Source organism: Falco punctatus (genome assembly GCF_963210335.1).
Source record: "Falco punctatus genome assembly, chromosome: Z".
Classification (NCBI taxonomy): domain Eukaryota; kingdom Metazoa; phylum Chordata; class Aves; order Falconiformes; family Falconidae; genus Falco; species Falco punctatus.
In genome coordinates this window covers 38,891,543-39,035,721 of record NC_137586.1, presented here as the reverse complement: position 1 = coordinate 39,035,721, position 144,179 = coordinate 38,891,543, and the positions used below count along the sequence as shown (strand labels likewise).

The 144,179-nt window shown below is 37.9% G+C and overlaps 1 long non-coding RNA gene across 1 annotated transcript; it reads left to right on the top strand.

Annotated features, from left to right (window-relative positions):
• The first annotated feature begins 23,581 nt into the window (after positions 1 to 23,581).
• On the top strand, positions 23,582 to 117,667 carry LOC308057120. The gene is made up of 2 exons (XR_013925143.1): positions 23,582 to 91,830; positions 91,924 to 117,667. It is a non-coding gene; the product is annotated as an uncharacterized lncRNA (long non-coding RNA).
• Positions 117,668 to 144,179: the final 26,512 nt, after the last annotated feature.

Below are 144,179 nucleotides of genomic sequence, written 5' to 3'. Positions count from 1 at the left end.
ATTGTGAGGATGGTGGTGAAAGTAGCAATGGAAGGGGAGAAGCTGGCACAGAAAAATCATTCAGAATATATGAGGAGATGAAGGCAGAAATAATGCTTTGGAAATGAAAAGACGCTTGTTTCACAGAGAAGACAGGTCAGAAGAACTAGAAACGGAAAAATAAGTATATAAAAAGTAGGAGGATTTTGGCAACACAGTCTAGGACTGGTTACACAATGAAGAGAAAATATGACAATATAGGGACAAAATATGACAGAATAGGGAACATGACATGCTGGTGAATGGAGGGGAGAAGAGAAAAATGAAATGTAGTAGAAGGTAGATAAAAACAAGAGAAAAAATAACAATTTTTACTTATGTCTCTAGAGTGGCAGGGTAAGAGCTGCAGATGCACTAACTCGGTTGTATTTTTATTTCTCATAATATGAAAATCATTTCAGGTAACAGCAAGCCACCAGCTACCTACCAACAAATGTTTTTTTACCATTTCATCTTTAAGTAAGTAAAACCTCGGAGAAGGTACACAGGGTTATAGGAAGAAAAAGTGTATTGGAGAAGAAAGAAGTTCAACTAAGTTTAACTCAACATACTTTTTTTGTGGCATCCAAGGGGAAAACTGGGGAAAATAATTTAAAAGACCAGCTGGCTCCTTACATATTCCCAGCTCTTCTGTCTTTACAGACCTGAACTTTAAATTCACAGAAGCAAACTGAGTTTTTACATTCTCCTTGTTGCTGGATTGTCATCTTGGCATGCAAACTGCATGTAATAGGAGCTCCATGACAGAGAATGAAGCACAACTAACCAGTGTTACATGAGCAGGATTCATCTTGCCTGAGCAAAATAAACTTGCATGAGCAGTGCAGTGAACACACAAAGCAGAATTATTGCATTTGACTAATGGACTCTCACCTAAGAAATACCTATGTGAAAGCAACAGCTAAATAGCAGACACAAAGGTCATGAAATAAAAGGTCTGGCAGATGATTCTGGTGGTCATCTGTGTAAGCAGATGTCTCTACTATTTACAGTACGTTTAGGGAACTTTCCTTAACTTCGGACAGTAGCTATGTTATGGAGTCTATTAAGGCTGCTGAGAGACCCATATTGTGGTAACAGCCACTGTAAATCTGGACACCTGCGCTGGAGCAGGCACTGCAGTGCATTCTGCTATTCTTGACTTTGTAGGCTCATGAAGACAGGGAAGGAGATGTAGGTTCCCAGGTACATAGCTTCTATTAAATCAGCTCTTTAAACCTTCAAGAAGGTCACCTTCTCTGCAAATTAATAATAACTAGCACCTTTTGCTATTTCCGGAGAGCATATCAGGTTACCACTAACATCAAGTGAGGAAGATCTTCATTTACTTGAGTGTTAGTAGCTCACACTTTATGGTGTGTTTAACAGTGTTGTCAAAGCATATTTCTAAGGATTTCTGCTGGCATGACTTTCCCCTTTCTGTGCCTCTAAGAACTATAGCATATTTACAAACAAGTATGATCCAGTGACCATATTGCTTACGTCTGACATCACAGACTGGGCTTCCCCACTCTGATTCCCATTGCCTTGGTTTCTTTCAAGTGAATGGGGATAAAAGCACCTCTTCAGGTTTTAAAGGAGGGTTAAAATAAAACTTTTGGGATAAACGTTTTTTAATAGCTCTAACTGACCAGAAAGAGAATGTTCAAGTTCCCAGTTCGGCATCAGGCATGACAAGCAGAGGAACCTGGACAAGGAGCTGTCACTTAATGGAGGAAATTATAGATTAAATGATGTGTCAAGATATCAAAATGAGGCTGGAGCTATGCACTACAGTGAGGCAGTGGTAGAGGACAGCAGGAATCTGGAGGACGCGGAATACAAGTAACTTAGTCTTAGGCTGGCAGTGAATGTCATTGAGTGCAAGTTTCATCTTCAGATTTCTACAACCTGGGTGACTATTTGCAGCTGAACCTTTGTGCTACTAAATTAAACAAGGCTATGGTTGCTTTAAATATGTGATGCTGATTTATCTCTTCAGCTTCTGTGGCATTTTAAAACATGGCTGCACTAGCTGATTTAGCATGATTTTTTGACACCCACTATCTTTTTCCCCTTTCTTTTTTGTTGTTAATCACAGAAACTCAGGCAGTGAAGTCTGAAAATGATTCTTTCTGGCATTTGACTCTAGCAGATTCTCTGGGCCTTTTTTTTTTTTTTTTCAGCTTCATGTTTGCCTCTAGCTGTGACAAATTGAGATGCTACTTCTGTTTTTCTGCTGGCTTCCCTTTCCTTTGATTCTGCTGATTTTTTTCAGCATATTGATGGATTTTAGATTAGATGGATTACTGTATCCAGAATCAATATCTTGATTACTGGACAAATATCTTCCTTGTTTGTGAACCTATCCCTTTGAAGTTGCATTGAAAGTAATATCTTTGTACATGCATATTCCTTGGGAAGTAGGAGACAGCGGATTTTAGTCTTTATCCCATGAAAACCTTGCCTTTAAAAAGCATAACAAACAAACAAATAAACAAAAATTTTGGACCCAGATTAGGATTCAAGACTTCCATAGTGACAGGCTGTTAATTCTGGCTTTGGTTTTAAATCCTTCTTGGATCTATAGTTGACAAATCAGTTTAACTGAACTTTTTGACATCCATCTTCCTCCTGAACATGATGTAATGTTAAGCAAAACTTTATTTTAAGGTATATTAAGGAATCTTTCAAGTCTAAATCAGCAAAAGGGGACATATAAGGAAATTCATATAAAAAAATCCTGCTCATGCACTTTAAATTTCTGAGTCATAAGGCTTTCACAAAGCACCTTTTAGGCTTGTATTTATGAGAGTAATGTGTTTACAGGATGCAGATGCATATGAAAAAACAGTTCCTCACAATGCACACAAGTAACCTATCAGTGTCAGTCACACACTGGTAATAAAAGTCAAATAAACATCTGTAAGTGAGAAAATAGAATGCTTGTAGGCTTCACATTCCAAGAGCATTTATAGCTACAGTGGCTGACACACTCTCAATACATCTAAGTGGTATATTGCAGTCTACCAACTGGCCCAAAACTACAACTTATAATTTTGAGCTCATCACATTCATTCTTCAGTGCTGGTATTGCTTACAACACTTATTTCAGTTAATTTAGAGATATTTTTGCACCTGTATTTGCACTAACTTTTCAGAATTTTTAATAATGATTCACATGACATGACTATCATAGAATCAATCAATACAACCAATATCTTATTAGTTTTATTAATTTGTCAAGGTTTCACATTAGCTCATGGTGAGTATTTTATTTAGCAATTCATGCATAATAAATAATGAACCCTTCTATGACTGCAATTTCTCTGACATTTATTTTGTAATAAGATAATTAGTTGATATAATTAATGAAAAATGTACATGTTGTGTCTGTATTAGCTTACTACATAACAGATTAAAAAGAATTTTCTTAGGGATTTTGCAACACATTTATATAATTTAAACACACTTGTATTAGTACCCAAAAGTGTAATCACAGTATTTAAGAAATGAGGTATGTTGAGTCACGCAGCTAGTTTAAGCACAGAAAAATGGGAATTACTATAGTTTAGGGTACTTTTTCAAAGCTGGTGTGTGGTGGGGGGTTGGGGGTGGGGTGGGGAGGAACTTAGTCACCAGGTTCCCAGTTATTTTGATGGGAGTTGCACAGAGCTATCCTTGTGTACCACTTTTAAAAATTTCCTCTCAGTCTAATGGGTTGCCCTAAAAACTGTCAAGAAAAAAATTTGGAACATGGAAGCACTTCCATCTTTTTGACACATTTCTCTAGGGAAAGAAAAAGGACTGGAAGGAAAAAAAAAAAACCAACAACAATGTTTCTGCTCTTCTAAAATAAGAGATGCATGCTTACTTTTTACTCTATATCATGCTAATTTTTTTATGCCTATCTCATTATTGGAGGTTTTACTAATTGCAATCAGTTTGTGGATTTTCTGATGAGATTTTTTTAACGTGGATGAGTCCTAACTGTACTGAAAATGTGCAGTGGATGGTTGGAAGCATCTTTACTGCATGAGAATGCCAGTTATACTAAATTAAAATCTTTCAGTGGATATTTCCAACAGAAGCCAGTTACTGACAGAAAACTGCCCAGATACCTTGCAGCTTTGGCTTTAGGTTCCTTGGACTTCAGCATTGCTCCTAGCAAGCCTTAGATCACTGATTCCCTCCTCAGCAGATTTTAGCTCCTGCTGTTTTGAGACACAGTTGCTCCATGAAAGCCTGTCTCAAAACCAGTGTTTAAAAATTCTGTAAATCCGAACGTTCAGAGCCTACCCAGACTTTCTACCTGCCGGCAAATGATGACATTGTTTTGAAAGAAAGAACTCACATGCACAGAATAGTTCACAAGTAGTATTCTTATTAAATTAATTACTTTTAATCCCAGAATTTCCAACAAAAATGCAGTGCCAGATCCCAGTATGCTCTGCTTAGGCTTTTATGGTGCTTATGTTTCTAACCCATCAACATGACAATGAAGTTCTCTCCCTGCCTTGTGGGCCTGCCAACTAGAATGAATGAGATGGTAATGTACAGAAGAAATCACAACTGTATTAGAGAATGGGATGTAGTTACACATAAGGCTAAAGAAGAATGTCCACATCCTACAGTTGCTGATAAATGGTAACAACAGCTCAGATGGAATAAAACTGGAAGGACCATTAACTTGCCTTTCCTGCCTTCATGTGATAACACCGTTCATCAGAGATGAGCTAATCAGAAAAAAAAATACACAGTAGTGTGACTGAAGAATGATTCTCTGGAGGGATTCTTGCAGTGTTTTATCTTCAAAGAATTTCCTATTCTACTATTTTCTTGTGAGATGGCAGTTTGCCCCAAAATTAAAATCCTAAATGCTTGCATGTCTCTAGGATTACAGGTTGGACAAGCAAACAATTAAAGTAACTTAAACATTGGAAATAATCTGGAAAATACATGTTGGAATGACGAAAGCTAAATTCATCCTTCCCTCCCTCTCTAAACTTGTCATTCCACAAAGTAATAGTGGTAAAAGTAATAATAGTGATAGTGATAGTGATAATGATGATGATGATGATGATATTTATAATAATAACAACAATAACAACAATAAACAATTATTTGAACTGGGAAATGTGAGGGGGTTTAATTACCCCCAAACCAGAATTGCACAGGCATGAAATATTCTAAAATTGCTAGCTACTCATCTAAACCTGAAGTAGCAAAAAAAGGTTCCTTTGGGATTATGAAAAATTAAATTGCTGTGCGTGAAAAAGAAGTCATGTACAAAATATTACTAGTGTACAGACAAGTCCAAGACTGGTTTCAATGAAAGGAAACCAGTCACTGGACAATCTTAGAAGTTAATGTTAGGGGCCTCGCCAGCTATAACAGGTCACTTTCCTGAAGTCATATAACCTGAGAGGAGACCAGAGGGAGCTGGGTTCTCAGCTGGCTACCCGAGGAGCCCTTCTGCTAGCAGCACTGAAAAAGCCTGTAAGGGAATGCCTGTGGAGATACTAGAATAATACTAAGCTATCATTCCATCTAGAACTGTAGTGAAAATTGAAACCAGTCATGAATTTGCCATTGAGATGGACAATTTACAAAACTACCAGTTTAATTTTGGTGAAGACGTTAAATATATGTTTGTCTTATCTTCAGATGATGAACTGGTTCTCTGAAATAGTTAATAATTTTGTGGGAAAGATATACTTGAATAAATAGGAGGAATGTACATTATTTAAGCATGAAGTCAGCCACTAAATAGTATAATGAGTACTTGTGTTACACTAACAGTTTCCACTCTAAGTACTGAAGAAGAATTGAATCATTAAGATGACTTTTAGGAATACGAAGTCCCGAAGACTTTGTACAGTACATTAGAACAATTCACTGTTTACGAAAGTATAATGTATAAGGATGTAACTGTAAGAAAAGTGTTTATGAAGTATATTCAGGAGAGCACCACTTTTGATTTCTATAATCAGGTTTTTCAAAGGGCAGTAATTGTGAAGACTTCAATTACAAGCAAGATACACTTAAAAAATATCTAGGCTTACATTCAGAAGGAAGACATTTTTGTCAAAAGCACACAACTGAAAATGTATTTCAAAAGAGGATAATTGATATCATGACATCCATTGTTTGAATTCCAGCTGATTTCAGTTACAACTAAACAATCCCTGATTTTGCCTGTCTTATTAATACCTGTGTCTTCAATAACTCTACGATGCTCACTTTTTAGCTCTTCCTACACGGCTTGCTTTCTCTACCACAGCCTCCCCTTTTTCACTTCCCTCCTCTTTTCTTTATCCACTGGGAAACTTCCAGATCTCTTCAAAACTGCCATTGCCAAGTTCTTCTCAACTTTTATTCACCTTTTTTAATATTTTTATCATTCCCCTTCTTTTGTACCCTGAATACAAGACCCTAGCTGTACATAAAATCATTTATATTAAAATAAATGTTATTAGAAACCATCATGTGCATCTTTTAATTTAGCTGAAATTGTAGTTTGAAGACTGAAAATAGCTAAGATAATAGTGACTTTGAAAATGTAGTTAACAGAACCCAGAAATCAGATAAAGTACTTCATACATAAATGCTCAATCCTTCTGCTTTTACATTGCATCCTTCTTCTTCCCTGTCAGTTCAATTTCCTAGAGTTAGATGCTTGACACATTATAAGAACATGTCTTTCCTACCCATGAGAGATTAATGCAATAAGGCTATTGGTTGCAGTTCCTCCTCCTTCTTTCTCTAAACTGACCATGTGGACTAAGAGAAAACTGTCACTGTAGGAGTAGTTCTTGCACCTAGTGAACTGTATTAGCTCACCATAAGGTGTATGGGTGTGGGACAGAGGTGTAGGTCTGGGGGAAAAGATGAGGACCAAATGGCAGCGTCTCAGCAGTTTGTGTTCAGCTACTATCAAACTACAGCCTCTTATTTGAATGCTGATGCTGCCTAACTTTCCACACACAAAAGGTCCCTCTGACCCATATTTAGAGATGATTAATGTCCAGCCAAGCATAAATGCCCATCCTGATTTATAAAATTTACCTATATGTGTGCCTTTTACATATGTTAGTATGACATTTGCATTCCTTTTGAGGGAATAAAATTGTTGAATTTCAGCTGTAAGACCAAACATGCTCAGGACATAATATTGGAAGGTCCATCATCTGAAATTAATAAGGTCAGCATCACCAAGAATGCAGTAATTTAAATAGGACTTTGCAGCATTTAGCAACTTGCTATAAGGCAAGCTTTTTGTCCTGATTGCCAGCTACTCATCAGAGACATACTCCATACTCCTTTCAAAAATGATGAAGGAAAAAGCATCTCATTTGGTTTGGTTATCATATTGTGGCTATCCCCTAGAAGGTACATAGTGGCTGTGAAAGAGCAAGGTGTGTGATTAAGGAAAGTACGGTTTGATTCCACTGTCTCCATAGGTACTAGCTAGGAGTGAAATGTGTACCTTTACTAAGGCAAGGAGTTGCTGTTCCTAATAGCATTTACAATTGATTTAATTCTGTCTGAGAATGATTTTTTTTTCACCATGAATTTCCCCTACAACATCATCTTTCAAAACTATTCTAATCTTCTCTTTGCAAGGGCTTGGAAAGGGAGTTCATCTCCTCAGGCATCTGTAAATCATCTTTCAGATAAAAGAAACTCTGCAACAAAGTTAATGATATTGCAGAAACATGCTATATTGGTATAGTAAGACAGAGATTTTGTTTTACTAGTTTGTTACACTGACATAGGTCTGCAGATATCTGAATAACCCCATAACAATCTTTGAGCATCTAAATTATATATTTCCTTCACTGAACTGCACAGGAACTGCATTCATTACATCAAAACAAAAACAACAAAAAGCCTTACAGAATCACCTATTCCACTAACTAACTTTTGCATTTTCAAATTAAGTAATAAATATCTTTTCCTCTCAGAATAGAACTACGTATTATAGCATTCATTTAGTAGAGGAAAGAAATGGTAAAGCAGAGTAATGAAAAAGAAAAATATAATTTCAGTTGATTCTTGTGGAAAACTGCTAAAATTTGTTTCAGATCAGTTCTCTTTGACCTGCAAGCTAAAACCATATGTCTCATGAGAATGGATTTTGACTTCAGATTTATAATAGTTCTGTGTCTATTCAGGCTGTAAATCCTGAGTGATTCAGATCCAACTATAGAATGTTGACCCATATGGGATCCATGAGATGGTCAGAGGCATAGTAAAGAAGGAGTACACATTTCTAAAGAAAAGTAGATAACCGAATTTTCCTGAGCACCGGAAAGTTTGGGAACCCACCTTTGACCTCATTTTCAGTTGAATTTGGTGGTAGACTTTACTGACTATTGACTTTAATAAGTCAAAATAAGGAAAACACCATAAGCTTTATAAGTAGAATGTAAAGTTATTTCATTTTTTACCTGGACTATTGGAAATGTTGAAAGCAAAACACATTTGTGATGTGAGGTGAAGAAGGCTGGACAACTTTGGGGAGAATAACTCCATCAAGGTCAAGGGAACTCGATCCAGAGGCCAGTCTCCAAACTGCTAATGAATTAAAGATGGGGTATATCAGGGTAACAATTAAGCTAGACGTGAGCTTGTTTCTTTCTGAAGTGTCTACCACTGGCCATTATCAGAAGTAGGATATTGTGCCAGAGGGATATTCTGATTCCACAGAGTAGCTCTTCTGTAAAGTGAACAGAAGTTAAATACCTAAAGCTTTATTGCTCTTTCATGTTACTAACAATAAAGAGTATCTTTGTTAAAACCTCTGTTAGAAAAGGTTCAGACTTAAAATTTAACTGCTAATAAGATCTGCTATATTCTCCATTTGCTTTTGAAATTTTCAGAGCCATATTCTAAAGCAATTGTGATCAGAATACTGGATATAAAATGTTTCCCTGGGTGTATATATGTCCATATACTAAATACTGACCTTAGGGTTTCTGACCTGCAGCCAGCATGCCCTGAGAAAACGTAACAATTTTCTCTTTTGCACACTATATTTGTTTCTTTCTTTTTTGGTCCCAAATTCGGCCAAGTGAACCATTAAGTGGAACAGACAGAGCAATGGAGCTGATGAACAATGAACTGAAACATGCCTAAGGCAACAAACAAGTTTTTAATTGCTTAACATCTATTTCTCTAATGTCTAGCTCTCTAGGTGATTATGTGACAAGACTTTTCACTACACTCTTTATTTTGATTCAGGTATTTGTGGTAATATTACTGATGCATTGAGCCATGATCTTGCAGGCAATCAGCTTTGATCATCTCACCTATGCTCCCCTCCTTCGAAAATTTTGATTCAATTTTTCATCATGGGATGAGAATTCATTAGTCGTCTACCTCTGCCAATAATTCTCAATACTGCCATCAATTTGTTGTGGGTTTCTCTAGCAAAAACACTTTGTACAAACTATGAGCAACTGAACAGGCATTAAAAAAAAAAATTTAAAGGTTTATGGCTCTCTCAACACCTTTGTCTTAGAACAGATAGGAAAAATACTGTTGGTGAGTAATAAGGTGTGCAGAAATTTAGCTCACGCACTGAAGGAGATGCAGGTGACCTCCACTGACTTGTTCTGGAATTGTAGATCAACGTTGATGTCCTCTGGTGGACTTTGTATTGATACAGCAAAGATGGTGGAGTGAATACTGCTACTCCTCCCCTTGGCTGAATCTGCTGTAGAGAGCAGCTGCCACCACCTGCTTTGGGTAACACAGCAGATATGAGTGAAGGCAACTGACAATTAATTGTTCAGACAGGACCCCAATGAAGATTCATAGCTGCACATGCATATGAACTCAACTATGTGGGGTTCATAGCTGCACAAAAAAGAATCCTTCTATTCTTTGTGTCTTCCTATTTCACTTGCTTTGTTTGCCGTGGAGAACATGACCAAAAGGCAACAGACATTTCACTTGTTTTGCAGGGATCACGTTTTAAGACTTTTTTTTTTTTGTTATGCGTCTTCTGTTTGGTCCTCTCATTACTTCAACTATTTCCTTTTCTTGTCCTAACTGATTATCTCAAAAATGCTCACATGTTGGAATGAACTACACTTTACTTAGACCTGTTCCTTCCCTGTCCTGCTTTGTTTAACAGATTTAGGTTTATAAATTCACAGCGAGCAGGGGAAGACATTTTTGGTTACTGTTCATGTAGTAAAAGCATTCAGTTTTATTGTGAATTCTTGTCATAACCTAGGAAGCATCTGAAAATAGTAGAGGTATCAAAATGCTGAGTAACTGAAGACTGGGAAGATTATATAGGCTCAATTTGTCAAAGGCAGTAAAGTCCCTTGAGTTAACTTTATATCTTATATTTTGCTGGAAGGAACTATAAGTAAACATTTACAACACCAGCCCTGCTCATACATACTCTTTGTACAGGGCTGCAAGACAATCATTTCTTTTCAGGCTGCTTCCTCTTTCTCAGAATTTACTGACCTATCAACCCTCTGCCTGGTGAAAAATGACATTTGTGGATCAGAACCTAACAAGATTCTGGATACATCAAGCTAAAACATAAAATTCATATGCCACTAGCCTATGCCAAGATTCTTTTTAGGTCTGCTGCCCATTTCACTTCAGATACCTAAAGTTTTATGCATCCCTTAGTAACCTTTTCTGAAGCTCATATGTTCAAAATTCAGTAGTTCTGTCTCAGGAACTTTCCTTGATTAAATAAATTAGCTCAGTGATCAAGCTCCTGCCTCGTGTTAAAACTCAGGTTGCTGGCAATTATTCCTCTTGACAAAAAAAAAAAAAAGTTTCTTTATCAATGTCTGCTTGTTAAACTGTTCAAATAAATCTGTTTCTAAGTGAAGTTCCTGATTTACTACCCGAGACTATCTGAAAAACATGACCATTCAACCCAATCTGAGATTTACACCTCAGTTCAAAATACACTCAAGTTGGGGAAGCTGCTGCTAGCTCTGACTGATAATGAACTGATCTGTGATTTGACATTAAACTCAATTATTGGAAAAGGAAATAAATGGCACCTTTCACATACATTAGCAAAATTGTCACTGTATTTTATCTTCCATTACATCAAAGAGACTTCAGGATTGCTTTTCTCAGGTTTTATTGTTAAAACATTTTAATTAAAAAACCTCTGCAATTTATTTTCTGAATTGTTGATGGGAACCAGGCACAAAAGCTGAGATTTGCATATGAAAGCAACAACTCTATGATATCTAGCTGTCAGCATTTTTTCAAAAGGGATGTAAACCTGCCAAAGACTCTTTAATGTTGTGGCACATGCTAGGGTCTTACTTCAGACTACATTGTATAAAAAGAAAACATAGCTTACTCTGTCCTAGTTGTCTTCCAGGAACTTAAGATAAAACTTGTTCAATCTAGCTTTTTTTGACTTAAATGTAGTGATACTTCAAGTGCTCAGAGTAAGCAATATAAATGCAATTGATGTGGTTCACCATATTTAAGTGTGTTTTTTTGCTTTCATTATTCACCAAGGTACATGTGATTATAATGAATCTTCATGTCTCATCCCTCTACATCCATGACTCGTCTGTGTAGGCACATTTGGACATATTAATTCAGGCATGCTTAATTTGATGTAGTATATGTATTGATGGACAGTAGGACAGACTCATTGATAAGAGTGACTTTGCTGCTCATCACCATTGACTTACATGGAAGTATGGCATCTCATGTTGGTTGAATATCCATTCATCAGTGCTCATCTGTACTGTATGTGTACGAAGATTGTTGCTGCTGGAGTACACATTGATCACCTTCCTTTTTTTTGGGGGGGGGGGGGGCATAAGGTTTTAAATCAGCATTATATTCACTATATCCTAGGTAGCTGAGTGTTACTGACAGGAGGTTGTTTTTCTTTTCAACTAATGCCGCCTTATGCTGATACCAGCATATATCCATAAGGACAGCACTCTTGCATTCCAGTTTCTTTTCCAACATTGCAATTGAATGAAGGGTTGCATGTTTTTTTCTAGAGCTAATGACTGCAGATATGCACAGTCATTTCCCCCTCCTTATTGCAGTGTGCTTTTGCCCTCTTCCTCTAATTGTTTCTGACATTTCCTGAATGTTGCATGCCATAACCACTCACTGACCTTGCTCTACCTGAGTACCAAATCAGGGGAACTGGGCCAGATGCCTTCCTTTCTTCTGCCTGGAGGAAGAAACATGAAATGGGCACCTCTTCCTTACTGAAGTGTGGAATATATGGATAATAATACTTAAATGAGTAAGTAAATAAAAACCATAATTCAAGCATTAAGTATTGTCAGTTTTGACTGGTTTTGAAAGTGCTTGTTTAACAGTCATTCTCATTAGGATATGTTATGTCTCTGAGCAATAGCAACTTTACCTTTTCTGAAACCAACTAGGGAGCAAAAGGCTCTAGAAAAATGAAAAACATGTCAGCCAACAGAATAACTATCATTTAATTATTTTGAGGTCAGAACTTTCACTTACCTTCCCACCATATTAATTTCTTTTGTTTTTTCCCCTTGGACAGTTTTCAAGGTCAGAAATGTGTTGACAATTTTAAGTTAAGAGGTAACACATGTACTCTTTTGAGTACATCTTACTTCCCATCTTGAAATCTAAAAACTCAAACGAGCTTTAACACTTCTAAATATAATACCCATTTTATAGCTCCTAATTTGCTGGGTTTCACAACAGGTTAGTTTTTTCATTAATTCTTTGCCTCAAGCCATTCTTCAACTATAATTCTGTTTTAGCTAACAGTGTTTGAAAGAGTCCTTCAGCATTGGCACAGACTTTACACAAATGGAGTCTCAGCTATTTCAAGAACAGATTCCTTTTTAATGTGGATTTTTTTTTCTAGTAGAAATTGTTTATTTTTGTTGTCTAGAATTCGCTAACTCTGAATCGTAACCTATTAACTTTTTCCATGGATAATGCACTCATCTACATAAGATAATCCTTCATGGCAAGGATGCAAACAAGAATGGCATAAATTCGTCATAACAGGGGAAACTCCAGAGTGACAAGATAGATCTACTAGGTCTCAAGGAATCTGAGGAAGGAAGACACAGCAATATTAAAAAGTACATTTACCGTAGCACCTGTAACAGAAACCCCTGATGTATTTTTTAGGCGCTACAATAAGGTGCACCACCAAGCTCTGGAATCTGAGGTGTGAGAGTAGTCTGTATGAGTAGCCACAGTAAAAGAAACTGCAAAAAGTCTGTCTTCTCATGCCAAAATAGAAGCTTCTATTGATTTCAGGGAGAGATGAATCAAACCTAATGAGAAGAAATGCAAATTTCTAATGAGAAACATAATCTTGAAATATTATTAGTCATTTTGTTGTTTCAGACATTGCTGTGAATACAGGAACTTCATGGCTCAAATATTAAATTGTTGGATCTCTTTCCATAGGTTTAAAATATTCATCTGGCCTTTTATGAACATAATCAAGATTTAACTTGAGATGTCCTTTGCGACAGCAGAGAGAGTTTTTCCTCTCTTTTTCACAAGCACAATAATTAACTTGCAATGTTAAACTTAGCTTGTCACCCTCATCCTTTTCAAAAAAAAATTAGGTTCAGGCACTTATCTAGTGACTCTCCTTAAACTGGATCTGCTATAAGAACCTTTATGTCCTTCTGTCTAGCGTATTTCTATCTGCACAGATGAAATATCTCTGCACAACCTCCTGCTAAACTTCATAACTCAGTATGTTGGTTTGTACTTCTTCTAAGCTGATACAGTTAAGTAAAAAGCAAAGCCATGAATAAGATTAATCAGGTCTCCTACCTATTTTCAGTTACCCTATGTTAATAAAGACTGGTTAATATTCAGATGCATATAGACAAAATACACTCCACTTCCTATATCTGTTTACGTTTAACTTTACATTATCTATGTACCAAAAAGTCTCAATGGTTTCTGCTTGTTTGCTTATCTTTTACCATAACGAATTTGTAGAATGCAAAAGTGTTCTGAATTGTGATGTCAGGTGAGGAACAGCCACCTTTCATCAGCTATTTGCACAACCTTTTCCTGATATATAGTTACTGCAATTGATATTGCAGAGAGAAAAAAAAACCCAACCAAATACATGACCTGAACCCTCAGTAACCTGGAAGAAAATTCAGCTGAGTTTCTCAGTTCTTGCCTGACATATTGCTGCAGAAGAGGAGTGCTAATATTCTGGGTTTAGGCTCAGCCTTTGGGACAAGCAAGTGACATCATTGGAACTGAAAACCAGGACTGACAATGTAGTGACTACAAGAGTTACGCCATTGCTGTTTAAGGAAATTATACTTAACCTGTAAGATTTTGCCTGTTTTGCCAAAGTTACTCAGTCTCTTGCTTGTTACTCACTGCTTGGTCATGGCTAACAAGGGCTCATGTGCTATTATTATTGATATAATCTGATTCACAAAAACACCAAGCCTTCCGGCTTCATATGAATGTTTATTATTTTCCAAAGATGTCTACAAAAACCCTAGCCCTTAGGTGGTTCAGTATCAGTGTCAAATGGAATTTAAACTCACCTTCCTCTGTTTTGCCCTGTCATTAGCTGATGAAGGATACACATACACATCTCAAAGATCAATGCGCTGCGGCCTCAGCGCCTTAAAGCATTGGTCTACAAACCACTAGTTATTTTTTCATTATTAGTCCTCTTCCAATGAAAAAGGACTGATAAGATGAGTTTTCCCAATTTAAATTATTATATTGAACAAGATGTCTGCTACTGCACAACATATACTTTTTCTTAATAAGTTCCAGTTAATTATAATCAACAGCCACAATAAGTAGGATGGAAAAATGTCTGTTTATGCTAGGTACTGATCCAAACTGAACAACAGGTGTCTCCCAAAAAACAATGTTGCTGACACTAAAATTATTCTTCTTGTCTTCTTGTTGTTGGAATGTAAGTGCTTACCATAAAATAATTCCTTAATAATAGAGGAAACAGTAAGTAACAACAAAAGTTGACGCAGCTGATGTCAGTGGAAGGAGCCACTGGCTTTTGGGAAATCTGGACCTAGATCTGACATTACACAGATCTTGATCCTCCACTATGATGGGCTGCAGTAGTTGGAAATAAAATGGTGAGCTGGAAATACTCAGAAATGTGAGGGCAAAATAAAAATAGAAAGAGATTGGGTGATAAAAACATCACAGCCCTTCTTATTAGGCCACCAAGGAAATTAAGTATGGGTTAAGAGAGAAAGCTACAGGTATGTGAAATGCAGAATGGCTGCCCCCAATACTTCCCCATGTAGGACTGCATTTAGGTATACAGTGGTGGCTTCTCTTCTGTACCCTGCCCTTTCGATCATGCACAGGAATGGAGCAAAGGTACAAAATAATACCAAGTTAAATCCAGCTAAAAAGCTGAGTGTGGGGAAATAGTGACTACACAAAAACATGGGGAAAAAACTGAGAACTTTTCCCAGTAAAATAATATTTGATGTCTGTGGAACAGTAACATTTATATCTTTTGGGGGATTTTTGAGGGGGCAACTGGATGGTCCTTTTTGAAGTAATTTTCTTACTTCCATTATTATACTTGCAACAGTAATTCTCAAGTCAAAATAGTTTGTATGTCACATTGTTTTTAATGGGTAGCCCAGTTTTTGTTGAAAGGAAGGGAATGCTATATGGATACTTGTACCATATTCAAATGCACATGCAAACATGTTTGATAAGCATGAAGGAAGCTTGGTACATTTGACAATGTTATAGTCAATATAGTTCAATATTAATTATTCAGGTTACTATACAACTTATTGTTTTCAGAGTCCATATTCTCAACTATTAAAATGTATGCTGTAATCAAAGTCTGTGGTAGATTATGGGAAATCCAAAAGACAACTTTAAATTGAGTAACTGAAACACATTCTTTGCAGATATGATAGAAGTTACAGAAAGGGAATGGCACATTAGTCCAGGCTGCTGTCAGTACAAAATTGTTCCCTACAGTATCTTTTCCAATGCTTTGTGTAGTAGAACTGTAAATATTCCTAGAGGTGGAGCTTTTTCTACCATTTCCCTATGGAGATTATTTCACAACAGAACAGCGCTTACTGTCAAGTTTGTGGGTTTTGTTCAAAATGCATATGTGTACGTCTGTCTTTATCTGCTTAGCAGACCATAACAACAATAATATTTCAATATACATTTTAAGTATCAGTATCAGAAATTTATATTGATTTGCTAAACGTCAAAACAGTATGTCATTTACTTGGCTTACAGCACTGAAGTATCTCCTGCTTTGCCTCTGTTTATACTAAAAAAGTACTCAATAAAAGTAAGGAATAATTTGAACTTATTCTGACCTTACGTAGGCATTAGTCATCCCCAAACTTCATACTCCTTCTCAAGAATTAACAGTTATTTAAGTTAATGCAGGATTTCTGCTTTAGTTCGTGGCAAAATTATCTGATTTTTAAAAAATAGAGGGAATGAATGTTATGACAGTTTCAATAAATAAAAAAACGTATATTTCATGGAATTAACATTTTTAAGCCATTAATTGTTTTTATTGTTAGGTTGAAATGTCTAACACTGCAATTTGTACTCATGTAGGTCACAATAAAAAAATAAGGTGAGGAGGGAACGTTAAACATGATTTCTCAAGTTTGGGGTTGGATAGTTTTTTGGTTTAAACGGCTGTTACCTCTCATTTTTTTAATCTATTTCTTAGAGGAACCTTAACAGAGAGTTCTGATGACACCAGAGGAATCAGGAGACTTGATATGATTCCACATGACTCCTTGTTTCCCTTTTAAGAGAATATAAATTAGAAGACAAAGTGCAATGTCTTAAATTTACAACCACACTTCTCATCAGCAGGAGGACATAGAATGTTAAGATCCACTGTATAAATAAAAGAAATTTCTATGTGTTACAAATTAGTCTTTACAGGTCTTTTTTTCAGCTGGCATGTTTGTCTATATAATTGGGACTCTTCTTGTAACAGCTGAAAGTCCATATTCAGGCCCATGAACTTTCGATAATGTGGAGACATTAAAAAAATTCACCATTTAAATCCTACCCTTAAACTAATATATCATAGCTTTTGCATTCACCTACACTATATCTGGACATACTTGCTGCTCAGGACTACATAGGACATTCAGTGCAAAAACTGAAACTTGTGTGGTTTTTTTACCTCTTCCCCACCTTGGCATGAAAATAGGCACTGAATATTAAGTGGAAAGAAAAAAAACTACAAATATAAGAAAACTTGGCTATGGGTGGTTTCCTCTCTACATAGGAAGGGATATACATAATTTCTATGGGTCTGTAATATTTATCATAGAAATAATTAACTATATTCTCACTAATAAACTTGATTTAATACAGCGCAAAGTATTTTCAAACAGCACAAGTTTCTGCCATTGGGGATACTGGTCAACATAGACAGCAACAAGGATCTTTCATATCTGTCAGTTCTAAGCTGAAAATTTCTCCAGAGCAAACTCTCACTGGGGACTGAGAGACTGAAGCATCTTGCATGAGTGAGCTGGTGGACAGAACACTGCAGGGTTCATATTGTGAAAAGAAATTCAGGCAATAAGAAAATATTTAAAAATCCTATAAAGTAATCCACTAGTAAGAATGGTATAAAGCCATAGTTCTGTCTGTGCCAGCCAGTATGCTGTACTGAGTTTCCTACTGAGTTTCACAATTTATAACATACTTATTATCAATTGCACAAAATCAACAGACAAAATCACTTTACAAAGGACAGCTATACGAAACCAGAACACCTACTGGTTCTTCTGTAATGTAATTTTCCTTTCTTATGCAACACATAGAGGTAGACACATATTCTGTAAAGATTGTTGGGTAGTCTGCCCTTCCGTTGAAGTCTTTCAGGACAAGAGGAAGTGGCCTCACGTTACACCAGGGGAGGTTTAGGTTGGATATTAGGAAAAACTTATTCATTGAAAGGGTGGTCAAGCATTGGAGCAGGCTGCCCAGGGAAGCAGTAGAATCACCATCCAAACATCACCAAACGCATAGATGTGGTGCTTGGCAACACAGTTTAGTGATGGACTTGGCAGTCCTGGGTCAACAGCTGGACTTGATGATCTCAAAGGTCTTTTCCAACCTAAATGATTCTATGATTCTATTCTATAAGTGTGGCAGATAATAGCAGCTGAAAAAGTATGCATGCAGTATCATACTTTTACTATAAAGCAGCAGTGTACTGGTAAACTTTAAAGGCAAATATTGTGATAATTCTACTTTCTTTTCTCTCCTGGGCAGCATATCAAGATAGATAAGCAGTTAGCTAAGTCACAGCACTGAAGTCTGAAGGATGAACACAGAGAGAGAAAACACTGAAGTATTTGGGAGCTCACAGGTTTCAATGAGAGAGAGATAAATGTCTGCAAACAGCAAGGCAGGATGGAGTTCAGGTGGAAGATAAAGCAAGATCAACTGGGTGTCCAAATGTTAATAAGCAAGCGAGGGAAGACCATTTAATAAGAAATGGAATAACAACTTTGGGTAAATATCAAGTAGGACAAATCAAAAACTGTTAACGGGATTGCCTTCATCAGACAGACCAAGTCAGTTCGTACTTTTGAGTTTTAGCTCAGTAGGTTTATCAAGATCCCAGTTCCCCCAAGAAACTTTTGAGGCCAGGTTACCCTGTTTGCAGCTGGGTCTAAATGTTTAGTGGTGAACCCAAGAACAATGCAGTCCTTTTTTACCCTCTGCTATGTATTATTAAAGGCAGATCCATATGCACCAGGGTTTGATACTTCTCCTGCAGTCAAATTGAAGTAGGTTTGTACAGATGCTTTAGACAACCCTCTTCAACATGTCAACATGCATTTTTAAGAATTAAAAAAGATTGGGGCTTTAGAGGAGCATGTGTGAAGAATTTCCATTTCTCTGAACATTAATAACCACAGTAGTTTATACCATTACTTTGTAACTTGGTTCTAAGGTCAGCTGATACAGGATTTCAGAGGCAATTACAGTAAATGAAACTGTAGAATATCCCCATGGGGTAGTCTGAAGATACTTCTTCAAGATGCTGTTCTTTTTTTTCTTTTTTTTTTTTCATTCCTCCCAACCCTAGAGCTGCGACTTCTAGCAGCTGCTTTCTTTTTGACAATTCGTCACTCCTGAAAAATGTTTGCAAGCACTTTGGATGATTTCCAATTCATTCTTGCAGGAAATGAGGATTTGCTTCCTCACTTGGGATACCTGCTGCTAGGTTTATTCACTAATAAGCATGATAAATGTTTTAGCCTTTGATCAGTGCTAAATTAACAAGTAAGCTCCACAGAAGAGAAGTCTTTGAGGCTCAGGGGCTCAAGACGGTGAATGAGTTGGAAATATGATTGATTGTGTTGCTGTGAGAAATTTCCATAAAAAAACTTTTATCATGCTGTTATGTTCCAAACAATTAAATCAAAAGTGAAAGATATCTAACCTCCAAAGAAGACAAGAGGGAGGAAGAAACAGACCAAACTTCACAGGACTTTGTTTCAACGTATATACACTGATTCTCATGGAATGTTTTTTGGGTTTGTTTTTAATTATTTTTCACTGTTTTCATTACTTGGAGGATTATTTTGCCACACTGGTGTTTTGTTTGGTTTTTGGTTTTTGTTTTTTTTTTTAAGGCCTACACATCTTTCTTTTTGTATTGTACTCTGTCTGTCTGGGATGGTGTAAATTTTCCTTATAGTATCCCATATGGTTCTGTGCTTTAGGTTTGTGACCAAACCAGTGTTGATAACTCACCAATGTTTTAGCTGTTGCTGAACTCTGTTTGCACAGCATCAAGGCATTATATGTTTTCGCTGTGTTTCTACCAGGGTATAAGCTGGAGGTCAACAAGAGGTGGGAAGACAAACTGGGTAATTAACTCACCTGCACAAATTTCATACTGTTGTGACTGCAGTATCATAATCACTTATATGGAAAAGCTTTAGAACGTCTAGCTGTGATACAATAGCAATCTATCAACCACAGCAGGACACTTAAAGTGAATTGAAAAAAAATTCCTGAAAAGCAAAAAAAAAAAAAAAGGCAACTTCAGGTTAACGTTTTCAGAAAGTATCACCCACTCCTCTCCAGAGTGTGGCAATGTTCTCAGAGGATGCTGAATTAATCTTCCTTGAAGACAACACCCTTTCCATCAAAGATGCATACAGAAATCCTTTTGTGAAATTATAACCCTCAGCTCCCTATACCACAGAGGTGTCTCTGGTTTTCTTCTCTCCTGTGTATATGCAATGCCCCAGTAACCTTGCCATCAGCACAAGTATCCCTAATTTCTCTTCTTCTTCAATCAAAATACCAGCAACTTGCCTGGTAGCACTAGCAGGTGCCATTCAGAAAGCTAACAGTGCGCAGCATAGACCACAGCCTGGTTCCACAGCCTAAGTGGGTACTTCCATTGTTTTCATACCATCTCACCACCTCCCTGCATGCATTGGACTAACATTACAAAGCACCTGGCCTAAAACTTCACTACAAATGTCCCTTCCCTTAAGGCCAGCAGACAGAGGTTACCGCAGGAGGCATCTTGTAGCAGGCAAATCTGTGCACCTCTTTGCTCATGGTTTCTTCTTAGAATATGACTGTCTTGGGAACAGAGGTATTTACTTAGCTTTATTCCAGTCTTTGTAAACACTTGTCCTTTGCTGCAAATCTTTGGGGTTTCCTCTGTTATTAAAAAAAAAAATCAGCTTTTCTTCACCTTGGCAGCAAGCTTAAGAGATTTTAATGTTGGTGCTTAGATTCAGACCAGTCTGAATCTGTTTTGTACATCGTTTTTGCTTTTTTGTCCTGTGAGCAACACAATGTTGCCCCGAAGACTCTTTTTTCCCCTGCAATATCTTTCTTAGGAGAAAGCAAATGTGCTTTTTGCACAGCATCTCATCTTATACCTTGTTCTGTATGTAGACGTCTTTAGGACACACGACATGGAATGTTTGGCTGTCTGTATTAAGTCATGTTTGTATGTTATCCCTGGTGAAGTGAAATATATTATCCATAATGTATGTGAAAAGCACTGGGATAGGTCTGGGGAGTGATTCCTATTTTTTTTCACAGTGTTATAGGCATTTTGTGGAAGCGGTAGTGTTATTTTACACAAACTTCATCTATTAAAACATGTAAAGAAAGGAGAAAAATCCTAAGGCACTATTCTTATTCTCACTCTATCAAAATATGTCTCCTACCAGTACCCTTGTAGAAAAGAAATAGAGTTTTGCAGTGGAAGACAACTCTGAGATTTGAAAGAAAGAAACACAATACACTGTTTTAAAATGAGGTCTGTCAGATCAACAGCACTATTGACTCAATATTGAAATGAACTGTCAGAAAACAGGAACAGATATGGAAAGGGGGGTGGGTAGGTGGGGAAAAAGGCAGAAATTGAAAACGCCAGACTTATGGGTGCTTATTTCCTAAAACAACACCATGTGTGGAGATATGCACAGTAGGTTAGATATTCAGCAGGTATAATTTCACTGATATGAAGGCACAAATCCATAGTCAAGCTGGAGGAAGATCTGACTATATTTCTCCAATGGGAAAGAAAAGTATCAGGTGTGTACATGCTACACAACTGAGTTCAATGAAAGCTTAACAATCTCTCACATTCTTGTGTCTTCAGAAACTTATTATTATACCTAGAAAAATGCAGCTTCAGCTTTTCTTCCTTCTTCCTTCTGTAACAATTTACAATATAAAGTAGACACATATCAGAAAACTTCTTGTCAGTGCAGCAAGCTGTGTATGCTGCCAAGCTGCAGTCTCTAGTCAATCATCTGTTTGTAGGCTTCCTTTTCCCTGCACAGCAAAAATCCCATTTCTCTTGCATTTGCCACATACTTGCTACTCAAGTCACTTTGGTTATGCATATTTTTCCTTTAATTTTGCCAAAGCCACTGAGATTGCATATGTGCAGTTGGATACTGTACTTGACACTCATGAAAATACACTTCAGCTTCTTTTTATTACCTAGGATTACTTGAATGAAGCTCATTAGTTTGTTGCTGGCAGTCTTTTAAGTTAACTTCACAAAACATCAAAAAAAAATCTGGAAGCTCTTAAAATAACAATGTTATCAGATCTGACAGGACCTTTTACATATATCAAGTCATGTTGTTTTGTATGAGGGAAAGTTATACAGTTTTCAGAATCCAAAATATTCAAAAACAAATCAAAAAGGATTAAAGTTTTGTTGTTTCAGCAGAGACCAGAGATTCTTGGAAGAAGACACTTTGGCTAAGTGATAAGACTAATTTACGACTGCTTTAACAGGGACTTCATAGCAGTGCTATTTGTTCATCGAATTTTCCCTCTGAAAATTCATTTTCACTTTCTTGTTTTCCTTGGGATAATAAGGATGAGGCCTTCTAGGGCTCATTTAAGAAAAATAGTTCCACAACACCAGTTGATGTAATTTGTAACTGCACAAAGAGAATGTATTTCAATGACAAGTCATCAGAAATGGAGCAAGCAACACAATTTCTCCTTTGTTGGGACCATCTTCTGCAGGTTAATGCTTTCCACAGAACCTTGACTCCTTTCAAGTCAATGGTCAAAACCCCACTGACATCAGGGTGTTCAGGATTTCTCAAAGAAAGCTGATAAATTAGCATACAAGTAGGTATTACAATATTTAATAATGAAATAACTAAGTGTTCTTTGGAGCATATAACAACATTGAGTTATTGAATCTAATGAATAATTTCTGGAATGGATCCCTTTTCCTCCGCTGTCCAAATAATTTTTTTTTATTTTTCCAATGCTGAAACAGTTTCAAAATAAAGGACTTGTGTCCTCTTTGTAAGGTATGACAACTGTGTGTTCAGCTCCTTTTAGACAGAATTACACCCAGCTTTTGTAGGAACAGAATAAAGGCTCTGTTCACTGAAATGTGGTATATAAAGAAGAAGGAGTCATGGCCACTATCTCTTCTACATTTATTTTATGAGGAAGGGCTAGATGAGACTCATAACTCGAGGTAAGGGTGTCAGGTTGTGCTTCCCAACTTGAAGCTGGAATATCACAAGGATAATGTTGAAATCCAAGAGATGGGCTTATTTTGACATAAACTTCCCCTCATCTGATTTAATGGCAAATTCAAGCATATGCTAGTGCAGCTCGGTTTTATTGTTGATTGTTTCATGTTAACCCACTTTTGCTGAGCATTGTACTTACAGACTATAGATAACAAAACATAATGTATGGAAATTTAAATTCTGCTATGCTCAGCCTGATAATATTTCAGGAGTCTGTGGATATAGACTCATCTAACATACCAGTGCAATGTCCGGAGGTGAGAGGCAGGCTTTGCCTCATGGTTCCAGCTGAGGAAGTAAAGCTCTGACAAAACTATCAACCAAATTCTATTGCATCTCTGTCAAACATGTGCAAAACAGAATTTTTCAGAGGCTAAAAGGCAAAATTTTGATTGTATATTTCATGGAAACAACAAATGTTTCTTTCCTGAAGCAAAAGACATCTGTGGTTCAAAAACAGAATCTCCAAAGTCTTTCCCCGCCCCCCCCTCCTCCCCGTCATTTTATTACCATAATTATTATTTTTACCTCGGGCTAGCCGAATTTCCTATATCAGTTTCAGAATGCATGCAGCATTTTACTGTGAAAGATAAATGATGATTAGGGCTCTGGACAGATGAAGGTAGCTATTATACGTGGAAAATTTCAGGATAGTTCACAGACAGCAACACCAGCTATACTGGATATATGACAATATCTGGATGAATCTTAATCTCAGGAGTAACTTTTATTTTCTTTGGGTATGTTAGCAGCACTCAGATTTGAAGAAAGCAATGTGGTGCAGTTAGTCTCTATGACATGAATGAATAAAGTAAGGTAGTAAGAACAAGTGACAGTGTGTGTCAAATCACTGCCATTTGTTTTTTCCTTGCTCTCAGAAGACTAGTAGAACAGTATGTATCTGGGTACATTCAGAAGAAAATTGGAGTGTTCAGGTTTGAAAAGGCCTTGTGAGCATACTTGAAGAAGAAAGGGAGAAAACAGCATCCATCAATGTTGCATTAAGTTGATAAAACAACATTAGTAGATATTATAGGGCTGCAAACTAATAGCAAACACTTGGAAGAGTCAAAGTGACATTTGTATTGTTTATTGCTGCTTTCACCTCCAGACCCCTATGTTTCTGACAATAGTAGTAGAATCTGTCACACACCAAGAAAGTTTACAATGTACAGTTTGAAAGGACAATGTTAACTTACAGAAGTTAATGCCTATTGATTCTCTTTCATAAGGTAATGTGTGTTGTAGAGATAGCTATTTTATACTACAAAGTTCTAAGCATTATTTGGAACTATTCGGAGTAGATTGGCTTTGCTGAATACCAAGTATTGAAAAAACTGAAGAAAAAATGGATCTTTTACAGCATCATGTATCTTTAGCCACAGATGATAAATTCTTGAAGTGAGGACTGGAGGGTTTTTTCAGTAAATGGATTTTTGTAATGTATTTGCCACATTCCCTACTTGTAAGTCATTGGTCCAGTATTAATCCACTGTCTATATGACTGAGTTACACCAGTTTGTTGAAGATGTGTAAATGTGCATGTGTGAAAGGAACACAGTTTTCCATTGCAGATGTGGTAATGGACAACTCGATTATGATGATTAATTCTGTTTCACCTGGATATATGAAGTGACAGTGAATACAGTCTTTAGATTTATGCACTATCCATGTATTATCTCTTGTGAACAGTTTTATGATGAGATAATTGGCCAATAACTCAGCCCTCTGATAGCCCATAGAGCTTAACTTTCAGTGTAATAAAAGACATTAAAAAACACAGGAAAAAATGAAATATCTTATTTAAAAGCATATAGAATATGGGGGTGTTTGTATAAATGTGTGATTATTTTTCCCACGAGAATGGAATACAGTAATATATTCTTCCCCTGCTCCTCCCCCACCCAAAATGCCCAACAATGGAAAGCAGAGATATTGAGTAAACATCAAGTTACAGATGACCAGATAAATTCTTTACTACTCTGACTACTATTTGGATGACTTTTTCATTCAGGAATGGTAGTCAGATTTGCTCTGATGTAAAGAAAATATAGGACTGACAGCTCACAATTAATTCATGTCTAACAACATGCTGAAAAACTGGCAAGAGACAGCCTGTACAGTGACAAATACAGATGACAATGAGCATATACATCTGTTTGGTAGGATTTATGAGAAAAGAATACAAACAAGGAGATGGAACATAGCTTTACAACAGACATTTGAAAGTTTTATTTTTTTCTTACTGATAGCAAAAATGCAAGGAATATAACAAAACGGCCTAACAAATAACTTCTTGTTATTTTAAACACAACTAGCTTATGAAGAGAAAGTGTAGATTAACGTTTTGATTATCAGCTTCTATTTCAAATGCCAGATGAACTAATAAGAGAGTGATTCTAAAGAATACTGATTAAAGGATAGTCTAGCACAGCTATTTTTAACACATACATTCAGGAAGAAAGTAGTTTTGAATCCTGCCTCCAAAGCTTGAAGTAAAAGAGTAATGAAAATTCATCCATTATTCTTTGATTCAAAATGAAATATCAAAACATTATTTCACTAAAACAAACAAAAAAGTTTTATTACAATAAATAACTTTACAAGAAAGGTCATGAGATTCAAACTCTTTCATAATAAAGTATTTTTGTTGTCTGAGTGAAATAATCAAGGTGTTGGTGTAAAACTTATCATGGCTGAATTCTACTGAAATTATTAAGACTTACTTGATATCATGTATATTAAAAACTAGCAATGGTTTAGGTAATGATAAAATTCTCCATATATTTTTTTCAAAGTAAATGTGCTACATAAAACACAACTTATGCATACAGTATAAAAATTTTCACTTAAACTAGTAGATATCTTGATATATTACCTTTCTGAACAGTTAAACTATATTGGAAAAGGTAGAAATGGAAATGAACCACAAGATATCAAAAATCATCAAGATTCTACAGATAAATGAACATAGTTGTTTACTTTGTTTTGAAAGGAATGTATGAAAAAATAAATATGCTTCAGTTAATGTTTTATTAAACTGTAGCTAATAAACTAATAGTTTTATTAAAATTGTATCTACAAGACTTGACTGAGGAGAACTGTTCCAATAGATTAAAAATGCTTGAGGATTAAAATGAAAAGTAAGAATCTTCATAGCACAATTTGAACAGTTGAAACATGCAGAAGTGATAAAGAGTACTACTTCTGCCACTTTAAGTTTCCCTTATGGACTGGTTGCTGACTGTAACTTCAAAGATTTTTGCACTTATTGTTGGAAAGCACATTCTGTACATTAAATAGCCTACTGTTCTCTCCAGATGCAGTATTTCCTCTGGTTTTATAACTCCTAAACAGAAGCTCAGCTAGCAAGGAACAGTGACCTAGTATATTCCCTGACAAAACCAAAACCAAAACCACCTAACAAACCTCTTCAGATTCAGCATATGTTTTGAGGCTAGCATAGCTGGGCTTACTGTGAAAGCTTCTGCTAAGAAAGGCTGTATGTGGGAAAACAGTTTTCCCCTCTTTCTGTTAGTCACCTTTCAAGAACACCATTTACTCAAAATCTCTATGTATTTGCATTTGTTAAGAGCTTTTGAAAGACAGATAATTTTAACAAAGATACCAATGGCACACTATAGTTGAATAAGAAATTTAGAGTGTTTCACTGATGGTTTAGAAACTTCAGTTACATAACCACCAAAACCAACACCATATCAATGTTATAACGTGTGAGTCCAGCTCCTTATAGCAAGAAGTTTGCAAAATGTGTTTTAAATACACCAGGATAAAATTAGGTACCTTGTGTATAGTCTGCCAGAATCAAACTGCATGGAGGCAAGGTAAGGAAAGAAGGCTGTTCTTCAGAATGGTTATCAGTTATAAGTCTGACTTCAACTTTATCACCCTCCTCATGACACTTTTATTGTGGCTTCCTGCAGTTTTTTTCAATGCAGTCAAATTAGTCAAATGTTATGGTTTTGGACATTCACAAATGCAAATTGCCGTATGATGGTTTACACACAAACTATCCTACTTAAATAAAAGATATTTTATTTCTGTCTTTGTAAAATCAAATAAATAGGTCTCCACCCTTGCAAATATTCAAAATGCAGCTGGGCAAGGGCCTGAGCAACCTGACCTAAGTTGCTCTGAGCAAAGCATTGGACCACATGACAACCTTAAGAACCTCTGAACCTAAGTTATTCTATGATTCTTGATGCTTTATGGGCTATCACTTGCCCATGCATAACTCATTCACATTATGCCATGTGGTAGTACTATGTCCCCATGGTTTAGGCTGAAATAACTTTTTGTTTTGTTTTGTTTTGCTTAGGATCAGTTTGTATGGAATATTATCAAATTCCTCACAACTTTCTTCAGTTTAAATTTTTCATTGAGAATGGACATAAAATTATAACTTGTGGGGCCTTTTTATCAATCATGAAAATAATAGGCAGTTCATAAGTACATATTTGCACAAATGAAGGGACATTAATATGACATATCTGTGGTTCAGGGTTGTATGTAAGGAACAATCAAATATTGTTTTGGTTACTGAGCTGTTTTCATGGATGAGGACTCATCTTTAACTTGTGAGATTACAAGTGCTCTGTTTAATACACATTATTTATAATAGAGGGCAAAGAAACTGAAGGCTAGACATGTTCTTATTCCTTACTGCAACACTTTATTAAAGTAATACTGTTTCCCAGATCAACAATCAAGACCAGTAGTTTGATTTGCAGTCCTGACTGCAGAAGTCCTCAGTGAGATGTGGGCACAAAATTAACTTCAGTGCCAATTTAATGAAGCAAGTGGTAATCTGTGGGAATGATTTTTTTGTATTGTTAGAATCTGATCCTATTGGTTTTTCCTCCATCAAACTAGGAGCAGAATGTCAACTTCCAGCAATATTAAGTAATAATCAGAAGGATGCATTGGGAAATTTTCCCTGTAGTGAGAATTAAGAATTTTGTGTAAGTTCATCTGGTGTCAGCAAACATCACAATAAGAAACAAATTCCCAGACTTCTGTTCAGACACCATTGCTTAGCAATAGCAAAAGCAGCACACCAGCAATGCTAATTACACTAATAATCCTACTAAGTAGGATAATACATATACACTAATGAAGCTCTAATGTACATCAAGACTCAGAAGCATAGGATGACATACTGGAAAATGTAGCTGAAAGGATAGAACATAACTCCATCTGTCTTAGGAAATTCTTAGGTATTTAAAGAATTAGCTCAAAAATGCATTAGTATCTAATTTTACTAGGGAAGGACTGTGTTTATTTGTGGATACTTCATCTGCTGAATTTGTTAAATAAAGGCAGAAGTAACTTTGATTCTTGCCAGGCTAAGGAAATTTTCTGGTAACAAAATGACAGCAGCTTTAAAAACCTACCAGAATAACACACCAAAGCTTACTGTGATAACATATGAATTTAAAGGTGATAATAAAATCTTGGTTTTCAAATAGCATTACTAACTTTAGTGTTCTCAACTGCTTTTTGGTTTTGAGTGTCCATGTTATTTGCAAATTGGCACTAGAAATCTATTATTGTTTGTTATATAGCCAGTTTTTAAAACTAGAATGTATGTAGGCTATGCAGGTATAAGATCTGCTGTCATTCAGAAAATTCAAAATGGTGTTTTTTTCCAGAGCAGCAGCTCCAGTCCAGGAGACAGCCTAGTTATTTGGAATGTTTTCCCTTGGCCATCCCTATTTCACCATGGCTTTCCACTCTATTCGTGTTACACGGTCATCTGGCATTGCTTAGCACTTAAAAGCTGATGAGCTCTCTAAGGAGCCTAGAAACATTTCTGCGCCTCCAAACAGAGGGTTACAACTTAATCTTGGCTGGCAACAAAACAGTAGTTGCCACATACGGAACAGCAGCAACTATTGGCATTTTTTTAAGGGAACAGACAAAAAATCCCTGCATTTTTTGGAGGTGTCATCTCCATTCAGCATTAAATATAGCCAAAAAGAAGTTAAGATTAATCTGCCCTTCTCGACCAGTGCTCAGAATGTACCTGATCTGATTTTCCCAATCTCCTGAGGAAGCAAAAGTAGCAGTCAGTACAGATTTTCACAAATGTATTTAATCACTTCCAAAACTGAAACATATCAAAATAACTTAAAAACAAAACCACTGAAATTGTTGAGAGAGACTTTAGACAGTATAAACACACTACATATCTCTCTCTGTATTTTTGTCTTCCTATTTTTTTTCTCATAACTCTATCTCATCCCTCATTGAAGTTTTGACTTTTCAGGCAATAAGCTTTTCAAGAGCATATTGTAGTTAGTGCAGGAATCCTTTCTGTAGATCATTTCCATTTGTGGGTATGCAGGTGTGTCAGCTGATAATGCTAGTTCAGTAGCAAGTATGTAGAAATACCATAATTAATGAATTTTGAGAGTAAACAACCCAAAACTCCAGTCCGCATTTCTTCAAGTTGTCAGTGTGAGAAGCTAATGAAGAAAATCTTCTCCAGAAGAATTCCTGCAGTTTCTCGTATTGTACTGCTAGTTGAGCACCTGCTCCAAGATCTGAAGACCTTTAAAGTCCTTAAAGACCCACAGAAATCACCGTCATTACTGCAAATCTCTTAACAGTCAGCAGCATTTCAACTGAAGGAGCATTACTCTTGGCTTGCCTTCCCTCTCCCTACTAGCTCATCTAATTTCTGCTCTTCAATCCTAGTGTGCACTTGGGGGTCACAAAGTGGGATTTGCAGGAGCAGAATGAGGCAGGTAAATACTGCAGTGGTTGCTGATCCTGCTTTCTCTTTGGAAAGCTTCACCACAGGAAGATCAGAAAGAAATGGCTTCGCATCTGCATCCAAAATATGAATTTTGGGAGTGAAATAACATCAAATGTCAACCATCATTATCTCAGCAGCATAGCCAAAATAGGGAGATATGGATGGTTTGGAGGCAGAAGGGGGACATGCCACTGAATAGCAGAGAGAAATCTGTAATACAGGGAATGCTAATACAGTTAGGAACTGGTGTGTGTGTACCTCTGTATTTTACAGGCAGCACTGAAGTGGTAAATAACAGAAAGATATAAACTTTAGAAATAGTTTCTATGGCATCGGGGCAAGGGGAGGGGAGGGGGAAACATCTGCTGTTTTGAAGCCATGTGTGGCTTTGAAACTATTCTTTACATAAAATCAAATGCTGGGCACGGAAGTGCATGCATTTAAGCAGGCCACTTTGGGTTTTTGTTAAAGAATAATTTAAGGCCAAATTTTATCGTTTTAAGAATACAAAAAAATTGAAGATATTTTCTACCTTCCATAGAAGAAGCTTATCTATGATATTTTTCTGCCTTTCAGGTATCTCAGAAAAGTTGTTATTTTATGGTATGGTATGGTATGGTACGGTACGGTACGGTACGGTACAGTACGGTATGGTATGGTATGGTATGGTATGGTATGGTATGGTACGGTATGGTATGGTACAGTGTGGTGTGGTATGGTACGGTATGGTATGGTATGGTACGGTATGGTATGGTATGGTATGGTATGGTATGGTATGGTATGGTATGGTATGGTATGGTATGGTATGGTATGGTATGGTATGGTATGGTATGGTATGGTATGGTATGGTATGGTACGGTATGGTACGGCATGACACGGCATGGGTGCTATAGCCTTGTTACTGAAACTTTTATAGTGGAGATCCAAAAAGGTGATTGGTTTCTTTTGGGGTTTTTAGTAGGATAAATCTTGGGGTCCTCAATACAGAAATAATCATTGGTATTTTTCTATATTCACATATCTAATGAGTAAAAACCTTCTCCCTGTTGTTACAATTAGTATCACTTGTTGCAAGTTGGAGAAATTTTTATGTGTGTATGTGTTACCATATCCTGAAAACAAAATAAGCAGAAAAGAGGTACAAAAACTGTAATGGTCTTATCAATCATCTGAAGGCTGGATTTTCTGCAACAGTGACTGAGCACTTACTAACTGCCATCATTTCTCCAAAGGCAGTTTGGATCCCTTGTGCAGTAGGTCTTGGCATGGCTCATGGGGATCTCAGATGTTTTAAGATAATAAAGGCTGCTTTATATTAACTCCTTTGAGCTTTAGCAGTTGTGGTTCAAAATATACTACTCCACTAGAGGCAGAGCTAAGTTCACAGTTTAAAATGAGAAATGTGTTAAAATTTTCAAGTTCAGCTTGCTCCTTGTCATTCACTTGAAGCAAATCCTGTACAATGTCACTTTTTATAGTTTACCTTGAAATTAATACTGTCTTCATGTTAGACAATTAAAAACATTCTGTTCAACAGGAAAGGTTCTTTTGACCCATTCTGAGCTCTTTTTCTAGCCTGTGTTATCTAAGACAGTTTTTGACCTTCCAAAGTTCTTCCTTTGAAGTACTTTGCAAACTCTGTTACACTACTACCTGGCCGAGCAGTATGCCACAGAAACAGAAGCTAGTATTGATTGTTGAAGCAATCAATTTTTGAAGATGCACCTAGATGAAAAAGGTGTTATTTTATTTGATTTGCCATAAATTTGAATAAAAAAAAAAAAAAAAAAACAAAAAAAACCCCTTGCTCTTGAATACTGGGAAGTTCCCATTTATTTTCTACTTATTTTTAAAAAACATACAGAAAAACTTGAAAACCTATAAAACTGCATCTGAATTCATACTGATTATATTAGACTATATAACAAAAGGAATTCTGTTGAAGTCAACTAATGTAGGATTTAAACCTAAATCAGTATTTTGGGGGAAACCCTTGAACAGTTTAGGACTGTAGATGGCTTGGGAAAAGAAGCCCTTCCCATCAGGGAAAGACTTTTAATTCAGTAAACCAGAATTAACCAAAACAATTTCTGATACCTCCTTTAAGCCCTGTGTCTGTCCTTGGACTACTGAAATACATCAAGCCACAAACTGACCCTTTGCATTAATTCTATGCCCTGGAGCATCCAAAGAAATATATTATGACTGTACCAATATATGTTGTTGTAGTTCTGATGAAATAAGGAAAGATTCAAGCACCACTCAACATCACCTTTGCTAACAGCCAATAAAGAACACCTTCATGAATTCTCTTCTGTTCACCTCCTAGATCTGGGAAAGTACTGTAGCCTGCAGACTGATACATGGATGATTTTTTCCCCCTGTATCTGTTCTCGTAAAGCAGCTGTCTGTCACTTCTAAAGGTCAAACAACATTGTAAAACAAAATATTTCCTTAAAATATGTTTGATTTTATTCATAACACCTATGACAGAAAGGCTTTTGCAATAAATGTTTTTTACGCTGTACGTTATGTAGTCAACTACATTACTGGTTCCATTTAAAGGCTACTTGCATGTTACAGACAGGTATATTCCTTATGAATACATAAATCTGAAACTAACCTAGGCTTTTTAATTATCTCTGCCCATTTCACTAGTGTGGGAAGTAGCTTCAAACATGAGAAAGGCAACGTGTTGGCTTCCTTACTTGTTTCAAGTAGAAAGAATTTTGGCACAGACTAAAAGTTTTCGGTTTACCTGTCAGAACCTCTTTTTAAGAAGGCTAATGAAGTAAGGGTGTTTGCAATGATTATTTCCTAGGAAATAGCAAGTTAAAAATCAGTAATGATATTCCCCATCTGGCCTACCTACAAAGAAGGGTCAAGTGGATGATTTCCATGAAGCTGTAGATTTTCTGCTGTTATGTAGTTTGAATTGGGTTTTTTTAATATTATTATTATTTTACGGGGGTTTTAAGTGGGAAAAAAAAAAAAAAAGTGATTCGACTTCATCTAGACTTCATGCTGGGGTGTGTTCTGACACTCCCTTTGCACAGAAAGGAAAGTTAGTGGAGTCTGTTGAAGTTCACAGGTGGTGAAGCTCCTGTGTTTGTTTTCTGGAGAAAGTAGGATGATGAAGACAGTGGTGTATCTCCTGAAACAGAATTGAAGTGTTGCCAGTCATAATTGTTACAAAAGTTCAAAAGGTTTCCTATATGGTAACAGAGGATTATCTATGGAAGAAATGGTAGCAGAAATGTGAGTTCTGGCAAGGAGAAGACAAAATAGCTGAATGTTGGGCTTCAGCTCTTATAAAGTGCTTCTGCTATAAGGCTAGAGAGTTCCTTTCTGTGAAAATAAATAAAAAGAAAGAAAAAGAAAAAAAAGAACTTGTGGCAGGAAATAAGTTTGTTGGAGCTTTGTGTCATGTTGCTGTTGTCATGACTCTGTGTTGCAACGTAACTTCTACACCAAATAACCAATCAAGTCAAGGTAAAAAACTGAGTCAAAGAAGAAAGACTAAACAGAAAAAAAACTCCCAGTCTGAGCCATCATAGGAATTCTAAGTTTTCTACTGGCTTTCTCCCTCTCCTTCCTTTAATATTTTGTTTCAGTTAGGAATCCATGAAAAGCTCTAGACTTAAGTGATGGGAACTACAGTCAGTGAGCAGCGGTAAAGTGATCCTCTTAGCATTGTCCACAAAGATGTTTTTATGCTTTCTTAATGGACTCTCCCTAAAAAGTATAGATAACTCAGCCCAATTTGTGAATGTTGAAAAGAGTTCTAAAGCATGAAAATAAGAAAAATAGGGTCTGCATTTTGGAAATATTCTGATAAATGTATCAAGACAAATCACAGCACAATCTTCAAAATAACATCTTAATTTAGAGCAGTGAGGCACTCTGGACCAATCCCTTTGAAGCACGCACCTTTCTTGTTTCAAAGTTTTATTAACAAGAGCTCTCTTAAAGGTTGATAGCAGCAATAATGGGCATGTTTTAAACCGCTTCTCTAATTTGACCATCAGAAGTTGCTAATACTTTCTGAGCTTGTGTTTGTTAATGCAAGTCTCTTATTTTATATACCTGATTATACTGTTTCATTAAGGGAGAAAACAAATACCTTGAATAGGTTTGGTTGCATGGGACTTGACTCTGTAATGCATCAAACAGGAACTGGTTATATATAAGTAAAAATGAGTCCCGGACATGAATTCTGTAAATCATTCCTGTACAGTGTAAAATTGTCACAAATTCTCATGAGGTATGTACACAATTCACTGCACAGTAGCTGATTTCTAAACTGGTGGGTTGTTTTTTTTTGTCCTGATTTTCGGTTTTAAGTGGTAATATAAGTAAAAAAAAAAATATTCTTCCTTCCTGATTCTGAAGGTATTGTCATGGTTTAACACCATCTGGCAACCAAGCCCCATGCAGCTGCTCACCCACTCCCCCACAGTGGGATGGGGGAGAGGATCAGAAGAGTAAAAGTGAGAAAACTCGTGGGTTGAGGTAAAGACAGTTTTATAAGGAAAACAAAAGTCAACATGCAAGCAAAGCAAAACAAGGAATTCATTCACCGCTTCCCATGGGCAGGCAGGTGTTCAGCCACCTCCAGGACAGCAGGGCTCTGTCACGTGTAATAGTTTCTTGGGAAGACAAACACCATAATGCTGAATGTCCACCTCTCCTTCTTCCCTCAGCTTATATAGTCAGCATGATATCATATGGTATGGAATATCCCTTTGGCCAGTTGGGGTCACCTGTCCTGGCTGCGTCCCCTCCCCATTTCCCGTGCCCCTCCAGCTCCCTCATTGGCACGGCCCGAGAAACTGAAAAGTCCTTGACTTAGTATAAACATCACCCAGCAACAACTAAAAACATGCATGTGCTATCAACATTGTTCTCACACCAAATCCAAAACACAGCACTGCATCAGCTACTAAGAAGAAAACTAGCTCCACCCCAACTGAAACCAGAACACATATGAACTGTTCTACATGAGAATCTGAACTGGAAAATGCAAGTCTCAGAAGATAATTACTTGGATTTCTTTTTCTTCAGTTTGTATGGTCACTTTTTCTTCAAGAGTCCAGAGAAGCACTAGAAATGTGCATGCTTTTCTGGCCACAGTCTGAGTCAAACCCTGGACTTATATGCAGCTTTTTGTCTGTGCTGTACTAGGGCATAAGGGTATGTTAATAATTCACACAATTCTACTTTTAGAATAAAAAGGAGAGATGAAAAGTTCTTCTATACATCAGACAATTTAGATTATAAAACACAGTGTAAAATGATAGTATGCAGCAACCTTGCTATATGATGAGCAGGTATATATTGAAAGTGACACCATTGCAAACATACTCTGTGGTACTGGAGTAGTTAGTAAGCATGGGATATGGTTAGGCATTGATTCTTCACTTGGAATTTATTTTCCTATTTGAATATGATTCTTATAAACAGGAACAGCTTTTTGTGTTGCACGGCCCATGGCAAGGCCAGAAAAGGTCAAGTGTTGATGCAGATGTCCCTGTTGCAGCAGAACTAACTTAATGCTTACCAGGACTGCCTATCTGCCCAACCTGCACACTGGACAGTGGGAGTTACTGTGGGCAGGAAAGAGGGGAAAGTTGAGGGCAGTGAAGGTGAGGGGAGAAAGACAATGATGGAGAATCTGGTGATGAAAAGGAGAAATTTGATCTGTCAGGGAATGCAAAAAATGCCACCTGAGTCCTTCAACCTTCAGCCTCCATGTGTATCACACAGTTCATGCAGAGACAGTTCCCATGCGGGATCAGAGGGAGGGTGTAAGGTCAAGGGAGCCATGTGCTCTGCAGGCAGCAACAGTGTTGCAGAGTGCCAAATGTGTGCATCACAGCTGCTGGGGAAATGCACTGCCATTTTTTTAGATGTATGTGTCATCTTTTTAAAAGCTTAAATCTGCTTTCAGATGCACATCACTAGATGTTTTGGAAAGAATCAAAAAATACAGTCAGCTTAGTACTGAATGTGTCATTTGAACTTGTCTTTGTTTAGACTTCTATCTGTTACCACAATGGCTCTTACCCTTCCCCTCTGTCTCATTGTACGGTATATTGAGAGAGGAAGGTTAGGAAAGCAGAACCTATCCCTACATATGCATATATATTTATAAACTTAAGATTTCTGGGAACCAAAGAAGTAACATTCCTTTCAGCAAATATTCTAGGCTGTAATATACTCCCTACTGCTGCATCTCGATGGTGGGCAAAAAAAAGCCCTACCTCACAGGCAATCTGACTGTCCATAGCTGGTACATTTCAAGCAGAATTAGGGAGAGGATTCTAACAGGTTTTTAAAAAATCTTTCTTAAGCCAGGGCTTACTGTCTTGCTCCTATTTATAGCATTCCTCTGCTCATTTGCATCAACAGTATGTCACCTGTTCTGTAGGTCCTGAATTGCTGAAGTGATTTTAAGTGTCTCTAGCAACAGTTTGTCAATAACTTCAGCTCTGTGTCATTCTTTCATCACCAGATTGTGTATCCTGTCTTCATAATCATAAACCTCAATATTGTTACCTACATCAGCCTGATATCTTTGTTTGTCTTTCATACTTTGACTTATGAACATGTTTTATGAAACACTGTCCAAGTAGGAAGCACCTTTACTTGTTCACTGCCTGCTTTCCTAATAAAATATTAATGACACAAGAAAACCTGGAGGGAAATATCTGGATTTTTCCTAACAAAATAGCTGTAATGAAAAAATTAATAAATAAAGTTAGTAGCATGATGAGAATGTTGTAATATCTTTTTGTCTGAGCTACTAATTTTAAAATGTTCCCACTGCTAGAAATGTCATTGACATTGTTATAACAGAAGTACTCCATAGGCAATGTGGCAATTAAAACATATTAATCCATCTATGCTTAAAAATTGGCACTATTAGCCATTGCTGAATTGGAGCCCTGCTTGCCAGCTTGCAGGCAAGAAGAAGGACATGAAATGCATGCATTTATGTGACCCTATAATAAGCACCATTTGTCTTTTTGTAGTCCTTACATAGTGTCTATATTGTATGTGATTGTTTTTGTTGGGTTGTTTGTTTTATTGAAATATGACTGGATTTTTTTAAATCTACTTATTTTCAAAAAAGGTAAAAAAAAAGCATTTTGGGAGAAGGTTTTAAGAGGTGCTGTGCAAAAGAACAGGCTACTTACTAATCTCTCTGCAAGATACTATCCCAGCCACAGGTTCTGCTAACTTCGATCTTCCCAAGGTATGGCAACTTTGAATGCTGTCAGCTCTGCATTGGCACCTAACCTCACTGATGACCTTCAGCAGTAAACCCTGTATGTGGAACTGTGTGGTTTGAAGGGTGAGCAAGTCCAGAAGGAGTACTTTACTTTTCCCCAGCACTTTTGCCTATCATCTACCTTGAAGTGAAAGGAAGAAAAAGAGCAGGACAGAGGCAAAGAAGGAAAACATGCATTTATTTCATATACTGTTCTTCATAATAGTCTTTCTTCTGATCCCGCTGGTTCAGTGGATGTAAGGTCACACTGTTTTGCACTCCTATAGTGTCAGTAATCAAAGCATGTCAAAGTCTCACAAGTAGGAGTCAGTTACCTCTCCCAACAGAGAGATCACATAATCTGTGAAGGTGTTGGGAGCCTTTCCAACACTGGCTTGCTTGCTGAAAGGGCAAATCTTTTAAAAAATTTGTTTTGCTAGCAACTAGTTTTCTTCAGTCCTGAAGATGTGACCTGTTTCTGTGTAATTCTGGAGTCATGTTAAGGAAATGGCCTGGATAATCCTCTACAATGAGCCCTTTCAATGTATAGGAACTATAAGCAAGTGAAGCAGCTCTTGGTCCAAGCACGAAGATGTTCTCTGTATTTTAGCTTTACTAATGCTGAAGCTGCTTGCCTCAGCGACTCTGCAACAAAATTATGGAAATTTACTACAGAACTCTTGTATTTTTCCCCTACTTCAACAGTTCTCCTCCTTATAATCTTCAAATTAGACATTTACAAGGTACTCTGTGCCCAGACTCAATTTCTATGCATATTGCAATATATATTTATGTCCCATAGATTTCAGGGTGCAGGGTAAGATCATGCTTTTATCATTTTATTTTTCCTAAAACAAGGAAATACTGTGCACTGGTTTAAAACAAAGCTGAAGGTATTCACATATGCAGACATTACCTATTTTCATAATAACTATATTTTTTACATTTATTCAGTATATCTAATTGTCTAATATAAAACAATCCTAAGTAGAAAGAACTATTTATTTCTAAAGCAAAGGTGGTAATGCATGGCACGTACACTATCCATTTCTTTTGCTTACAGGTAACTGATTATTTGCTTATTTAACAAAGCTAGTGTAACTAAGATGGAATATGTTGCACTCTAGGGGCTTCAATACTGTACCACAAAGAAATATCAAAGACATTTAAATGTGTTCTCATTAAACACAATGGCCCAGTTTCCAGTACTATGCTGAATCATTCTGATCCAGTTCCATTAGGCTGACCTTGCCATGGCTTTCACTTCCTTGCCAGGAAAAATACTTCCAAGAGGAAGCCCTGCTACAGGTGGTCTGCAGGGAATTGCTTTTTGTTCTTGTCTGACCACAGAATCACTGCAGCTGAGAAGAGCTTCTGAACAATAGCCTCCCTCCTGACAAGGGCTGAGAGTGCACAAACGCTCAGAAGCAAAGGCAAAGATTCAGTAAATCACTGAATATGAAGCTGCACTTTAACAACAGAGGTACATGAAGCATTACAGGTTGGCCCTCAGCACTTCTGTACTTAGTGCTCCTGCACTGCATCTCTGTCTTGAGCATGTTGCACTGCTGTGTGCTTCTCTGCCTGTTGCTTTGCGAAGTGTCTCCAGTAACAAGGTGACATTCAGTCCCAAAACAATTGAGACTGTGAAAAAGAAGGAGACATATGTTTTGGCCTTCTTGATCAATAGCACATTGACACACTATACAGGGACAATGCTGCTCAGAGTAGACCCACCCCTGTTTTCCCCAGATCACACAGTGATGAAGCCACTGCTATATAATTAGGATTAATTTAATCTATCTCAGTTATTTTTGATTCATAAACAAAGGCCATTTAGTGTGTATGTGTTATAAACTTGTAGACACCTAAACAGCCCCTCACTCCATAAATTGGGTAAGGTATGCAAAATGGCATTTTTAAGTTGACCTAATAGCTCTTTGCCACCAAAAGGGTGAGGTAGCCCTGTTCCCCTTGCTCAGGACAGTTAGTGGTCTTGTTATCCTTTTGATCCCACTGTGAACAGATTTAGTTCATCAAACTGGCAGTAAAATAAATCGGTAAAAAAGGGAGAGCAATCGTTTTCTGTCAGTTTGATATGCTGTACCCAGTCATGCATGGATCTAGCAAGTTAAAAGAGATGATGGAAAAGAGAGAATAAGATTGGTGAAAAAGGAAAAAAGTTCAGAAAGTGAGTTGATAAGTCACTTAAAACACAGTGAAATCAGACCATTAGTCTGCAGGATGTTCACAGTCATTACTAACAATCCATCTGTGGGACAATTAAGTATTAGAATTTTTGAATTAAAAGTTAAATTTCTGTTGCGAATATTCTTCCCTGGTGACAAGGGTCATTTTTGTTAATTCACATAAAAGATCCGGTGAGAAGTTGAAATTATGATATCTGCAGCCATTTGAACATCATTGATTTAAAAATCTGGCTGGAAAACTTGCCTACAATGTTTTGAAATTATATAGTGCCAGCCAGCCATAAAAATAACTTTCTATATCTCTCCCTTGTATCTAATTTTGATCTGAGCCATATTCAAAAGAAGCATGTGTAACTGAAGTAAATATGTAGCTAGATGCCAAGCTAGTACTGTCATTTCATATCTGATCCATACTGCATTCACTCACTACAAGATGCTTCTGAAAGCAAATTAATTCAAAGGACTAGATCCTTAGATGGTTGTCTATTGGCATAGCTCCAAGCCTAGCCTAAAGATCTGGGTAGATTTCTCCCATCTCTTATTTACAATCATATGTTTTTCCATTACAGGATGACTTTATTCCCCAAAATAAACTTTCCATGGTATTTGCGTGACTGACATTCCCCAGGGTGTGCATGCAAGGTAGAGATTTTCATGCACCCTGAGGGCCAAGTAGCTGGAACTGGCTGGTCTGTGTTATGGGCTTGTGTTTGGGGACTGCACCATGAGAAAGCAGCTCCAGATGTCCACAGACCTGTCCTGTGCTGAGAGGGCTCAGTGATCTTGTGCCTGTTAAGGGACAGGTGTCTACCTCACAGTCTCTGTTGTAGCACAGTGCAGTGCTACTTGTAGTAACGCTCCCAGTCACTCAGACATTGAAAATTATCATTTCTCCCCAGATGTTCTACTTAAGAACATTTTCCATGGTACATTTTTCACTAAAGCTTTATCTTCTCTTCTTAATTTTTTTTTCCTTGTTGAAATTAAGATTTGGTTCAGGAAAAAAAATATGGAGAACAGTACACTTACTTTTGTTAAAAACTTAAGAAAATTCCAATGAATTATTTCGAACTTGATACAACACTAAAATATCAGTATTTATTTTCCTGCCTCTTTGGTCAGTCCAAGTAGGTTCTGGCACAATAAACAGCCAAAGGAAGTAATTTCTAAATGAAAACTGCCATATTCTTCAGTACACTTTGACATACAACTGCTCAGCCATTTTTTGGCTGCACTTTTTCAAAACTCTATTCATATGCTGCAGCAGTGACCAGCAAGTTAATTTTGAGCTGTATGCAGCTGATCAAAGGCTCACGCCAGGTTCCCAGGCTGTGGTTGTGTGATGTGTCTGGTGACATCTCTGTAGTGTCCTTCTGATGGCTGAGCAAACTCTTAGAGGGAACAAGGTTTTTGAAGACTGACATTTCTGGGTTTGCCTGGGAGTCACCTATACATCCAGTCTAGTTCCACCACTTGGGTGAGCTTACCTCTGCCAAAAACAATTTAAGATTTTCTATTCCTGTGATTTTTACACAAAAGTGCATCTTTTGCCTGAATAAGAACCAGAAGTTTAAGGCCAGTGTACTCCCTGCGCACACAAAATAAATGAGTGTCCAGTGAGTGTTAGATCATACCTGATAACATGTTAACCCACTACATCATTAAGACAGATAGTTTTAGTAATAACAGCAGATAACAAGGTTTTCATGCGTATCCTAATCTTGCCACTTGTAGCACCCACAGGTGGATACTGAAACTGAGGACATTGAAATAGAATCCCAAAGTCATTACATCATATTAAGACTATGCCAAGTTTCAATCAGCTGCCAAGACTCAAGAGTCCCCCATATGAATTTCTTTTCTATCAGCCACATATATGTGTAAGAAATTAAATGGACGTGGAAACTGTGTCACAGAGTGGTTGAGGTTGGAAGAATTCTCTGAAGGTCATTTTGCCAAATGGCAAAATTTGTCCAGATGGCTTTTGAGCATTTCCAAGCGTGAAGACTCCACAACAGCCCTGGAGAGCCTGTGCCAGTGCTTGGCCACTTTTACTGTGAAAATATGTTTCTTGATGTTCAGAGGGAACCTCCTGTGATTCAGTTTATGCCCATTGCCTCTGGTCCTGTCACTGAGCACCACTGGAAAAAGCCTAGCTCTACCTGCTTTACACCCACCCTTCAGGTGTTTGTACACATTGGTAAGATCCTCCCTGAGCCTTCCCTGTTCCAGGCTGAACAGTCTCAGCTCTCAGCCTTTAGTCATAAGAAAGATGATCACACCCTTTAATTATCTCTGTGGTCCTTCACTGCACTTTCTTTAGTATATCCATATATATATTTTTTTTACTAAGGAGCTCAGAACTGGACACAGGTGCAGGAGTTTGCACTTCACTTTTTTGAACTTGATAAGGTTCCTGTCAGACCACATGTCCAGCATGTTGAGGTATTTCTGAATGGTAGCACAACCCCCTGGTTCATCAAGTGCTCCTCCTCCCAGTTTTGTGTTACCAGCAGACTACCTTAGGGTACTCTGTCCCATCATCCAGACCATTAATGAAGATGTTGGTCAGGATTGAACCCAAAATTGACCCCTAGGGTATAATGTTAGTTTCTGTCCTCCAACTAAACCAGAGGCTGGTGCCTCTGGGCCTAGCCATTCAGTCAGTTTTCAGCCCACCTCACTGTCTCCTTACCGAGCCCACACTTCATCAGCTTCTCTATAAGGATTTTCCAGGAGACAGTGTCAAAAGCCTTGCTGAAGTCAAGGCACAAAATATCAACTCATCCATGAAGCCAGTCATTGGAGAAGGTTATCAGGTTGGTGATATATAGTTTTCACTTTGCGAATCCATGCTGACTATTCCTGATCATCTTCAAGATAGTCAAGAGTTTAGAAACAGTCTCCAGGATTAGCTGTTTCATCACATTCTCAGGGATCAAGGTGAGGCTGACAAACATGTATTTCCTTGATTCTTTCTTCTTGACCTTTTTGAAGACAGAATTGAAATTTTCTTTCATCCAGTCCTCAGGCACCTCCCCCAGTTGCCATGATCATTCAAAGACTACCAAGAGTGACCTTTCAATGACATCTGCTAGCTCCCTCAACACTTGGGTGCATCCTGACAAGGTCCATGAATGTATGTATGTCCAGTATGTTTGAGTATTCCCTGACTTGATCCTCTTCCATCAAGAGTAAACCTTCCTTGCTCCAGTTTACCCTGTTTTCCAAGACCTTCAGTTCCTGAAGTCTGGTCTTATTAGTAAGGGCTGAGGTGAAAAAGACATTCAGTTCATCAGCCTCTTCTGTGTCCTGTATCAGCAAGACCCCTGCCCACCTCAGCAGTGGGGTTATATTTTGCCTAATCTTCCTTTTGCTACATGTGTACGTAGAGATCACCTTCTTGTTACCTTTGACATCCTACACTAGAGATGGGCTTTGCTGTTCCTCACCATATCTCTGTATTACTCTCAGATTTCCTATACTTGCTTCCAGCTTCTGTATACGGTCTTGCAGAATCATACAGTCTTTGGGTTTAGGTTGGAAAAGACATTTACGAGCGTCAAATCCAACCCTTAACCTAGCACTGCCAAGTCCATCACTAAACCATGTCTCTAAGCACTACATCTACACATCTTTTACATACCTTCTGGGATGGTCACTCAACCACGTCCCCGGGCAGCTTGTTCCAATACTTGATCACTCTTTCAGTGAAGAATTTTTTTGTAATCAATCTAAACCTCCCTTGGCATAAATCAAGGCCATTTCAAAGCTTGTTACTTTGGAGAAGAGACAGACACCCACCTGTCTACAACCTCCTTTCAGGTAGTCATGGAGAGCAACAAAATCCTCCCTGACAGAGCCTCTTTTTCTCCAGACTAAACAACTCCAGTTCCCTCAGCTGCTCTGCATAAGACTTGCTCTCCAGACCCTGCACCAGCCTCACTGCCTTTCTCTAGCCAAGCTCCAGCACCTCAGTGTCCCTCTTGTATTGGAGGTGCCCAAACCTGAACACAGCATTCGAGGTGCGGCCTCACCAGTGCCCAGTACAGGGGGAAGATCACAGCCCTGGTCCTGCTGGCCACAGTTTCTGATACAAGCCAGGGTGCTATTGGCCTTCTTGGCCACCTGGGCACACTGCTGGCTTATGTTCAGCCAGCTGTCCACCAATACTTCCACCAATACTTGCAGGTCCTTTTCTGCCAGGCAACTTTCCAGCCACTTTTCCCCAAAGCCGTGGCACTGCATGGTATTATTTTGACACAAACGCAGGACCTCAGCCTTGATGAACCTCATAGAATTGACTTCAGAACACCGGTCTGGTCCAGCCTGTCCAGATCCCTCTGTAGATCCTTCCTTCAAGCAGATCAACACTCCCTATCCCTAGTCAGCATCATCTGCAAACCTACTGAGGGTGAACTCAATCCCTTCATCCAAATCATTTATAAAGATATTAAACAGGGCTGGCCCTAGTACTGAGCCTTGAGTAACACCACTTGTGACTGGCCACCAACTGAATTTAACTCCATTCACCACCACTGTTTGAGCTCGCCCATCCAGCCAGCTTTTTACCCAATTTTTATTTTTTAGTTTCCTTAGGAGCTCTTTGTTCATCCATGTAGGCCTCCTGGCATTTTTTCCTGACAACCTGCACATTGGAATGGACTGGTCTTGTGCTTAGAGGGGGTGATTGCTAAATGTCAGCCAGATTTCTTGGGCCTCTCTTCGCTCTGGGTTGTTATCCCATGGGACTCTTTCAAGCAGACCCATGAAGAAGGCAAAGTCTGCTCTACTGAAACCAAAGGCTGTGGTTTCATGTTCTACCCTGTTCCCTCCTCTCATTAGCCTGAACTCCACTATTTTATTTTCACTGCAGGCAAGGTTGCCTTTGACCTTTACATCTCCAACAAGCCTCCAATAACAGAGCACCTCTACTTTTTGGCTCCTCTATCACTTGGGTCAGGATGTTGTAATCAGGGAACTCCTGGATTGCTTATGCCCTGCTGTGTTGTTCCACTAACACGTATCAAGAAGGCTGAAGTCCCCCATGAAGATCAGGTGCTGTGAATGTGAGGCCACTTTAAGCTGTCTGTAGAAGGCCTTATCCACCTTTTCCTTGACAGGTGGCCTATAGCAGATACCCACTACCATGTTACCCATGCTGGTAACATCCTTACCAATAAGCTCTTGATTGGCTCATCATTGATCCCCAGGCAGACCTCCATGCACTGTAGTTGTTCTCTCACATAAAGTGCAACTGCACCTTCTCATCTTCACACCTTGTCCTTCCTAAAGAGCTTATGTCCCTCCTCTGCAGCATCTTATGTGAACCATCATAATGTGAACCATTTTATTGCATCTCCATAGTCCCAACAATATTATAGCTCACAGCAGCACACATTTCTTTAATTCCTTCTGTTTCCATTACATTCTTGATACCCAGGTAGCATGGGACACCCCATTTATATGCCCCTGTAGCCTCTAAAACAGTGTAGTTGCATGCATACTTCTTAATGGAAATGTTCCTTGCAGTGCTCTAAATCCAGAGCAATGTCCAGTGGCAGCAGGGAGTACTTGTGGGTACAAGTGAAAGCATGGTAGACTCTTCTGAGAGTTGAGTATAGGTGATGGTATTCCTGGGCACTGTCTCTAATTTACTAGTGTAGACATAGCCTCAAATTAATTTTAAGCTGAATGAGGCAAAAGGGAAATTGCTGATTGTTATTTTTAATTGTTGCTTTAAAAGATAATCAAGAGCACATAAGGTCTTATTGCTCTGAAGAAGACCAGCAGTAACACTTTTCCTTTCAGACACTTCTATTTATACATATCCTAAGACTGTGTGCTGCCTAACCCTGAGGACAACAAAATCTCATGTTTTGCACAGATGCAACAATATTGAGGTGAGGAAATTCTTGTTCTGATATGGTATTCACTTTAAAAATCAAGATGTTTCTTTTAAGGTAGATAGGGAAATTAAAACTGTTGTAAAGTAAAAGTGTTGGCAGTTCTGCAGGCTTATGCTTGTTTAAGTATATTTTTTTTGTTCTGTTGGGTTTTATTAATATATGTTAACTTTTCCTTCCCTGTCTAATCAGATTATAAACACTTAGTCATCTCTCTGTTCATTTGTTGAAAATAAAACTAATTTATTTTCAAATGAGTTTAGAGGATCTCTTTATGGTTACATGACTAATCAAATCCCACCATTTAAGACTCAGAGGAAACAGCCAACTATGTAGAACATGGGTGTTCTACATGTGCATGGGTGGCCACACTTGTTTTGGCCTGTGTCAGAACCCTCAAAAGCTGACCTGGATGCAGGTTGCGATATGAGAGGGCTTCCAATCAGACCCTAAGACTGTCCCTTTGCCTTCTGTGTTTCTTCTTTCTCCCACCTGGAGCCTCAAGCTCTCAAACATAATTTTGTCTATCCTGCTGAGAAGATTTGAATGGCTCTGTCAGTTGCTATCAGCTCATAAACCAAGCGAGGGGAGCTATGCTTTTATTCTGCCATCTGTGGCCATAGTCCAACGAAAAATATCAAAAATAACAGGAAAAATATTGAATTACTCTGTCGTTATACATCTGTAGAACCATATTAGCCCAATGAAGTAAACAGTATAAAATGTATGAAGAACTTAGGACAGTCTTTGTTTACCCAACTGAAGGACTTGAGAGCATGATGGTCAGCTGCCAGATAGGAAAGCCTTGCCAGAATGCTATATTGCCTAGACCTCTTTTTTTTAATATTTTTTTCTTTGTGGTTCTGCAGCCGTTGTGGTTGCAGAGTGGCTTAGGTTCAATGGGAAGGAGGAAGATGTTTCCACCCAAATTGTTCCATTCAATTATTTGTTCCAAGTGATGATTTACAATATCCCTTGAGTTTTGACTAGTAGAGAATGTATTTCAATCCTGTTCTCTTGTTTTATGATCTCTAGGGTACTGCACATAAAAGCTGGAAGAACCAGTGATCATGAATATGTCCATGATAGTGCTGTTGTGTGCCAAGTTTAGTGCTGTGTAACATTAGCGGCCTGTGTATGAACATACCCACAAGGCTGACCCTCAAAGGGATTTCGGCATAGCAAGAGGCATGGCTTCTGAATCAAATATGGGATGAAGTAGTGGCAAATCCTCAGCCCCTCAGGATGGTGGAGATGCCTGCAGATATGCCCAATAGGAAATGTGTTAGCATTCAGTCAGACTTAGTGGCTGAAAAGGTCACAGATACTCTTCTGGTTACCCTAAGGGGTTAGATGGCTCACTGTGGTGGGCCAGGGGCTGAATGGCTCTCTAGACTCTGGATTGTGCTGGTAGGCCATGTTGAGCAGCAGAGCACTTTCTGTATATTACTTCTGTGCCCCATCACATATAAAGATTTGACATCTTCTTCTTATATAAGGAATAGTACTACCTAATCCATTACCATTTCTGTCATTTTTACAATTCTGGGTTTGAAAATCTCTCAGCTATGTTTCATAGTGTGAGAGGAGATAATAACAAATGATCAAACAACTGAATTTCTTACTTTTTACTGGGGCTGATCAAGGATCTTTATCTACTGGCAACACTAACCCACGCATAATCTAGGATTTTAATGCTCCAGTACTCACCATGGTGCCTGAGCACCTCTAAGACAGCTGCAGTCAACTGAGATGTTCTCATAAGCAGTCCAGTGGGTTTCAGTGTAAGAAAAAAATGACAAGGAATTGACTCCAAGCAGGCCTTTCGAGCTGGAACACGCTTTCTCAGCTGCTGTAAGAGTGTGCTGGTTTTGGCTGGGGTAGAGTTAATTTTCTTCACAGTAGCTGGTGTGAGGTTGTATTTTGGATTCTTGATGGAAACAGTGTTGATAACACCGGGATGTTTTAGCTGTTGCTGAGCAGGGCTTACCCAGTGCCCAGGCCCTTTCTGCTCCTCACCCCACCATGAGCAGGCTGGGGGTGTGCACAAGGAGCTGGGAGGGGACACAGCCCGGACAGCTGGTCCCAACTGACCAGAGGGATATTCCAGACCGTATGAAGTTAATGCTCAGCATGTAAAGCTGGGGGAAGAAGGAAGTGGGGGATGTTCAGGGTGATGATGTTTGCCTTCCCAAGTAACTGCTACATGTGATGGAGCCTGGCTTTCCTGGAGATGGCTGAGCACCTGCCTGCTGGTGGGAAGTAGCAAATGAACTCTTTGCTTTGCTTGCATGTGCAGCTTTTGCTTTCCCTATTAAACTGTCTTTACTGCGACCCACGAGTTTTCTCACTTTTACTCTTCCGATCCTCACCCCCACCCCACTGTGGGGCAGTGAGCGAGTGGCTGCGTCGTGCTTGGTTGCGGTCTGAGGTCTAAACCATGACACAGTTCATTGGCATTCACAGAGTAGCCTGCTCACCCTCTAACATTCATTAGGGACCTGCCAGGGCAGAAGAAAACAATATAGATAATTCAGTTGTATAGAAAAGTGGTCCTTTCCCTCCTAAAAATAATCTTTGCTATTACATGTGTTTCCATCTGACAAAATAGCATATAAACATTATGAGCTGTGGAAAGGATCATACACCAGTCCATGCACCCAACACAGTACTTTTAACTGAAATTTTTACGTGATCCTTTTCTCTCAAGTAAACTGCTAGTATAAACTGACTAGGATTTCATTATCTGGACCCCACTACCTATCTTCTTTATTTCTATAAGGCAAACATTAACAATCAAATAGTAAGCACCCAGATCTATCTGACAGGAAAATAAATTCTTGTAACAGGAAGAGTTTGCACATCCAAAAGAATTTCTTTTTAAAAGAATTTATTTCTTTGTGTGAGTATCACATTTTCATTTGTTTTCTTTCTTGCCTGCTACCTTCAGCTGTTTCCAAAAAAGCAGTCAGGAAGATGACAGGTGTGCCACAGCTCCCTACAGTACATGACTATTTAACCTTAAGTCACCTCAGCTGTGAAAAAGGTGAATGCAACTTTGAACAAACATTTTGAATGTGACAGCAAAATTACTCTGTAATGTTTATACATTTTTCATTATGCTGTTCCCAGTAGAACTGATTTTTGTATTTCTTACAGCAACAGTATGAAGAAGCAGGCTTTTAAAAGGATGAGGTTTTGCTGATGCTGCTTTCTCTGTGTCTAGTTAGCTAAGAGACTAGGCTGTAGCTTAGTGCAACAGAGCAATAACAGTGATGCTCTAGGAAGTCTCAAGAAGCAGAAGTGCATCTCCTTGTACCTGGCTGCAGTCAGGGAGGAGAGCATGTGTACATGTGTGAGGGAGCACAAGAGCACTATGGCAGATAGAGATGGAGGAAGACAGCCAAGCACAGGACTTAGACAATGTGCCACAGAGCTCAATAAATCTATACAGTTTCTTTATGCTCTGCAAGGTCATAGATGACGCTGACACTGGTCTCCTAGCAACCCACTCTACTAACCTACTTTTGTCCCAATCACTGGAGAATGGGTTTAATGCTCTGAGCTGTGTTTCAACATGTGGAGGAAAGAATCAAATTGATGCTGGGTAACTGCTGATGTGCAAAACACTAAAAAGCATTTTTCTGGTCTGTCTCCCCTCTACATTTGTTGCACACAGAAAGCTTCATTAATAAAAAACAATAACATTAAAGAATGCCTAAGTTTCACAAAAACACTAATTTCATCAGAAAATGTAGAAATATAATGTGCAAAGTCATGCATGTATTTATCTAGGTAGGAGTGTGATACAAAGTACCAGTGAAGTAGGATCTACCCCAAACAAGAGATGCTTCTGATATTTAAAAAATAAAAAAATGTGGAAACTAAGAAATAATAAATTAAAATTTACCTAAATGAAGGATAGTTTTATTAGCTTATAGATCATGTAATTGATTAGTAAAAACCCCTTAGACAGCCGTAATAATTATTTTTTTAAAAATAATATCTACATTTGGAGCACCTGCTGTATAAAACTTCCTTTGACATACAGAAAACAAAGCAGAGTCTTTAGGCAACCATAACTCACAACCATAACCATATTCAATGAACTCCCCTTCTGTGGCTTATGAGTAATATGCATGTGGTGGATAGGACACAGCTACATCTTGTCAAAGTAACGATGTATTTGTGTTCTCTTCTTAAAAGATTCTACATAGTCTTATTCCAAAACACATGTAACAATACAGCAGAGTAAATCATGCAAAGTGAATCATTCATTCAATGAATTTAGCTCTTTTCTATGCTTGAGGAATGCTTCAAATTTTAGCTAACCATAATTTGATTTATATGACCATACCTTATAATTTTATTAATCAAATTTCCATAATGCATAAGATTCATACTTTGCTGGTTAGATGCAGTTATCTATAAGAATCAGGTGAAACTGGTTTTCTGTGCTTTGATAGTAAGTATTCTCAGTAAGCAATAAGTCATAAGATTTGAAAAAGGACCAAAACTCTTCATTTTGCATATAGCAAGTGAATATTTTCACAACACGTTTACTGTATAAACCTCAGCTCTGCTCTACATTCACCAGGACTTTCATTTCAAACAGATGTAGCAATAGTCAAGGGGGTTATGCCATTGCTTCCCCATACTCTGCAAAACTTGAATGTTTTGGTGTCTAAACCAAACTCTGTGCTAACATCTTCCCTGCCTACTTCCAGAAAAACATCACTGTCCTGTTGAATATGTCACTGGATCAGAGACTATGATTATGGTAATCTTCTTGAGGGACCTTACTAAGCTGGGATGGAGGTTTTCTACTGTACTGATGCAGCACCAGTTTCCTCTGCCTTTCCCCTGGCCTCTCTGAAAGGCACTATCATTACCACAAGAGAACCAGTTCCTTACTGCTAAATACAGTAATTGGCTGACCCCTGGCTGTCACCCATCAGCACGCACAGCAGGCTGGGGAATATAAGGGGCAGAAATTAAAAAATTACTGGATCATAAACCACGTACATGCTGCCCTAGTCTAAGTGAAGTGAACATATCATGAGGATTCTTCTAAACTGTTTAGACTGTCAGTGGCATCAGGAGACCACAACAAAAGCAAGAGTCACCAGCTTAGGAGGAAAATCCATTCATAGCTGTTTCCCATATGGGATTCGGAGAGTGGAGAACCATGCAGATTGCCAGTACAATAACCCTCTCATGGTGGGATACAGCCCCTCTGGATTGCTTTGCCTCAGCAATGCAGAACACTTCTTACATCTGAAGAGTCTGAGCCAATATAAAAATCCTGTCACTTGCGTTTTTACACTGGAGCACATTTATAGTAGTGGTTGCTGATGTTGTTTTGAGATGTGCTTTTCTGGTTTTCCATTCCTAACCCCAGGATGGTGGCATTGTGTAGATTGGAAAGTCTCTAGCCCAGTCTTCTGCTCAAAGCAGGGAAGCTGAAGAACAGGTTTTTCAGGGTATTTCCAGGTCAGGTTTTGAGTATCCCAAAGGGCAGACACTTCACAGCTTCTCTGGAAGCCTGTTCCAGTGTTTGACTATCCTCATGGTGATTTTTTTTTTTTTTTTTCCCTTACAAGTAAAAGAAGTTTCCATTGTCGCAATTTAATGGAAAAGTCTCAGTTCATGCTGAGGACTGATGAGTCCCACTCCTCTGGGAAATTTTCTAGGAATGACAGCTACCTCCATGCAGGATATATGTGTGGACACTCTTGTTCAGTGATAGTGGGGAAATGCTAGCTGGTTGAAAGCTGAGCCTGAATAGCTGAGGTGTGTTGACTAAGAGGCTTGCCGAGAGAGCTGTTAAAGTCTTCATACGTAATAAAAAACCCACCAAATAAAAACAAAAGAAAAACCCCCACAACAACCACAGAAAACAACAACCAAAAAAGATTCTAGTAAATATTCTACGTAAACTTGCAAAAAAACCCCCAAAAACCTAAGCCTGAGAGGAATGCAGGTCACAGTGCAACCCTGAGAAAACAGAAAGGAGGGGGTCCTGAGCAGAGCTGGAGTTCAAAGTAGCCTTGAAACAATCTGCTGTCACTTAATTATAGAAAATAATATCATTTAGACATTCAATGTTAAGTAAACAGAAATGTACCAAACAATGCATCCTCTTCGATTCCTAGTCTCTCCCACATGACTGGTCTCAGCCAGCTCCTTACACCTCAAGGGGCTGCACTGCACAGCCTTTTCTTTAAAACAGTTTGATGATGTTAGCATACTTACTTACCAGTGCTACTCTAATATCTTGCTTTCTGTGTTTTTCCAGCTTCCATTAGTCAGGCTTTCAGTCCTACAGGTGTTTGACTTGGCTTCTTTGGATTTATTTTCAAACAATACAATTATTTGGACTAATAGTATCTATATACTAGCCAACTGTGCATTACTGAATGCATGCAGGAAAACAGCTGTCTTTTGAAACTGAAAGACAAAGTAAGGATGTTTCACTTACTTTCAGCTTAGTTACTCTGCAGTTTTGTATCAGTAAGGTCCAGCTGCACTCTGTGGTAATAAAAATACAAATACCTTGACTCTTATCACATACTAGCCCCTTTCTATGCTGTTGTGGCTGAGGAGAGGGCACAAATGTAAATACATAAGCAGTGGAAAATAGGAGGTATTCTGAAATTACCTGTAGATAAGTCTTTCTACAGGATCCTCTCCTTGTAGACTGAAATAGTACCTTAAACAGTTTTCAATTTTTTTTGCCTAAACTCCAATCCCATCTGCAGATTTTTCAACATTCATTATATTCATTTGCATTTACTGGATTATGACACTGTGAGTATAATTTTGATTCCAGTTAAACTTAAGCACATGCAGAATAACTAATTTATTCGCTCTCTACTGATGTAATACAGATCATAATCTATATGTGTCTTAAAAGATACTAATGTCAGTTTGTGCAATCATTATGTAAGTAGTAAGCAATATACTAGAGTTCAAACAATCTTACCTACAGCAAGTAGTGAAAGAAAACTTTGTAACACTGTGCCTGCTATATGTTTATTTCAGGTATGTGTACATTTCTGTATATATGTCTATATACATATGAGTATAAAAAAACCCAGGTATGTGGGTGTATATCCCACTTCTTTGTGTAGATCAAGTGGCATATTTCTCAGTAAAAATAGGCTAAACTTTCCCTATTTATCTCAGTTTATATTTGTGATAAGCAAAGAACATAGACTTTAACAGCTACAGGCCAGCTGGCTTACTCAGAAGTCAGTCACCTTACTTCTTACCCTGTGGTAACTTATTCGACTCTATGCCAGATACAGTTAGATGGACACTCACAAGAAAAGACTGAAGAAACTTGGTTTGTGTCTTAAAGGGCAGAAGATCTATATTCCCCAAAATAACGTTATGTAAAACTTTAGCAGGCCTGCCATGCCTTGCCTTTAGATACACAAACTGTAGGTGCTAAAACGAGACAAGGCTGTTACCATCGCTTATAAAACTCTGATACCTTTCTTGATCCTCAGGCAAGACAGTATTCCAGTATTTAAAGGAATTAAGCGGCTGGTGCAAGAGATAAGCAATCCTTACACAAGCAATGCCAATTGTTTATTATGCCTTCTGCAGCTGTGAAAGGGATATTCCTTAGAATCATAGACTAAGGATCCTCTAGGTAGTCTTGGCAAAAGCTTGAATGTCTTTCTCACACTTGCTTACTACTTTTCTCTTTTTATCACGTGAACTCTGACAATTTAGGAAGACAGCACTGTCCATACATCGGTTTGTCTCTGATACGAATGATAGCGCAGCTAGAATAGGAATCCAAATGCATCAGCAACTGTTTTTAGAATCCAAAACTTTCCCGTAGGGCTGAGTATCTCCAGAAATGTTATGTAAATATTAGCTAAAATAAAACAAACCTTCATCTGTGTTTATAGTGTCTTACTTCTTGATTTCTGCAGTTGTTATAAAAAGCAGTTTCACTGGGAAAAACATCTATGAAGAAAAATAATTTAAAAAAATATTAGAGATATTTTCTTAAGCTAGTTTATTGGGGTTTTTTACACTGAACAAAGAACTTCAAAATTTCTATTCCTGTTTAAATTGATGCACTGTACTAGCAGTGATGGTGAATTTCATGTAAGCATCTCAACTGAGTTGGCAAATAGTAATTAATTTAACCTGGCCATACAGTCAATTATCCCTGTCAGCAGAACTTACTGTTCAACAGCAAGTGAATACTGGGCATGATTTAGTCAAACTCTGTGAGAACTTTCTGTAAAACAAATCATGTTCCTTCATCTGTGAGTCAAAACCAGAATTCCATCTTTCCGTCAGTGGTGCTGAACTTCGGTTGACAGTCTCACAGAATGTTACATTATATAATAGGTAAATATTACTAAAATATTACACAATTTGCATATAAATCCTAAAGACAGCACCTTTCACAATAATTCCAACTAACAGTAGAATATGGACTAAAATTTCTTTTGCTCAAGTATCAACTATGTATCTGACCAACAACGACACAGATCTGTGAACATACACACAGCTACTTACAAATATACATGGCTACATGAACACACACATTAGACACAATATCTACATATGGAAACCATGTCTATGTACACAGCTATCCATATATCTCTGTAGGAATCTTTATTCAGTGAAGAATTCACTCACATGGAAAAAATGCTTCTGTAAATTCTGTGCCACCAGACATATATTACCATTTTTCCACTTCATATAACTAGTTCAGTAAGAATTTCAGTGGCATAATTTTTAGGGTTTTTTAACAGGAATATGTTAGTACTTGACTGAAAACTGAGTATACTGACATTCAGTTAATGTGCATGTATTTAGAACAACACAAATATTTGAAATAGAATGAGCACCAGAAGGGGGGGTAAGGCAGCTCATCTGTGTAAGAAGAGCACCATAAAATTGACTGTCCACAGAGAAGATAACATTTTGTATAATGTAGTAGCTTAGGAAAGGTGATTAAGATCCCAGCGGCTACTCTGGCTCTATATCCTTGACATACACATGGCGTTATCTAACTCATTCAGAAAAGAAAAATGCAAAGCTGTGTATAGTAAATTAAGCTTGATTTTAATCTATAACTCAAATTAACTTTGGGGTGTGATATTTTTGTTCTAATCTTCACAGAAGTGTCCAGGAGAAGTGAAATTCTACACAACTGAGCACAAACCTTGGATTTTGCTCAGCTGCTAAAGCACCACCTGCAGGTAGGAGGTATGGCCAGACAACAGCATCTTTTGGTCAGCCCCATTCTAGCTGCCCAATATGCTGCAAAATTGGAAATTTCTGACTATTAAATGACTGAGAAAATGGGGATTATCTTGATGCTATGAAAGCTAAATAATGTATAATTATTATTTTTGTGATTCCTTTTCCTATTGCAGGTGTGCTTGTTAAGTTGGATGTGTAAAATTATGGCTTAAACTAAGGCTTTACTTAATTGAGCTACATTCATATAAACCAGGCTTAAAGGTGACTTATGTACGCTTATTTTGTTGCTTGGAGTTAGATTAACTAAGATGATTCGAAACCATATCCTTAGTCAAGTCAAGTCACCAATAAAGCCTGAGTTCATACTGTGTTATGTGCTTTCAATGTGATTACTGATGCTGTTTCTTGCTTTTAGTGTGTTGCTAAATCTTCACAAACATTGTCTTTTTGAGGAAAGAATAAATAAACAATAAACCTAGAAAAATAATGAACCAAATAAATTTGACTTTAGGATGACTTGTTGCTATTGTGCTATTGTGAACATTAACTTGGATATCCATTTTAAATATTCAAAGAATTTTAGACAGCACTCCACACATCATCTCCCATGACCAAACTGCCTACAGATGGTATTTTGGCAGCTGAGTAAAACCCGATTCGTGCTCAGTTATGTTGGACTTGCACTTCACTGCTGGCCACTCCTGCGACAGAAGAAATTAATCTAAGGAGGTATAATCTCTTCAGATATTCAGCAGTATGTGGTTGCTCCAGAATTCTTCCTATTCCAATAATCATTTTTATATTAAACTGAAAAACACCTCAAACTAAACAAAACCAGGTTTTTAGAATGAAAATAATTGGAAGTTTTCTGTCAAAATTTGTTTTTCGATAAAGATCTTATCAATTATTTTACCACCAATGTCTCATTTTCCTCAAACAACTATGAAGCATTGTGTAAAGATGTATGAGTTAATTAAAAACAAAGGGAGTAGTGCAGCATGTTTCTCCACATGGTCCTCAGCCTGTTCAGTCACCCCATACTGATGCATAAATGTTGCTCGTGGCCCATGAGCAAAAACAGTACAACCACGTTGTGATGGGCTGAGAAGACCAATGCATCCCTTTAGTGCTGGCTCTGATCTTTCTGACACATCACACATTGCAGACATATGTTATATGACTAGCTAATTTCCAGTCTGAAAGAATTAAATGCAGAATTATAGCTTAAGTTGCAGTTATTTATCTGCTGAATTGAAGAGGGCATAGCTGATGGTATCCTGTTAAGCTATGTATCTGGCAATTCATGTACAATTTATTTCTGTAGCCTTAAAAGTCTTTACTAAACACCATGCTACGTAATACCTAAACCAGACTTTTCTTGATGATATCAAGCATGCTGTACTGATAATAGACAGGAATGAAAATACAAAATTTAACAATACACGCAGTACAAAATATCACATTCTAATGTGATTTGGAACAAATCCTCAAAATGTCCTTGGCAACTCAATGCATAAAACCCCCTAGTATTTTGGTGCCAAGTAAGTCACAATTTTGGCTGTGGATTCTATTTTCAATGATTCACTCATGTTGGTCTGCTCAGACACTTCAAAGCAATCATGAATTACATGTCACACTACATTATATATATGAGATCAATGCATAGAAACTACTTTTCAGATGGAGACAACCAAAATGGTCAAATAGATTGCTAAAAGTTTTCAAATACCATGTTTGCTAGATTGTTTTTTGAATTGATTGCAGATTCAAATCAATTTTGCTATTGCATCTTGCCCTACACTGGAAAAACGTATAAAATAATCAAAATACTTATCATTCTAAATGTATCGCTTTTTGTTTCACTCGGAAATTTGACTTGATTTTCTTTCAAGTGTAAAAACACCCCAACACTAAACAAAAGCTTGGTATATCCTAATGTTATTGTTTCACTTGTATGCTTCCTGAGATGGGCAGGAGGAGACAATAATCTGAAGTTGTCACAATATTATTTTTTTCTGGTTCAGGCCAGAAAATCAAATATCTGCATAATTACTTCAGACTGGTATTTTCCTTTACTCTTATATATTTATTTTTGTATGAACAAAAAATACTCATTTTTTCTGTTTGATTGTGGATCTAGAATTAGATAGAGAAGTGACCTAAAAAGCAGTTGGAAAATGGAACTTGTAAACCAAAGTTTCAAAACCGTTATTATATCCACACTTGCATATTTAAAACCTGCTTTCTTTGTGCTTCTATAGTATAACTTCCTACTGTGACCATTCTCTCCACTGAGTAACTGAGGAAGATACAGAATATCATTTTAACTTTGTTTAGATTTATTTAATGAGAATCTGATGCACTGTATGTGAGAATAAGTACTGTGTCGCCAAACATACATATTCTGCTCCAGCCTCTCACAGAACTTTTAGGACCAACTTGTGAGGTTTTATAAAATTATCAGAAAATTGCTATGGTGATTCTGGATGTAATATAGATTATCAGGAGACAAAATGATATGCCTCTGAAAGTCATTTTTGATATTTTCATTTTTTTTCCAAAGTTGGAGATCTCATTATTTTCTGGGCTATAAGAAGGGTGTTTGCTTGGTCACTGACTTCTTTTCTCTTTGATCGTTTTCAGATCCTTCTTGCAAGTAAGATCAACAGGACGTAATTCCATTCCAGTGCTGGTTTCCCTAACTGGTAATAAGTAAGAAACCTGACAGCAAATAAGCTTAGGCAGTCTAAGGGGAGAGTCTGCATACACAAAGCTCTGGACAATTCTCAAGAGTGATTTTGTAGAATGTTGGGGAACTTGCAGGCATTTAAAGCTATCACTTTCAGGTTCTCTTTCTAACCCTGATTTGTACTTAACAGTGATCTGTTTTCAAGAAAAGTCCCACTCCAATGATAGCAATAGTGGTAGATCACACCCTTTTATCTGTGAATAATTTAGTTTGCAGCATGCTCATAGCAATTGCCCAAGAAGAAATACTTTTTTTTTTTTTTTTCCCCCTGCTATTTCACAGATTTTCAGGATGACAGGAAAAATCAGAGTCCATTGTAGAAGAATGAACAGAAATCAGGTTCAGAAACAGAATACCAGCAGTTCTCAGCCTGCGCTCTTCCCAATAAAATATCAGTAATGACTTCAAGGTTTTTCCAAACCCCTAGGAAAAACATATAACACCAAAGCTCATGGTGGATCAGTCTTTAAAGAATTCACTCTCTGGTGATTTTGAAGAATACTCTAATGATGATAAATATCCAGCACACATGAAGATCTATCAAGAGTTTATTAAGGATTATTAAAAAATACCACCTCTCTGGATATCATATCTAAATGGGTTTTGGTTAATAAAAAAGTGTTGCTGCTACCACACGTTTTAAAGTTCACTCAGAGAGTGAGCCAACAGATAACATAATTGACAAAAATAAAAACAGAGTTCTAGAATAAGTATCTATTTAGCATTATATAGGGACAAAAGCTAATTTGATATTGAGTCTTGTCTGTACAGGCTTAATTTAACTGATTTTACATACCCCCATATTGATATCTTAAAGGTCCATTTACAGTGTTTTTTCAAGATTAAAGTGATTAGGAATTTATCTTGATTAGGCATAAGGTTGAGTCTAATCAAATTAAGATATTCTTGTAATAAAATAAAACTTTTCAGAAGATTTGGTTCCAGCACAGATTTAAAGCCGTCTCAAAACAGACGTAAACCATGGACAAATTTATAGCCACCACATAACAGACTTGTAAACAGAGATGTTCCCAAATAGGTTAATGTTACAATTTGGGTGGAAATATGTTGTCAAATATTCCAGGAGATATCTCATACACCCAGAATTTTGTAACACATTCTCCCTGTTTGCAAAATCAACTTGTGCTTATGCACAGAGATTCTGCATTTTAAAGGCAAGTATCTTAATTTTTTTGTATAACAGAGCAATTGTGCTTTAGCTTCCTAAGAGTTTAATCTAAAATCTACTACAATCATCAGAAGCCTTTCCCCACACTTACAGGATCTTGTGGTCAGGTCTTTAACTGCAGGCAGAAAATAAATATTCTGCTTCTGGAAGCGTGATGACATCAAAAATAAGTTTGGGGGTTTGTGGGGGGTTTTGTGGTGTTTTTTTTTGTTTGTTTGTTTTTTGTTTTTTGTTTGGTTTAGGTTTTTTTTGTCCCAAATAATTTAAAAAAAAAAAACACAAACATCTGAGTTAAATGAAAATATAATAAAATCAAAAATAATCTTCACAAACCTTTGGAAAATCTTTAGATAAGGCAAAATATATTTTGATATATCACTGGATATAGAAGTATAATAAGACAACATATTTTCTGTGTAGCTTTGCTTCCTTCTCTCACGTCATGAACATTTTCACTGCATTTTGTTTCATGAAATGGATCTTCTGTACAGAAATTAACCTCTGGAATAGTCTAAGTCTCTATATCTTTATCTAAAAGTAAATGCAGACAGACCATGTGAAATATTTGAACTAAATAAGCACAAAAGCAGATTTTCAGTTCCAATGCAAGTTCATAGCAAGCCATTTGGTTTAATCCAGATACTCGATAGTCTCTTAGCTGAAGTTGGTTGTGTGTACAAAGAGGGAGCATGAGGTCCAGGCTAAAACTTTTGACGTATCTTCTGCAAAGGGGGGGGATCAGGAGAACTGCATGTGAAAGTGTGAATAGCAGCAAAAAAAACAGTTGGTTCTGTGTCACTAATATAAACCACATGATGTCCCTGTAAATGTGTCTGTCTGACGCTGGTATTATGTGCACCTATGAATACTTCAGGAGAAAAATCCCCAGAAAGTCTGAAAAGTGACAAAAGTGCAAACCACAAATCTATTTTGCACCTGGTCTGCAATTACTACACATCAAGAGCATCCCAGCCAGCCAAATTTAGCTCAAGGATACGGTATCTCAGTCTTCACAGTCCTCAGTTCAGTCACTTGGCCTCTGTTAAAGTAGCAAGGGTTTCTTCAAGACTTGCGGATCTCCAAAACACAGGACACGCCCTTATGGGCACAGAGGTCAGTTCACATTACAACCAACCCGCTGTGAAACATTTATTAAGAAGTTGTATTTCTACCTTAAAAGAGCTAGTTCAGCTTATAGCAAATTGCTTTATCTCCAGAGCCTTCTGACTTCTGAGGTCATGTTACATCTATAGTAATTTGTTATATTGGGAATCTCATGGTGTTTATGCTTAGTTTATTGTCTACCTTGAAGGCACACTAACATCAACCCTCAACCTAAACTAAGTTGCTTCATTAGTAGATTTGGGGTGTGAAGCATCAGGCTCACATCACAGATGTCAGAAGGTAAGAGGGAGCCTGGGGCTCCCTGATAAGTAGAAAACAAGTCCAAGTGAGGGAACCAGAGACCACAGAGTAATGGGATAGAAGCAAAATATCGTGATAATAGTATTTCATAGGTGCCAGTATGGTCAAAACAGTTAAGCTATGTATTTGTAGCTACTTCATAAGCTCACAGTTAGCTTCCATAGGAGATCCTGTTGCAAGGCACTAATTGCCTTTTCTAGTATTTATTTGCCAATTAAATTAAGCATGTCATTAATCACTTTGTGAATGGTCAGTTGATTATGGTATCCAAACATAGTCTTGGATTTTTAGTTAGCTTAGTTTCCTCTCAGAATCTCAATTTATAAAAAGGGGGAATAAAAAACAATTATCCAGATCCTGAAGCAAGGTTAACAGATGTCAATGGACAATTCTTTGTATAGATAGATATATATTGCCAAACTTTTCTCAGCCTAACCTTGCAGTGTTCTTTGTAAATACCTCTGTGCATTGGGACCTCTGAACACCTAACTAAATCTCTTCATACCAGTACAGTGCATTCAGCAAACTGCAAATTCAAGAGCTTGAAGAGACAATGGTACATTTAGGAGCTTAAATGCTTTTGTTTCTAAGCTACCTGTATAAACTGCTTGGTCTCTTAGCTCTTCTCATTTATCCTGCCTCCTTTCTTTTTTTCCCTCTGAAATTTGTTCCATAGTAATTTGTTGCTAAAGCCAGATACCTCAGTGACTGCTTGAAGTGCTGTTAAGTAAAGAAATAATTTCTAAGTAAATCATCAGGAATTCCCTACTTTCCCAAAGAAGAAAAAAGCCCCAAACTCAAGTCCTAAATTGTCTTTGGTGAATACAGAAATAATTCAAAATAAAGCACATTTAGTTCAAGTTTTATGATAAGCCAAAGTTCATTAGTTCATTAGCAGGGGAAATAAGTTTTCAGAGAGTTCATGAATCTACAACAAACAGAAACTATGGCACCTAATTTACCTTGTTCTGAATAGCATTACAGGTTACATTGACTTAATTGGGATGCACCACGGAGCATTCAGGTGCTGTTTTTAGTGGCAGTACAGGATAAACTTAGGCTGATTTTAATTTCATTTGAATAAATAAAAATTGCTGGAAAATAATAGCATTCCTAATTAGTTTTAAGGCTAATGTTGCTTTGAAAGTGTAGGTTCACTGTAAAAAATACTTGTTTTGTAAAATCAGCAACTAAAGCAGAGGTATACAATGTATTTAGAGTTAATAATTCTCTAACACCTAACTACTCAAATAAAATAGAAGTAGTAGACTTAAAACATTTTATCATTTCTACAGCTGTGAAAAATGTATTAGTAGAAAAATAATTTAAATATTAAACTCTGGTAGCATGAGGCAGTCAATTTCTACAGATCAATCTGCCTGTATATGTTTATGAAGATTGTGGAGCTCTGGAAGTCATCTAATTAATGGTTGGATTAACATATATGTAAAAGCAAAAGAACAATCATTCTCCATACAGTCAGCTGTTGCCTGTTCAAGCTACATGTGGTCTTCCTTTTACAAAGATACCTAAAGTTTTCAGTAGCAAAACTACAGTGTAACATCCAGGACTTTACTGCTCAGTATATAACCTAAGTGATTCTATTCCTGGTTTTAAAAAGATTAACATATTAACATGACCAAAAGGAATCTGAATACAGATACTGGATTCCCTTGAATAACATCTTTGAGATACACTGAAATTGTGAGGACAGTAAAATGAAAAGGCTTAACATCTGGTTTTGCATATGCAAACACAGGGGGGTTTTGAGCTGTGTATAATTCAGTGAAGACAAGGTGATGTTGCAAATTATAGTCTTGTGTCACTACTTTTTTTTTTTTTTTTTAGTAAGACAAGATTTCAACATATCTTCATGTCTCTTTAACATCCCATAGGGTTTTTTTTGTATGTCTTCATACCAAATTTTGGAACTGTAACTGATTGGAGTGAAGCTGGCAAAACTGTGCAGCCTTTGGTTTGAGAGCAGAATTTGAAGATTTTTTTTCCTTATATCATTTATTTTCTTTGTGTACACATATCCACCTAGCATGAAATACTGATTTTTATTTTTTTTTTGTCAGTAAACGATGCTTGGTTTCAATACAACTGAAAACATTAGTTCTAAATTCTAGATCTATTAAGGGACTGATAAAATCTTTACCTTAAAGAATTAGAACTACACAGAAATGGCAGGTCAGTCCAAAACAGAAAGAGTTTTTGTTATTTGTCAGGTAACATGAACATGGAACGACCTTGTAAAAGCAGAGTAGTTCTTTCTCTGCTACTGTCTCACCTTGATTAGAGGTAATAGCAAACAGTCATAGTTGTAGCTAGGAGATTTCAGTTCTGACTGTAATACCATTACTACTAGAGTTATTTTTCTACTTCACTAAACCTTTCTGCAGCAGTTTTTCATCCCTGGCTTCTGTTAGTTATCGTAATTTGGTAGAGTGAAATCCTTAATTGGGTATGATTGTATAAAACCTGATTATTTTATTGCAAAAGGAGCTGGTACGTACTGCTGTGTTCAGGTTGCCTAGTTCTACCCAATATGAAAGAAAAACCAACATTTTGCTATTTTCACAGTTCAGAGCATGCTTTATGAGTTAGAGGCAAGACTTTCATGTAATTCCATTCAATTTCAGCAGAAACACAAACTATTAGAAAGAAATAGGAAGTCTTGCTTGTGCTATCAGAATAACATCAGCAGCACTCCAAGCTAACTTAAGCAACTCTCTTAATTTAAGGCTAAGTCTGAAACACTATAAAAGTAAAGCAAGTAATACTGCAGGGAGACCATGCAAGGTTGCATTGTTGGCTCACTTCCATATCTTTTTTTAAGTTAGTGTCCCTTCCTCCCTTCAAGTGGGAGAATGCTGAGATGTGTTTTTTTCTTCAGCACTTACAACAAAATATACTGCTCTTTTTCTGAATTCGGTATGCCTCTAAATTCCTGAAGAGTTTTGATGTTGCTTTCTCATCCTGTGCAGTAGACAGATGGAAAAAGAAAACTGCTGTTACCATTCTCTGTCTCTGTTAAATTTGAGAGGCAAACCTTACATTCCTCAGTTTCTGGGAAATGCAGGGATTGGTTTAACCTGTTTAACAGTTTACCTGTTAGGAGAAACAGTATGTCTTCTCATTGGCTGCCATCTCTGTATATTATTGCATATAGTAGTATCAAAGCTTTAAAGAAACCTAACACAACAAAACATACGAAAGAGTGAAAAAAAAGAAAACAAGTAAAATACTGTTAAGCTTTTAGATCAGCACAATTCTATCTTAGTTATAAATGTGATTTAGCAGCGACAAAAATAGAAATGTATGAGGTTTTTTGCAAGAGCTTTTTGTATGATGGAGTAATTCTTCCGTAATTTTTTTTTCCTCTTTAAATGTTTAATTAATTTCAAAGAGTTCTGCATCTTTCTAATTGGATGGGTATAGATCTTAAAAACCTGAACTCCAACACACAGAGTAAAGTGTTAGTGTAAACACATTTAGTAAAATGTTGGCTATTCCCAGGTTAAAAACAGACACCAGAAAAGGAATATTTTACTTAATTTGATAGAAAGCGAGCACTGTTATTTTACTAGTTCTATTCTTATTTTACTTGAATGTCTCCACCAGTAAAAAGTATGAAAAATCTTTCCTTCTGGTTTTTCAGAAGACTGAAATTTTCAAATTCAGCATGACCACAAATACCTTTAATATACTAGTAGGATTTTTGTGGTTCATGGAAAATTATTGGAAGCTATTCCTTCATCTAGATATTTAAATCTTCACCTAAACAAAATAATGAACTACTATTAATCAATATTTTTCCTTGCAGGCTCTCTTCCTACCACAATAGATATTTTGAGTAAAAGGGCTATTTTAAGCAGGATGATCAGACAGGTATATAAGATCAATAGAAGTCTGGGAAGAGGGAGCAAGAAAACAAACTTGCTTGTGGAGAAGAACTGCTTTTTATTTTTCTGAAATAAAAGAATGTAGGACTATAGTATATGTCAGCCAAATGAACACCAATTTCTTTCAATGAGATAAGAGTGGTAAACACATATTTGAGATCATGCATCTTTTATATATACATATGTATTTTACTTGAGGCGAGGAGGTGTGCAGTATCTGGGACATAACTGCCAATTTGGTTATGCAAATGCACTTTTGATTCCTAATGGATATTGCTTCTCTCCAAAAATACACACAAATATTTTAGTGTTACTCTTTCCACTTAGTCATTAATTTTGGTCATAGACACACAGCGAAAGGAATAGTTTGTTTAGGAAGACAGGACAGTGTCTTTCAGTGCCTTAAAAGGAAACCTTTGTCTACATATGTGATTTTAAAAGCACATTCTTGCTGTGAATAGCATCAGAAGTCATCCTAGAATTGGTAATTTTATCAGTGCACTTTTTTTTCTTTTCCATTAAAAGGGTGATTAAAAATAGGAAGAGTTTGTTTTTCATGAAACAATTGTGAATATGAAAAAAATTATACTTTTTGAGATAGGTTTTGTGAAATTGTAGAAGCATAGAACATCCTAGTCTGGAAGGGACCTCAAAATATCACCTGGTCCAACCATCCATAGGAAAGGAAGCCTAGATGAGATTATCTAGCACCCTGTCCAATAGCATCTTGAAAAACTATGACAGGGACTCTTCCATTTTCCTGGGGAGCCTGTCCCAGTGGACTGATTGTTCTGATTGTAAAAAATCTTGTTTCTCGTATTGAGATGAAACCTCTCCTAGTGGAAGTTGTACTTACTACCCTGTCTTCTCCATGTAGCTCCTTATGGAAAGAGAATCTCCATCCTGTTTATAGCTGCCCTTTAAGTACTGAAACAGTCATGAGGTCCTCCCTGAGCATTCCCTTCTCCAGGGAGAAAGGGCCTAACTCCTTCAGTCTTTCCCCAAAGGGCAGGCTCTCCAGTCCTTTGATCATCTTCCTGCTCCTCCTTTGACCCTCTCCAGTGTGTCCACATCTTTTTTTTGAATTGTGGGGCCCAGAACTGGAGACAGTATTTGGGCTGCAGCCTGAAAAGTGTGGAGAAAAGTGCTCTACCTCTGCTAGTAACACCCCTGAGGATGCAGCTCAGGATCCCATTTGCTTTGGTTGCTGTAGTGGCACTCTGCTGACTCATGCTCAGCTTCTTGTCCACCAGGACCCCCAGGTCCCTTTCAGGCTGCTCCCCAGCTACATAGATATTAGCCTGTACTGAGCACTTTAGTTATGTCATCCTAGGTGTAGGACTTTGCATTAAAGTTCATTCATTGAGTTTTTCCTAGCTTCCAGCCTCTCCAGGTCTCTGAAAGATTGCCCTGCCTTCTGTGTCTACCTCACCACACAATTCAATGTCATCAGCAGATTTGGTGAGGGTGCTTTCAGTTCCTTCATGCAGATTCACTTTATGAAAGTGTTGAACACTGTGGGGCCCAGTACTGATCCTGGGAGACCCTGCTTGTGACAGGCTGCCAGCCTGAGTAAAAACCATTGATCCTCTAAGTGCAGCCTGTGAGGCAATTTCTTACCCATTTCACGGACCACCCATTCAATCTGTATCATGACAGTTTGTCCAGGAAAAGACTGTGGGAAAGAGTGTCAAACACTTTGCTGAAGTCCAGTTAAACAACATCCATTTCTCTCCCCATTTTGACAGGAGACGTTATTTTGTGTTAGAAGATGATGTCACTCTTACACAATTTGCCTTTGGTAAATCCATGTTGACTTTTCCTAGTCACCTGCTTAATTTGATTTATAATAGGTTCAATTGGTTTGTAATAGGTTTGGGTTTTTTACAGCAGAGAATGAAAACATTCAAAATGTAAAAGAAGTACTTTGGGAGCACATCTTTTATTCAACATTTATTTTAGAAATTAAGAATTTGGAAGCTTTCCATCATTAAAAAAAATGACATTTTCCCTGTGTTTAAGGTGATTTTCAAATTAGCAAAAAGAATTAATGGTTAGTATTTTGTTTGATTAGAGGGTTCCCAGAATACAAATATTATGTTACAAACAAGCTTCAACAAAGGGCAGGGGGACATAAGTTTTGTCTATGAGCAAACCATATGAAAACTACACTACAGTAGGTAACAAAATACAGATGACTTGCCCACTTGGCAGCTGTTTTCAAAATAACCACCAATGCTTTCTGGAACATTATATATAGCAATGAAAGAGATTAAGAACTATGTTCCTGCTTCTCACCAGTTTGTTCAGTGACTTTACAAGTTTGCTAGAATTTCTTTTTTGTTGCTAAAGGAAATCTTCCCTCTGGCTGACATAGTTGTCCCCTTATATCACATTCCTTCTTGGTTTATGCAGCTTCCCATGCAAATGCCTCCTGAAGATACCTTCATTGCAGTTCTTCCCCATGCAGCCTTATTTAAAAGCTGCACATCTCCCAAGTACAGGGATTCCTCTGTGTGGTGGGGCACAGCAGTTTTGGGCATGACAATAATTAGTATTGCCACAGCTAAGCTCCCTGATTGAGCTGACAGCTCTGTCAACAGCTAAATTTTACATACCAACAAGATTATAGAATTAATCTTTAATGTGTAAGCTGTAGTTTCCACTTGGATGTTTTATAGGATGTGGACAGGAGCTGGGGTTTGTGATTTTTGCTTGCCCCTTCCCACTTGCAATAGACCTGTGCATGTGAGAATAAGATTTACTCAGCAAAAATATCTTCTGCAGATTTGATGGCATATTTTTCTCAATTAATTGCCTGATGAAGCTAGTTTAGATGAACATATAAATGTTATATCTGTTGAAAATGGTAAACTATTTATGTTCATTCTGCCTCTTACAAAAGAGGGTAGAATTAGTGAAAATGGTGTATATGGGCATTTATATACTGCTCTATCCTGCTATAATAAGAGTATTTTTTATAGATTACTATGTTTACACACAACATAAGTAGTGCAGGTTTTGAGTGCTTTGTCTAAACTATCTGAGATGCATTTCTTTTTTTGCTTGATGGTTTAGGAAAAGGGAGTGTATGTGTAACTTTTATCTAGTCACTCTAATGTAAGTGGAAAAAATATTTGGACCCTTATGTGTTTTGATGATGTAAACTTGTTTTTTCCTTTCTGTTTTGGACCTATTGAGCAAGGCTTTGGAAACAAGTACCTCCCACAAAACTCTGTCTACAGCTGCCTAAGCCATGCAAGCATTATAATGCAGCTGAAGGACGTTAATGGTGTAATATCAGGATGGTAACTTGATAGTAAGACTATAAGGCAGTCCTACTAAAGAGAAGAGCAAAGGCTGTACACAAAAGACTTTAAGAAACACCAAACCCTTTCACTCATTAATGGTAATCTCATTGGGTAAATTCAGATGGAAGAATTTGAAGAAAATCTCCAAGGTGTTTAGGGTGTCTATCAATGTCTGCTGGAAACTTGTCTTAGCTGAGCATTTGTGTTTCCAAAAAGTAATGGATATTGTGCTGGTTTAACTGTGGTTGGCTGCTGGATACCCACCTAGATGTTTTCTCACTCCCTCTTTTTAACAGGCCAAGGAGAGAAAACAAGACAAAAAAGCTTGTGGTTCAAGGTAAAGACAGAGAGATCATATACCAATTACCATAACAAGGAGAAAACACTTGACTTGGTGAAAATTAGTTTAATTTCCAGTTAATTAGAAATAGAGTAGGATAGTGAGAAGTAAAGATAAAATTAAAACCACCTTCCCCCTACCATGCACCTCAGGCTCAGATTCAGTCCTTCGTTCTCAACTCTTCCACCTCCTCTTGCCCCCAAGCGGTGCAGGGCAGGTAAGGAATGGCGTACTGCAGTTAGTGGGCAGAAGATCCTTTCTGCTGCTCCTTCCACCTCACAGTTTCATTACTCCAGCATGAGGTCCTTCCCACAGGCTGCAGTTCTTCATAAACTGCTCCAGTGTGGGTGCTTCCCATGGGCTGCAGTTCTTCAACAACCGCTGCAGTGTGGGTCCTTCATATGGGCTTACACTCCTTCAGGATAAACCTGCTCCAGCGTGGGTCCCACACAGGTTGCCACTCCTGCCTGAAAAATGGTTCCTGTGTGGGCTGTCCACAGTGTGCAGCTTCCTTTAGGGCATGCCCACTTGCTGTGGCATAGGGTCCTTCACAGGCTGCAGGGTGGATATCTATATCTGCTCTGATGCAGTTCTCCATGGGCTGCAGGGGAACAACCTGCTCCATCACTGCCTTCTCCACAGGCTGTAGAGGAACTTCTACTCTGGCATCCATCCAATCCTTCTTGTCTGGTCTTGGTGTCTTCAGGGCTGTTTCTTTCTCTCATGGCTGCCACGGAGCATTTTTTACCCTTTCATAAACATGTTATCATGGATGTGCGTGCCACCACATTGGCTGAGAGGCTCAGCTGTGTCCTGTGGTGTGTCCATCAGCTGGAGCTGGCTGGGATCAGCTGGGCCTGGCACAGGGCAGCTCCTGGCCTTTCCTCACGAAGGCCACCCCAGCAGCACATCCCCCACCCCCCCAAACCTGGGCACCAATAACCCATACAGATATGTTCACATGTGATGCAATAGAAGAAAAATCATTTGTAAGCATACTGGAAAACAAAAAAAACCAAAGATTTGAGAACTATAGTTAGCCATTGGAATTTTTTACTTTATGGCATTGCATGTGATTTGTTGGCTGATTAGACTCTGAAGGCATTTTTTACTGCACATCCCAGAGAACCCAGCTTCACTACATACCACCCTAAATATTTAGGTGGTTTTTAAAGCTAACACTGATTGTTTCCAGTGTTTTTCTAGCTTGAAAATAAGTATGTTGAATATTTGCCATTTCTGGGAGAGCTTATTGTAGGAACTGTTACACTAGTTATTAAATTGTGAATATGTAGCAATTATGTTTGTGCTTCATATCAGCAAGGTGGTACTTTGTGCAAACATAGTTTTGAGCAGTGGAATTTTGTCATAATACTCCTTTCCCAAAAGACCAAGGTGACACACTGACCAGGGTCAATTTGAGCTTCATAGTTTCTGTAGCACTTAAGGCTAGCCCAGACCAATGATGATTGCAAATGAGTCTGATTGTCCAACAACAGAAGATCCTTTAGGCAATGAATTTTGATTGTTCTGCTCATAAGAGACTGCAAACTATATGAAAAAAGGAACTTTAAATGTCCCCTGATCCTATTAGAGGGTCGTTATTCCAGGTCATGAATGCGTTGCACTGGTGATGTACTATAATAAATGCTGACAACTATAAAGTACCAATTATGGAGAGAGGCAAGCAACAGCCAGAGTTATACACCAAATGATTAATTTACAAAGTAGTGCAGGAAAAAATATTGTAGTTGAAAGTTGATACATGCATAGAGAAAAGGGTATTCTTTTGTTCACATTCGTATAAACTTAGTCCCTCACGTAAAAGAAAGAACCTTCTGCAGAATTTGGGGCGTTTATTTGTTCTTGCATACATTTTGGAAAAGAAGCTGCCATAAGGTCCATAGAGATCAGCAACTGTTAGCTGTTTTAAGGCAGTATCTGTGCCTTCCTTTGCAATGTTATTCCTGTATAAAAAAATTTATTACACCAATGTCCCGTTGTCATTAATGTTAAAAAAAAAAAAAAAAAAAGCGGCTTTAGGCAGAGCACCAAAAAATCAGACTGAAAGTGCTTCAGAGATGTTCTGTAATCATCACATCTCTAAAAGGTACAAAAGGTAGCTACAGCCAACAGTGTGATAGAGGTGTCATCCTTTTCATCATAGGACACCTACAAACACATCTTAAATGTAGAACTCTTTTCAAAAGCGCACAGCTTTCCATTCTAATATTATGTCTCCAAGGATAGATATTTTAACCTATTAGTCTTCTTGGAGCACCTTCTCATTTACTGACAACATCGTGAATCGTGTTATGAAAACATTCCTCATTCTACATTAGATGTCAAAGGAAAAAACAGATGTATTAGAAGTAGACCAAATCCTGGACTTTTTCACTATGAAACCAAAACGTAGGAAAATTTTGGCATTATAATCAGGAGTTCAATGCAAGACAGTATTCTGATTGCAGAACAGCTGTAGCTTTGTTTCTAGTTACAGTAACAGCAAATATCCATATAAATACCTTTACTCCTGTAAATGAACAGTCCTCTTCATTTCTTTATCTGACTGGATGAAGTCAGAACATAGCCTGTGTCCCTCTCAGGCCTTAAAATAGAGCTCAGACATGATTCCAGTGATGCTTGTGCTTTTAGCTGACATTTAGCTTGAGCTATTAAAAAAAACCTAAATAAGTTTATTATAAAGAATGAATATTTGGGGGTTTGTGTGTGGTTGTTTTGTTGTTTTTTTTCCCAGATCAGCACCAGCAGCATAACTTGTGTGGGAGGCTCTAAGCTGAGTTTTGAAAAAAAGTGAGATTTGTCTCCCGCTTTATTTTGCTCCATCAGACTGGGATGTAGCTTCATTTCTATCACCTAGTTCATTGTGAAAGGACCTCCAGTTAGAATCTCAGGTACCATATACATTTGTGTCAAGTCTTTCTAAAGTGTTCAAACTTCTAAAATGTTAGTTTAGAGGATATTGAGTAGGATCATTATTATCATTTTGCACAAAACCATCCAGAAAATCAGCTTTCAGGATCAAGTCTAATAAATGAGGCTTTAGAGGTATAGCAAGTGCACTTTTAGAGCTCATAGGAAATGCAACAAGACGAGTAAGTGTCATTGAAAAATAATGTGTGCAAGTGGGAGCAATCACTATCCTAACAGGAGATCTTTGCAAATGTTGTTAACTGAGATGTGGACACAGAGATCAATAAATTGTGATGCCTATTGAGTCGGAGAGAGAAAAAAAATTACTATCTGTTGGAAGCAACCTAAGTGTGCTCCTTGAAGATGACAGGGAAGAGTTCACAATATATTTATGAGGATTTATAAGTTTGTTTCTCCCAAATTAGATGTAGTCTTGAACAGAAACATTCTCGTGGTGCCTGAGGAAGTCCCAGATGTTGATGCACATGCAAATTATCTGTATAGGTAGAAAAGAGCTATATGGAGGAGCAGTGAGCTGCAGGGGTGGCTGTATGTTACAGTTTGGCTCTGAGAAGAAACATCAGGGTAAATAAGGACAGCACAGCGAACTGCCAGAAATTTTCAAGTTTCCTGGTGATTTTTTACTAATCTTATTTTAAAAGGAAGGCATGCATTTCGGAAAGCCTTTCTTTCTCTTACTCTCTTGTGGCAATATAAGACAGCAGCAGTGGAAAAATTCATTACAATTTCCAGCTTAAACTTAGATGTACAGATGCCAAAGGGGAATTGGAAATCAGATGAGGGAGAGAACTGTATAGGTAACATATGCTCTTTCTCACAGCTGCCTTATTCTTTGCTTTTTCCCCACAGATGTTTTCTTTTCTTTTCTTTTTTCTTTTTTCTTTTTTCTTTTTTCTTTTCTTTTCATTTCTTTTTTCTTTTTTCTTTTCTTTTCTTTTCTTTTCTTTTCTTTTCTTTTCTTTTCTTTTCTTTTCTTTTCTTTTCTTTTCAACTAGCATCTGTGAGAAAATTAACATTACAAAATTTCACATATTCTTCTACCTGTGATTCAAGTACTGGGAGAATGTGCAGAATGACATTCAAAAAATAAAGTCAAATATGGACCTGGATTGGATTTTAATCAATATTTCTGTCTGGTTTTACAATGACTAGAGGCTTAATCAGTTAGAATGAAAAACAAAATCAAAATATACAGAGGTGGAAAAATTAGCTAGTGAATAAATGTGTTGTATTATTAAGCATTATTTTTTTGTTTAAAGTTTACTCTGCATTTCTTTGACAGAATTAAGTCTCTGGTACTAGGTTTTTTGTCTAGTAACAATAATTTGATACTAGAGTAAATCTGATCAAGAACACTGGAGCTTATCAGTAGCACAGCTCCACTAACATCCACATCTCTAAAGAATGGCCTGACATAATTTAAAGACTCATTTTGACAACCTCTCCCCACTTGCACCCCTCAACCCACTCTTTTTAATTCAGGAAATTCTGGAAAGGAGCATACAATGCAGGCACAGTAATTTCAGTGCATCCATAATACATCAGTCCTACTGTTTATATAATATACTTTTGGGTTGTGCATGCACAGTAAGTTCAACAGATCCAGAATGTGTGGCATTTAGTGTAAACTTTCTGGCATCTATGCCTTCCCAGAACTTTTATAAACAATTGCTGCTTTATGTAGCAACTGAATCTAATGTTCCCAACAGTAGAGGATGTGGTCAGTTTCTCCCAAGGGATCTTAAACCAAAACTTTAAGACCAAAAATCTCTCTTGATCTTCTGTAGAGCAAAAGTCCACAATGAGATGGTCTTTATAAAGTAGTGGTCAACAGAAAAGAGGTCCTTTTAAATTAAACTCCAGTCACACCTCCTGTGAAACTAGCAGCTGAACCAGTGCAATTGACCTCTGAGTGCTTTGGTTAACTGCATGAGAGTAAAGATATTTCACTTAAACTCTGTATTTACTTTGAGTTTTTCTTTAGAAACTTTGTACTCCAGACTGCACAGGACCAAATGTCACAGCTATCTCTAAGTGACTTGTGTTGACAGTAAATCATACTGTTCCTGACCTGCAGTGAGACTGAAGGTGCGTGCTGCAACCTAACCTTATGTGTTTTGGGGTTTTGCGCTTAAAAGGATCATCTGCAAGTAGAAGGCAGCAAGCAATTCTAATAGTAAAGATGAACCATCGCAGAGATGCCTATATCTTGTCACATAAACCACACGCTCCACTCCCATTTTCCTCACCTAGTATCTTTTTGTTGGTCAATTGCAATAAATGGCCACCTATACTCTCATGCAACCTGCATTCTCGTTTTCATAGTTGTTCTATTGTTGTCAGATTCTGATTACTATTTCTATAAAGCACATTTGCTTGGGAGACAGCACAGAAAGCAGGCATCAAAATGGACAGCTTTCAATATGTATGTCCCTCACCTTGACTTCCCCTATTCAAGCACAGACATTCAACTAGCACAAATGCTCTCCGGCTACTGAACATGAAGGCAATGACTCCCCCTTGGCCTTTCTCTACATCGTTCATAAGATCCTATCAACACAAACGTGTCATTGCAATTCATCACTCATCCTTGTTGTCCTATCTTGGTGATGCCTGTTTTCTCTAGGCTACTGCTGCAGGCTATCTCTGTAGCCTTGCAGGAAAAAAGCCTTTCTCAAACATAATAAAAGAAGTAACAACACAAAAGAGTCTGCTAATGGCCAAACCTTTGTGCCAGTCCACTTCCCACCGGCTTCTCTGCTGGGTTTGAAATGTAAAGACAGCTAACAGAGATGTGCAAGCCAATCCTGGTGCTGTGGTCATTGCTTTGCCTGGTACCTCAAGTACTGTCCTGCAGAATGACTGCCTAAAGGTAAATGTCACAGTGAGCGACCTGCAAACGCCAGTCCCATGATGGGGCAAGGAACACTGCTTCCTATCTCCGACTTCATTGGCACTATTGAAGAATACAGCACAGGTAGAAATATGAGTATTTACTACTCTAACTCTACCCAGTCACTTTAGCTCCCTTTCTGGTCTTAGGAATTCATTTACTAGTGAGCTGAATAAAGAATAAGGGCACATAGCTTGGGCTATCCACTGGTGTCCACAGTGAAACTGCTGAGAAGGAAGAATACATTTATTTCCTGGGCATCAAAGATATGTTCCCACTGTTCTCTGTCAGTACCCAAACAGTGTTCTATACATGAATACTAATTACTCTTTCATTTAAAACCAAGCACCTTTGCACCAGCCATTTAGGTGCGCATGACACAGCTAATCCACCTGTAGTTCAGAGCATTACCACAGGGCATTTGTACTATGAAGAATTAATTTCCAGTGGCTTCCATTAGAGTCTAAAGCAATACTTCAAATAAGTTACATTATTATTTCTTCTCTCTTCTGCTTTTATTTTCTCTCCAACCAATCCTCATGCTTCAGGGCATATGCTGATTACCAGCTAGGCAAGGGGGAAAAAAAGATTCCCAGTTGTGTAGATTTATATGATTAGATGAATTGTGGAATTGTGCAGTTCCTCTGAAATATCCAGCAGAACTGGGAAGAGGATGCTAGATTAGGTGAACTGCTGATCTGGTTTTGCAAACCCTCTGGAATGGGTTCTAATACTAAGAATAATTTGCTCTTGGTATTAAGAACAAGTTGTCTGGATCTATCTGATAGAAGTAATTGGAAGTTTCCCTCTGGGTTTTGTGTTCTTGTTTGCCTTTGGTTTTTCGTGGGTTGGTTTTGTTTTGGGTTTGGGGTTTTTTGCGTGTTTTTTTTTTGTTGTGGTTGTTTTTCTGGTTGGTGATTTTTTTTTGTTGTTGTTGTAGTTGGTTTTTTTAATTAGGCATTTCTCTGTTGGTACTCTCCAAGTTATTCAGATGGGGTAGGCAGTCAGATGATTGCCAACACAGTTCTTTAGCCTGTGGTCTTTCCCAACACAGAAAAGCTGGCAGAAGACAGCAGTGGTGGCCTGAATCTATTCATTGATTTTAAAGGACTTTGGATCTGGCCGGTGGGCATGGATCTGTCAGGATCCTAATTTAACTGATGTGTACCATTATAAAAGGCTTCAACACTGGAGGGCAGTGGATGAGCCCCCAGCTTGGTGCACTGGAGAGTGGATAAGATGCAGATTTGATATTCTTCCATGCAAACAGTGATTACAAGCCCCTTGCACAAGCTTCAGAGCTTTCTTGAGGTTCAGCATAAAGTAGGACAGATTTTTCCCTGTCCTATTACTCTTTCCCTATCTTTATGAAAAAGGAGCAACATTAATGAGGAAGACAAAAAAATGGTGTGTATTTGTTTGAGAGAGCATGAAAGAAATAAATGTCTGTCGATTTATCTCCTCTGCCATGCCTCTTCATATTCTATTAATGGCAAATCCTTCCATGCCAGCTGCCTGCCTCCTAACCCTGTTTCACATGGGATATGTTTAAACAATGGTGAGCTTGCCTCTGCTCTGTTTTTCAGTCAGTGTTTTATGTGGCATTGAGAGGTAGACTATTCCCCAGTGAGGCATGCTAGTACTTGTACAGTTCCCAATAAACATTCAAATTGAATTTTTGTGGGTAAACCTGCCAACAGTAAATCACTTTTTGGTACCTTCAGGTGCAAACAAGCTGTAATATTTCAGCTCTGGAACATTTTTTTTTTAGTCTGTGTGGGCCTGAGTGAGATGCCTGCTGAGTAATGCTTTTTTTTCAGTGAAGTACGTGCTGTTCCTTCAAATATAAACTCTTCTGGCAGTGCAACAATAGAAGTTCTTTAAGCAACTGATCTGCTATCAACAGTGATGCAGGGCACTTGTTTGGAAATACTGAAACCTTGTTATAGTCAATATGTACAAATAGCTAAGTGAAATACTTAAATGGCTGAACTAAGCGTGCATATATTTATATACCCGCAACACAGGTGTAATGATTATGCTTCTGTGAGCAGTCAATGTCTGGTAGGTTTCCTGTCTCCAGTGAATCCCATATATTATTAATTTGGCTGTGTTCCATTTCCATTGAAGTAGGACCCTCTCCCTCACGAGCTTTAAGCCAAAAGGACAACTTCACTTGCCAGATGACAAGAGGATCAGATGGTAATATTCTACTCAGTCTTGGCCTGGTGTGCTCTGGGCAAAATCATCAGAGAGAAGATAGGTTGCTGCAGAAAAAGTCAGATTTAGTTCTTGCCAGAGCCTTCAAGGTAATTCTGCTGCCTGAAACCACTTTTGGGGCATACTGATTCAGCTCCCAGAGCACACCTTGGCAAGTGCTGTCCACTTTAATGCTGTCTCAGTTATCTATAGGTCCCAGTAGAAGAAAAGGGTATCAAATACCATTGCAGTTCTCCCTTAGATTTCAAGAACATCATCAAAAAATAGTGGTGCATTTAATTAATGCTCTACAGCAAACACTCTGGTACAGTAAGCACCTTTTCCACTGTGGCATTTTCCTATGACAGCCATAACTTTAGCAGAAATGCCTATTTGGAAAGTATAAATCAATAAATATGATTGTCTTACATAGTATTGCATGTGGCTGAAGTTGTGGCATGGAGAAGGGCTATATTTAAAGCTTTATGGAATGACTTACGAGGCATAAATCTGTGATGCCTGTCTGCAGAGGTAACAGAGGTATCAAAGCCATTTGGTATTTCTGTAACAGCAAGAAGTACGTTATGTGTTACAACAAAGCTGCTGAGGGACAAATGCAGGTCCCCTTTCTGAAGATGTAAAAGACTCCCATGCTGCTGACTCAAATATTTTATTAGCATTATCTTGCTTATTTAATGTTTACCAAGTTTATAAGATAAATGAGACAAAGTGGCTGCAGACATTATGATTATGGTTTCCTTGTATCTTCTGATGATTGCTTTGCCTGAAAGAGGAAAACACTGACTGAAAGGACCACCAATAATCTTTTCTTCCTTCTCCAATTCATCCATCATTCTGTTTGTAATAGAATTTTTTTTAAAAAAGTTCTTTCAGCAAGTTCCACAGGTGTCTGTGTAAAAGTATAGCAATATTAGCATTTTTGTTAGGAGCAATATTTCTTGAGTTGTTGGTGCTTTAGAGATTCATCTATTTGACTAGCTAACAAATGGCAGGAAATTTTATTGGGACGATATTAAAAGTAGTCATGAACTTTCTGAATTTCTATATATCACATTAATGGGTTACTGTGTATTTACTATCACCTACCAGGACAATGTGGTATCTGCTATAAAATTTTGCTTTTTAAGTTAATTATTAAAAATTGCAACCAAAATTATTGAAAAACCAAATAAACAAATTTTATTTTTTGAAAAAATAATTATTAAAAACACCTAGAGCATGTAAGCATGCAGCTGAATTTACTCTAACTCCCTACAGGCTTCTTCCACATTAATTTTCTAGTTATGTTCTAATTTTTATGCTTTAAGAATTATTTACATTTTTAAATTTAAGTATTCAACATTGCGTACTTTTTGTTGTTGTGGCTCCACCTTTTCAAAGGATAGGGAAAAGACATACTTTTACTTAATATTTTATTGGTGCTGGTTTGGCCTGTTGATGTAGCTCTATTGGTTAATAAGAAATGTTATTATACATGTAATCTGACGTAGCTTCTCTACAAACATGTGCCCCGTGAAGTTTGATCACTGACTTTTCTCTCTGGTAGTACCAGAGGAGTTACTGATGTTTTAGAACAGATTGTGAATTGTGATACATTAATTCAGCATGTTTCCAGTGGTGTTGGATGCTTAATACAAATATTAGCTCTTTGTCTCTCTCTCTCTCTTAAAAAAAGAAAAAAAAAAGGAAAAAAAAAAAGTTAATCATTGTGGCTCAACTCATGTTAAAGAAATCACCTTGAGGAAGGAAAACAACAGGTAACAATTCATTTATTAAAAAATCTCTTTCTGTCTATTCAGTTCATATAAATCTCTTGGGATATTTATTTTACTAATCTTCTTGTAATCACAAGGCTAGCCAGCATAAGCATGTTTTGAACTATTAATTTATGTAGAAAGTAAACAAAACTGTCAAAAAGAATACAACACAAAAAATTAATCTCAAGGGTATTTTGTTACATCATAAAAAAAACATATTTGTCTTTCTTTTAAAGTTACTGACATACACATTCCAGCAAGTGAAAATGAAAAAGTATTTAATTCACAGATATCTTTGACCTAAAAATCTGATGTTTTTTCGCCTGTCCTTTGTTAGGACATAAATAGTTCCTATTGACAGAAAGGCAACTGACATAGCTTCAATAGTATATAAAATGGGAACGGTCACAAACAATCTACAAAGACTATCTGTTGTAAAACCTTAACTCTCTTTCTTTTTAGTGTCATAATGCATGAAAGTGTCGAGTAGCATTTAAGTAAATCTAGAAGTCCTCAAATGGAAATGGAGAGAGGCAGAAATCATCAGATTTTTGCCAAGCTCCACTACAAAGTGAGGTTGAGAAATTGCTATAATTGAAGCCGAGCAAGGCCAGACTTGACATCCATCTATTAAGGATCAATTAAGAATAATTAAATCATGATGCATGGCAGAGTAAATTAACTCTTCCAACCAGGTGATAATAACATCATTTCCCCTTTAGCCCACACAGCCAATATTGGGGCTTTGTTTCCATTAGGAGTACAAATTGATTATATGAGCCTGGAATATTCTTCAGTGTAGTCAAGATTATTTACACAGAGTGCACCCAGTCCTGTTAGTTTGAACAAAGTAGAAATAAACAATGCCAGGCAGTTTTCTTGCAAGCAAACCTCCAAGCCTGCCCTTTTAGCAAGTTTCTTTTCCACAAAGCAAAGGGGTATATTTTCCTCTTGTTTGCTGCCACAGGCAGACTCAGTTATCTTTTGGCTTTCAGGTGTCTTTGAACACACTCAAATGAAGATGCTGTTTTTCCTACATGCAGTTTGTCAGCTATTTCCCACCATGCAGCTCCAGACAACAGAATATCCTTACACCAGTGAACTACCGTGTAAGGACATTCAAACTGGTGAGCCATCATGACTGTACAAGGTCGTGCTGACAGCATGGTCATGTTCACTAAACCTTCCAGCAGTCCCAGGCTGGGCATCCTCATTCAATTCTTCAGCTACAGGGGCTGGCTCATGCAAAACTGCTTCAGAATCACTGTCTTCCATGGTACCTCTCTAATAGTCTGTGAGCATCAATACATGCCTGTGCAATGCGCTTGTTGTATTGGTTACATTTTTAAAAGGGGTTTCACCTTCCTTCCACTTACTTGAGACAGAGTGTTTCTGTGGGTTTTAATATGTTCATCTGCTGTTCACAGAGACCAAAAATCTAATTATGTCACATACTAATGCTTAGCATAGTTACGTTTAAGAGGTAATAGACAACTGCATTGTTAAACAAAACAGTTGATCCTTAAACATTGCTTGGTGGATGGGAAGTAGTCTGAGATTCGGTAGCTACACCTTCTGTGTCATGCTTCAGAACAGACCTCTGCACAGTGATCACAAATTAATTTAACCCCTCTGAGCCTTAGTGTCCATAGGTCAAACAACTAGAACAATGTGACAATTTTTGCAGAGACTCAAGCTGCGGCTGGTTTTACTTAGTATGAATCTGATTCAAGACTTAAGGAAGTCAATAAAAATATTTCCATTGTGTTTCCCAACAAATTAATCATACTTTTATGCACCAGGTAATAAATTCTATTTATTTATTTATTCTGTGAGAGGATGTACTTTCTGCCCAAATTACCTAAGGTGATAGATGCTCTTCAGAACCAGGTTGGGGAGGGTGGAGAGGAAGAGGGAATGCCATCAAAGGTAATTGGAAAAACCACCCTTTATAATCAGACAAAATTTCCAAATCTTCAGATGATGAATTGGGAGTGCTGGGAGTAGAACTGATGTAGAAAAGTTTAATGGGCAGGTTATTTATTAGGAAATTTGGATTAGCGGATGGGCAAAATTTAGGCAAAGAGCAACCTTTCCTTCTCTCCCTCTCCCCACCCTGCCACAGCTTTCTGTTTAAAGTATAAGGCATAATAGGACTGTGTTCTGTACACTGAACAATATGCTAACTTTCAAGGGCATGCACAAAATGCACAAAAGGATGTTCACATGATACACAGCTGGGTCTTTTGAATGCTAAACAAATTGTAAAGTGAATGCACTATTATCTTATATTATCTTACATCTTATATTATCTATAGTATCATCTAAAGTCCATTATAAAATTAATCCTGTAATTTTTATTCGAAGTAATTTTTAAAGATGCTTATCCAAACTCTTCTAGCAGTACACCCAGTCTATCAAAATTCAGGTGAAATTGTGCAAACACCTCTGTATATGAAGACTTGTATTGAACAGGGTTCAGTGTGTGTGAACTTATTTTCATGCGCAACTGTTTTCCAAATTACAGCAGAAGAGATAAATGCAGCATACCCCTTCATACACAAAACATAAGCTAATCAATTGGTTGCACAGTTCCTGACCATCAGCGTTTCTCAAAAGCCTGGGAGTGTTCCTTTATGCCTTAAAAGGTATACAATATGTGCTCTGTCTGAGTTTGAGTTTAATGAGCTTATTGTTCTGTAAAACACAAACAAATTAAGAGGGAGAAGAAAACCCATCCATAAAAGTGAAATTTGAAATGAGAGTGAAACAAGAATTGCTACTTACACGTAGGACTGTGGATATCAAGCATACCAGTGATTCAGCTAGTTATTTTTTGGCATTGCTTAAGTAATCATTACATAAATTCCACAAGTCAGGAAGATGAAGCAAGGTTGTCTGAATTACTTCAGAACTGTAAAGTCAGTTTGAAGTTCAGGAGCATGCTGCCTGCCAAAGCTACATGATAAAGGCTGCTATTAAGAAAAGACAACACTGCACACAAAAAAAAAAAAAAAAAAAAAAAGTTTTATTTTCTTTGGGGTAATAGGGAGCAGCCAGAGGAATATATAATGCTCTGAGTATAGTCTCCATTGATATAAACTTGAGAAAGCATGCTTGTTCAGACCAGCAGGGAATATGCATATTAAAAGCAAAGGGTAAGGGTGTTGAACAGCATTTGTTCCCTAACAGTTATCTTTTAGTAAACACTGAACCCATTTCCAAGGTGCAGGTCTATATATTATTTTATTTAAAAACAAACAAACAAACAAACCCCACAAACAACCAAAAAAAAAAAAAACAAAACACACACAAAATCTTTCTGATTAAGGTACACGTTGTGTTAAAGCTTTGTTGAAATTGCAGTGCCCTACATTGTGCTGGAGACATTAGGTAAGTGAACTTCTATTATAATGTATGGAGAATTGAAAGATTGTTAAGCAACTTTTTAAAAATATATAACTTTTTATCTCTGTCTCAGATATTAATTTCAGCAACAACACCGCTATGGATTATTCTGCAGCCTTCCTGTTAGTAAAGCAGAAAGTAAAAGTAAACAGAACACAATTATTTCTGCTGGAGAGAGATTGTCTTCTGCTGGAGACAAGCAGAAAGAAAAGAATAGTCACATGCAACAGACGAATATTACACTCAGACATCCTGCTGATAGGGGTCCTTATTCAAACTAGGTTTTAAATAAGTAGCATAAAAGTACAGAGTAATAACTAAAATTTGTTTCTGCAAGTCACAACCACTTTGCTTTCTTAACCTTCCTGGGTTTAAAATTACTCCAATGCTCATTAATATATGCTTTGATTTCTATAAAGACTCCTGGCAGATTGAGTCCTTTTAGAACAGTTAGTTCATCTGCCCCTATTTTTTCAAATTTTATCGAGCTGAGAAATAGACTGGAAGAGAGACCTGCATGCATGCATTGCTTTTTAACTGTGCAGTCCCAGACAGAGATTGCCTAGTGATCATATTCCAAGGAAGGAAATATTAGTCTATGGCTCATTTTGACTACATTGACATGATCAGTAATAGCCATGCCTTTCCTGCAAAATGTGTGCATATAAATACTGTATAAACACTGTTAAATAAAAGACTGCTGCATTAAATAATATGACCTTGCTACCTTTTAGTTGCAGTCTTAGAGTGCAAACTTGTTTTAATTAGCAGTCAGCAAGCAGACTGTAACTTCACTGAAGGAGCATTGAAGAATCACTGCCTATTAACAGCCCAGCGGTAAGTAAGCCAGTACAAATACTTATAACCAAATAGTGTGCATTTCAGGAGTGGAGAGGATTAGCTATTGGGCACACAACACAGTGGAGGAAATTGCTTTATTCCCAGTACTGCTGGGTACCAGGAGGCAATCACTGTGCCTCTAGCCCATTAACAGCATTCAGAGTGTTGCTTCCCATAGAAGGGGTTATTGGCTAACCACTGGGTGACCAATTAAATGCTATGAATAAGTCCCAAACCAAACAGCATGGGGCCTGTTTGTGGCACAGTGGTATCATTACTAAAGTGAAAAACTTGATGAGAAAGGAACATATTTAATTATAGAACTATACAAATGGCTAATTAGGACCATAAAGTGAAATGAATGACTTTCCAGTGGATTTTTGAATGTTACTGATAACTGCTCAGCTTCTTTGGAGACCATGAAAGTGATCTACAGTGATAGTCTACGTGTTATGGTAATGGATGGATCTTCATTACCAGGGACATGTTTGACCTGGTTGCTCAGGTAGCATAGGCTGTCCTCGATTCCTCTCCCGGCAAGGGTTCTCCCAGTGCAGCCCCTGGTCTGCTGTGGGTTCTGCTTGCTTTCACCCCCCTTCTCACAGGTTTAGAGGCAAAAACATTACCTACAATAGAAACTCCCTCTCACTTTGAAATCAAGCATCTCACTAATTTTGCAGCAGCTCAAACCCATGCTTAGTTTTGGCCTTTAAAATCACTAATGAGTTTGAAAGAAATCTTTCCCCTTCATATCCCTCCCCAGGATCTTACAAACTCCAGCACCCATACCAGTTATTTTAATCTTTAACACACAAAGTAGAGATTCCTTTAAATTGCTTAGTCTGGTTTCCAAAAGAGACCCCAGAGCTCAATGATTTCTTAACGAGTAGCAAACTCTTCATTTCTTCGCTACATGTATCCTCAAAATGGGGAGAGGAATGTTTCTACTTCACAAAAATAGACGGACCTGATTTTTTAAGTGAGCTTTTTTTCCAGCTGCGTAGGCACTCTGAGTCCTAGAGAGGATGCTTATCCCTGTAAACAACCCATCCAATTATTTATTGACTCGATTAGTCACAACAATAAAAGGAGAGGCTGAATGTTGGTTAGTATAGTGTGCATACTGTACTGCAGTATAAGCATTATGTTCTATAATGTATCCATACTAACACAAAGCAGTAAAGGCTGAGCAAAGTCGAATCATCAGAGCCCCTTAATGCTGAAAAAACCTTGCAAAAAACAGGTTTCTGTGGTACCGGGGCTGTGCTGAGGTCTGGTTTGACAGTGCCTCTAGCTGCACTGATGACAGAGACCTTGCATGTTCAGCATACAAGACCATGGTCCGGGAGCAGCGAAGTTTGCATGTGTACATCCCTAGCCAGAAACAGAGCTAGTTACATCTCTGTTGTTTTATTTTTGGTGAGCTTTGTCTGCATTTCTTAGTCTGCAAATGAAAATTGTCTCTCCTCCCTGATTTCCAGACTTTGTTACCCTAAATGATCACTGCTAAGGACTCTCAATGCTTTATGGCCTCACCTTTCATGTCACCCATCATCGTACAAGTACACACTAACTTTGTTGTCCTAATGTGTGCAGAAATTAATGTAATTCCTTGCTGACAAATGGAAAATCAATTAATATGTTCCAATAAAGAGCATTCTCAAGTAGGTCAACTTGCTTAAGATGCCTTTCTACCCTAAGTGGTGTGACTCTGTGGGTCCTGTTGTGGATCTTAACTGTCCACCATGGAGATGATAAAATACTACACTGAAGCTTAAGTTAAATTTTGGCTAAGCAAATAATGAATCTATTTCAAAATGAAACTAATTACTTTCTTAGCTTTGACACCTCATCAAATACAAGACCAGTGCCTAGACTGTAATAATATTGGTTGGGCTTGGTTTTTCGGTTTTGTGAGGGTTTTTTCACTAAGAAGAGGCTTGCAAACAGCTGTTTGTGGATCTGCTGTTTTATGAGTCTATAAAAGAAAGTAATCTCAGTAACAGGAGACTTAGTGACTTTGCTTACAATGTCCAAAGCCAGCAGTGAAAGAATTAGGAAATTTTCCACAAGCAGCAGAAAATGATCAGCAAAACCCATATGACTCACATTTCTTTACAGACAATATCTTCAAAGATATTTTAGATTCAAAAGGCAACAGGTTTTTTACCTGAAAAATCTACTATGTTGTAGTCTGGCCAAAGATATAGAAAATCATAATTTCCTTGTACAGGGTAAGGAATATCTTTCTTAGGAATTTTTATATGGAGTAAATCAAGAACTGGTGTGTGATTGATTAGTATATGATGATATTGGACAGGGAAGCACCAGAAAGAAACTAATCTGTCACTAATCTTTCTATGGGCTGGAAACAATACTCTTCTAAATCTGAAGTTTATCTGCAGATGCTTATATTTCATTACGAAAAAGCTTCTCTTCCTTGGATCAAATTATTATCTCCATGTTTTTCTTCTGAAGACAGGATAATGCTAAAAAATGATTTTGTACACTAATCATAACTGTTATTTTTCTCTAGATAATACTATGCAGCAGCAATCACAGTGTGAGTTTTTCATCATTGACTTGAAACTGTGGCAAAAGATCCATCTTTAAAGCTGAAATATTGCTTACAAATATGTTTTCTACTGATTTCATTTATTTAATTGATATCCAGTGAGAAGCAGACAATAAAACTTCAAAGTAACTAAATTTATAACTAAATTTATAAATTTATAAATAAATTGTGGGATTATTTAAATTTACAATTAACACAGGAAACACTATTCTAATAGTGTTATCATGACCAAGGGCAGATGCCTACAAAATGGTAAGTGACCAACTATTCATGAATTAAAGTTCCAGCTATAGCATGGAGAATACTTTTATTTCTGCCTTAAGGAGAGATCAAAAGCAGTCAGTTGTTCTGAATAGTCTCATAAACTTTTCATTATTAATCCGTTATACTTGAGGAATAAGGCTTGATAAAGTCTGTTGCCATTATCCTTCTGCAGAGATTCCTTCTGCCCGTTGATAAAAAATTGGTATGACTCTATTTCAAAATGGACTGTACTGATACTTCTTTCAGACTATCAGAAATATTTCATTTTTATTATGAGACAAGAAAGGACTTCTTTTTATGCTGAACAACTATAGTAAGAGAACAGATTGTACACAGTACATACAAATGCTTAAAAGAAAAAATGGCTACAAACATGGCAGTATGATCTGGAATTCTACATTAAACTGAATATTTAGACATAATTCATTGATGTGGTATTGTGTACACACTAATGCATTACAAAACTAAAGAATGCTATTATAAGTGTCCAAGCTAATGTTATAGTATTAAGATTTTTAGACATTAAGAACATTAATCAGGGTTTTTTTCATCCTTTTGGATCATTAACACAGCCTCATAGTATTTTGTGTTTTGAAATATTATTAGCACGTATTATATTTATATGTTAATTTGCAATGTACCCCAAACTAAAAATTTTTAGCTAGACAGTCTCCTGATATCTATGGCCAGGAGTTCTCACTCAGTTTTTGTAATCTATGAATGGAATGGAAGGAGTCATATGAAACAATCACACAATGAATGCAAGTATATTAAAGCTTAAAGTAAAATTTTGGAATTTGGTGTTCATTAAAATAGTATTTATAAAAAGTACAATATGTACAGCATAGAGCCATAATACAGAAACCATGTAACACCTATATCCTGATCTCATATCTAAGGCTAAAATAGCTTAATACGTGGCCCATATTCTATGCTATATTTTCTCCAAAGCATACCATATCTCAGTAAGAAAATGCTCTAACATGCATTATCCCAGTGAGAAACTACCCATGCACTTAAAACTAAGAAGGTAATTTTCTTCAATCCTGAATTTCTGGTGAGATCCACTGCTCTAATTCAGATATGAAGTATTTCATTTCCACTATTTCTATGGCATGGGGTCTTCAAAGTAGCCTCTTTTCATGCTTGTACCACTCAAACATGCCTCAGTGAATTTTTATCAGTCAATAAGGAAAAAAACCCCACACGTTTCCTTTGAGCTGAGAATGAAACAGTGAAAAAACACAGGACAGAGAGACCTTGCTTGACAAATCAGAGGCAGCTTTGAAAAGATTAGGATTTAAACTGATGTTCAATTTTACACAATTGACCTTTGGAGTAACATTGCATTAGTAAACAAGAGAAGAAATCTATTAGGTCTTTGTGCAAAAATTGTAAGTTTTGTGGATTTAGCTTCACTATTGGAGATGTTAGCATTTTGCTGAGGGACTTGAGTAGTTGCTGCATCCTCTATTGCCAGTGGTTTTGCAAAGCTTTATGTGATATTTTATTCATTGTGCTGGTATTTTTAGGAAGGGAATCGTTAGATTGGAGCTGAGGTAGCATCAGATTTTGAGAAGTATTTTTTTTGTTTTTTTCATCACAGTAGCATGCTTTTGCCTTACATAATGATACAGTAATTAATAATACACTTTGTGGAAATCTACTGTATTTATAGGCCTTAAATATCTATTTGTGAGACTACAGATTTCAATCTAGTCTCTGACAAAGCTTCTATGCTTATAGGAAGGCAGGAACCAATTCGCTTGTGCTGATACATGGAAAAAGCAAAATGAGTCTTCACCATACAAACTCATATCTCAGCGGAGGCATTAGCAGTGGGGAGCAGATAAACAGTGTTGCATCCAGGATACTACATCCATGGCCAGTGAGGAGATTGACTATTTTCCTTTAAATCTCTGTGGGAGCTTTATCTTTGGACAGAGATATGAGATGCTGATTCCTGCCAGCTTTTTGAGTCATGCAATCAGGACAATGGCATAAGAAAGTTTACATAAGCAGAACTCACTCCTCTAGATCAGCTTCTTTTCCTACTCCTGAGTTTGCTGACTGTCAGAGAAGATCTTCCATAGGATCCCTGGGAAAAGGAGAAATTACACCATGCAAGGGGAAGGATTGCCCTCATCTTCTTCTCACCTCAAGACAAATGGAGTTTTAACACTTTTCTCCTAAAGGTGCCAAAGAGACAATGAAGTTTTATCACTTGGCCAAATCAGCACAAATCATGTAAATGTAGCCATACTAGTCCCTCCTCATGTGTGTGGACTCTATCAGAGCTGCTGGACAAAACTGTGTTTCTCTTGAGCCAAGCAGAAGTTTTGGAAGAACAACCAGGATTCATGTACATGCATAAAGTCAGTGAGAGGGTCTCCTGATTTTGTGTAGGCGAAGAGCTAGGTGTCTGTTCTTCAGTAAAAATAAAGAGTTGCGTGTTTTAGTTTACATGCTGTGATGCTGCTAAAGCTTGATATCTGGCTCTACTTAAAGCACTGCAATCGTGTTAAAGGACTGATGACAGGCATGAAGTAACTAAATGCTCAAAGTGTACTGTGAGCAGCTATCAACAAAAGAAGCCTTGAATTAAATCCCTGCCCCTAGACTTGAGCTGATCTCTCAGTCCTCACTGAGGAAGCTGCTCTGCTCTGCTTTATGCTTGTCCCTTTCGGCACACATTTTCTGAGAGACAAGGGGAAAAAGAAGCAAGAAGGGGAGGGGGAGGAAGGATGAGCTCACTTTCTGCCAACCACTTTATCCGTCTCCAGCTATTGTTCTAATAAGCCCCTTCCTATTATGTCATAGAGCCTTCATAAATATCAAAATCTCAGTAATTTATTAAAAGCCAAATAGCTGACTATGTGCTTCTGTATGTTTTGTATGACATCTGGAACATTTTGAGCATGATGAATGATAACAAAAAAGGGTTCTTGCCTAACTGTCTCTTCAAAGACACATCAAAGAACAGCATTAAGGATACACTGGAAATGTTATGGTATTTTGCTACTTGGATGTATGTTTCACAAAAGTTTCACTGAAATCCTGGTCTACCTTTCTTGGAGGAGAGGACAGGGATATCAAAAGAAAAAAAATACTGAATTAGTCAGTCAAATAAGCCTTTTGAGAGGACAGTGAATCTTTAAAGAGCCATGCTTCAGTATTCAGAATTGAGTCCCAAGCAATTGGTGTCATTTCTTGGTGAAAAGTTGACAAATATATGACCTGGTCTGAAACCCTCACCAGGAATCAGCTTCTGCAGAGTTTTCTCACTAAAGGCATAGCTAGTGACATGTGAACAGAAGGTTGGTATCTTGTTCAAATCCCAACACTCCATCTGTCAGCTTAAATATTAAGGTATCGGTAATGCGAGGTCAGTGGGGGCACTTCATATAAAGCATAAAACATTGCTGTGTTTCAGATGATTTCCAGAAGGAAAATGCCAGGAAAGAAATGGAAAACATCTCTAAAAAAGACTTCAGATTTTGTCTGACAAGGTTATTTCACAGTATGCCAATGTTTGTTGTGAGGTAGTTTTGTTTTTTTTTTTAAAATCCACTGTGTGGTCTTAATATTTGCTTTAAGATACTGGAATAGTGATGGTAATAGCAGAGTTACCTAGCACTTTCTACTTTTCCTTATATTCAAGAAAAACTCAAAACTGGATAAAGCTTTGCCTGAAGAAAGGTGATAGATCAAATTTGGTCTTATTTTGGTGGAAAGTAGATTGCCACAAATCATATTTACAAATTTTTTGGGGCCTTTGTTAGTGAACACTTGCCATACCAGACTCCTTATAACTGTTCCTTCTGGTTCATATGATGAAGAGAAAATACATGCTGACATTGTCCTATTCAGTTGAATAACCCAACCTGTATACTATTCTTTTTCTTTACCATGTCCATAAATTTTCTGCTCTTGAATTAGAATTAAAAGGATGGCAAGCAGCCAGATTCTTTCTTAAGAACATTCATGTAAATTGGGTCTGCACTGCTGAAACAAAGATGTGGCTACACTGCCATACGGTAGTGAATTCTTGTCTCCCCCAAAGCACTGTGTTATGTTGACCTTGGCTAGCCACCAGGTGCCCACCAAGCTGCTCTAGAACTCTCCCCTTGACTGGACAGGGGGAAGAAATATATGATGAAAGACTCATGGGCTAAGATAAGGACAGGGAGATCACTCAACAATTACTGTCACAGGCAAAACAGTCTTGGCTTGGGGAAATTAATTTATTTTAACAATCAAATCAAAATAAGATAATAAGAAATAAAAACAAATCTTCAAACACCTTTCCCCCACCCCTCCCTCCTTCCTGGGCTCCACTTCACTTCTGAATTCTGTGCCTCCTCCCCCTGAGTGGCTCAGGGGGATGAGGAATGGAGGTTACAGTCAGTTCATCACACGTTGTCTCTGCTGCTCCTTCCTCCTCACACTCTTCCCCTGCTCCAGTGTGGGATCTCTCTCACAGGAGACAGTCCTCCATGAACTTCTCCAGTGTGGGTCTTTCCCGCATGCTGCAGTTCTTCACAAACTGCTCCAGTGTGAGTCATTTCCACAGGGTGCAGTGCTTCAGGAATAGACATTGTGATTTTAGTGATGGTACTATTATATGATGAGATGTTAGTCAAAAGATCTTCTAACAAGTAAATTCATATTATGCTCATTAATTTTGAATTAAGACTTCAAGATTTTCAGCATCTTTTTCTTCTCATTTTCTTTGGAGGGGGCAATTTTCTTGGATAATTCATTTCCTGACACATAGTCAGAAGTTATCTTCAGTAGTCTGAAAGGGAAGGAATCTTCAAAGAGAACCACAACACCCTTCCCTGCCTGTGTGTACACAAGTCCCTTCAAATGACACTCAGTGATTGACATCTTCCTTTGCTTACTACAGCATCTTGTCAAAAGTGATGGAAACATGCTGTGTGGTTTCCTGAAATCCCTTTGAAAATCTAATTTTGACTTTAAGTTCTAAGTAGCACAGTCAACCTACAATATCCCGCCTAATACTGTTACAGTTCAGACTGACAGTAATCACAGTGACTCCTAAGGGAAGTTGAATGGCAAGGGTGGCAAAAATGAGATTTTCTATCAGTTTAACATTCTCTCAATTTTCACAATGATGACTTGAGAAATGCTTTTATTTTTGACCTTTAGAAATCGATGGATCAGTGCTTATTATTGATAAAGAAATATGTTGTAATAGTTAATATCTTTTTGAAAAGTATTTTTATTTTGTATATATATATATTATATTTTATATGTCATGTCAAGCATATTTTCTTTTTGGTGTTGATACAGTTTTGTTTCATAGCAGGGCAATATTGGTCTATTGACCTTTGTTGAATTGTGGTGGAGTTGCTGTTGTTTCTTAGCATCTCTCATAGGTACAAATAATAAGAGGGTTTGTGTTGAGAATTAAGGCACTTATAATTAAAGGGTAGTTTTTCTTGTGTCCAGATATCTCAGATTCTGCTTGCTGTGGCCAATATTGGGAATCTGGGAAGTACTGGGATTTCCATTAAAATATTGGGCATTTGGCAGAATAAAAAGGAAAAAGTATCTTATTGCTTCCTTAAACTTTTACTGAGGTACTGTTATTTCACCCTAAGTCTTTATTTTAAACAGTGTAACTGTAATCTATACAGGGGGATCTTTTGAGTACCTAGCCATGAAATAATATTATTGGCTAAATAAAAGGGTGTTTTTAAAGCAACTTTAGGGAATGTGGTAGTCTAAAGCAAAGGGAAAAATCACCTCTGAGAAAGAAAACACAGTTTCAATACACTGTGCCTGCTAAGGAAAGCTTAGTGGCAGTCCATAACATTTACATTTCACAAAGAAATTATTTAGTTCGCTGTGTCCTCAAATCAAGACCAGAAGGCAGAGATTCTGGCCTGGAAACGAGGTTTTTCTAATTGTAGAAAAACACCTTATCCATTGCAATACACTGGGACTTCGAGCTGCTTTCAAATGAGAAGAGTTACTTTTAATTGAAAGCAGCAGCTTTATGGTCAGAAACATTCCAGTTAGAATTTTTTTAAAAAAGTTACCACAGGGTAGCACACTCCTTATGAGTTCTGGCAGCTGCAGGCATGGTGAGATTTTTCTCCTATAGAGTATGGCTGTTAATTCAGGTGCTTTATTCAAATTTACCAAATCTGTAGTTCCTAGCTCCTGAAGGAAAGGGGAAGAAGCCATGAGCTTTGTATTTGTATTGCTTTAAACAAGACTGAAGGGCACAGCTGTAGGACAGCAACAGGGAACCAAGAAGCAACAGTACTGTAAGTCCCTCAGCAATCTGTAACAAGCGTCAGCAAAGGTGCTGAATTAATTTGAACCCATGTATTTGGGGATTGCACTGACTAATAATAGCCTATGGTGTACTTGTGGACTATGTCACAGGTAGTAGATGGATCCGTAACACTTCTTTCATCCTGAACTGAAGGAGAAAGCTTTAATTGGCTTCAGCTATCATCCAAAAATGGTTAAACTCAGTCTATGTGCTCTACCAGTCTGGCAGCAGCAGTAAGAGACAGGCAAAACATCACTGGACAAGTCACAATACCTTCACCGAATTCATGCTTGGAAACCTGTGTCACTAGTCATTTTCCTGTGTTCTTATGACAATTGGACCTTGCACACAAATAATAAAAGCCATACAACAAAGGAAAACTAATGTACCAGTTTCAGTAGGTGGCAATCTCCAGGACTGCAAGAGTGGATGACTTCTTGGGAAAGTGAACCAAGCAACACTTGTAGAATTAGGTCGTCAAGAAACTAATGCATTTAGAATGCAAGCATTTAGTTACATGTGCATTTAGAGCAGTTAATCACAGCAAATTCGGCATGAGGAAGTTCTGAAAGGTTTTATCCCCTCAAAACATACAATAAATGAAAATCTGGGATAAATTAAAGTCTTCAGGTACATCCTGCTAGTAATTTCAAGCTAATAAGAAAGATATATTGCTAGTAATTGGAAGATTGATTCACCATTTGTTTTTATTCTTGTCTGTCCTCATGTTCTTTTCACCTGAATGCAAATGAAAAAGTAATATATAAATCAATTAAAGTATAAATCATATCATGCTTAGAAAAATGTGTAAATATAAACAAAATTAAGGTTTGGAGAGGCTATGTACTATATCAAAATGAAAAAAATATATTACTACTTAGATGCAGTAGAAAACATATGAAATACTCTTATAAATGTGAAATACATAACGAAAATTGCATACATTGTCATCTGCAAATTAGCATGTATAAAAGTAAAATTAACTCAATTTTGAAAGTTGTGATTTTCATATTAAGACCTGGTGTTCTACTTCACTGAAAATGCCGTTGCAACAATAGATCCAAAACAGGAGAGTGAAAGCTGGAGTCCAAAAAAATGTAGTCAGTGTTTGTTATTAAGTATGTTCTGTTCTTTTTATGAGCTACCTTAGTTCCCTAAGTGAGCCATGTTATAGAACGTAACTTTATCATATTAATCTTTATCATCTTAATTATTATTAATATTTAATTAATTATTAATAACAAAGATTATTAAAATAATTAATAATAAGAAATTATTAATAATTAATCATTATCATATTAATATCTAGGTACACGCCTAGAAAACAAATATACCAACAAGTGGTATATGCTTGTTCTACCATTCTCCCAGCCTAAGGAATTACAGTTTTGCTATAGCCCTTAATTTCCATTTTGCCTGGGAAAAAATTATTACCAGATGGCACATGGCTATTTTTATATCTTGTATGGCAAGTTTCCAGTTGATAATTATGACATTACTGCAACAGTCTATTTTTTGTGTTATGAATATTTGACACTTAGCCTAGTAACCACTTCTTAGAAGTGGTTACTTTTCCTGTCTTCTTTCCTCCCCCGCCTTTCTCTCTTCTCTTCCCCTCCTTGCCTTTGTCATGCTCAACTGAGACAAAAACAATATTCAGGAAGTACTAGCTAAGAAAACAGTATTTTTTTCCTGAGGAAAAAACAGACAAGATGCAGCTAAAAATACCTTCCATTAATCCCTTCTTACTTCCAAAAATTATAATTCCTATTTTGTATAGTTTGTTTATATTTTCATGCCTTAGATTCTAGCAGGGTAAGACAGGAGAAATCATCTCGTTCATTGAACATCAGAAAAGCCATGTACATAAGTGGTCAATTTGCTGCTGATGCTTTCAGACCTATCATATGAAATCTATGTTATAGCATTCAGTCATCTATTTTATTAGCTATCTTGCTTTAAAGCCTTCCAGGGAGGATATGTGAAGGAAGAAGAAACTGAAAGCAAAGGTAATTGTAATTACAGTCATTTTGTACTGTTATGTAGTAGTAATAAATCTAGAATTGCAATGTAACACTCTAGAGTAGAGCTGAGTCTTAAAGCATACTGGAATTAATAGTTGTACTTTGTTAGTGCACCAACTTGCATACATGGAAACAGCAAATTTCAGAGGTGAGGAGGGAAAATATTATAATATTATTTTATTCCAAGTCTGGAAGCCTGTCTTGATTACCTTAAGTCCTCTGAGGAACATATAATTTACCTTGAATTTCTTAGAATCCTGTCTCTGTCATCCTTTTAACACTTTTCAAAACATAATATATTTTTAAGGAAATATATCCATAAATGTTATTAAAAAAATCATATATAGAGTGGTATGTGTAAGCAAGAGACAGGGAAGGTGAGTATAATGAGAAAATGGAAAGTTAGTATGTTTCAGGACTGTTGCTATAGAATGTTTTTCAATGGTTAATTAAGATTCATAAATATTTGCCACCTTGTTTCCTACATTTGATGATAAAAATAAAATGTTATGTGGATTAAATGAGAATTAGTCCCTCGTGCATAAAGAAGGACTTGGTGGAAAGCTGTGCATTTCCAAACTCTGTATCACTGCTTGGACAAACTGAATGTGAATCATGCATAATTTGGCACTGTCGTTTCTTTATTTATTTCCTTTTAGCACATACTTTAGTCTAATTAATCATGTAGGGTATCCTTTGCTATTCCCTACCCCAAATAAATTAAAAATTTGTTTTGTTGGAGACAAAACGCAGTAATTTTCTCTGAGTGAACTGAAAATACAAAGCAAAGCCAAACAGGAAAAATATCATTGGAAGTTCTGCTTAATTCTCCTTTACTTAAAAAAAAATAATAATAAAAAATAAAATTCAAAGGACCAATGCTCCACACTTCTCTTAACTACCTGGTCTTCGAGAGGGAAGCATCATCCAGCAGCAGACTGCATATGCTTTATCCTGTTCATACATACTTTGGTCAGAGATGGAGAATAATTCTGAGGGAAATAAGGAGCTCCACTTAAAGAAAGCAGGAAAAAGCAAGTTTCAGAATGAGACAATCTTTTTTAACATTAAAAAGAAAATGATCTGGTGAATAATATGAAAAGGCTATGCAGCCAGGTTCCTCTTCTCATTAAAAAAAAAAACCTGGTGTCTGTAATAAATTGAAGCCCCAGTGCAAGTATCTGCAGAAAACTGAGAGATTTATTAACAACTTTGTTAAGTTATAAGAATAAAATGAAAATGATAACCAAAATTTAATGACAGAACAATGATTCTGAATTCTTGTGCTAATGAAAATTTTAAAGTAGAAGCAATTACACATGCTAGACAACTTATGTCGATGGACTGTGTTCTACCTTTAATGATGGATCTCATTACAACCGAATGTGTCTTTAATCCTCTTGCTCTTACTGCACTGATTTTGAAGATTAGCATTCTGGGAGACTGAGTCATCAGGTTATTCTGAACAAGTTTTGCAATCATTGACTTCGAGCGGAGTTCTGATCAGTGTAGTACAAGGTTAAGATAATCCTTGCTCTTCTTGACATTTTGCCTCTCATTTTCTGTTAGGGAGACAATCAGCTGGCTGTGAAAGATTTAACAAGTGAAAGTGTTTTAAAGTATTCTCTAAAACCAAGTTAATGGCACAAAATAATGGGGAACCAACCTATTATAAGGCCTAATTTAAACATACTTTGCCAAATTAAAGTGTAGCCTTTCACCTATAGTGCTGAACATCCATCCTATCCACATTTGTCTTTTCATTTAACTTCTGCAGGACAGCTCAATTTAAGATGTCTAAATACCTGAAGATGAAGGCATGTAAGGCTGATAGCAGACCATACATTTTCTCCAGTAGCATGCTGCCTTACTGGACATGTGTGAAGGAAGTTCATGTGGTTCTGGGTTTACAAGTGCGACTGAATACCACAGCAAAGATTTATGTAGTATATCCTCAGTTTACATTTGTTTTCCAGATTGAAGGCCACTCATCATGCTGGTGTTTAGTAGTTCTATCTAATTTTGTTCTTACTTCTGCTGAATGGTGATGGTCAAATGCACTACAAAAACTGGGTGCCAGGAAATAGATGCAGAGTGGATCACTCCTGTCTGGAAGTCCTAGAGAGAGAGATTCTGCAGGTTGTAATTAGTCAAAGCTTTCTGCTGTTCTTAAAAACTACTCTTGTATGTTAGTTTTTAACTTCAGTAAAAAAGTATCTATGTCTTTACCTGCAGTAATCTGTCTAATTTGTATAAATATTGTTCCAGCTAAGCTTAATGTCTTGGAACATTTACTGAGCCAACATTTGTTATTTATGAAAAGCAAGCAATGCAACATGTAGAAAAATAAGAAATACCTTTACACAAAGGGAATTACTTTCATGAGAACCTTTTGTCTTTCTCTCAGTGTGTTTCACAAGATGCTAATTTCTTCTGTACGTTGCTTCTTGCTGCATTTGCATCATGATCTTTTGCTAGAAAGCTTTTGCAGGTTTAGAATTTTTTTAATTATTTTAATTATAATTTTTCTTTGGTGCCACTCTTTTCTGTGTGGTTGGTAGGTTGATTTCTTTCCCAGAAGGCAGGTCACTTTTCTTGGTTCTTCTCTTTGGGTTAAATAGAAGAATTCTTGGTATCCCTTTTTCAACTGTCAGTAACTGCACCATTTATATATTTCTCACAGATAACTGTCTATGTAAATTAGTTCCTTATACTCATTTAGCAGACATCATTATAATGTAGACAAAGGGATATATTATATTCATACTCTCAGTTCTTACATTTAAGTAACCAGATATTATTCAAAAAAACTCATGAGAATAAAAACTATTCTAATGACATATTCCATATAGTAATATGCAGCTACTGTTCTGTATAATTAAACAACAAGACCATTACATATAAGTGCAGATTAAAGAATACACTCTGACATATGAGTATGTTTTACAAAATAGGAACAGATATGTTGCTTAGGAAAAACATCAGATAAGTTTGAATCAAAACCTTATTTTCCTGCAAATTAACCTCTTGAAGACTTCAATTATTCTTTGGTTCTTCCTGTTCTTGAGTTACTTTTTCCAGTCTGATGGCCAGCATTAGAAACCAGAGATCTAGAGAAGAAGTAGATGTTGACAATAGTATTTATTTTACATATTTTTCTTCTTCAGAAATGACTAAATTGTTAATATGTTTTTAAAAGTTACCAAAAGGGAGATAAATATTATTAAGGTTAAAATTTTAAAGAGATTACTTCTGCAAGAAAATCTCAATGGAAAACAGTAAGTGTAATATACATACAACTCATTGTATACATTCTAGCTCACAAGGACTTCTTATTAAAACTGTTCTGTTAATGAAGATCATTTGCAAGTTCTTCATTGAAAAAATTGCTTTAAAATATTTTATTAAATTATTGAAAAATCTTTAAAACTTTTTAAAACTTTGAGTTTCATATTATCATAAAAGTTTTGTGTTCTGTTAAAAATGCTTTCCCATTTTACAAGTATGTATTATTTACATTCAAAGAAAGCTGAACAAAAGTAATATTTATGCAAAATTTAAGATCTTCAAAAATTAAACAAAGCTCTTTATTTACATTTTTGGTCATTCAGAACTTTTGGATGTTCAACTTTTCAACTGAATTGGAAAGAAGTATTTTTAGGAAAATCCTACAGAGCAGAAATACTGACTCCTGTATATCATACATCTGACTTTTCACTGTGGGGAAGTTTATAATGTTAAACTCACGGCCACTGCTTCTCTGTTGTGATTGATTTACTGTTCATAACTGATTCAATTATCATTGTCAGCTCTCACAGAAACCATTTAGGATGGGTTTGTATATGATGCAGAGTAACACTTTTACAATAAAAAAACCCAGAGAACTTTAAACATATAGGGACAGAACATCTGTAGGGAAAAGCTCTATATGATCTGGTGAGGGAGTGGGTATACTTAATGAGTATATACCTGTGCTATACTATTTTTCTTTGATTGTCTTACCAAGAATTTTCTCTTTCCTGAAGCATTAACTGTGCTGACATTTGAAAAATTAACAGCAAAGAATATAACCAAGCCAAATATTAAATCCATATAAATGAGACACGTGTATTAATTTTTACACCTCTCATTTACAGTTCTATAATAATTTTCCACCTTTTAACATCTTGTTCTTTGTGTGGTTAGTTGATGAAATAGCATTTAATAAATATTTTTGAATGGTATATGCAATTTAAAAGCACTTATTTAACAGTTATTTCCCTGATTTCTGTGGTCTGTTACGATAGAACACATTCTGTGAACATCAGAGTTACAAATGCCACCCTTATTACGTTCATTTTAGGCTTTAACTTTGTTTGCACATGCAGTCATTTTGTTTGTTGCATTATTATTCTTAATATTCACAAACCTTTTTTAAACAGCTTTGAGGAGACAGCAGAGAATCTGCATTCTGTAATTGCCTATTTACAAAATTTACACACATTTTGTAATACGTAATTCAAGACAGATATGGGGTAGCAGAAGACAGCAAAAGCTGCTGCTTGGGAATGAATGGAGTGTAAACCAGTGTATTTTGGATGTTTACTTTGCATCTAACACGAATTAATTCAACTCCACCACTGAAATTTTAAGAATGTCTTTATACTTCTATCACTGTGTGTCTCTCCATCCACATGTGTGTATACACACATGCATACATACAGAGAGGTATATACATGTATGTGTTTCCCCCAGTTATTCTTTCTAATTGTTCGTCTGTGCATGCTTTCATATTCCACTTTAGAACTGCAGTGGAATTACTATTGTTATAGTGTTATCACATATAACAAAATCAATTAACATTATGGCAGGAATCTGGGCAGAGTGCCACATTTGTTTTAATACATTGTTGCTAATTCTAAATCTTGCATCTGTCCTTTAACTGTCTTTGAAACATGCTGTCATTAGGAAAAATGGTTGTAAATTCTTATCTCCCTGCTGGTGCATATATGTATGTTTCAGTTTAAGGGGCAGCATATAGAAAACCCACTTTATTGTCAGCTGAGTCTACCAGCTTTTCATATTTTTGCATTTCTAAGACTGAAAATGGGGCAGTTTGTGAAACAAGCATTGCCAGTAAACCACAAAAATTACATCCCTAAAAAGTTAAAGACCCAGCTTGAAATTACAAAGAAATGAAAGTGCCTTTATATAGCTTAGTAAAGCATGAACGTGATTAGGAGTAAGCTGTTTCTTATAGCCAGCACAGAGACTGGCCTGGACAGTCTGCATCTACAAAGATATGCAAGCACATGCAGACTGAAACTGTGCATGGTTCTCATCAATTCCACCTCTATTTACACCCCTACATGTACAAAGTGTGCTATAATATGTAGCAAACCAACACTACTCTCATGCAAGTCTATGTATATCTTATTAGGAGTCCAGAGGAGATGTTATTTCAGGCTGGTCTAAACTAAGCAGGAAGCAAAGCAGAGAAAAGCAGATACTAAAGCCAAGGTGTCTAAAAACTATTGAAAGGAGATTAGACCTTTACTCCCAGCAGCAGCCCAGTCAGCAGCATGCCAGAGGAGAGGTGTAGAGTGTCCTACTACTTGGGGTCATGCTGCCTTTCTAAACCTTGTCCCATATGGGTAGAAAAACTTGACGCCTTGGAACCAGCCCTGTTTTAAACTGTGGGAAAGAGTAAAAATGTTTCTCTGAGTGAGCAAGAGACATCATCACTGGAAATAAGAGGAGAGGCAGGGGTGAAACTGGACAAAGAGTGAATGAAATGAGTAGGATAGTGAAAACATAAAATGGCTTTTGTAGTGATAACAAGAAGAAGTGAAGACATTCACAGAAGGGAAGAATATAGAGAAAAAAAAAAATAAGACTTCCTATCATTATTTGGGTTTTATATTCTTGTATTTTTGTAGATTTCCCAACTGTGAATTTATCACAGGCAACCATATGTGCATATTCAGATATATACTCATGTACGCTGTATATAAATAAATAGATAAATAAATGCATGGATGAATATCTGTCTATCTCAGTATATCTGTACAAGTCTGTGTCACTTAAGCAAATTTGACAGCCACAAATCCATGGGCCCTGATATGATGCACCCCCAAGTGCTGGGGGAGATAGCAGATGTTATTACTAGCCAACCCTCCATCATCTTTGAAAGTCCAGGGAGAAAAGAAGTGCCTGAGGACTGGAGGAAAGCCAGTGTCACCCCAGTCTTCAAAAAGGGCAAGGAAGGGGAAATTAGAGCCCAGTCAGCCTCACCTCCAGCCCTGGGAAGGTGATGGAACAGCTCCTGCTGGAGGTCATCTTGAAGCACAGAGAAAAAAAGAAGGTTATTCAAGAGTGGTCAGCATGGATTCACCAAGGGGAAATCACGCCTGACCAACCTGCTAGCCTTCTGTGCTGGAACGCCTGGCCGGGTGGGTGAGGGGAGAGCAGCGGGTGCTGTCTGCCCTGCCCTCAGCCAGGCTCTTGCCCCTGTCTCCCACAGCCGCCCCAGGTGAGCGCAGGCCGGGTGGGCTGGGCGCGTGGGCAGGGCGGTGGGCTGAGACCTGGCTGATGGCAGAGCCCAGAGGGCTGTGACCAGCGGCGCAGCCCAGCTGGGGGCCCGCAGCCAGCGCTGTGCCCCGGGGCTCAGCACCGGGTCCCGTCCTGCTCAGCCCACCCACCAGCGCCCTGGGTGAAGGGGCAGAGCGTGCCCGCAGCCAGTTTGCTGGTGGTGCAGCGCTGGGAGGGCGGCTGATACCCCGGAGGCTGCGCTGCCGTTCAGCGGGGCCCGGGCAGGCTGGGCAGTGGGGCGGGGGGGGCGTCATGAAGCTCAGCAAAGGCGGGGGTAGGGTCCTGCGCCGGGGGGCAGCGACCCCACGCACCAGCACAGGCTGGGGCTGACCTGCTGGCAGGCAGCTCTGCGGGGAAGGACCTGGGAGGCCTGGAGGACACCGAGTGGCCCGTGGGCCGGCAGTGTGCCCCGGTGGGCAAGGAGGCCGCTGCCAGCGTGGGCTGCATCAGGAGGAGCGTGGCCAGCGGGTGGAGGGGGGTGTCCTGCCCCTCTGCTCTGCCCTGGTGAGGCCGCACCTGGAGTGCTGTGCCCAGCGCTGGGCTCCCCAGTTCAGGAGAGACAGGGAGCGACTGGAGAGGGGCCAGCGGGGGGCTGCCGAGGGGGTGAGGGGGCTGGAGCATCTCCCTCATGAGGGAAGGCCGAGAGAGATGGGCCTGTGCAGCCTGGAGAAGGCTGAGAGGGGATCTCATCAGTGCATACAGGTATCTTCAGGCCGAGTGTCAGGAGGACGGGGCCAGGCTCTTTTCCTGGTGCCCAGTGACAGGACAAGGGGCAACGGGCACAAACTGCAACACAGGAATTTCCATGTGAACGTGAAGATAAACTTGTTTTCTTTGAGTGTGACAGCGCCCTGGGACAGGCTGCCCAGAGAGGCGGTAGAGTCTCTTTCTCTGGAGACATTCAAAACCCACCTGGATGCAATTCCATGCAACCTGCTGTAGCTGAACCTCCTTTAGCAGGGGTTGGACTAGGTGATATCCAGAGGACCCTTTCAACTCCAACCATTTTGTAATTCTCTGATTCTGTGTGTATGTATGCGTCTGTGTATGCAATCTTGTTTATAAAATCTGTGTATGTATACTTTTGTTGTCTCACTGATTGGGCTGACAATAATATTTGTTCTACTTCATGCAAGGCTGTATACATTCACAAGTCTGACTGGAAAATAAATAGTTTCTTTCTTAGTGTTTTGTTAAGATTTTGACTACCATGTTTTTTAAAAGCAGGTCCGTTCTCACTGCTTATTTTCTTGCCCTCAGTTCTCCAAGCAATCTGAGCATTCAGTTATTCTGAATCATGTTACCCAAAATGCTGAAATATGAAATGGACAAAGGCGATGTTACTGTCATGGCAACCAGGTGAAGTTCCCAATAATTAGGAAAAGGCAAACATCATACCCACTTTCAGAAAGGGTAAAAAAGGAAGATGCTGGAAACACTGACCAATCACTCACCGCTGTGCCTAGTAAGATCATGGAACAGATCCTCCTGGAAGATATGTCAATGCATATGGAAGACTGGGAGGCGGTTAGACATAGCCAGCATGGCTTCACAATGGAAAACTGTGTGTGACTATTCTAGTGGCCTTCTACATTGGCGCGATTGCATTACTGGACAACATAAGGGCTATGGGTGTCATCCACCTTGAATTCTGTAAGGTTTCTTACATAGTCCCCACAATATTTTTACCTCACTTTGAAGTGATATGACTTTGATGCAGGAACTGTATGGATAGATAATGAATTGGCTGGATGACCGCACCCAAAGAGTTACAGGCAGTGTCTTAACATCTCAAAGTGGAAACCAGTAAGACGTGGTGTCCCTCAGGGGTCCATACAGGGACCAATACTACTTCATATCTTCATCAGTGACATAGACAATAGGATTGTGTGCACCCTCAGCAAGTTTGCAGATGACATCAAGCTGAGTAGTGCAGCTGATAGGCTTGATGGAAGTGATGTTATCCAGAGGAACCTTGACAGGCATGAGGAATGGGCCCATGTGACCCTCACAACATTCAACAAAGCCAAGTGCAAGGTCCTGCACCTGGGTCAGGGCAATCCCCAGTATCAGTAAAGGCTGTGTGATGGAAGGATTGAAAGCAGCCCTGCAGAGAAAGACTTGGGGATATTGGTAGATGAAAAATTAGGTATGATCTGGAAATGTGTGCTCACAGCCCAGAAAGCCAACCATGTCCCAGACTGCACGAAAAGAAGTGTGGCCAGCAGGTTAAGGGAAGTGATTCTGCCCCTCTACTCTGTGATTATGAAACCCCACCTGGAGTATTGCATCCAGTTTTGGGGTCCCAGTACAATAAAGACATGGACCTGTTAGGGTGGATTCAAAGGAAGGTCACAAAAATAATCAGAGAGCTTGAACACCTCTTGCATGAAGACAGACTGAGAGAGTTAGGGTTCTTCAGCCTGCAGAAAAGGAGGCTCAAGGACACCTTATAGAAGCTTTTCAATATTTAAAATAGGCTTATAAGAAAGATGGAGAGAGACATATTACCTGTAGTTACAAGACAAGGGGCAATGGTTTTAAACTGAAAGAGGGTAGATTTAGAATGGACATAATGAAGACTTTTTTTTTTTTTATGGGTGTGGTGAGATACTGAAACAGGTTGCCCAGAGGAGTTGTGGATGTCCCATTCCTGGAAACATTCAAGGTCAGGTTGTATAGGACTTTGAGCAACCTGACCTAGTGGCAGGGGGCTTGGGCTAGGTGATTATTTTAAAGGTATGTTCCAACCTAAACCATTCTGTGATTTTATGATTGTTATTGTCAATCTATAAACTGCTGTGAGCAGTGTGTCTGTATGAGCCACAGTGACTTACAAACAGGCCTAAGGAATAACCCCAGACCTGTGACCCATGTGCCATGTAATGTCATTTGGAAGATGCTAAATTCAGTTCCTCCACTCACATGTGGGTGGCAGATTCATAGAGGAGAGGGAAGGCCATAGCACAAATAAATGACCGTAAGGCAAACCCCATTGCTCTTACCTAGACAGTTGTCAGAATAGTCCAAGTGAAATTAGGAAGAACCATAATTTCCAGCATACATCTTTCTTCATCCTAGGTCACATACCATGGAGTTTCTTAGGATATTTATTTTTCTTTTGCTTTACTAACTTTTAACTTTCTTTTTTTTTTTCTATTGCAGCTCTTGCTTTATTTTCCTAATTTTGTCTTGTAGTTTAGCATATTGAAGTCTTGGCTTGCCATGCTATGCATTTAGCCTTCTCTAAGTCTCAGTATTCAGCTTAAGTGGAGCTCTTTTGTGATCCATTTGGTTTCCAGGATACCAGAAAAAATGAGGAAATTAGTTTGATTTTTCCACAAAGAAATATTTATTGAAAAATTTGGGCTTTGCCTTTAGGCTTGATTCACATCATTCAACATTTCTGTTCACAATGGACTTAAACAGGCTTTGACCAAACTTTGAATGTAACCATGACTGATTCTTAGGGATATTTCCAATGTCTTTCTTCACAGTAATTTTAATAATAATAAAAAATGTCTAGATCTTAATTTTTTTTAATGTCTTATATCTGAAAATGTGATGGTGTGGATTGAGTATTTGAAGTTCCAAGGTAGAAAATAGAATAACTATTGGCCAATGCAAATGAAATGTAGAGGGCAAGTCTCTGTTAGTGTTTCAGTTCAGAGTAAAAGAAATTTTGAAGTGGATTTTCCAACAGTCCTCGCTTAAAGTTTCTCAGTTCATGTAGAGTAGTCTTGGTGCATATGGACAGGGTAACTTTCAAATAAAGCTAAACTGATAGACACATTGTTGATACATATCTAAACTTATCTAATAGTTTCCAAACAATAATGGGCATTTAGCCTATGGGACCAAAACATATCCAGTTTGAAATACAAACCCCCAGAAACACATTTGGTACACATACCAGATCCTCAGCACTCTTTTCCTCTGTATATCTACTGACGCAGTTATGATCTTATCATACCATGATTATCAATTGAAGGCATCTCACTCTGTGAACACTGTACTTAAATCTATTGCATAGAATCATGTAATCGTAGAATCATAGAATCATTTAGGTTGGAAAAGATCTTTGAGATCACCAAGTCCAACCATTAACACAGGACTGCCAAGTCCATCACTAAACCATGCCCCTAAGTGGCACATCTATGCATTTTTAAAACACTTCTGAGGATGGTGATTCCACCACCTCCCTGGGCAGCCTGTTCCAATGCTTGACAACCCCTTAGGTGAAGAAGTTTTTCCTAATAGTCAATATAAACCTCCCCTGGTGTAACTTGAAGTTATTTCCTCTTATTCTGTCACTTGTTGCTTAGGACAAGAGACCAGCCCCAACCTGTCTTACAACTTCCTCTCAGGTAGTTGTAGAGAGCAATAAGATCACCCCTGAACCTCCTTTTCACTTTCATTTCAGCAGGTTCCCTCAGCTGCTTCTCATAAGACTTGTGCTCCAGATGCCTCACCAGCTTTGTTGCCCTTCTCTGGCCACGCTGCAGCACCTCAGCGTCCCTCTTGTATTAGAGGCACCCAAACCTGAACACAGCGTTCGAGGTGCGGCCTCACCAGTGCCCAGTACAGGGGGACCATCGCTGCCCTGGCCCTGCTGGCCACACCGTGTCTGGTACCAGCCAGGGTGCTGCTGGCCGCCTTGGCCACCTGGGCACACTGCTGGCTCACGCCCAGCCGGCTGTGGACCAGCACCCCCAGGCCCTTTCCCACCAGGCCCTTTCCAGCCGCTCTGCCCCAGCCTGTAGCGCTGTGTGGGGCTGCTGTGACCCACGAGCAGGACCCGGCACTGAGCCTTGTTGAACACCACAGAAACGGCCTCGGCCCATCGGTCCAGCCTGTCCAGATCCTTCTGCACAGCCTGCCTGCCCTCAAGCAGATCACCACTCCTACCCACCTTGGTGTCATCTGCAAACTTCTGAGGGTGCACTCAATCCCCTTGTCCAGATGGTCATTAAAGATATTAAAACAACTGGCCCCAGTACTGAGCTCTGGGGAACACCACTTGTGACCGGTCATCAGCTGGATGTAACTCCATTTACTAACACTTGCTGGGCTTGGCCAACAAGCCAGCTTTTTACTCAGTATAGATTATACCCATCCAAGCCATGACCAGCCAGTTTCTCCAGGAGATGTTGTGGCAGATGGTGCAAAAGGCTTTACTAAGGTCCAGTTAGACAACATGCACAGTCTTTCCCTCATTCACTACGTGGGTCAACTTGTCATAGAAGGAGATCAGGTCCATCAAGCAGGACCTGCCTTTCAAACCCATGCTGGCTGGGCCTGATCCCCCAGCTGTCCTGCACATGCCATGTGATGGCACTCAAGATGATCTGCTCCATAACCTTTCCCAGCACCAAGTTCAGGCTGACCAGCCTTCTTGTAATGACACAGCTAATATGTTTCCATAATATATTCAATATCCCATATAGCTTTGATAATTTTCATCATCAACTACAGAAAGTATGATTTTGGACTTAGCAACAAAATGAAATATTTTTAGAGTTGACATTTGGATCTCTAATTTTTTTTGTTTAATCCCTGCTTTTCCAATATGAGAACAGAGCCTTTAAAGAATTTGCATCAGTATGCAATGCTGTTATGGAATGTATTCAACAATTGGGAAAGAGATGGCTGTTTTACATTTTAAAACAATAGGAGACAATTGTAGGCTTCTTTAGCTGCATCAGCCTATAAATCTTAGCTGAGTCATGGGATAAAAAATGTATTCAAAACAGAGAAAGGTCAGGTTTCTTGAAAACTGTGAGTTTTAAAATAGATGCATGGATTAAAAATGTAATCATTCAAAGTTGAAAATTCAAGTAGCAGGAGTAGTTTTTTTAAAAACTTCAGCAGCATTCTCAAGAGCCATTCTAATTCATTTGTGTTTCTATGTAGTGTGTTTGGAAAGGCAGAAAACTGTTCATTTGTGATAAATGGAGGAAGATAAAAGACCTGTCAAAGCCCTAGCTGCTGTTTTTCTACTTTGCTATTGGATGCACCATTTGACATAATGGCTGGCAATCAGAGCTATAAATCCTATGCAGGAATTCGTACCTTCACTGTAGTCTTCAAATCGGTGGTTTGGTTCCAGAGAGAGATGCAGCTTAAAAAAAAAAAAAAATATTTTTTTTCCTGATGGTTCATTTATATGTTTCTTCCCTGAACATGTATGTCTGCGCACATTTGTTTTTAAATCACTAGTTTTACATAATCACACAAGTAGTTCAAGCAACTGATTTTAACCAGGTGGGAGGAGGCAATGCATTAACTGCTAATAGTGCAGAGTTGTCTACCATTTCATGAATAGCCCCTTTAATTTTATTGTCCTACTCGTAAGTAAAAAAGACTTGTAGGAACAGGAAAGATTCCATATTCCTATTCAACATAAATTGAAATCTGCTTCCTAGTACTTACCTGCATATTTATGATAAAAGACTGAATTAATAGCACCAAACAGAATTCATAAATCCTTAATAACTACAGAAGAAATGACAATTTTTAAATCCAACTCCAAGACTTTACAATAGAATTTATCACATGCAAAAAATGCTTATAAAATATTTTAACAAGATCATTTAGTAAAGCTTGAATGCTTGGACACACACAGGAAAATTACTGGGACTGATATTTTCCACCTATATAAGCAAATATTTGTATGTTTTGTTCTTCTCCATCATGAGCCTGAGCCAAAGTCCACCCAATTCAATGGGAAATGTTTAATTTTTATTTTAAACTATCTCTAAAGACTTAATCCTGCTGTTGCTGCAGCCAGGGGGGCCTTTTATTTTAATGACTGTAAGACCATGATCTGCCTACACAACTGTGTTTTCAAGAGTGAATCTTTTGTGATCTACTATTGATATAATTGCCGTCAAAGCCAAGTTTATAATTGACTAAGGAACTCTGAAAACAGAAAATTTCAAGTGAAAATCCCTTGGTTCATTCTGATATTTTCTTAGATCAAAATGTAATTTATAAATTATTTCAAGTTTTTAGTCATTCCTGATTATTTTTTTCAGTACCATTTCTGTATTTGCATGGTATCCATTCCTTTTTAATGCTACCTTGGAGAATGGTGAGTGCTTTTGAGGGTTGCCTCAGTGGCAATAGGGACAGATGAACTCCAGACATGGAAAAAGACACAATCATTTCTTTACCTGGCCACTTGAGTGGTGACAGCTTCCATTTTAAAGGACACATTTTGTATATGGGCTTAGAAATGACTGCTGTCATATATTTTTTGTCGATTTCTGGCAGCCACAGTTACCACATGAATCTTTTAGCTGAGTGGTAAAGGGTAAAAGGTGAGTAACTGAAGCACACCATTCCAATTAAAATGAATGAGAACTAGGTGACTAAACACCCTAGCAGCTTTCTGCATTTCCAGAGCCCTTAGCATTTGCAAGTAACAAAAACAACATTAATTTTCCTTGTTTCTTGGACAAATATTGCAAGTGATACTGTACAGCATCAGGAAAGCCCAAGAGCTGTGAATGACATGATGCTAAGTAAAACCAAGATAGCTGAATTTGTCAGTGACAAACATTACAAAGTATTCCGGATACAGAATATAAAATGAAACCTGTAAGATAAACAGCACTCGTTTGGTTGTTGGGTTTTTTTTGTAAGACCCAGCTGTATTCTGGTTTAGAACCACATTATAAGACAACATACTGTTTTTTTTGTTAGTTTGTGAGAAATACTCTTATCCTTGACTGGGAACTAAGGAGTTACTGTTGTCTTTACCTAAGATGCTTAGGGGCATTTTTCAATTATTAATAGGGCATTAATTTATTCACATTCTTACTTCTTGATGTTGTTAACCAAATTCAAATGTATGGAAGAAAAGACATACAGAACTTATATACAAATGGAAACAGATGGTGATTTTAAGCTACTTTTTTTATGTGAAAAAGCAATCATTGTAAATTTGATGTAAATTCTGAAACTAGATTGCTGTTCTAGAGCTTACTCTGGACCAAAGTTCACTGGATTTCACACACACTCTTGACTTTTTGTCTCCATTTTCATAGCACTCTGCTTACAGTTCCTAGTCAAGTCTTCAGAAATCTTTGGCCAACACCCAAGACTGTAAACAGTGACACATTTGAGTAATATAACAAGCCTAATATTTGGCATTACCACTTTCCTTTTTTCCCTCCTTCTAACACATTGCTGCTTTTCCATCAACAAGAATTTCTAAGATCTGTGACCAAGTTATGTATTCAGAAGGCTAATACATTTTGGCTTAGGAAAAGTTGAATAACAGCAAGCCTTGCTAAACCAAAAGAGCTACTTCTACCGCAGAGTAACTACAGTAAACTTTTTTATTGTTTTTTAAAGTGTCAAAAAATTATCTTCATATTGATAGTCTTGATAAAAAGAGATCTGGAATACAGGTACAGCCACTAGTACATGCTGGCAATAATTGGTCATTGTAAGATGTTACTTCATCACCTAAATTCTTCCAATAACTCTTCTCAGGTTGGCACATCAGTCTTCTCTAGAGACACACCTCAGGAGTAAGACATAGAATTAGAAACCATTTACTCAGAGACTTCAAAACATTAGCTTCAAGATTTAGGGCAGATATAAGGCATCAATACTGATATGGGACAAAAGGGTTAAACGCCTCATACTTCACCAGATAACAAAATTTATTTTTTAAAAAAGTGGTTACATTTTCTTGCCTATAAATTAGTGTTAAATAAAACAAGATAGAATTAAGATTATGTTTCATAATCGCTTGACTACTTCAAAATCTCTGTTAAATCCACCTCTCTTGAGGAAGAAGGCATTAAGCTGCTTCTTTTGCAGAAACAATGTTTTCCAAAGGTGCCTTTAGGTATAGGTATCTTTTTCTAAATACCTACTGCAGTTGTTGCTGTTAAAGATAAGTTACTGTTTCCTCCTGTCTTCCATAACTCCTTCCAAATATTGGCATCAGTGGTCTGTCTCTGAAACTTCTGCCTGGAAAATGTCTCTTATGGAAGTAAATGATTCCTTCTGTATTTTAATAGTATATTCCCATGACTTTGACTGATCGATACTCATAACCAGTATTACAATTGTAGCAAACCAGCAACTGCAGAAATAAGAAAACTTGTCTCACTGTTTTTCTTAACCACAAAACACAATGACAGTCTCATGGTAACCACTGTAAACAAGAACTGGTGATAAATTCAGGAGTTTGACAGAGCTGCATTCTTCCTGTCTCTTCTAGTATGACAAAGTAAAGCTTCTGTATGTACTGGCAGGCAGCAAACAAATTGATTTTTTCCTTTAGACTACAATGTTGTATGCAAAACTGGAACCAAGAACTCTTGCAGTACCGATGTTGTAAGAAGAGTAAGCACAAAACTGATGCAGTGAATTAACTATAAGATGATTTTTTTTCATTCCACACGGTTACTGACTTGGCTGCCAGTGAAATGTTCAAAGCACATAAGGATGGAACGCATCAAACTTATTAGAAGTGGATCTGAGTGGAAAAGCTGAGATTTGCATCTGGATATTAACTCCTTGTGCTTGGAAGAAACTGCAAAACATTCTTTAAAAATGAATTGCAGATAGCTCTTTGTGCAGTTCTGTTTACTTTGGAATGGTGAGCTAACAAAAATAGGGACAGTAATGGTGCTGTTTCTGTAATATCACACATTAACACCAGCATAAACTATTAGGGCAGACTTTCAAAATATTTCATTCTCCGTTTTGATACAGAAGCAAACATTCAGCAGTCCTTGCCAACAGCATGAGATGGTGACACTTTATTCACATGCAATGAATCTGTACTATGTATAGGTAATACTGATATAGTAGTGCCACACTTGAGACAAGTGGGATTTCTGCCTTCTCTGTATGAAGTAGATCCCAAATTTTATAAGTTCTTTTCAAAACATCATGTCACATACTGTCCCTTATTTTTCTTCTGGACTATTCTGTCCATATTGTGTATGTGCTCCAGTGAGAAACTTTTGGGAGACTAGGTGGCCTGAAGTGAACTTCTAGGTGCTGCCTAGCACTTAGTTGTGTTCCTAAGACTTCCATTTTCTGCATCTGGTAGTTCTGTCCTTTGGATCCCGTATGCATGTCCTAGCTTCATCACATCAGAAAGTATGAGAGCTGGATGCTAGTGCAGAACGTAATTCACTGATGTCACCAGCCATGCTGACACAGAAGTTTCCTTTGATGAAGCTTAAAGCTCTGTGGTTGAACACCTGACAGAAGTAGAGGGGAACAGAACTTCCATATGGTACAGTTCTGACCGTGAAATTGAGCCATTACTGCTCTTCAATGCACAGTGGGTTCAGCACAGGCTCAGGCTAATGAAGCAAAGTACTACAACACTCTACTAGGGTTTCACTCCTCCAGCAAGAGGTGTGCATACAGCACCCACACAGAGTGATATCAAGACACCTAACTTTGGGAAAACCTCACCTGGAACACACTGAAAAAGTGTTGCTGCCTTTGCTCTCCCTGCTCTGTAAAGGACTCAGCTGGAGCTCTGCTCTAGGCTACACAGGGTGCTCCAACCCATAGCTACAGCAGGAAGGTTTCTTTTATCCCCTGAAAGATGAGGGTGTGTTTTTGTCCACTGTGCTGAGTTTCTTTCTTTTTCTCAAACCTAAGCTTTTTTGAGAGATTAGCAGTCAGTGCCATCACCGCTGCAATGACCTTGGATGCCAGGAGGCAATACTTGTACTTTTGCACCAATGTACCTTTCATATTAATAGCACTTCTCTTTTGATCTGTGAGTGACTCCAAACATCTTCAATTAAGACAAATATAAGATGTTCAGAGGCAAATAAAAAACAACTGTGGGTCAGGTTCAGTAATAATCCAGATCAGAATTTTAAACTGAATGAGTTAAAAATTATTATGTCTACTTCTATAGAAGTAGACACTGTATTTTTCAGAGCAACATGAGGCAGAAATAAGAAAAAAACCTAGTTGTTTTTATAAAATCCCCAATGTTTCAGAATTGAATCAAACGGATTTTTTGTTTTATGAAGAACATTTCCAATGGATACAAAATAGTTTTTTAAAACCCAAATTTATTGGAAGTATATAGGTTTTGATTGAAATTTACCAAAATAACTTTTTGATTTCTGGACATGGTTACAATATGAAACATATCAGCAATCTCTAATTAGAGCACCTGCCCAAATACTGACTAGGAACTTGAATACAAATCTGAAGTTTTGACCAAGATAGTAGACAAAGTCTAGGAACAACAGTGATATTGCGGCTTGCAAAGCATACGAAGGGGCAACTGAGGGCGCTAGACAGAAATTTGAGACATTTCAGAGAGAAATTTCCACCTTCAGAGGTCATTACAGATATTTTATTCTCCACTAGGGGAAAAGAAAATATGTCTTCTTTATTTTTAAAGGAAAGCAATGAAAGAAGGCCAAGTCAGTCTCCCATGGGATAGACACAGCTTTCTCCATGAAAGGATGCATCTGAATTCAGCTGGGAATTGAAAATGCCTTACATAATTGGAAGGCTCCTAGAAATTTCAGTCTTTGGTATATGAAAGGGTAATTGTAACAGCTGTATAGCTGTGTGCTCCTAACAAAGAGATAATTCTGAAAAGGGAAGGGCACAATACAGAACCAAAGTATAATAAATAACAAAAAAATTAAATCTAATCTCCTGGGGAAAAAAAAAAAAAAAAAAAAAAAAGAATTCTAACACTTAGCAAATGCTTACCTAAGTATAGCAATTAAGATGGTGGAATCAAAAGTAAACAATTATGTAATTAAAATCTCTGTATGCTGTAACTTAAAATCACATCAGGGAAAATTTATACTTTTCTTTCACAAACCATAGTCTACAGATGTAAAATGTAAAGATAGCTATACCATCAGGAAAGGGAAGACATCTCATATTTAGTGGGGGCAAGTCTAAACTCAAAGGCTATTGTGATGTGGATAAGAAAAGTTTTCAGAAAGTCAGAGAAGAATCTGCTTTTACCTCTCTGAAGGTAGTGACAAACTTCTTTTGGAGATTCAGACTGTCTGGTTTGGGGTTGTTGGTTTTCAATTCATTTTTTCTGTCAGAATGAAAACCACATGTACCTTCTTTGACTCATCTATTAGTACATCCAGTCTTGTGCCACAGAAATTACGGGATGCACTTTGTTTCTTAACTTCAAAAGCAATCAGGAATGCTTAGTTAGACACCGGCGGAGAAATAGCTCCAGCTGACTTTTTTCAGTGACCCAACTGACAAAGGTCAGCCATGCTTTCTGTATATGATACAAAGACATGCAGATGCATTTGAAAAATAAAGAAATCACTCAACTCTTTTGTGTGTGGGTAAAATACATTGCTACAGAAAAATTGCAGCACGAAATTAAACAATGAAGGCTTCAGAGCTGATAAAGCATTTCCAAGGGTATTTTTTCTCTGGCACATTCTTTCATTTGCATGGCACCCTCTGTCATGCTTTTGATGGGAACTCCAGCATGTCCCTACTGTCCTGTAACTGTGTGTCTTACCTTGTACGTATGTCAGAGTTACAGATATGAACCACTGAAGAATCATAAGAGTTCTAATTCTGTTCTGTTGCAGAGTAAATGAAATTATAAGTACATATCTTGCCTAGACATATCTGAAGTCTCTTTTTTTGTTCATTTCATAATTAAGTGTTTTGAAATGCTAAAAGGACTTTGTTCCCACCAAGACAAAGAAAAATCATGAGGAAAGTTTATTCTGTTTCTGTTTCTGTTACTGTTACTTTTCTTTTTTTTTTTTTTTTTTTTTTTTTTGGTGCTACTTGTAACACAAATCTTTAATAAGCCTAAAGGCTCATAACCATCTCCAGCATTTGATACCTCAAAGGTCAAAACCAGCCTTGCTTACAGTGACTATGAGATCCTCAGAGGAGGGAGCAGGGCAAAAAGCAAGACCACAACCTTGGGATTCAGTAGAGCACAATTCAGCCTCCGCATTGATCTTCTTCAAAGAGTCCCGCAGCATAAGGCCCTACAGGGAAGTGGGATCCAAGGAAGCTGGTTGATATTTAAGGATCACCTGTTCCAAGATCAAAAGCAGTCCATCCTTATGAAGAGGTTGTCAGGTGAATAAAACAGGAGGCCCACACTGATGAACAAGGAAATTGTGACACAAGCATATACATATGGAAGGTGGAAGCAAGTATGGGGAATCTGAGAGGAATACAGAGACACTTTCCAGGCATGCAGAAATGCAGTCAGTAATGCCAAAGCCACCTGGAGTTGAATCTGGCATGGGATGTTAAGCTAAACAAGAGAGGTTTTCACAAGCACATAAGTAGCAAAAGGAAGACTAGTGAAAATGTGTATCGATTGTTGAATGCAGCAGGTGCCTCTACTGGTACAGGACATGGAAAAGACTAAGGTACTGAATGACTCCTTCACCTCAATCTTTACCAGCAAGACTGGCTTTAAGGAATCCAAGGTCTTGGAAAAGAGGGAGAAAGTCTGGAGAAAAGAAGGCTTACCCTTGGTGGAAGAGGATCAGGTAAGGAAATATTTAACCAAACTGGACATACATAAGCTCACAGGCCCTGATGGGATGCACCCTGTGAGTGTCAAGGGAACCTTTGATGTCATTAAAAGGATACCCTTGATAATCTTTGAATAGTCACAGCAACTGGGAGAGGTGCCTGAAGACTAGACAGAACAAAATGTCAATTCTGTCTTCAAAAAAGACAAGAAGAAAGAACCAAGGAAATACATGCTTGTCAGCCTCACCTTGATCCCTGAGAATGTGATGAAACAGCTAATCCTGGAGACCATTTCTAAACTCTTGATGGACATGAAGATGATCAGGAATAGTCAGCATGGATTCACAAAGTGGAAACCATATGTCATCAACCTGATAACCTTCTCCAATGACTGACTTCGTGGATGAGTTGATATTGCGTGCCTTGACTTCAGCAAGGCTTTTGACACTGTCTCCTGGAAAATCCTTATAGAGAAGCTGATGAAGTGTGAGCTAGGTAAGGAGACAGTGAGGTGGGCTGAAAACTGACTGAATGGCTAGGCCCAGAGGCTGGTGTTCAGTGGTACGAAGTTTAGTTGGAGGTCAGTAACCAACATTATACCCTAGGGGTCACTATTAGATCCAATCCTGACCAACATCTTCATTAATGGTCTGGATAATGGGACAGAGTACCCTAAGGAAGTCTGCTGGTAACACAAAACTGGGAGAGGCAGCTGATACACCAAAGGGTTTTACTGCCATCCAGAGAAATCTCAACATGCTGAATTGGGTTGACACAAACATGCAGTTCATGCAGGTTCTGGTGAATGTCAAGCTGGACAGGAGCCAATAATTTTTTGCCCATGTGGTAAAGGCAGGCACCAGTATCCTCAGCTGCCATTAGGAGTTTAGCCAGCAGGTCAGAGCAGGTGATCCTTCCCCTAAGCACTGATGAGGCCACACCTGAAGTACTGTTTTCTGTTCTGGGCTCCTCTACAAAACAGATACAGATAGACTAAAGTGAGTGCAGTGAGGGACCACAGAGATGATGAAGGAGTGTGAAATTCTTTCCTGTGATTAAAGGCTGTGAGAGCTGAGACTGTTCAGCCTGGAACAGGGAAGGCTCAGGGAGGTTCTTTCCAATGTGAACAAACACCTGAAGGGAAGGTGTAAAGCAGGTGGAGCCAGGCTTTTTCCAGTGGTGCCCAATGACAGGACCAGAAGCAATGGGCAAAAACCAAAACACAGGAGCTTCCCTCTGAACATCACTTTTTCACAATAGAAGTGACAATAGGCACTGACACAGGTTGCCCAGGTTTGTTGTGGAGTCTCCAACCCTGGAGATATTCTAAAGCCATCTAGAAATGGCCCTGGGCAACCATCTTTAGTTTACCCTGCGTCAGCAGCGGGGCTGGACCAGATGACTTCCAGAGATTCCTTCCAGCCTCAGCCATTTCTTGATTCTGTGATAGCTAACAGTGTTTTTGACAGTATTGACACTGTCAATATTATCTGTCAGCAACGTGCAATCCTAAACTGTCTGTGACTCTAGCATAATTGCAAAAGCTGTCCTGATATAGATATTATTTTCCAAAACCTCCTCCCTACTTATAAAGTTCTAATTTTTGTCCTCCATTGGACAGGAGTGGTGGTTTTATGTATGCATATATATATATATATATATATATATATATAAATTGCAATTTCTATTCAAGAAGATTTTTTTCGCCTCAGCTAGATTCTCAGCACTGTGTCTAAAGTGAGTTTTCCTGATTCAAGAGCTTGAAAGTCAAGAATCCAGCCTTCCTTGCAGAAAGGAAAGCTTCCTTGTACAATCCATCGGACTTCACCACCATAAAAATACCTTTAAAGCAAAACCTTTAGTCATAAAAATGTAACTAAATTTATAGCCACAGATAACACATTTCCTACCATGATACTTATCAGAAATTTCCCCTTTCCAGCACTGAAATATATACACGTATACACAAGAGTAATGTGTAATTTCTAAAAACAAAGGAGCCTTTTTTTTTTCCCTTCAGCTGTAGATATAGAGACTATGGGATAACAGCTAATTGCACACCGAAAGAAGCACAACAGGTAACTGCTGCTTTGGACAGCATAGCCTTTCTCAACACCAAACAGCAAATCCATGTGTATGAGTCTGCTGAACTGTGCCCAACAGGCACCCACATACGGTACTGCAGCTTGCTTTCATCTACTGCAGTGGACACTATAAAGTCATGCTCTGTCCAAGTGGAGCTGGGACTTCCTGATCCTTAATAATCTTAACTCTCTCTGGATTATATCAGTTGGAATCTCTCAGTAAAACACATGGAACAGAATTATGCCTACCTACATTGCTACATTATACATACCTACCTATGCTGCATTAAAAATGTCTTTATTCCAAGAACTTGAATCACTACACTAAAAACATATCTGTACTATTTTAAAGAAGTTCATATATACCAGCTTTACTTCGCTGCTCAATTTTGTATTTTACTTTTTACTTTAACATTGCAGAATGCAAGCAATGGTGAGTGCTCAGACTTAGTAATAAAGAACAGAAAAGTCTCGTATCTGTTTAGTAAAACCTGGCACTACCAAGAATCATGGAAGTCTACTCTACCCGAAATTAGCACGTCTAAACTTTTACATTGTGTATGTTTCATGATTTGTCTTTGATGAGGTCTGGGTGTCATTCACATCTTCATGATTACTTTTGCTTGTTAGACATTCATGGTACAAACATGACTAAAAAGAAAAACATCAGGTTGCAGTTGGAATGGGTACACATTTGGGTATGTACAAGAAACACTGTGACCTTGTATAGCCAGTCCCTTTCAGCATGTTGCAAAGTGTAGATTACTGTTCCCAGAGAACTGCAAAAGTGTTGAAAAGTAGCCTCAAAGTATTAACAGTAGCCATTAGTAGCAGCATTTCAGTATCTGAGGAGCAAAATTAAACTGTAATAACTAGCTTTAAATATTTCATACTGACTGGAATCTGTTAACTAACCATAATTGCTGGCAGCAGCCAGTATGTTTGTACCTGCAGCCGTTGCTTCAGGCATGTTTTCATTCCTCCAGCATGGGTAGGTATGCAGTGGCCCAAAACCTGTAGGGAAGACTGACCTAGCATTGTTTTGAATATTGCTTTGCACCACCAGGATGTCTGCACCTTTCCTCTGTTTGAGCTATTGATTGTTACATATTCAGTATTCATGTATGACATGTGCTGTAAGCAAAGTAACAGAACACATCATCATTCCCTTTTCTTGTGTCTTTGGTCTCATGGAACTCCTTATTCTCCTTCCTGCACAGCTTTAATTTATTTTTTTTTTTCCTTCATCACGTGAATTTCAGGCTTCCATCATGGCTTTAGTGTCCCTCAGTCACTTTCCTTAGGCACTCTAATGTAAAGTCTGCCTTGTCATATTTTCTTCAGCCAGAAGAATTCATCATAGCTGTTTTGACCATACTTCTAATCGCATTGGATCTTTTTCATCCTTCTTCACAACACTTCTTTCTGATTATTTTCTGGTCAGAAGAGGTTAAGAATTTGTTAAGAACAGATGTTTATGGATGCTTGGAATTTAGATGGTAACATTTTGATAAATAACTGTAAAATAGCTGTTACACTGAAATTCAATATACAACATTTACTCCACAGGCTAATACTTCTCTTTCTTCAAATTATTTAAGATTATTAAGACATATCTGGCTTTCTCTTTCAGCCATAATTTTTTGTTTTCTTAACAATATTGCTGAAGTATATGAAGTACTGTTACTCATATATGTTAGTCCAACATATTGTTTGATTATGTTCCTGCCTGACTGTATGTTCTTATGATTCTAGTTTACATGGTTGCTGTAGATGATTTCTAATCCCACAGGTATAAATCAGTTTGTTTTGTTCTTCCTTCCTCTAAAGGACAGGAGGTTAAAATCACCTATAAAGTCCATGTGGAAGTGTACCACATTCCTTGTAGTTATCCAATTTATCTCTGCCCCATCTAAGTCATTATGTCTAACAAGAGTGTACTTAGGCTAAAACACTCATTTCTGCAATTACCTGAAATGGGGGAAAAATACGAACAATATTGTATGATACATCTTCAACAGTCTGAGAAGGAGAAAATATATAGCTAAACAAGACTGGCCCCAAATCATAACATATGAGTCTGAAGCAATACTGAAAGGGTGTTAGTTTTCATTAATTTGCAAATATTGATTAAAAAAAAAAAGTGCTGTGGAGAGGTTCTGTAACCATAAAGAAGCAGACATGCTTTATGTGCTCTTGACTTTCAAGGCAAATTGTCAGCACTTTCCAGAGTTATCTAGACCAGATAGTCTAGAAGAACAACACAAAGTCTAGAAACAGGACAGAGTAAAAGCAGTGGGCTGGACAAGTTCGGGACTAAAGTTAAGTAGTATTAATTTACTTAGAACACTTACTATTGTAGAAGAATGGCTGCAGAAGCATGGCCTTAGAATCTCTGAAGATCTGCACAATCCAGGCCTGGTATTAGAATAGGCCTGTAATCAGAATTGTACTGAAGTTGCTGTGCTGAAGATAACAAGAAAGGTCGCCTTGAGCTATTCTTGAATCCCGAGACCAAGTAATTATGTCGTGCCAACAGGCCGTGGCTGTAACAAGCTACAGCTGCTGGGAAAGCAGGTGCAGGGCCAAGAAAGGTAGGGACCGGAATGGGAATATAGGGAGTAACAAACTACAAGGCTGAAGCACAGCAACACAATTAGCTACATGGATAGAATGCTTATTTTAGTCATGATAATTAGGGGTGTGAGAACCGCGCGTGTTTAGAGACTACTAACCAATTATATTTCTGCTTTACGAATATGCATGTGTATCGGTTCTATATAAGTGGTGTTAGAAACTAATAAAGTTGAGCAAGATGCATAACTCACATTGAGCGTCTTCTTGACTCCGGCGAACCCTTCTTCCAACATACTATGTTATAACACAGACAGTTTGAGAAAGTTCCTTCTAGTGAACAGAGTGATTCTTCTTTCTCTAGCTTGTTGCACCTGAGATGTTAGATTGCACATCGCTATACAGTACTGTACAGTACTGTATGTCCACCACATAAAACACTTAAATTGTTATACCTGACACATTTAGGGACAATGCATGAATTTCTGTCTGGGTTAAAGAACAAAGGTTAAACAGGGCTGAAATGACTCAAAACCATCGCTAGACACTGTGCTGGCCCTTTGCTTGAAGGTGAACTTCTCTCTGTATGTCTCTAAAGTACAGTTGATGAATCAGAGAATTGAAGCTTGAACAAAAGCTGTTCAGTATGCACACTCCAATATTATACATGGCCTGCATGTTTGTTTACATATACATCATGCATGTGTGTGTATATAAATATATACACACACACGCATGTATTGATGCATGTCATGTATCTATTTTCTGAGCAGTATGACTGAGCTATTTGAATGATGAGGTAAAATGGTAGAAAAATTACTCCTTAAAACTTTGTCCATAGAAAACATGAATCAAAGAGCAAACCAGTACGCTATCATGGAGAATTTGTGAATGAAGTCAGACTATGTGTTAGTTGAATCACACTTTTTATCTTTTGTTGTTGTTGTTATTATTACTTGAGCTTGTGAGAGATTTATTTTGCCTCTTGTTGTTCCATACATTGACCTCTAGCTTCAGAGGAAGCTGGACAAGGTACATCTTCATGGTCTGATATCACCTCGGTTTATCTCTGTGCACACTCACATCAGGGAACCAAAGAGAGGTCAAGAAATTCTGCCCTCAATCACAAGGGAGGTGAGGCATGCTCCACTACAGAAAGCAGAGGCAAATCTATTTAAATACAAGCAAAATACAATTACACATCTGGTAATCAGTGTTGGTGCAGGTGTTGCTGGAATAAGACTGAGGCAGATTAATTATTTACACAATATATCTATGATTTGCAATGGACTTAAGGGAGGCTTCCTGGCAAGGATTGGAGAAGGATTGTTTGTGATTAACTTAAAAACAAGGATAAAGCAATGCCATTATTAAGTAAATACTGTGGTCTGAATCAACATTTACTAACTGCTTGATAAAGTCTTGCATGCTGATTGGCTTTGGCAGGCAGGGTGGAGAGGAGGCAGAAAGAGAATGGGGGGTGGGAAGGGGCAAAAGAGGAACATCTCAGCTAAGTATGCTTGAATTCTGGGCTTGTGGGTTTGTATGCACTAAGAATGACTGTCTCACAGCAAGAGAGTGGGAATGAATTAGAATTTTCTAAACACTGAGATTTTCTTGCCATAATGTGCTTATAGGCATAATAGTGGAAATGAGTATCTGGAGGCAGATTGAAAGACTTGACCTAATGCCCTTATCTCTCAGTCCTCTAACTCCAGTCTAATGAACATATACCCATAATTATTTCTCAAATAGTTTTTATCTAATTTTAAAGTGGATAATTTATAGCACTTGTAGAAAAATGCTGTAGGTTTTAGTAAAATATTCAGCATTAGGAGAACTTTGAGCAGAATATATTTCCTTACTGTTCTACAAAGTCATACATATTTATAATATTAAAAACTCTTCAGTTGCTTTAATAATAGCATTCTGTTCTGTAGATTTGAATACTAATGTTAATGTATCTCCTGCATGCACTAGAAGGCTGTGCATAGGATAACATACATTTTATACTTAATTTTTGTGTATGTGTTTCTGATTTTCATTACTTTGCCTTTGATTAAGATTTGTTTGGTTATAAAAAACACAAATAAATTTCCAAGCATTGGGAAGTAAACTAATATTTTCTCATAGCATTGTGGAAACCCAAACTGGTAGTGCTTAGCATTTAGAATAAAATCATAGAATCATTTAGACTTGAAAAGACCTTTAAGATCATCAGGCCCAGCTGTTAACCTAACACTGCCAAGTTCATCACTAAACCATGTCCTTAAGTGCCACATATACACCCCTTTTAAATACCTGCAGAGATGGTCACCCAATCACTTCTCCAGGCAGCCTGTTCCAACACTTGACCACCCCTTCAGTGAAGAAATTTTTCCTAACATCCTATCTAAACCCCCCCCGGCACAACTTGAGGCTGTTTCCTGGTGTCCTATCACTTGTTACTCGTGAGCAGAGACTAACACCCACCTCACTGCAATCTTCTTTCACACAGCTGTCCAGAGCAGTAAAGTCTCCCTGAGCCTCCTTTTCTCCAGACTAAACAACGCAAATTCCTTCAGCTGCTTCTTGTCAGACCTTCTCTGGACAATTCACCAGCTTCCTTGCTGCAGTTCATTATTAAAAAATGTTGCAAGTCTGACTTCTGACAACTGAAGATGCTCTGTGCACCCTGCAGGATCAGGCCTTTGGGCTGCAAATTCATTCTGCTCAGCACAAAGGCAGGACCATGGCAGTGCGTGGGCATGTGGAATACCATCAATGTTCCTGCCTGCAACTGCAGGGTTGGAACTACATGATCTTTAAAGGTTTATTCTAACCCAAAATGTTCTACAGTTCTCTGATTCTGTGAATCTACCTGATGTGGTAACTAAGCAGAGTGACAGTTTTCAAAATGCTCTCCAACTTTGATGTCTTTGCCCCATATGATGCACAGAAACAAACAAAATCCAAGACCACTTTTGAGGAGATTCTAAAATAGCTGAAAAAAAAATAGAACAGAAAAGGGGTGTCAAGTTAAACATCTAGGAGTACCATTTCCTCCGTCTTAGCTCACCAGCCATCTCTGCTGAGCATGGTATAAGGATGTACCTCCTGAAAGAGTGCCTGGGGAGAATAATTACAGAAATGGAATTGTTCTGTGTCTGGGGAAAGTAGTTATGCTAAAGCTGCATTTGAAATATGTCATAGAAGTGCATTGACCACCAAAAGGTTCTGATGTCATCAATGAAATAAACCAAAAAATATTGGTGCTTTTTCGTGGGTGTAATTCTGCTGCTGATCATAATTGCAATGATGGAAAAGACTCTGTTTCCTTATCTTCCCTGAAATGCTTCAGTCAAATAAGACTGCAGGTAACCTAAGACCTGTGAAGTAGCTTTATAAAGTGTTTGGGCAAGCACATAATGGCCAGGGCCTTGTATATCCTTCTCACATTTAAGCTCGTGCTTCCCAGCAGTTTTCCCACACTTATAATAAATAAATCAGGGACCTAATGACAGGAAGGAAAACTGAGTTGGCACAGATCTAGAGTTTTGTCTGGCTCACTTAGAGTGAAGGCATGGTAAATCATGCTACCTGGCACTAAATAGAAATGATGGGTTTCTTTGTGCAGAGCAAGAAGAGTCTTGTTCTATTGGATAGGACAACTTTGTTTCCTAGACATGGTGAGAATAAAAGTTGTGACCTTGGCCCAGAAAGCAAAGAAATCCAAACTCCAATCTAACTAGTCCATAGGGAATGCTTTGACCCTTAGCAGACCAAATATAATCCAGTTATAATTTCTGCCTATGTTTTTATTCCCTTTCCTATTGGTTAGACATTCCCAATTGATTTATTCTGAGTTTTCCTCCTTACCGCACTCCCCCCCGCCCTCCCTTCTCCAATCAAGTATTTATTCCGCTTCTGGTTTAGAGCTTGATCCCAGATTGAACACTGTCAATGACACGATGTCTAGCAGAGAAAAGAATGCATAAGCAGGCATATGCTTCTAGTACCAGTGAAACTCAGGATGTTCTAGGTTTAAAGTGAGCACACAAACAGTACATCGCAGTAAACTTGGAAATGTTGCCTGCAGGCAGAAGCTTCAGAAAAGCCTGATTCAAAATTAAAGTTCATCGCTGCTTCGGTATGCTTGTGCTCTCATTGAAATCTCCTTCAATTCACTGTGTGCCTATTGGTATGTGTAAACAAGTGCTTGTCTCTGTGCTTAGCTGAGAGGCTTTACCATGTCTCTGATCATAATGGACAAATGGAAAGTGGGAAGAAGCAACCCTGAAAGTAGAATCTTTCCAGACAGAAAATTAACTTACGGTTTGTGTAAGCTTATTTTTAGTAAAATTTAAATACCTGTAAAATGGGCCTTTTTTTTTTTAGTTTTGTTTTTAAGAATGCGAGTCTATGATCTTTTGACAATGCTGTAGAATGACTGCAAAACAGATTGTGAAGCAGACAGTATGAAATCAGAAAGAAAAAAGCATTAGGGAGAACAACCATTAAGGAAAAGAGAGGGTTAGAAGAAAAATATGTGTGCAAAACCAAGTGATATTTAGTGATAGGCACAGCTGAAGTAAAAAGACCTGCAGTATATTGCTGAATAAGGAGCTTCACAAAGGGATTAAGGGAAAAAAATCAGCTTAGCACAGATATAAAATATTAGAGTAGGATGGTGAAAACATAAACATCAAATGAGGGTTTATATAAGTGTATGCCCATCTCTCATCCATCTATCTGTTTATGTAGACATGAATAGGACACAATAAATTTTTTAAAATGCTGGAAATTTTGCAAATATTTAAAATGCAATTAACTGAAAAAGATAGGTCAGCAGGGAACCGTATCACCATTCAGTATAGTCAAGCTGTCAACACTTGCAATTTGGCAGCTAACAGCAGCAAGATTTGAGTGAGGTGGTCTGTGAGGACTTTCCCATACTCACAGGAAAAAAAGAGAGCACACTCAGATTTACAGATAATGTTATAAAAGGGATGCAAGGGCTGCAGTCCAATTTATACTTTTTTTTTTCCCCTCCACATCCAATAGGTATGAAACTACTGAGCCATTTCAAACAGCACATCTGTCTGTTCCCACAAAACACGGAGCCCCTGAAGAAAACTGTTCCTTTTGTTGTGAAATGTCAATTCAATAAAACTAATATTTTCTTATTAGAGAAAAAGCACCTTGGAATATTTTTTCATTTAAGTAAGCATTGGAAAAAATATCAATAATTAAAAAAATAATTAAAGCTTTTCTTAAATGAAGAATTATGATTTTATATCTTAACAATGTATTTGTATTCAACTACTGCATCATAAATGTTCAATATACAACTAGTAAACATCTGAATGTACAAGTTCTCAAGTGACCAAAAAGGATAAATATAATGGAATGAAATAAAACCAAAATAAAACTGTTTTCTTTCCATTTACTATGCCTCCATATTATTTTTTTTTGTCTGAAACTGTATTAATAATAACATCTCCTGAATTTAAGATGGAAAATTTTTAGTATGAAAAATGTGGTAGCTTTTTTAGATTCACATTTTCACAGACATAAAACTACTTTTACACATCTCTAATCTCCACATACAGAAACCTTTTTTTAATCTAGGTGGTAGTGTTAGTGAGTGAATCACAGAGGGGAAAACTTATACGGACATAATAACATACACATCTATAGTGCAAGATATTAATAAAAATCTGGCTATTAAAAAAGCTGGTGAGACATTTCTGCATTGATGATTAATTCAGTAGAAAATGCACTTGTTGAAAAATCAAGATTTGGGGAGAGAAACATGAAACATTTGGTTTTGTTTTTTTGGGGGGGCTGCTGGGAGTGGGGGAGTGTATTTTGCTGTGGGTCAGTCCGTCCTCTATCAACCCCAGAAACTTCACAAAAACAGCTCTCAAGCAGAAGTGCAGCATTATGGAAAAATAAAAAGTTCAGGGATATGTCAATGAAATAGAACAAACCATCAAACAATCCATTTTGAATTGGAAATACCAAATCAAACCATGATGTCTCTTCATCTTTGAAATCTTACAGATTTTTTACCTGAAAAAAAAATAATTAAAGATCTTTGTAACCTAAAATTAAGACAAAACTACATGTCAAATACCAGATTTTATGCCAGATTGGAAGTCATGACAAGGAATGTGTATGTGGAGTACTGACCTCTTTTCCATTTAGAAGAAAAAAAGATAACATTTGAGAGCTTTACCTCAGGTATTCTATAAAGGGTGATGATAGTGACATCATCACAGCCAACAACATAAAATTCATTATCAAATCAGAACAAGCCCAAGATAACACAACACCCAACATAAAGGTTCTCCACATTACAACACTCAAGGAAACGGTAACTGTAGAAAAAGTACCATAAATCAGAGTTTCATATCTTTAAAATGCAGTACGAACTTTAAGTACTATAACAAGAGAGAAGATAGCCTTGGCCGAGATTCCTGACAATGTTCCTTACCTAAGAAAGAAAGTCAAAAGTTGTAAAGCTGACAAGAGTGTAGTGTCAATGTTCAATGTCTGGGTTTAAAGAATCACAAAAACTCTGGCTTTATTAGATCTTTCAGGTCTGAAAATTTATTTCAAAGCAGCTTATGAAGTAATGATGAATCAAAACAAATATAATGCAGAAGCTATTTGAGCAAATGAAGTCTTAGTGGGAGCAGGAGAAATATATAGAGATAGATTTATGCAACTAAGCAGCCCATCAAGCTAACCTATTAACCCATATCTGTGTTGCATGCTTAACTTACTAATTTTTTTCCCTCCACAGTTCTCAATGTTTTGACATCTGGATACAGCACAAAAATATGTAGCTGTACAATAAAATAAAAGACTGCTTAGATAAGGGTAGGGCACTAAACTACTACTTCTGCTACTGCAGAAAGACAAAAAGGCTGACATAAATTCTTTATACTGTCCTGTTAGTATTAAAACAGATGAAATCAAGTACCTCTATCTCTTCCAGACTACTAAAGCTGCATAGTGGAGAACAAGTGTTGCAGATGAAGGGTGTCCTCCAAAAGTCTCCTTTTGTCACGACTGAGGTAAGAGCAACCAAGCCAGGAGACCACATATGCTGAGCTGGTGTGTAAAGCATTAGGGCTTTTTTATATGTTTTGCCTTGCTGAACTGATGTAAACAAGAATCTATCTCCTATTCTGGTATTGTAGGGATTTTTGTATAAGAGATGAAAAATAAAAGGGAGTTTTATTAGCTGGTGTAAGAAGTTTAAAATAACTCAAATCAGATACACAGAGAGCATAGATCTCAGGAGAATAAATCCTCAATTAGGCCCATGTAAGATCCTGAAGTCTGTCACTAAGGCATTGTTTAAGATAATATTTTACACAAAAACAAAGATAATAGATTGATGTTAAAGAAAGGATTAATCCATAAGCAATTCAGACAGAATTTCTTTATGCAGAGGATTACTGAATAATGGAACAAATTGTCAAAGGCAGTGATAGAAGCAAGTGTGAATTATTCTGACACATTTCTGGAGGAGAGAATTGGAGAGTACAGTTGCAGGCTAGATTTCCAAGATGATAAATGTTGATATATGAATTAATTTCAGGCTGGAGAGGCTCAGGGTGGGAGGAACTGCATTTAAAAGTCCCAAGGTTAGTTATGGGAGATCTTAATGGACCATGTGTTCCTCCTGGTTCCCTTAAAATTCCCTTTGTGCTATTATGAGATAACATTTCACATGAATGATTATGAAATGAACTAGCTAGGAAGAGGGAAACCAGCTACTTATTGGTAAAGACAGGAAAGATTAAAGAATCACAAAACATTCAGCTGTTTTGCTTTGTATAGACTCTTTCTACTGAAATAGATTTGTAGGTATGATCTGAGAACCTCAAGGATATAAACAGAGAAAAGCATGCATTAAAAAAACAACAAACAAAAAAAAAAACAACCCACAACCACAAAAACCTAGACAGGCAAAGCACTAAACAATTCTTTCAAATGTGATATGGGTAGCCCTGTGGTCATACTGTCACTTCTGCTGAAGCCATTACCACCATCACTAATAGGTTTGCAGGTGTTAGTATTTTAAAAGGTTGTACACAAAATGGACTAGAATGTTTCATTTCAAAAGAGAACACATTTCTATTTAAAGCTAAAACAGAAGCACTATGGTTTAATTACTTCATACACAGATCAGTGAAGGAACAGAAAATGGGACATTAATTTGGCTCCTTTCCTCTGAAAGCCTAAAAGTCCACTAACAAAAATGAAAACTTTAGCTGGAAAAAAATAAAACCTGAATGTTTTGCTTAGAAGCAAATCGCACCTGATGGAAAGCAGCTGTCTTCCTTCCCAGCACCCAAGTCAAAATAATGTTTACTGAAACAGAACAAGGTCTTAAAAAAAAAAAAATTAGTCAGAATGAGTTTGGTACAATGCTCTGGGTGATGCTCTGTTTCTGTTGAGAAAGGAATGTACTCTGAATAATTAGGAAAGATAAGGTGGGCATCTGAAAGAGATAAGGAGACTATCAAGTCAGGAAATTGCTAACAAAGAAAATTGAAAGGTTTATTCCACCTAGATCCCACCTATTTACGAATGGAATGATTGGATGTCAAAATCAAATGAATATGTATGTAAAGATGTTGTAACCTCTCACGAAAATTGTATAAAATACCTAACTTTTCACTGAAAACTTCAGAGCTAGTTTGTCCAGTGTGAATCGGCTAGCTCCCCAACATTGCACAATAAATACCTTTGCTGCTTAAAGACAAAAGTCGTCTCTGAGCAGTTACACTGTGCCATTTTGGCATCATTACTAATAAAGGTTCTGATGCACCTGAAATTACACATTAAAGAGCACATGTGATACACATATCATGTTAAGCCAAGGAAGAAAAGTCTGTCTTAAACATCTTTTTCATCTATTGTTATTTCTTCTTAAAATAGTTGTGCTGGTATTGATATTTTTTCCTTGATGTTATTTTTGGTATACAGCTCCTATCATAGGAAGAGAGTACATTAGCACAAACACGTTCCTGCTACAACTTCCGTGAAACTAAACACAACTGTGTCCCAGAGGATTACCCAAAATCTAATGAAGTCTGAGAGAACACAGGGCTGTGCAGTTCTTGCCTGAATCATTATTCTGTTGAATTTTTAAAAATCCAGGATATCCAAATCTCTCACGGTAATTAAAATTATAACTCTGTTGAGGGTTGTGTGCATTTACTGGTTCTCATATCAGGTTTACTATAATGTCATTAAAAGGTTTTAAGTAGACAAAACAAATTTGCAACTGATCTGTACTCATTAAGAAATAAAACTGTTAAATTTAGCAATGCTAAATCGGTGGAATCCAGAAATTATCTAATCTTCCAAATTGCTATGGGAGGCACTTTTTTTTAATCACAAGGAATGTGGAACAAAACTATTATAAAAAATAAACCAGTGCATCCCAGACTAGAAAAGCAGCAGATCACTCAAGCATCTGCTTGAACTGTTAAAAGAGTCATCTTCAGTGATAGAGATGGGAAGGATGGACTTCAGGACTTCTGCATAACTTTGTGAGCTCAGGAGATGTCTCATTATATCTGAGGCAGATCTAATGAGGCAGGCTTACAAGCTAAAGAGGACAGTGATCATCAAATAAAATTATAAAGATTTTTTTTGATATTTCACCTAAATTTATTCCACTATTGAAAATATATGCTTTTTAGTAGAATATAAACTTTTGTCCAAAACCTGTTCTCATAATAGGTGCAACTGGATCACCTGACACATGTGATGTACTCTGGTCTCCTGAGGTTGACAATCCACAGCTTTGACATGTGAAGGCAAATGTCTAGAGACTGTCTAACCCAATAGACTGTCAGATGTTCAAAAGCCTGTTGGACAATAAACTAATAAAGTGCAAACACTCAATAGAAGATGAATAAAATTAGATATTATGGGGAGGCATCTGAGTAAATGTTATCAGTGCCTCTTAATTATACTTGTGTTCTTTCTTCACAAGCATTGAATACATGGAATACTTCCTGCTTTTTTCCTCTCCATTGTCTGCAAAACAAATAAAACCACCTATCAGTGGTTCCTCTAATCACAACCATTCCTAAGGAGACTCCTGGGTGAGCTGAGTCAGCTGTGGATTGTTCTTAAGGCTGGCCTGGTGACAGTTATACCAAGGATGAGGGATAGAAAAACAGGATGGGGCTGTCCCTCCCCAAGCCCCTTCACACAGGTTTTTGCTCTCTTTGTGAGATATATTTCCATATCCCAGTGAAACCCATTATCTAGTCATTATTTATCATATCAAACATCCCTTTTTAATTTCTACTTCAATAGATTCTTTTTTTTTTTTTTTTTCCTGCTCCGCACCCCCTCTACCCCTCCCCTGTTTTTATAAAGTTACACAACCTTTAGGGAAAAGTGAAGTTGTTTACAATTTGTAATTATGGTACTAAAAAAGAAATCAAACCACAAATTCATTGCAGAGTGTTTGATCCAGAATATTGTTAGAAACATAATTAATAGCTGAAAGCATTTGAAACAACAGTCTCAACCTAGTCATTAGACACCTAGAAAAATACAAGCACCCAGCTTCTCAAGCTTTAATGTATTGCTATTTGTCTCCCATTTCAGTATTTGAAGAGTTAATTTGGTGGATCATTTTCTTCTTTGCTATAATGGAAAACAGAAATTAACACTAGTTTGTAATCTCAAAATAATGTATTTCTTTAAGGGTTTTTGATAGAAAAACACGTTGAGTTTCATTGAAAGCTCTCATTTTGCAATCCACACCCTCAGATTTTCAGAGGGCTTTCAGACCCCGGCTGGGATCACCCACTGAGTAGTGAGCTATCTCCCTAAGTAGGGTTTAAAGTACATGACAGCAGCACCATTTTTCCTGTGTTTCTCTGGCTAGTGCAGACCAGTGGATATGTGCAGTACCTGCCAGAATACTTTTCTTCACTGTCTCCTTGCAAATCTCTCTTTTGTCGGTTTCCATATTTTTTGTTATACCTAAAAAAAAAAAAAGTTACTACCATAAGGCTCCCTACTGTTTATCATTGCTGATCCATGCACATTCTGGTATTTTTACTATTTTTTGATGTTATTGTATTTTGGTTTGTTTGATTTTATTTTGAATTCAGACTATACATGGGTAGGTCCATCTTAAAAAGCCCCAGTTGTTCAGAATGATTATTTTCTGCTCTTTTACTTTCCTTCTTCCACCCTTACTTTCCCTTGTTCACATTACAGTAGTGCATTTTGATGGAAGAGGGTCTCAATGCACACACAAAAAGTGTTGCAGTGCTTAAATTGAAATCCCCTAGGTATGAGTAGTTTAAGTTTTTAACTATTACGTTTGTGAATGCATAATGCTGCCAAGAGTATATTGAGGAGTCTGGGAAATGCCTGCAATTTTCCAGGTCCAGTGCAGTACTGGATAATTGAAGCAGCAGGAAGGCTTGGCACAGTGCTCAGGCACAGAAGCTGGGCTAAATCCCTTAAATATGGAATAAGATCTAGAGGTTTCTTGACGCCCAGATACCATTGCTTCACATTCAAAGTAGAGAAATTACAGTGGGTTTCTTCTTCTATTGCTTATCCTCTGTCTAAAGATGTTTTCCAGGCAATGGAGGTTTATTTGAGCTATACAGTGTCGGTCCACTATTGCAAGAAGACCATAGGCATAACATGGTCCCTTTGTGCTCAGTGTTATACACAAGCATCACCATGGAAGAGCAGTTTGCTTTGGGCTACTCTGCCCAGATCCACCCTGCACACAACAGCAGGTCTGTCCTGCTGCTGTGATTGCACACCCTTTCAGGATTGCTTCTGTGGCATAGACTCCAGCACAGCATTAATCGGGAATTTTCAAATTTTTGAAGTTTGAACTAGAAAAACAGAGAAGGGGAGGGAAACTAGAAAAATGAAAATGCTGTACACAAGTTTCCTTTTTTAGTTTTGAAATATAATCTGCCAGCTTCTTTAGCAAAAAGGTTCTTGCTAAAAGTATTTTGCACAAAATTCTGTATTGTGTATGGGGTTGTAGGGCTTTTACTTCATTTACAGATCAGAGATTCTAGAAGTACTAGTCTAACTGATCATCATATGTTTCTTCCTCATTTCCATCTCAATTCATCTCAAATTTGCCCTTATATTGACAGGGTAAGAAAAATTACTTTATTTAGGCTGGGATTCTGTTAATTAAGTATATGAAAGTACAGTGATTTGGGAATTTCATCTTCTGTATACCAGCTAAACTTTAATCAACTCCTAAACTCAGCATAACTAGTAAGCTTTAAAATGCAGATGCCTTTTGCCTTTCTCAGAATGCTGTTTCAGCCATTAGAAACATAGATGCTGTGAAGGCTGAAACTATATTTAAAATTCAGTTGCCAGACAAGTTTACCTCTGATATAAGTACATTAATGATCATTTTTTGTATGTAAGTAATAATGATTGAAGTGTTCCATTGGGATTTTATACAAACATATGGATGAACGGCCTTCTACTTGTGCAGCAAGTGCTCCTGTTTGTTATTAAATACAAGCAAATATTGTTACACAACAAAGGCAGGGGTCAGGCTACCTTCTGCCTCTGCCATTTGCCTCATAAGAAAGCAGGAAAACAGTGAGTGCCTTCCAGCTCTCCTCTCTGTTAAACAGAAAAAGTGGGGTCTAAGCATCCTGATGCCTCAGTAAGACACCAAAAGGGGTCTAAACCAATTAGCAGAAGCCTCCAGCTGGTGCCTTTACTAATTCTAGTCCAGACTCTGTTGTCTATACTGGAAGTAACAGAGAAATTCCCGCAAGCCTGTTAATGACCCTTCTGCAGGAGTCAGCTGTACCCAGTGGACTTGCCGAATCTTGTGTACATTTTGATGAGCTGTTAGAACATGTAAGAGACCACACTGACCACTGAAGCTGGAATATACACTTCTTTGTCCTTCATTCTCCATGGAACCTGTGTATCAACAGGGGAAATTTTTTTTCCCCATTGTTTCTGCTTCTAGCACTACAAATGGCTTTAATAACAATCTGAGTGAAAGCATGACTCCTAGCACTTCCTGGAGGTATGATCTATACCTGACAAACAACTCTAGCTGCTTAATAAGATGATGAAAAAAAAGTTTACTTGTTTTTTTTCAAAAGATACTTCTTACAGAGTGAGTGCACTTGGGGTACCGTTTGGCTCACAGAACCTCTGAGATGTATGAAATATGGCAAAAAGACTATTTCCTCCTTTTTTACCTAATTTAATGGCTGTGCATTATTTTTTTCAGAAATGGACCAAGCACAGGTACTCATGTCGTTGTTAACTACGTGCTTTGTTGTGAGTGCCATCTTTAGAATACACCATTGAGTTGAGCTGGATGAAAAATAGTATCTGAATGAAAGTGAAGTTTGCCATAGCATCCAAGACTTAAGGAAACAAATCTGGCTTCTTTACTCTTTTAATTTTGCTTGCTCTTATTTATAGCTTGTGCATTTTTCATGTTGACCTTTCAACCAGAAAGCTTCTGTTACTAGACTTACAAATAAAACACAAACTATATGCAGTGAGGGACATTTTGGACCAAAGATTTTTAACTCAAGAGGTTTTCAAAAGACATGAATATGATCAATATAAACCTTGCTGAAATAGTTTCCTGCATGAGAACTATAGGCTAGCCTTGCAAATCACTATCTACCTATCACTGCCATTGCATCTGAATTATTCTAAGAACACTGCAAATTTTCTGTATAGATAAAACTCAGAACCCCCCTCTTCTAGCTGATTCCATTCCTTTTCCCAGCACAAGTTTTTTCTCTATTTTTGACTTGCATGCTCTCACCTCTTAGTCTAGTGACTCAGTTTCCTCATTTGCTACCTAAACTCCACTATAACATGTCAAACCTTCTGTAAACCAACTGAGGCAAGAGGGGGGCAGAGGGGATGGGAACGAGCAGGAGGACCAAACAATATGCAAATAATATGCAAATAGTAGGAAGTATGTTTGCTTCCAGCAGTTTCTATGAGAAAATTGTAGCTCCTGGGAGTCTTTGCTTTAGCTATTAATGTATTAGGTATACCTGTTGTTTGATTCTCTAATCAGAAATCAGTTTGTAAGTTGCTGTATGTCTGAAAAAAGTTCTTGCAGGACTTTGTCTGTATACTTATTCTGTGGGCATCATTTGCCATTTAATTAAGATGTGCCATTAACATAACCCTAGAACATTGTAAGGTCTTGATCCTCTGAGCAGATGAATGTGGTTCAGAATGTTTCCCTGAAACAGAATGTTTTCTTTTTCCTTAGATTGTAATTCTGAGAATTATGCAGATCTAAATCTGAACTGTATGAAGAATTACATTAGATCCTTAGTTTTCTATTTTTCTAAAATCTTTGTTGCCAAAAACATTTAAAGGAATTTGCAATGAGGAGGCTCTTAGACCTTCAAGTATACATGACATTTTTTAATCTACCAGCTTTGAATAGGGATACAATCTCCAAAAGCAGTTCTCTAAGCTTTCATTAAGACACCTCCACAAACAAATGTCTACCATCTTACCCACAGTCAGGTCTGATTTTCAGATGCTCCTTATTTTACCCAGGTCCAGTATGCATTTTAAAGGGGAAAGAACAGAACATATGAAGTAAGTGTTTTACCCTGAAGAGAGGTAAATAATTAACGAAAGGGAATGCATAGTATAGCTCTTCTGTGTCTTAAAAATACATAAGATCCTAAAGTGACTGATTTCCTTGGATAAATTAAGCTAAGTGTCATGTTTCCAAGAAGAAATGGCAGAAATGGGCAATGCGCAAAACAAATGTTCCATGGTAATAACCAGGGAAAGAAAGATTCTCAGATGTGCTTCAGTTTCAGGAAGTATGTAATATTTTTCTGTCCTATGATATTTATTCTGGATTATATTGGAAAAATATTTTTTTTTCCTTTCTTCTTTTAGCCTACATATGCATTACTATTGAATTTACAGCACTGCTGGTTAAAAGTGTATGAAGTCGTCTAGTGTGTTTAGCTTGAATTTCATCATGTCTGAACAGCTTATCTGAGAGCAGACTGATAATTCTTTATGAAGCAGGTTTTAATAATGCTTTCATGTTTCTGGTTTATGATGCCATCAGAGTCATCTTTTGTCATATTAGTAATAGAGATATTCTCAAAATAACTCAAGCAGCAATTTAGTGTAGCTTTTAATGTCAGCATAAATTTCTGTATTACTAAACTTATATGAAATGTTAACAGTGTTGTTTGCATTTCCAAATTTATGTCTCATGTTACTACGGAATGCAGATCCCTTAGGCTAACAAAAATGTCCATTGTTTGAAAGTCAGGGGAAATTCAGTAGTACTTTAGGCATGTGATTCTGAGGCACAATTCACTGAACAGGAAAATTATGAATTTGATGATAGTGTTGTAGATCAAGTAGTTACATATATGAAAAAGGTCATTTTCAAAATGCTCAGTACCTAACAGCTCTCTTGAGGGCATTCAGGTCCTGTAGCCTTGGAGCCAAAGGTACCAATAAATATGATACTCTGATCTTGGTTTACAATTAATTATGAGGAAAAATAAAAATCCTTATAGCATAGAATTAAAAATTATTCCATGTTGTTTTATCTTGATAACCCTAGAAAAAGACCAGTTACTGTGCGTGTTGTTTGTCTATTTCCTGTCAAAAACATGTGGGATTCAAGCATTTGTTTTAATGAATTTTAAGTACAGTCTCATTATTCTATCTTCTGTGCTAGACTGAAATCAGAAGGTATATGAAGCATCATGCATAACAACATGATCTCATGCTTACAGAAAAAATAGGTTTTGAACAGAGTGTACCTTTTATTGTCAACGCTACTTGCTATACTGGTTGCGTGAAATGAAATCCTTCTGCAGAATGAAAGCAGGCTGGATAACAATATTGTCCTGGTTTGGGGGAAGAAACACACAAGCTGTAGAGCTGTGTGTACCAGCTGCAGCTGTACAAGGCACTGTGCTCATTAAATACCAAGAGGCCAGCATGAACTAAATCCTGCCCTTAGTCTGCTTCTGCTGCAAGTGATGAGAATTCTGGCCTCAGTCCAACAGACCACCGAAGCACATGCATAATTTTGAGACTGTAACCCCCCTGATTTCAATGACCTTCTAAACTGAACTCTTGGTGCGGTGCATACCATAGAAAATAAAAAATGATAGCAAGGTAGTCTCCACTAAATAGCCAGTCCTTGAAAAAAACTGGCATTTTTTTACAAGGAAATTGTTCAAAAAGCCTTCAATTTAGAAACAAGAACATGCAGAAACTAGCTATACTTTAGCCAATAGAAAGTAGTACTTTAAATCAATGGAGTTTCCTTAGTGTTGCATATGGCAGGACTTGCTCTAACAAAGTAATAAACAGAAAAAAAGAGTCACCCCCACAACAAAAAAGGACAGCTCCCAAATTTTCCTGTGGGCTCAGCATATTGTGTTCTTGTTGAAGCATAGAACTTAAACTACCCGTTCTAAAAAGTGCATATTTTTAAGTGGTAAAATACCTTTGGATTACAATGAAAATACGGCAGGATAAAATCAACTGTAAAATTATGAGGTTACCGAGTGACCTTTATGAGGAAAAAAACTGCACTTTGTGCTTCTCTAGAATGTGATTCCAGTCCTGCAGAAACAGATGTTTTCATCAGCAAAATAGAAATATAGAATTATAGTTGCTTTAATTAAATGTCACCTGTCAAAAATTTAATAGGATAAAAAGAAGATCATATGGTACCAAAGAGGGAAAAATACTTTCATTCTTTTCTGTTTCTATATGCAGTCTGATCATTAAACTGTATCATGTGGCCCTGAAAAAAGATTTTAAAGTACTCTCAGAAAACTGTGTCTAACTTTAAAGGTATCAGTATATCTGTCTCAGTGACATATGCAATAGAATTCAGTTTCAGGAACTTGCCCGTATTGTATGAGAGAAGTGTACCATATCCTGCTCTTGCCATTCAAACTTACATTATGTTGCATAGTTCAATATTCCATAAACATTGGTTTTATTAACATCTAAAGCTTTTCTCTGTTATCACTCCTAGAACAGCTGTTTCCAAGATTTATAGTTTGTTGGGTTTTTTTTTTTTTTAAAAAGGACAGTTAAATACAATTTTATCCTCATTTTTCATGTTCAGAGCTTTCAGTGAACAGATGATTGTACTAAAATCTAGCCAAACCTATGAACTGTTGATATTCCAATGTGTATGTACTACCTCCTTTTACAGAACCCTTTTGCTCAAGGGAAATCTTCACATAAACTGAGTAGATATCTTAAAGGTCATTGATGAATCAGAAGACACTCCTCATTTGTTTTAAGATCATTTACATCTTTGTATAACAACACAGAAAGGATGAAGATCTACAGGACACCATAATATAAATTATAAAAATTATATGTACTGTATGTTATTAATTCTTTGCAACCTTTCATACAACTGAGTCCTGAACTATATTTTTTTCTCTGAGTTTGACAAATAGTCCTCTATGATGAAGACTTGTCAGCTCATTTCTGTCATGACAGGAATGCACAAAAGCTTAGAGAATGAAATTGTAATGGCATTTCCAACCATTTTAAATGTTAAATAGAATTTTTACAGTATCAGATTATTTGTGGTAGAAGACTATCCTCTTAAAACATACATGTCACAGCAGGCCTCAATTACTTTACTGTTTTTTTACAAAACTGTAAGTGAAGAAACTGCAATAATGTCCATGTATCTGGACACTGGTAAACACTAGACGTGAAAAGAGGAATGATTATCTAGGTTACAGAAAAGGGATCAAAATTTATACCTTGAGTAATAGTGTTTTGCAGAATAAGCAACAGCTTCTTCAATAGGTTGTCTTTCAGTTCAGATTGGAAAAAGGACACTAATAGAGTTCACCAAAAACAAATTCTGGAACTGCTATCTGTTATAAATTGTATGCCCATCATTTTGGAGTAAAAAAGTTAGAGAAAAAGTATAACTCACATTAAAAAGATTTTCCAATAATTCACGTAAATAATGAAGGTATGAAAGGTGAGTGTGATCAGAAAAGATGCATGGCACGGTATATTCCCAGCAGAAAAAATCACTTGGTGAATAATATTGCAGATTGTAGTAGGCATCTTTGGAGTACCTATTGTACAACCTGGAGAAAGATTCAAACATCAACAAAGACCAAAAGATGATTGAGAGATTCTCACAAAGATGACTAAAAGAATCAGTCTATGTTATCCTAGAAACTGAAGACTAATGAAATATACTGGCACACCATCAAGAGGTTTACCGCACAAGGGACATAAAGGAAAAGCAAATACTTTAGACAGTATGCATATGAGATTTGTAACAAAAAAATATTTATTTTTTGCTCTTGAGGTCACAGAGGTGGGCAATTAGTAGAATTAGCACTACTAGAGGAGTTCTAAAAGAGATATCTGAAAGGATGAAAAAAGCCAAAAAGTAACACAGAGCGTAGCAATATTATGGGCAAGATCGCATGTCTGCCAGTAAACAAAACTAAAAATCAATTGTTTCTATGAACTTGTGGGGTTCTGGGGGAAAATTTCTTCTCTGATACAGTCTTTAAAAGAAAGATTCCTGTAGAAAAAGAAGAACAGTTTAAAAGACTTTCAGATAAGGAGGGTCAAGCTATATATTTTCATGTATTTCTCCCCCCCTGTTTAAAAATCACAACTATTTTGCAGGCATGCTGCACAAAACTTATGAGAATGCTTGAAGATGCTGAAGTTATCAAGTCATACTTGCATAGTCCTTATGTATGTCTATGCAGACTGTTTCGTTTAAATTGGGAGTAAAGTGTTTATGCACAGAGATGCAATGCCTTCCCTACTTTTTTTCTGTGGGAATGTTTTGCACTCCACAATCTGTGAACTCATTGCATGATGCTCCTTGCTAAAGATTGTGATTCCTAATGCACATTGTGTCATGTGTACATTCAAGATACAGATTAACCATTAGCATAATGTGAAGCTCAGTGAAATTATGTGGAACCTTTTGACTTTAGCTCAGTTCTTAAAAATTGTTTCATTTGAATATGGGAAATATTTTTTTATGAATATGGGAAATAATTTTCGTTGAACATTAAGCTATGATATGAGGTCATTTAAATAGATCTTGGAAAAAGAAATCTTAGAGCTAGCATTGGGAGATTACATGTCTCTGTTCCAGCCTAAAAATCTAGGTTAAATATAAACTGGCATCTGAGATGCACAGTTGTTATTTGTTAGGTCTTGTTACTTATTCAACATTTTTTAGCTTTCCTCATTATGAAAAAAAAAATCTGCTCTGGCATCTCTGAGGATATTTTGTTATATTCAGAGAAAATTAATTCAACTAAACCAAGGTGTAGGCAAAGAGAAAACTTAGTGCTGATGGAGACCACTGCAAAAACATTTTGGGAATTCCACATATCCTATGCAATCTTTTTCAAGTAATTTCCAAACTGAAAGAGTTACTATGCCTTGTTATTCCTATTATGCCATACTTTGAATAAATTCTCAAATTTAGGTTCAAGATTTTTTTGACAGAACCGTGACAATATACAAAATGCAATATATTACAGTAAGAAAAAGCTACTTCTGTATCATGTAGTAATAGGTGACAATAGAAACATTCTACCATTTTGATAGAGAAAAATTATAAAAATGGCAATAGCAAGATGAGGATAGCAAAGAAATAGAATAAATCAAAATGCTTCTGCTTTGCTGATCATCTCTGACTTTTTTCCTCTCTAATTTCTCCTGTACTCTCTACAGAGGTTATTCACTGAACTTACTAACAAAATAATCAATATTTTTTCTGAAATATGGAGGGGTTTAGAAAGCAGCCATGAATTTTTCTCATAAGCCCCTTTGCTGTCCAAGCACTGTTGCAAGTGATCTACACTTAGAGGTTGTCCTTATCACAATGCCAAGAGGTGTTGTCATGGCCAGCATACTGATAGGGGGTGGAGGGAATGCGAACTTGCAGAAGCTGAAGTCAGATTATAAAATGAAGGCTAAGGCATCCACAGCTATGTAAATGAACACTAGCTTCAGTGTAGCTTCACCATTTTGTTCCAGATGAGATTGGCATAAATCTTAGAGGATATATCTTAACTAAAGATGGAATAGGGAGGAGGAGAGGCAAAACAGTACTGCCCAAAGCTAATCTTAGAATCCAAATAATTCTTTCTAATTCTCCAGTACTATAAAATTCTGTGTTGAGGGAAGAGGAGGAAATTGAAAGGTGAAGCAAGAAACAGTGGTCAAACTGAATTCAGGTATACTTGGTGCATTTTTGTTCCCATGAAATAATGAACAATTTCAAATCTACACAGCTTTCACCTTCTGTTTAAATAAAGTGGTATTCCATTTGCCAGGCTTTAATGAACAAGGTGATGTCTGGCACAGAAGATTAAAGCTAAGCATCTGCCTTGAGCCATTTATTTCCGTATAATATAACCTCAAATTGGTTTTTAAAGTCAAAGAACGAAAGCAGGAGATGAATGACAGTGGTGTATGCATTGTGCCTACAGTCCCTCCTTAATCTACCACCCTGTGGCAGCTGTGGGTTACAGGATCTCTAAACAGCTTTCATATCAAATTATTTGATTGCATTTCCTCTCACTGGGCACCGAATGCTTAGTATATTTTATTAGAATTAACAATAGAGATAGTGGAAAAACCTACCTGTTGTAAAGACGACTCTTGAAACAGTGGCTCAGTTAGTTTTCTGTCATGTTATGGTTTTGTTGCTGCTCTGTAATTCACAGTATTCAGGAGCATTTAAAAATATTCAGCTTGCAGCTTCTTCTGGAAAGGACAGTCCTCAGACCCAGAGCTAAGCTACTGAGCAGAGCTGAAGGGTGGAAAACATTTGACCCTGGAGAGAAAGTTGTCCTCCGAAGCAGCTGCACTGAAATATGGCTCTTGGTGACTTTCAATACACCAGTCACCTGGCAGCCTCTGAGTTGAGGGAGGCCTGTGTTCAAATGGTAGGATTATTACTCAGCTTTACCCAAAGCTTCTTATGTCAAAGGGTATGACCACTACAGGTCATCTTATGAACTGTGTAAATACACCTAGGGTGTGTTTCATTTTTTATTTAAAAGGAGAACTATTTGTTTTGCTTAATGAGAAATCTCTTCCCAAAGTATTAGTGTTATGAATGTTACCAGTCCCTTTCATTGTGTACAGAGAGTCAATAATGTGTGCGCACAGTTCAAAAGCAAATGAGATGATGCATCTCTTCCCCAGGAGCTTGTGCTCCAGTTCAAATACAAAGAGTTTCTGACACAGACAGTACATGGTGTGCCAGTACAAGGTGTTTGGAGGTGAAGCAGGAACTGACCTGTTCTCCTTGTTCTAGCTCTGATGGATGTTCTCTGTGTACTTTCTGACTTCCTCATTAGTGCTGAAAGTGTCAAAGTGAAGAGGGAACAGTAGTTCCTCTTTTAAATTAAAGAGGCATAAGAAGTAGCTGAGGTGCAGGTAGAACAAGAGGTACTGCTGGTCAGCATGTTACTGTGACTAATTACAGAAAACAGCACTGGCCCATGCATGCTTATATAGCTTTTTCTCAGTAAAGTCATACAGTTAATATCCATGTCAGCTTTCTAATTGCAACACTGGAATGAATGAGTTTAAAGATGGGTACAGAACACAGAAGAAGCTTTCAGCTTGGTTTTAGGACTTGTAAGATCTCATTAAATTAGAAGGAGATGTCTAAGACAAAAAGTATGGCAAACGTATACAGCATTTGAATACAAACATGTATCTGGTACTTTTAGAATTTTTTTAAACTTCTTTCACACATCCTTAATCTATTTTACTGATAAAGCACTGGTGCTTGAGGGGGACATTTTTTATTAACAGTTAAATTAGGGATTGTGCATGGGAAAATACAGTACATCTTACAGACACAGTTTATCCAGAGGTCTCCAAAATGCCTAGCAGAGAAGGCTAACCTTCATTAAAGACAACACTAACAAATCTTCTTTCCAGCCAAACTAACATGGCTGATACTAGGATAGACATTTCGGCTGTATCTTCAAAGTATACTTGTAATGGCAAACTGTGACACTGATGTGACTGCACAGAACCTGACATTCACCATTTGTTTGAATATAAACTGTTAAGATCACATTATAAGTATTAGCTCTGATCTTTCTATCATGATAAAAGGGAACAAAATATGTCAGAGATGGTACTGGTAAACTCTTTCCCTTATAGTTTCAAACAATTATGTATTTTTCCTTTTAGGAGGAGACATACATGGGATTTGTAACCCCCTTTACAAGTATACCTTCAATTGAGTCTTGATAGAGCTTGTATTTATATGTGAATGAATGCTCATGGGGGAAAGAGCAGTTCAGTAGACAGTAGACCAGACCTACTCTATTTATAAAAAAAGAAAGGGGGAGGTGGGGGGTGGGGATGGGGAGGGGAGGTGGGGAGAAACAAAACAAGTTAAACAAGTTGCAGTTATACAACATATATTTTTGACTAAAACTGCGTGAGGTGAGAATGCTGCTTCAATTATAGGCAGTAAAAAATAACTTGGTAAAATCACACAGGAAGTCCTTATTCAACACTTTGCTTTGCTCTTTCCATTTCTTTGAGTAAATCTGACGTTATAAGCATAACTGACTCTCTGAGGACCTCTTAAATAATTTAAAGATGCTGAGCTTCATATTCTACAGGCGAAAGATGCTGACATTATTTTAAATTAGGTTTTTATACTTAAAATATATTGAAGTGCATTTTGGGGAAATGAAGTTTTGCTACCTGTGCTTTTTCTGAGAGCTACTATGTGTAGAACAATACAGACACTGTGGGTAGAATAATGTCCACATATAATTTTTTTATATTTTGAAAAATATTATTATGCACAATACTCTCCTTTTCAAAGATGAGCTCGAAGTGTCTCTGCTACCTTCTGGAAATGTACTAGGTCTGAGGGGTTTTTGCAAGTGGTTGTACCTGATCAAAGGCAGACAGTGTTTATATTGGGCTTTGTGAAGAATTAAAAGTATACACCAGGTAAAATTGTTTGCTGCCTGTTCTGAGGGGTGCTTTGACTTCAGTGAAAGTCCAATTTAGCTTTTTCTGCTAATAGCTTAAGCACAGTACCCTCACTATTATTTTTGCTTCTAACCCTTGATGCTTTAAGCTATTTGTCACAAGCAGCTGGCCTCTGTCTTACTCTTCCACATTGTTCTCAGATGTCCTTCAAGTCACAATCCAAGTGAGACCATGTAAAGAAGAGATTCGTGGATAAACGAAATTTCATCTTTAAAATATAAGGAATACTGAGGGAAGAGTTAGTGTTTGTATGGCTTGTTGGTCAAGTTTACCTTCGTATGGTTGTTGGATAATAATAGTTTAATGGGCAGGCTGCCCATAAACCCCTAGTAATTCCCCTGAAACAAATCAATCCCAAAAGTGCCTCCAAATTATTCTGACTGCTGTTTCCTAAAACCTAATGCATGCTGTGATTGAGCACCTGGTCTAGGAGAACCTGCTTTAGCAAGCGGTTGGGCTAGATGATCTCCAGAGGTCCCTTCCAACCCTGACTGTTCCATGATTCTGTGATTTGCCAGTTAGCTTATTGATCATGTCTGATAGTGCAGACATGATCAATAATGCCAAGAGTTGTGCATCTCCATATTGAATGCCATTGCCTCATATGTGAATCCTAGAGAGGAAAGCACATCACAAAAGCAGCATCCTATGCTCCCTTTCACATCTGGAGCTCAGCTCAAAACAAGACAGCTTTTAAAATCATAGCAAAGTCAACCTTACAGCATTTGCCATCTGATTTTGGAGTCATTGGAGTCTACCTGCTCTACACATTCAAGCTTTGTTCTGAAACTTGAACAGTTAAAATTGCCTTTTCTTTTTTGTAAAGTGGTGAAACACTCCTGTACTCATTGCCTGACTAGCAGAGACATAGAAAATACCTCTACACGTTTAGTTTCCACCTTGCAGGCAGTGGACTTCCCAGGAGAGAGGAGAAACTTATTGTTCAATGTGGGAAAATCACCCCAAGTGGGGGAATTAGAGAATACTGGGACCTAATAGAAGCATAATATTACAGAAAGCTTTTTTAGAGTAAAATACAGCTATTGCCTTCAGGATGGTTGGCATGCATGGAATCTATATCACCACAGTTCCCTAAGCAACACATGCTACCAGGTCAGCTCATGCTGAAAGGAGTGACAGAGGGTGGAGCAGAGTGGAGACACCACAGCCATTCTCTGTTGTGCTCCCTGCATAAATGGGAACTTGATGGCACCACACAGCTGATAAGCTGCATAGCAGCTGTCACATAAAGAACCTGTGAGATGTCTGTGGCTGAGTCAACCAGTGTGGTGAAATGTCTTTCTTCAGATAAAATAATCTTTTGTAATACTAACACACACCTCGATCTCCAAGTTACCTGCCTCCAAGGTACTACTACACTTCACCGGGCACAAGATACGTTAGTAATAACAGTATGTATGACTAAAGTCACTCAAGCTTCACCTAAATGTGATGGAAATGGACTGGACCTGGACTTAAATAAATCCAGATGAGGGGGGAATTTTCTAAACTCCCAGATTACCCAACTCTGATTCAGTGTTCACAAAGCTACATCAATCTGACTGACTTTAAAGTCATTATGAGTGAAGGGACTTCTGATCAAGCTAGTCAGCCTTGGGGAGGATGAGAAACAAAGTACAGATAGTGACAAGAACACCGTTATCTAAGTCATGCAGAAAGAACCCTTCAAATAAGGAAAGCTCTAGCTATGGGAGGAAACTGGATGATAAGGTGTTGTAATCCACTGACATCAACAAGAAAAGTAGTTGAAAATAAGATAAAGATAATTGTGGTAGTGGGATATCATGACCTCCAACTCAAATAGCCCCCCAAACAGAGGACAAAACCCTACTTGAGAAGCATGTGTAGCTAGTAAAGAAATCCAGCAGTGCTATCTGAGGATGCATAATAATTTGCATTAGAAGTGAGAAACTTGTGACCAATCCTATGTATGATGAATGAATATGCAATGTACTATGAAGTATGAAAGGTGGACAGATGGGGGGAGAAATTGGGGAAGACTCCACTGTAACGTCTGGGATCAGTTGACAGGCTGAACCTGTCGTGTACTCCATAGGGATGCCTGTTGGGTGAGAACTTTGACTTATGTGCACTAACTAACTTATGCTAGCTGTTATTACTGATTGTAGTTTGGTTGTATGTATTTTGGTTGTATATCACTTCAAGCTTGTTTTTGCAGGCAGTGTCTGTCACCAGCAATCACGAACCTTAATTTGTCACAATTTCATAATAATAAAGAGTGTTATTCTGAAAATTGTTAGTGTTAATCCTTTGTGGATGCTAGCACTCACCAGCAGCAGATAACATTTGAATAAAGTGGGAAGACCTGCTGAGGAGTCCCCCTTATGCTGTTGAATGTTTCCCTGAACAAGTCAGTTGAATTGCTTTCTGATCCAGCAGGACTGTTCAGTGAAGGGTCCCTATAACAGCACACTGAGAGGCCGGTCTTGGCTTTCCTGGGGCACTGATTGACAGATAAACACTAGTGGTCGAGAAAATCTCCCCTCCTGCTCCTTTCACATGACATTCACCCCGCCTCATCTGTTACTTCCCAGAGAATGTTCAGGGACTCTGGAGACCATCTAGTCCGAACCCTACTAAAGCAGGTTCACCTATAGCAGACTGCACAAGGTTGCACCAAAGCAGGTTTTGAATATCTGCAGAGAAATAGACTCCACAACCTTTCTGGAGCAGCCTGTTCCAGTGCTCCATCACCCTCAAAGTGAAGAAACTTTTCCTCATACTCAGATGGAAATTCCTGTGTTGCAGTTTGTGCCCGTTGCCCCTTGTCCTGTCACTGGGCACCAGGAAAAGAGCCTGGCCCCGTCCTCCTGACACTCGGCCTGAAGATACCTGTATGCACTGATGAGATCCCCTCTCAGCCTTCTCCAGGCTGCACAGGCCCATCTCTCTCGGCCTTCCCTCATGAGGGAGATGCTCCAGCCCCCTCACCCCCTCGGCAGCCCCCGCTGGCCCCTCTCCAGTCGCTCCCTGTCTCTCCTGAACTGGGGAGCCCAGCGCTGGGCACAGCACTCCAGGTGCGGCCTCACCAGGGCAGAGCAGAGGGGCAGGACACCCCCCTCCACCCGCTGGCCACGCTCCTCCTGATGCAGCCCACGCTGGCAGCGGCCTCCTTGCCCACCGGGGCACACTGCCGGCCCACGGGCCACTCGGTGTCCTCCAGGCCTCCCAGGTCCTTCCCCGCAGAGCTGCCTGCCAGCAGGTCAGCCCCAGCCTGTGCTGGTGCGTGGGGTCGCTGCCCCCCGGCGCAGGACCCTACCCCCGCCTTTGCTGAGCTTCATGACGCCCCCCCCGCCCCACTGCCCAGCCTGCCCGGGCCCCGCTGAACGGCAGCGCAGCCTCCGGGGTATCAGCCGCCCTCCCAGCGCTGCACCACCAGCAAACTGGCTGCGGGCACGCTCTGCCCCTTCACCCAGGGCGCTGGTGGGTGGGCTGAGCAGGACGGGACCCGGTGCTGAGCCCCGGGGCACAGCGCTGGCTGCGGGCCCCCAGCTGGGCTGCGCCGCTGGTCACAGCCCTCTGGGCTCTGCCATCAGCCAGGTCTCAGCCCACCGCCCAGCCCACCCGGCCTGCGCTCACCTGGGGCGGCTGTGGGAGACAGGGGCAAGAGCCTGGCTGAGGGCAGG